At 52.0% G+C, this 139,447-nt stretch overlaps 4 protein-coding genes, 2 long non-coding RNA genes and 2 other non-coding genes across 13 annotated transcripts; 5 read left to right on the plus strand and 3 right to left on the minus strand.

The window, feature by feature from the left end:
• The first annotated feature begins 38,086 nt into the window (after window positions 1–38,086).
• LOC118623641 (NADH-cytochrome b5 reductase 3) lies at window positions 38,087–61,395 on the plus strand. Of its 2 annotated transcripts, none has more exons than XM_036251442.1 (9): window positions 38,087–38,145; window positions 46,900–47,031; window positions 50,131–50,203; window positions 50,556–50,662; window positions 53,000–53,129; window positions 53,590–53,673; window positions 53,888–53,973; window positions 56,399–56,498; window positions 60,269–61,395. In XM_036251442.1, the coding sequence occupies exons 1-9, from the start codon at window positions 38,125–38,127 to the stop codon at window positions 60,439–60,441; spliced, it is 906 nt and encodes a 301-aa protein (XP_036107335.1). In that variant the 5' UTR covers window positions 38,087–38,124; the 3' UTR covers window positions 60,442–61,395. The 2 variants fall into 2 exon arrangements, with proteins under 2 accessions (XP_036107335.1, XP_036107336.1); XM_036251443.1 differs by lacking the exon at window positions 38,087–38,145 and adding an exon at window positions 40,479–40,527 and having other exon boundaries at window positions 60,269–60,471.
• An 896-nt stretch (window positions 61,396–62,291) lies between these two features.
• Window positions 62,292–65,388, minus strand: LOC118623642. The gene is made up of 3 exons (XR_004958302.1): window positions 65,312–65,388; window positions 62,521–62,693; window positions 62,292–62,423 (listed from the first exon to the last, which is right to left on the minus strand). It is a non-coding gene; the product is annotated as an uncharacterized LOC118623642 (long non-coding RNA).
• LOC118624938 lies at window positions 63,825–63,931 on the plus strand. Its single transcript, XR_004958574.1, has one exon. It is a non-coding gene; the product is annotated as a U6 spliceosomal RNA (small nuclear RNA).
• On the minus strand, window positions 65,081–65,230 carry LOC118624927. The gene has a single exon (XR_004958567.1). It is a non-coding gene; the product is annotated as a U12 minor spliceosomal RNA (small nuclear RNA).
• Window positions 65,389–65,531: 143 nt separating the features above from the next.
• Window positions 65,532–92,919, plus strand: POLDIP3 (DNA polymerase delta interacting protein 3). Of its 2 annotated transcripts, XM_036251820.1 has the most exons (9): window positions 65,532–65,661; window positions 80,872–81,262; window positions 82,266–82,352; window positions 82,602–82,697; window positions 84,697–84,876; window positions 85,369–85,446; window positions 85,857–85,986; window positions 88,622–88,688; window positions 90,811–92,919. In XM_036251820.1, exons 1-9 carry the CDS (start codon window positions 65,603–65,605, stop codon window positions 90,986–90,988), a joined length of 1,266 nt encoding a protein of 421 aa, XP_036107713.1. In that variant the 5' UTR covers window positions 65,532–65,602; the 3' UTR covers window positions 90,989–92,919. The 2 variants fall into 2 exon arrangements, with proteins under 2 accessions (XP_036107713.1, XP_036107714.1); XM_036251821.1 differs by lacking the exon at window positions 84,697–84,876.
• An 11,853-nt stretch (window positions 92,920–104,772) lies between these two features.
• On the plus strand, window positions 104,773–111,145 carry RRP7A (ribosomal RNA processing 7 homolog A). Its single transcript, XM_036251997.1, has 7 exons — window positions 104,773–104,852; window positions 106,291–106,433; window positions 108,298–108,423; window positions 109,071–109,188; window positions 109,474–109,571; window positions 109,972–110,170; window positions 110,699–111,145. The coding sequence occupies exons 1-7, from the start codon at window positions 104,783–104,785 to the stop codon at window positions 110,782–110,784; spliced, it is 840 nt and encodes a 279-aa protein (XP_036107890.1). The 5' UTR covers window positions 104,773–104,782; the 3' UTR covers window positions 110,785–111,145.
• Window positions 111,146–111,161: 16 nt separating this feature from the next.
• SERHL2 (serine hydrolase like 2) lies at window positions 111,162–136,837 on the minus strand. 2 transcript variants are annotated; one of them, XM_036251996.1, is made up of 12 exons: window positions 136,766–136,837; window positions 135,705–135,854; window positions 135,500–135,613; window positions 135,165–135,206; window positions 134,718–134,737; window positions 134,284–134,358; window positions 132,491–132,549; window positions 131,877–131,956; window positions 121,443–121,477; window positions 114,390–114,472; window positions 112,349–112,445; window positions 111,162–111,511 (listed from the first exon to the last, which is right to left on the minus strand). In XM_036251996.1, the coding sequence occupies exons 1-12, from the start codon at window positions 136,767–136,769 to the stop codon at window positions 111,392–111,394; spliced, it is 879 nt and encodes a 292-aa protein (XP_036107889.1). In that variant the 5' UTR covers window positions 136,770–136,837; the 3' UTR covers window positions 111,162–111,391. The 2 variants fall into 2 exon arrangements, with proteins under 2 accessions (XP_036107889.1, XP_036107888.1); XM_036251995.1 differs by having other exon boundaries at window positions 111,164–111,511; window positions 132,491–132,603.
• LOC118624057 lies at window positions 117,227–121,749 on the plus strand. Of its 3 annotated transcripts, none has more exons than XR_004958324.1 (3): window positions 117,227–117,341; window positions 118,907–119,300; window positions 121,334–121,749. It is a non-coding gene; the product is annotated as an uncharacterized LOC118624057 (long non-coding RNA). The 3 variants fall into 3 exon arrangements; XR_004958323.1 differs by having other exon boundaries at window positions 118,910–119,300; XR_004958325.1 differs by having other exon boundaries at window positions 119,184–119,300.
• Window positions 136,838–139,447: the final 2,610 nt, after the last annotated feature.

The raw sequence follows: 139,447 nt of genomic DNA on the forward strand, positions 1-139,447 counted from the left end.
GAGATTCGGGTGTGGCGTGTTGATTGGCTGGGAAGGGTGGTGGGAGGTGACCGGAAGTATCGTCTCAGCCACATCCAGGTAAGGTGGAGCGTCCCGAGTTAGGTTTCGATTTCTCTGGCCGTCATTTCCCCGGCCATGAGACTCCCCGGAGCCCGCCAACCTTACAGACACCATCTACAGTTTACATGTGAGGACACTGAGGCTCAGATAAGTTAAGGGACTTACCTAAGGCCACACAGCCAGGACCTGGCCGAGCTGCAATTCCAGCCCAGGTGCGTTGAACAGCTCTTTCCCTCTGCAGGAGACCCTGGCAGAAGCCCTTGTGACTGACCCTTCTTCGTTCTAAGACCAGCAGAATTAGACCTACGAACTGTTCCATGACGCTGTAGCTGGCAGAGTGATTTTGGAGAAACACGAGTTTTTATATTTGTTTTACTAGATGAGGGCACAGTTTTATTGTTTTTGGCCTCTTGCTCATCCCAGGACTGCTTGATGCTGACACCATTTGTAGTGAGGATCTGAGTTGGGATTTATTTCAGTTGCAAATAGCAACTCAAATGAGTGGCTTAAACAAGACGGGAGTTCGTGTCTTGCTTGTGTAGCAGCCTAGAAGTGGGCAGCGGGGGCTGGTGTGGCAGCTCCAGTGTCAGGACCAGGGTGCCCACGAGCTTGTGGCTCCACCACCCTCGGCCCCTGGCTCCCACCTGATGGCCCAAGACAGCCAGCATCACATTTGCATTCCAGCCAGGGGAAGAAGAAAGAATTGAAGTGGGTGGCATGCTGCAGGTTAGAGGGAGCTCCCCAAAGTGGCACAGGGTAATTGCATCTCATAGTATTTGAAGAATTGAGTCATAGGACAGCTCAGCTGCAGGGAAGGAATTAACTGTGACGCAGGCCCTTTGCAGACCCAAGATGGCCGGGAGCCGGCCTGGTCCTGCAGAGTTACAGCAGTAATGGGGAAGAGTATTCTGCACGGTAGCCCTGGTCCACCTCTTCCCTGAGACGGGCAAATCACATCCCTCCAGGCCTCAGTTCTTTCATCTGCAAATTGGGGGCAGGGAACCAGGGATTCTTTAAGGAGTTTCTGGCCCTAAAGTTGACCTTCAGAAGCCTCGGGGACTAGAGCTGGAAGGAAGCCACAGGTCCTCGGTGAGGCCTGGTGGGACTGGGGCTGACCCTCTGCCTGGCGGGGCGGCATCAGCTCCTGGGAGGCGGTTTCCTGAAGCAGCCGCAGAGCCCGTGCAGGCCACCCGTGCCAGGACACCACGCACCCCACGGCCTGGAGGCAGCAGAGGCCTGACTGATGTCCCCAGACCAGTGGAGCAGGGCCAGAACGCCCCTGGGCTGTCTGACCCGAGCCCAGGCGCTGTGTGCTGTGCCTCCTTCAGAAAACCCGGGAAGGGCCACCTCACTGATGGGCTGCAGGGAGGCTCCCAGGACCCCCTCCCACCCTCAGGCACAGCCCACTGTCAGGGACATCCCGACAGGTAAACCACAGGGGGTTATAAGCCGAGAGCCTGGCTCTCGAAGGGGAGAATCCAGGCTGAGCGAAGCCCCTGTCCTTGGCAGCCGTCCCTGTGCCTGGCCCAGCCCCTGGCTCCTCAGAGAGGCCTCAGCCCTGACTGCAGGTGCCAGGGCATCTGGATCCCATAAGCCTGCCATGGGCTGGCTAGAGCTGGACAGCCTGACAGCCCCAGAGAAGCCCCAGCTGGGCTGATGCAACTTCCACAGCAGGGGTGGAGAGTCCCGATCCCCTGGGGGCACAGGGAGGAGGCAGGAAGGCCCTTCCGGTGTGGCCCTGATTTCCCTCTGCAGTGACACTTGCTACTCCCTCTGCTGTGTCTGTGAGTGCTCCCCCCTCCGACTGTGAGCTTCTCCCGGGGACAGAGCCCCCAGCATCAGCTGCCTGGACCCACACAGTGGGTGAATGAATGAAAGGAAGTAGTGTCTCCAGGTACCTCCAGGGTCCAGTCAGAAAAACAGAAACCTTACCAGTTACTTATTAATATTTTTTAAAGAACAACTTTATTTTTTTAGAGAGAGAGGAAGGGAGAAGAGAGAAACACGGATGTGAGCACACAGCACCAATCGGCCGCCCCCGGCATGCCCATGACTGGGGATCGGGCCCACAACCCGGGCATGCGCCCTGACCAGGAATCAAACCAGCAACCTCTCGGTGCCTGGGACGACGCCCAACCAACTGAGCCACACCAGCCAGGCCGTACCAGTTATTCTATCACAAAGAATTTTATATCAGGAGTTGGTGAAAGGAGCAGAAACGTCACCAGGGGCACCGAGAGGTACGCAGAGACAGCCACCCCTGCAGCAGCTACCACATCTAGCGCTGAGACCACAAGAAAAGCTGGGAGCTACTAGAGCCTAGGAGCTTGGAGAGGCGCCCGGGCCCTGGAAGTCCCCTCGGCGGAGATGCCGCGCAGCCGGAGTTGCTTTCTCAGGAGCTTGGGGATGGTCCCACCGAGCCAGCCAGGCCTCTGAGGAGGCGGGTGCAGCTCGTTCTCGGAGTAGGGAGAGAAATTTGAAACTGGGACTAAGTGCCACCGCTGCCGAAGAGCCCAGAAATAAACTCTTACGCTTACGGTCAGTTGACTCTTTGACAAGGATACCAAGATATTTCAATGGGGGGAAAAATCATTTTTTTCAAGATACAGTGATGGAAAACTGGATAGACACATGCCAAAGAATGAGGCTGGCCCCCCCTCCTCACACCATGTACCAAGTCACACCATGTACCAAAATGCATCAAAGAGCTTGATGTAAGTAAGAGCTAGAACTATAAAACTCTTGGAAGAAAATACAGGAATCAATCTTCATGATTTTAGGTTAGGTAACGGTTTCTTAAATAATGGCACCAAAAGCACAAATCAGAAAAGAAAAAGTCAAATTGGACATCATCAAAATGAACATGCTTTGTGTTTGAAAGGTTACCATCAAGGAAGTGAAAAGGAAACCAAAGAAGAGGAGAAAATGTCTGTAAATCATATCTGATCAGAGGACTTGCATCCAGAATAGATAAGGAACTCTCAGAACCTAAAAATAAAAAGGCAACCCAATTTAAAAATGAGCAACGGGTTTCAAAGGCATTTCTCCCAAGAAGATACACGAATGGCCGATAAGCACATAAAAAGCTGCTCATAGTCATAAGGGAAATGAGACCTAAAACCACAGTGAGACCACTTCACACCCACTAGGATGGCTGTCGTCACAAAGACAGGCAATGACAGCGTCAGTAGAGAAACTAAACCTCGCACCTGGCTGGAGGAAATGTAAAGTGATGCAGCCCTTTGGAAGACGGGCAGTTCCTCAGAAAGTTAAGCGTAGAATTACCATGTGATCCAGACATTCCCTTTCTAGGTCTATACCCAGGAGAACTGTAAACATATATCCATACAAAACAGTACGTAAATGCTCGTAACAGCGTTATTCATAACGCTGGGTGGCAACCGGTCAATGTGTCTCTCTCACATCGATGTTTCTCTCTCTCTCTCTTCCTCCCTCTCTCCCTCCTGCTCTATCTAAAGATAAATGCAAAAATGTCCTTGGGTGAGGAAGAAAAAAAAAAAAGAACTGGGAGTGACTGCTAATGGGTATGGAATTTTTTTTTGGAAAGAGAAAACATTCTAAATTTAATGGTGATGGTTGCACAATTCTGTGAATAGATGGAAAACCCACTGCAAATGCTATGGTATCTCAATAATGTTGTTGTTTTTTTTCTTTTCTTTTTTTTAATTGATTTTTAGACAGAGAGGAAGGGAGAGGGAAAGAGAGACAGAAACATCGAGGAGAGGGAACATCAATGGGCCCCCTCCTGCGTGCCCCCCTCTGGGGATCGGGCCCACAACCTGGGCATGTGCCCTGACCGGGAATTGAACCGGAGACCTCCTGGTGCATGCATCAATGCTCGACCACTGAGCCACACCGGCTGGGCTGTTATTATTTTTTTAAATGTGTAATATATATTTTTCTTTTTCGGTTCCGTGGACAAGGAGGACAAGGAGCCCAGCGTGGCCAGGAGGCTGTCTCAGTCTCAGCTTTCAGTTCAGGGAGCCATTGTTCTGTCCACTGGTGGAAACCCTCCCCACTTCAGAAATTGGAAACAAAAATTCCATGAGTGATTGTGTGGGGTGTCACCATGATTCCTGGTTGGGTGTTCTGTGATGAGACATGCTACCCTCTGATTCAGCCCAGACACTGTACCCTCCAAGGCAGAACTCCACCTTTCCAAAAAAGATTTTCACTGATTCTGAGAGAGAGAGAGAAACGTTGATGTGAGAAACATTGACAGGTTGCCTCAACCAGGGATCAAACCTGCAACCCGGGCATATGTGTTGACAGGGAATCAAACCTGCACATTTTTGGTGCACAGGAAGGTTGTGGGTTTTATTCCCAATTAGAGCACACACCCAACCAACTGAGCCACACTGGCCAGGGCAGGACCCCATCTTTTTACCTACTGCCTCACAACCAGATGCATAACTTGAGTCTTCAGTGGGTCACGCCCCATTCTCTGTTTCTGGGGCATCTTAGAGACAATAGCTTAATAAAGGCCCACTCTGCCCTTGGAGATTCCCACTAGATTGTGGGTGAAGTCCACACCACTGTGCTTTCCAGCCGCAGTATAGGGCTGGGGGCTGGGGATGGGGCAGGGAGTTGCAGGGGTGGGGGGGACATCGGGTCTGACCCCAGCTTGGTCTAAAGGCCCAAGATGTGACCACCCCCTCCAAGTTCAAATGCAGGTGGGGCAAAAGTAGCTTTATAATTCTGAGTATGTGAAACACAGAGTTTATTCTTATATTATTTATTTATTTATTCATTATTCTATTTCCATACAAACAACTGTAAACCTACTTTTGCCCATCCCTGTATACAAGAAGAGTTCATTCTACTGGAGTCTGGGAGGAAACCACAAGGGAAAAGATAAGGATGATGATGATGATGATGATAGCAGTAGTGACTTTTTTTTTGAGCCCTTATCCTCAGCCAGGCACTGTTGTAAGCACTTGCTATCTTGATATATATAATTAACACACTTAACCCTCACACTCACCCTTTGAGGGGCTATAATGACAGTACTTTGCAAGATTTCGAGACTTCCAGTCAAGGTGGCGGTATAGGTAAACGGTACCGCCTCCTCCCTCAGCCACATCAAAGTTACAGCTGAACAGCCCTGGCCAGTTTGTCTCAGTGGTGAGGGTGTCGACCTGCGGTCCTGGGAGACCCAGGTTTGGTTCCCGCTAAGGGCATGTGCCTCGGTTGCGGTTTGTCCCCGACCCTGGTTGGGTCATGCCACTCGATGTGTCCCTTTCACATCGATGTTTCTCTCCTTCTCCCCCTCCCACTCTATGTGAACAAAACCATGGAAAAATGCCCTCGGGTGAGGATAAAAACAAACAAACAAACAAAAAATAATAATAACAACTAAACTACAGAACAACCATCATTAGAACCGCCTGAAATCGAGCTGAATGGCAGTCCTACAACTACGGAATTAAAGCAGCAGCCGCATCGAGACTGGTAGGAGGGCGGAGGGGACGGGCTGTGGTGGATAAAAATTGGGAGGGACACCTCGGCTGGGAAGGTCCCCCCTGAGGAGTGAGGGGTCCCTGTCCTACACTAGGTGTCCAGCTCAGGGTTCCAGTGCCAGGAAGAGAATCCCCATAACTTCTGGCTGTAAAACCAGTGGGAACTGAGGCTGAGGGAGGCTGAGGCCGCGGGAGCCCCAGGCAGCTCCTCTTAAAGGACCCGCACACGCACTTACTTGGACTCGCTCCAGTGTTGCGGGGGGAAGCTTGAGAGGCACCAGAGACACAGGGAAGAACTGAATTGTTTGGCAGCAGGGCAAGAGCTGTAGAGGCAGCTTTCTTTCAGACAGACGTGCCGGCAGAGGTCATTGTTCCTTTAGTGAGCTCTTCCCCCATGGGGTGGCAGATGGCAGTCAGATTTGGGACTCCAGCAACCTGGCTCACACTGTTTGCCCCGCCCTGGTGATTCCCTGAGGCCCTGCCCCACCCAACTTTCAGGCCCATCCCAGCAGTTTCCAGTGGCTTTTCCATAGGATTGGCCTGTCTTGGCTCCTATTTCAGATTTTCCTAAATTCTCTCAAACAAGCAGCATCTGGCCTCAGTGAGCCCCATACCTCCCGTTAAGTGGTCCCAGGCCTGGCACTAGAAGCAGCCAGCCTTGGTTCACAGCTTGGTTTTTCCTGGGCACCTCCAAGCCCAGCACAAGAAGCAGCTGTCTGCAGATCACTTTGTAGCTTATGCCGGGTGGCCCTGGATAGAACACAGGCAGAGGCTGACCTTGCCCCAGAGCCAGCACACCCAGCGGAAAGCTTCAGACTATGACAAAGCACCACCACCTAACCACCTCCACAAGTGACACACTCAAGGAGTGGACTCAGTGGGTACCAGAGCCCTGCTGAGGTAAGTCCTGCTCTGTGTAGTGGGCCCTGCACAGCTGTTTTCCAAGAGAGTCAGAGGCCAGTGGTCAGTGGGCACAGCCAGCCCTTGCAGCTGATTAGCCTGAGTAAATACCTCCTACTGATATGCTAATAGCCATCAAGACTCAATTACAGCCCTGGCCGGTTTGGCTCAGCAGTTAGAGTGTCAGCCTGCGGTCCAGAGAGACCCAGGTTTGGTTCCCCCTAAGGGCATGTACCTTGGTTGCACTTTGTTCCCGGCCCTGGTTGGGTTGTGTGGGTGGCAACCACTCGATGTGTCTCTTTCACATCGATGTTTCTCTCTCTCTCTCTCTCTCTCTCTCTCTCCCCCTCCCACTCTGTCTGAACAAAAAATGGAAAAATGTCCTCGGGTGAGGATAAAAAAAAAAAAAAAGACTCAATTACAACAGAAGGGTGTACAGTCCACAGGAGGGGTACACCTTGAGGGCCCAGCTTGGGTGACCAGGGAGGCTGTGCCACTGGACCCTACAGGACACCTACTACAATAGGCCACCCTAGGAAGCCTAGGAGACATAGCAACTCTGCCTAATACTTACAAACAAACCCAGGGAGGCAGCCAAAATGAGGAGACTAAGAAACATGTCCCAGGATGTGAGGGTGATCTGGCTGCGACATCTGTCACCCCATTGATTGCCAGGGTTGATTCGGCTGATCTGGCTGGCTAGATTGGTGTCCCCCTCCTCCCTCAACCTATCCATGTGCTGACGCTTCAACCTCCTGAAGCTGCACACTCGGTCGAAGAGGATGACCTTCCCCCCAGAGAAGAGGACCGGTCTTCGGTCAAGTAGCTGCACTCTTAAGAAACATGTCCCAAATGAAAAAACAGAACAAAACTCCTGGAAAAAACTAAACGAAATGGAGATAGGCAATCTAACAGATGCAGAGTTGAAAACACCGGTTATAAGGATGCTCAATGAACTTAGTTAGAACTTCAAGGAACTTAGTGAGGAACTCAAGAGCATAAAAAAGGAACAGTCAGAAAGGAAGGAGGCACTAACTGAAATAAAGAATAATTTACACCGATTCAATAGTAGAGTAGGTAAAGCCAAGAAGCAAACCATCGGTTTGGAATATAAGGAAGCAGAAAACACCCAATCAGAACAGCAAAAAGAAAAAAGAATCCAAAAAAATGAGGACAGTGTAATGAGCCTCTGGGACAACTTCAAGCGTGCCAACATTCGCATCATGGAGATGCCAGAAGGAGAAGAGAAAGAGCAAGAAATTGAAAACCTATTTGAAAAAATAATGACAGAAAACTCCCCTAACCTGGTAAAGGAAACAGACATACAAGTCCAGGAAGCACAGAGAGTTCCAAACAAGATGAACCCCAAGAGGTCCAACCAAGAGACATCGTCGCCCTGGCCAGTTTGGCTCAGCGGTTAGAGCGTCAGCCTGCAGTCCAGAGAGACTCGGGTTCAGTTCCCGCTAAGGGCGCGTACCTCGGTTGCAATTTGTCCCCAGCCCTGGTTGGGTCGTGTGGGTGGCAGCCACTCGATGTGTCCCTTTCACGTCGATGTTTCTCTCTCTCTCTTCTTCTCTCTCCCTCCCACTCTGTCTGAACAAAAAATGGAAAAATGTCCTCGGGTGAGAATTAAAAAAAAGAGAGAGAGAGAGACATTGTCATCAAAATGCCAAAGGTTCAAGACAAAGAGAGAATCTTAAAAGCAGCAAGAGAAAAGCAATTAGTTACTTACAAGTGCACTCCTATAAGACCGTCAGCTGATTTCTCAAAAGAAACTTTGCAAACCAGAAGGGAGTGGCAAGAAATATTCAAAGTGATGAAAAGCAAGGAGCTACAACCAAGATTACTCTATCCTGCAAAGCTATCATTTAGAATCAATGGCCATATAGAGTTTCCAAGACAAGAGAAAGCTAAAGGAGTTTGTCACCAGCAAACCAGTATTAAATGAAATGTTAAAGAGTCTTCTTGAAGAAGATCAAAAATATAAACAATAAAATGGCAATAAATACATATCCATCAACAGTTGGATCTACAAATAAAATGTACAAGCAGAACAGAAACAGACTCAGATACAGAGAACTTTTTGATGCTTGCCAGATGGGAGGGGGTTGGGGGAAGGTTGAAAAAGGTGAAGGGATTAAGAAGTACAAATTGGCTGTTAGACTGATGAACCTCAAAGGGAAGGGGGGCAAGAAGAGATAAACCAAAAAATTTATATGCATATATGTATAACCAATGGACACTGACAATAATGTGGAGAAGGCAGAAGAAGGGAAGAAGTGGGGAGGGGGGGTCAGTGGGAGGGGAAAGGGGGGACATTTGTAATACTTTCAACAATAAAGGTAAGTTTTTTGTTTTTTTTAATTCTCACCCAAGGACATTTTTTGCATTTACCTTCAGATAGAACGGGAGGGAGAGAGGGAGGAAGAGAGAGAAACATTGATGTGAGACAGACACATCGACTGGCTGCCACCCACACACCCTCAACTGGGGCTGGGGACAAACTGCAACCAAGGTACGTGCCCTTAGCAGGAACCAAACCTGGGTCTCTCTGGTCCGCAGGTTGAGGCTCTAACCGCTGAACCAAACCAGCCAGGGCAAGTTTAAAAAAAATAAAGTAAAAGATTTCATTGTTTCACTCAGCATAATACTCTCCAGGTCCCTCCATGACATTTTTTTTTTTTATCATCACCCGAGGACATTTTTTCCATTTTTTGTTCCGATAGAGTGGGAGGGAGAGAGAGAGAGAGAAACGTCAATGTGAAAGGGACACATCGAGTGGCTGCCACCCACACAACCCCAACCAGGGCTGGGGACAAACTGCAACCGAGGTACATGCCCTTAGAGGGAACTGAACTCAGGTCTCTCTGGACCGCAGGCCGATGCTCTAACCACTGAGCAAAACCGGCCAGGGCCCTCCATGACATGTCAGAGGCCATACCTGGTTAAGCCTAGTTGACTGGCCTAAACAACCATAAGTGAAAGTACCCTTATTCATCTGTTGTTTGCTGCCTGAAATTGAAGATGAGTCTAAGAAATCATAGATCCCTACAGACCGGCTCCAGAGATCCAGACACATGGAAACAACTAATGTCACTGCCTCCATTAGACTGTGGCTAAAAATGAATGTGTGTTCCAAGGCCCTGATGAGCTCAACTAATTATGCAGAGTGAAACTCCACATTAGTCTTTTGTTCCATTACCAATCTCTAGCTGACTGTAAATGGGGAGGTCACCTTTAGCATTTCCAGGAACTGAGCAGGTAACAGATGAGCAACCAGCCACCACCACCCCTCCCCCTCCAGGCCTTAGCAGCCCAATAGCAGGTCTGGCCCTGTAGCAAGATATTCTGCCGTCACGACTATTCCCTTTTCTTTTATTATTTATTTATTAAGTAAGGCAATGCTTCTTTTTTCTTTTTAAAGTTTTTATTTATATATTTTTTAATTGATATTAGAGAGAGAGAGAGGAAGGGAGAGGGAGGGAGAGATAGAAACATCAATGAGAGAACATTGATTGGCCACCTCCTGCATACCCCCCACTGGGGGTCGGGCCCATAACCTGGGCACACGTGCCCTGACCGGGAATCGAACCGATGACCCCTTGGTGCATGAGCTGATGCTCAACCGCTGAGCCACACCAACCGGGCCCCCTTTTCGTTTAAAATAATAACATTAATGTTCTTTCTGCTTATGAAAGTAATATATGCTAACTGAAGAAATATTAGAACACTGAGAAAAACAGAAGATAATAAATTTACCATAATCCCAGAGATTGGAAAAAAAAAAAAAAAAGATTTCAAAGTACCTTCTAAGTGACAATGACAGACTCCTCTGGTGAGGCATACTAGGCGTGTGCCCTTGGATAGTGATGCCCGTCGCCCCGTCCAAGGGCCAGGCATCGAGGCCGTGCCCCTGGAACCAGCCACCTGGCTCTCCGTCCTCAGCCGAAGCTGCCCTGTCGCCCCCTTTCACTTCTGCCTCTGCCCAAGCCTCACCATGGCTGGGGCCCAGGCCCCATCCCCTGGCAACCTCCCCACATCTCGGTTCTGCTGTCTCCCCCAACCCCTGCGCCCCTATCCTGTCCCCTGTTCCAGGAAGGTCCCCACATGCCCAATGGGGGCCCCAGAGAAATCAAATAAATTTGAATATTTTTTCACCAGGAAACTACACCCTAGCTTTGCTGGAAAAACAAAGCTTTTTAAAATAATCAGAGTCATGAAAAAGAAAAAAGAAAAAACAAACAAACAAAAAAAGGACTCTCTGATGTTTTGGTAAAGGGGAAAACACACACACACACACACACACACACACACACACACACCCAGCATGTCACAAAATGGCTTCTTGGCCATTGCAAAATTTTCATAAACTGCCCTGACTTTCACAGAGACTGAAAGAAAAATTCATCTGCATTACATTCTTACTTTCCATTTGGGTTTTAAATGCAGTCCAACCCCGGTTCTATTACGGAAGGTCAGAACTGAGGTTGAGGGAAAGTAGTTCACATGAAGAAAGGGAGGAACAGATCAGCATTCAATCCAGAGCCTAGAAACTGCTGGAAGCCTTCAACCCAGCCCAACCCTTTCCCACCACAAAGCCATGAAATTTCAGGACTGGGAGGGACCATTGCCCCACTGGCCCAGCTGCTCCATCCCTGGACAGGCACTTACCCTTCCATTTGTTTTTGTTTGTTTGTTTGTTTTTTATCCTCACCCGAGGATATTTTCTGATATTTTGTTCAGATAGAGTGGGAGGTAGAGAGAGAGAGAGAAAGAAACATCGACATAAAAGGGACACATCGAATGGCTGCCACCCGCAGGACCCAACCAGGGCCGGGGACAAACTGCAACCGAAGTACGTGCCCTTAGCGGGAACCAAACCCAGGTCTCTCCAGACCGCAGGCCGACGCTCTAACCGCTGAGCCAAACCGACCAGGGCTTACCCTTCCATTTAAAGAGAGTCTGTAAATTATGACATAATTTCAGACACAGAAACAAACACTAGCTTAAAGAAGGTAGAATTTTATTTCTCCCCTTGGGTAAAAGGCCAGAGATGAACAGTCAGGGCTCAAGGATTTAGCTGCTCCCCAAAATCATCTAAACACCCCAGGCTCCTGCTACCCTGCTCTGTTCCTTGACACTCGGTTTTCATCTCATGGTCCAAAGCAGCTGCTTCAGCTCCTGCCATTGCACCTGTACTCAAGCAGCAGACCTGACCCAGAGATTGTTCTCATCACTTTTGCTATTATCCCATTGGCTAGACCTTGCTCCCCTTAATTGGAAGGGGAGTGGGGAAAAACAATTGTTAGGTGGAGAGCCAGGTGCCCAGCTATAAAGTCTATTGCTTTATAAGACAAAGAAGTGGATGTTGGGGAGAAACCAGCCATGTCTCCACAGATGGCGCCTGTGGGAAAATGCAGGCCATTCTAGGGCAAAATTTTCCAGAACGCACTGTGCTGAGTGATGAAGAATGTTGTATTTTGTTTTATTGGGAACTCACAAGTATCTTGGGCACTGTTTCACCTTGTTAGTCCAAAACCACGTGCTCAGACAAAAATATACTGGTTTTTGGCCTCTGTTGTTGGTTCTGAGCATAGACTCTGTAGCCAGACTGCTCAGGTCTGACTCGGGGCTTCCTTCCAACATGCCAAGTTACCTACTTTGGGCAAGTAACCTACTGGCTCGTGCCTCTGTTTCCTCGTCTGTAAAATGGGGATAATAACTGTTCCTGCCTCATATGACGGTTGTGAGGTTGCATGTGGGGGCACCCCACACAGTACTGGGCACGTAGGAAAAGCTCAATAAACTTAATTCTATTACTGGTCTGTCCCTGAGCCTGTGGTCCCATCTCTGAGTCTCAGTTTCCCCATATGTAAAATTAGGGCTTAGGGCTACAAACAATCCCTCTGCTCTCTGTACACGTGCCCCTCGCCCCCCTTTCAAGGTGTGGGACTTAGCTCTAACACCGTGAGTGTGGGCTGGACCGAGGGCAAAGTGACAGGGTGCCACTCTGGGCCTGACCCCTAAGAGAACAGGCAGCTTCCACGTCCTCCCTCCCCGAACCCAACGCCGCGGTTGTGAGGGAGCCCACACAGCTGCCTGGACAGGCCGGGGGGAGGGGGGAGCAGGGCTCCCAGCCAGTGGAGAGCCCTCTGGGAAGTCCACTGTCCCAGCCGACGCCACGTGGAGCGGAGAGACCATGCTGCCGAGCCCACGAAGTGCCAGCCGTGAGCCAACGGACGGTCGTTGTTTTAAGCTCCTATACTTGAGGTGGTCTGTCCTGCAGAGACAATGGCCACAAGACACTCAGGTGGAGAAGTAGGGTGCCGTAGAACCCAAAACACCAAACTTATGGCATTGGTCGGGTCCTTGAGGAAACTTAGTGAAAGCTTACAGCGCAGCGAGGGACTTACTAGGGATGCAGAAGGGACTATAACCTGTCCCTGGCCGGGGTTGTCTAACGGTTAGAGCATTGGCTCCTGTAGGGCTGAGGGTTCGGTTCCCGGTCAAGGGCATGTACTTGGGTTGTAGGTTTGATCCCCGGCCCCATTGGGGTCGTGCAGGAGGCAGCCAATCGATGTGTCTCATAGCGATGTCTCTCTCTCCCCCCCCTCCCTTCCATTCTCTCTAAAAAATCAATAGGGCCCTGGCCAGTTCGGCTCAGCAGTTAGAGTGTCGGCCTGCGGTCCAGAGAGACCCAGGTTCTGTTCCCGCTAAGGGCATGTACCTCGGTTGCAGTTTGTTCCCGGCCCTGGTTGGGTTGTGTGGGTGGCAGCCACTTCATGTGTCCCTTTCACGTTGATGTTTCTCTCTCTCTTTCTCTTCGTCTCTCACCTTCCCACTCTATCTGAACAAAAAATGGGAAAATGTCCTCAGGTGAGGATAAAACAATAAAATAAAATAAAATAAAATAAAATAAAATAAAATAAAATAAAATAAAATAAAATAAAATAAAATAAAATAAAAAAATCAATATAAAAATATCCTTGGGTGAAGATACACAAACAAACGGAAAGAATGTCACCCAGGTTAGAATAAAGCAGACACTTGTTTTACTCTCTCCCTCTGCACCTCACTGGTAAGAGAGGGACCCCCACCTTAGGGTTGTGGGAATAGCAGAAACATGCCACAGGACACCCGACAGATGACGTGGAGAGCAGTTTATGAGTCACATACACCCACAGCTCTGGGAAAGAGGACCCCGCTGGCCACACAGCGCCGCACTTGGGAGCGGCGGGCGGGACAAGGAGGGGGTTGGGGGGCCGCTGTGTAGTGTGCAGAGGGCGTGGTGCCCCCGGTTCCCTTGGGAGGATGCGCTGGGCTTTCCAGGGGCTGGCAGGGAACAAAGCCCCTGCGCAGAAACAGGAATCGTGCCTGTTCCTGTGATAAGGAGGGTGTTTAGCTCCGGGACCTCCACCACTGGAGTCGAATTGGAGTCAGGAGGAGGCACCTTTAGCCACTCGAGGCCCCCAGATTCCGCCGGAAATCAAGGCAGTACAGAGCAGGGGACCTTCATTTTAACCTTTACGCCACGACAGTTAGCAAAACCGTTGCCGCGGCGAGGCAGAAGCGAGAAGTTGTTCAACGACCGTGGTTGAAGCAATTTCCAGTGTCAGAAATGCTGGCTGCGTGATTTCCGCTGCCTGCCACCCGGCGCAGAGGAACCGGCCCGAAAAAGGAACTGTTCGGATTTTCAGTACAATTAAGAGGAACTATAAGGGAACCAGGACTTGCTGGCTTCAAACCTAAGCTACTATGTAATTTCATGTTTTAAACAATGGAGTTGATTTCTTTTATAGTATAATTAATGGAATAAAAGCTTTTTTAAAAATCTCGACTATTTTTGTGCCTGGTGTGGGGCTTGTCTACACTGATATTTGAACAGATGCCATTCAATACCTCTGTCCTGCCACGGTCCTGGGTCAGTTAGGCCAGTTTTTTACCTGCAGATTAAGCTCTGTTTCCACAAAGAACTTAATTGAGCAGAGCAAGTGACCCCAGCAACTGGGGCATCTGGGAAGCTGAGATGACCAAAAACTACCAAGAAGGTCTTTTCTTTTTTCCCCCCCTTTGGTATAGTTACAATCTTGTTCCCCAGAGAAAATGATCAGTGATGTTAAATAGGGGACACTGAGGACTCGGGGGGGCGGGGTTCATGATCTTCCTCCGGATGTCAATGGGCACATGGGAGAGGGACAGATCAGTTCAGGCTGTCACCGTCCAGGTGCACTTTTTAAACAAATTTTTTTTTTCCTTTATTGATTTAAGAGAGAGAGAGAGAGATAGAAACATTGATGAGAGAGAACATCGACTGACCACCTCCTGCATACCCCCACTGGGAATCGGGCCCACAACCCTGGCATGTGCCCTGACCAGGAATCAAACTGGCGACCTTCTGGTGCCTGGGTCAACACGCAACCAACTGAGCCACACTGGCCGGGCCCCTGAGGATATTTTCCCGAGGATATTTTTTACATTAGTCTTCAGATAGAGCTGGAGGGAGAGAGGGAGGAAGAGAGAGGGAGAGAGGGAGAAACATCAATATGAGAGAGACACGTCAATTGGTTGCCACCCACACAACCCCAACTGGGGCCGGAATCGAACCCAGGACTCTTTGGTCTGCTGGCGACGGTCTTACTGCTGAGCCATACCAATCAGGGCTGTCCAGGTGCACTTTGACAGTTCCCTCACCTATGTTTTCTTGTTTAATTCACAAAACCACCTTAGTAAGTTGTCATAAATATTCTCATTTTAGAGATGCGGCTACTGAGAGCTAGTGACACAGTCAAGATTATCCTGTCTCTCTGAGGATAAAATTCATGCTCTTTCAACCACACCAGGGAGTCCCACCCTGTCTCTCTGCAACTACCCAGAGGTCCCCCAAATGTCCCCGATCTCAGATGGAGATGAGACTACATGGCAAATGTGATCCTTTGTCTATTACAGTGCACAACCTGCAAAACTCATCTGCACCAATGAGCAGGGTGGGGTGTGGATGCCTCTAGTCTGACCTGGGTGCTCTCTGTCCGCAGGGCACTTTGGCTGTGTCTTTCATTGATCTGATACCGTTGTAATTAGCTAGGAATTAATAATAGAAAAGGAGCAAAGGGAAGGCCAAACATTATAGGCATGTCATTTGGGCAGCTTCACCAGGAAGCTGCAATTTCGTATTCCCCAGGGAACCATATAGGAAAAGATAGATGCATGCCCAGTAAAGTTGGGTTGACATAGAGAAGGTACTTGCCTGTCAATCACACCAGAGATGGTTGGTCAGAACAGGCGTGGCCAGGGCAAGCATTACAACATTTGGGAATATAGCCCTGGCCGATTTGGCTCAGTCGTTGGAGCGTCGACCTGTGGACCAGAGAGTCCTGGGTTCAGTGTCTGCTAAGGGCATGTACTTTGGTTGTGGTTTGTCCCTGGCCCTGATTAGGGTTGTGTGGGTGGCAGCCGGTCGATGTGTCTCTCTCACATCAATGTTTCTCTCTCTCTTCCCCCCTCTCTCCTTCCTGCTCTATCTGAAGATAAATGCAGAAAATACCCTCTGGTGAGGATTAAAAAAAAAACCCAAAAACATTTGGGAATATATAAATATAATCCCCTGAACAAAGAAGCTTGCTATCTTGGGCTCTTATTTTGCTTGGCTCTTGGCCTGGGGGGCTGTCTTGTTTTGCTGCTGCCCGTGTTTCTTCTATAGCCACATGGCCCTGCGGATCCCACACACAATGGACTGCTGGACTGCAGCGGAAACACTAGCTAAGCTGGCCTGATGCTGGACAGGACCCAGCTCCAAGATGGAAAGGAACTCGGGACACTGGCTCTGATTCTAGCTCTGCTGAAACCCCAGCTACACTTCTTCCATGACTGGACTAAGGGAAATGGGACTTTGGAAACCCAGGGGTGTAATTCCACAGAAATAAAGCTTTCTACTTTATCATATCTTCCCATGCAAGTCTCCGAAAATTCCTTTCTGTGGATGTCCCAAGAACTCTACCCCCAGCAGCAACCAGGGGAGATGAATCCCTCTCCCACCCTGTGAGAGAACCACTGTTTATCAGGGCTGCCATGCATCCATCCCCGGTGCAGTGGACTGTGTCCAAAGAGGCGCCTGTGGGGCCAGACTGAATGGATCTGACTCCCACTCAACCGTATGATGCTGAATTAGTGAATCACGGGCCTCGGTTTCCTCATCCGTGGAGTGGTGGTGATACAGACATCTACCTCCCAAGTGGCCAGGAGGAATGAATGAGTTAAGGTATGTACATAGTGTCAGGCGTGTAGCAAGCACTCTGTGTTCCTTATTATTATTTAATGAGTGGATGGATGAATTTAATTGCAAAACTGTAAGGCAGACAGGAAAGGCTATACTTAACCCCATTTTATCCTCACCCGAGGACTTTTTTCTATCTGTGTTCAGATAGAATTGGAGGGAGGGAAAGAGAGAGAGAGGAAAAGAAACATCGAAACATCGATGTGAAAGGGACACATCGAGTGGCCACCTCCCGCACAACCCCAACCAGAGCCAGGGACGGATCACAACCGAGGTATGTGCCCTTGACTGAATCTGGGCTCATTGGTCCAGAGGCCGGTGCTCTCACCGCTGAGTCAAACCGGCCAGGGCACTTAACCCAATTTTGTAGGTTCAGAGGCATTAAAAAGGCTGCCAGAGCCCTGGCTGGTTTGGTTCAGCAGTTAAAGCATTGGCCCTTGGACCAAAGAGTCGTGGGTTCAATTCCCAGTCACTGGCATGTACCTTGGTTGTGGGTTCAATCCCCAGCCCAGTCAGGGTCATGCAGGAGGCAACCAATCACTGTGTCTCTCTCACATCGATGTTTCTCTCTCTCCCTCTATTCCTCCTCCCTCCCATTCTATCTAATAAATAAAATACATGGGAAAATATCCTCCGGTGAGGATTTTTAAAAAAAGGTTGCCAGAGACAGAACAGGTATAACTGTTATTCTATAGACAGGAAACCAAGGCTCAGGGAGTTAAGTAACAACCTCACGACCAGAGGCAGTGTCAAAGCTAGGCCCTCTTTGGAAGTTTGCACTAACGGGAAAGGATTGCACAGATGTCACAGGTGGCCCTCATCACCACTGCCCAGGAGGACCAGCAGCCTGAGATGGTGTAGCTTGTATCCTCATCGGAGTCTGCCCAGGCTCTGCAGAAGTCCCCTGGGAAATGTTGGTTCCGGAGAGCCCTTCCTCCGCTGGGCTCAGCACCTGGATGGCTGAGAGGAGGTGGGGGACTGGACCTAGAGAACCCCAGTCTCCTGGGGCTATCCACCCACCTCCTCCGGTTTCCTCGGAGTGTCATAGCCCTGGGCACAGCACTGCCCTGGGAGGTCCGGGGCCTCTCCCACATCCAGGGGTCTGCAGGGCCTCCCGGAGCGCGGCGCAGGACGTGGGTGAACAGGTGCCAAATGAACTGGAACCTCTCCTGGAGCAGCGGGGATGGGGGCGGGTGGATAAGCACCCATGGACACACACACACCCTCCCAGGGTTGGGTACTAAGGATGGAAGACAACAGCAGGACTGTGCGGCTGCAGGGAGCCTTTTCCTGGCTCGAGGGCGCCCCCTGGAGGCCCGAGTCACCAGCAGGCGCGCACCAGACCTGAGCGCTCCCGCATCTGATCTCAGAGCCAGGGCGCCTCCTGAGACCCCTAGACCGGGTCTCCCCTGCTACCTCCTCCCCCGACCATTCCCCAACTTCACAGTTTGGGATGACCTGCTGTTTTTCAAGGGCCTTCAGCTCAAAGTAATCAACAGGCCAAAGCAACATATTTGGTGAGGCGTGTTCTGAACCCCTTCACCTGGAAGGGAGTTCCTCAACACTTAGGTCTCTGGCCCCAGAGAAGGAGAGAGGCTCACCGGACTGGTGAGCTGGGATGAGGAACTAGATGTTCAACCAGATAGCCCCTCCCTTTCCTACCTTGGAGGGCTGCTTGTGACTGCATGGGGCAAGTTTATCCACCTCTGGGTTCCTTTTCTTTTCTTTTTTTCTATCAGTAGACTTTATTTTTTCGATCAGTCTTAGATTAGCATTGTGGAATTGGGGGGTTGGAAGATGGACGATTTGTAACCTTGTGTTAATACAGTCTCCCTATCTGGCCAGCCCAGGTGCATTAAATGCTTCATTTGCATGTGAATAAGATAAGGTTTGCATGCGTGGACTAATGGGTCCTAGGACTCAAGAATGTCTGTGTTTGTTATTTTTTAGTTTCAAAGTCTCTTTCCACTTAAAAAGCAAGAGACAAGGCTAGGCTGTATGGTTTGCAGAGACGCCATCTCAAGGAAATAATTTACATAAATCCACTTGTAACCTGGGGGGACCAATCTGCAAATAAATGGGACTGCGTCCAAAGATCTGAAGCTTTTGCTCCCTTGCAAAGCTCCCTCTCACTCCAACCAGCGTGTGCTTGTAGTTTCATTGCATTGCACCGATCCCGGCAGGCCGAGAGACGGCAAGTATCTCAGTATCTCAGAGTAGGTACTGTAGAGTTTCCATATACCCGCTCTCTTCCTTGCTCAGAGCTTTTTCTATTGTCAGCATCTTACATTAGGGTGATACATTTGTTAAAATTGATAGACTATTATTAACTAATGTCTATAATTTACATTAGAGTCCATTCTTTGCGTTGCACATTCTATGGGTTTTGAGCAATGCTTAATGTATCTGTGATTACAGTATCACACAAGATAGCTTCCCTGCCCTAACCACCCTCCCCTTCTCCCTGCTTCCTGGAACTCCAGGCAACCACTGATACTCTGACTGTCTCTCTAGTTTTGCCTTTTCCGGAATGTTATACAATTGGAGTCATACAGTATATAGCCTTTCAGTCTGGCCTCTTAGACTAAGCAATTTGCATTTAAAGTCACTCCAGGTCTTTTCATGATTTGATAGCTCAGTTCTTTTCAGCACTGAAAAATACTCCATTGTCTGGATGTACATTCCATCATCCACGTACGTACTGAAGGGCCTCTTGGTTGCTTTTCGTTTTGACTATTATAGAAAATTTTCTTTTAATCCTCACCCGAGGACATTTTTGCATTTATCTTCAGATAGAGTGGGAAGGAGAGAGGGAGGAAGAGAGAGAGAGAAACATCGACGTGAGAGAGACATCGAGTGGTTGCCACCAACATGATCCCAACCAGGGCCGGGGACAAACTGCAACGGAGGTACGTGCCCTTAGCGGGAACTGAACCCAGGACTCTCTGGTCCGAGCTCTAACTGCTGAGCCAAACTGGCCAGGGCAGTTTTGACTATTATAAATAAAGCTACTATAAACAGGAATGTGCAGGGTTTTGCGTGGTAAATATTGAGTAAATACCTAGGAGCATGATTGCTGGATCCTATGAAGAGGTTATATTTAGCTTCGTGAGAAACTGCCGGCCCATCCTCCAGAGAGGCTGCACCGTCTGCATTTCCACCAGCCTGAGGGTGTCCGTTGTTCCACATCCTCAGCAGCAGTGGGGATCTTCTTCATTTCCATTTTTTTGGATTCTAGCCATTTGGATTTTCATAGGTAAGTAGTGGCATCTCACTGTTGTCTTACCGTGCAATTCCCTGGTACATGTGATGTTGGCCATCTTCTCAGGTGCTCATTGGCCACCTGTGTATCATCTTTGGTGAGGTGTCTATTTAGATCTGCTGCTCATTTTATTTTATTTTTCCCCGCTCATTTTTACACGGGAGACTTTGTTTTCTTATGGTTCGGTTAAAAGAATTCTTTGTCTATTTTGGATACATGTTCTTTATCAGCTATGTTGTCTAAATACTGTATTCCTGTCTATAGCTTGTCTTTTCATTCTCTTGATGAAATTCTGCTTTTAGAACCTCCCCTCGCCCTCTAATTCAGTGTTGCTCTCCATCTCTCCAATTCCCTGTCCTCCTCTCAGCGGGTCTGAACCACCAGGGGAAAAGGGTACGTGAGTCAAGCCTCCAAAACCCTCACACCTACTACCTCAAGTGTTGTAGTGAAGATCAATGGGCTAGTCTTTTTTTTTTAAATTTTTTCCCCCTTTATTGATTTTAGAGAGAAAGGAAGGGAGAGGGAGAGAGAGAGAGAGAGAGAAACATCAATGAGAGAGAACATCACATCGATTGGCTGCCTCCTGCATGCCCCCCACTGGGGTTCTGGCCCACAACCTGGGCATGTGCCCTGACCGGGAATCGAACCGGCAACCCCTTGATGCATGGGTCTATGCTCAACCACTGAGCCACACCGGCTAGGAAATGGGTTAGTCTTTATAAAGCCCTTGGAACAGAGCCTGGAACATATGTAGTGCTCAATTACCTTAGATGATTATAATAACAAGCATTACATCTTTCAATAACTTAATGGACTCAGTCCTTTCTCATTATTCTTCCTTCTCAGAATTTCCCCAGCTATTTTCACACCTTCGCTCTTCTAAATGAGTCACTTGATTAATTTTTTCAATATCCTGTTTGGATTTTATTAAATGCATAAGGAATTTAGAAAACCAGACATTTCAGTGGTGTCGGGTTTCTCATCCAAGAATAGAGCCTGTCCTTTAATTTAGGTCCTTCCGTTGTGCCCTCCTCTTCACACAGAGCTTACACAGTCCTTGCTAAATGTATTTCCTGACATCTTATTTCCGTTTTCTTTTTTCTAATTTTATTTTATTTCCATCACCATTTATCCCCCCATACCCTCTTCCACCTCCGCCCCCCCAACAATCACCACACTGCTGTCCATGTCCATGAGTTCTCTCTCTCTCTCTTTTTTTTTTTTTTTGCATTTGTTGCTAAATCCCTCCATGCCCCCTCCATCCCCCACCAACTTCTCTTTCTTAAATGCTATTATGAATGAGGTCTTTTCATCAGAGACATTTTTTTTTTAATCTTCACCCAAGGACACTTTTGCATTCATCTTCAGATAGAGCGGGAGGGAGAGAGAGAGAGAAACATGGATATGAAAGGGACACATCGACTGGCTGCCACCCGCACGACCCAACGAGGGCCGGGGACAAACTGCAACCAAGGCACGCGCCCCTGGCAGGAACCGAACCCGGGTCTCTCCAGACCACAGGCCAACACTTCAACTGCTGAGCCAAACTGGCCAGGGCCAAGGCAGAGACATATTTTAATCAATTACTATATAGCTATAGAATATATATAAGAAAAAATATTTTTTCTTTATTGATTTTAGAGAGAGAGGAAGGGAGAGGGAGAGAGATAAAAACATCAATGAGAGAGAACATCGACTGGTTACCTCCTGCATGCCCCCCACTGGGGGTTTGGCCCACAACCTGGGCATGTGCCCTGACTGGGAATTGAACCAGCGATCTCTTGGTGCATAGGTCAACACTCAACCAGTGAGCCACACCAGCTCGGTCAGCAATTGTTTTTTTAATATAGGTTCACAGAGAAATTGAGAGAAAGGTATAGAGAGATCCCATATACCCCCTGCCCCCCCACCCCCCCACACACAGCCTCCCCAGTATCAACAATCCCCACCACAGTGGTTGATTGGCTACAATTGATGAACCTACAATGACCCATTATTGTCACCCAAAGTCCATGAGAGTTCAGTATCTGTGTTGTACATCCTACAGGTTTGGACAAATGTGTAATGACATGTATCCACTATTATAATACCATACAGACCAGTTTCACTTGATTTTTAAATATTAATGGTATAAAATTTTCTTTAAGTTTGTAATAGTTTTTCTAATTGATTCTCTTAGCTTTTCTAGGTAGTAATCTAAAAATGGTTGAATTTTGCCTCTGCATTTCCAACACTTATCCTTATTTATGGGTCCTGTCTAATTGTGTGGGTCAGTTCCCCCAAAACAGCATTAAGTTGTAGTGGTGACAGGAAATACTTGCCCTGTTCCAGAAGTTAATGGGAATGCATCTAGTATTTCTCCAGTGGATATAATGCTGGCTTTGGTGTCATAGTTACATATTTATATATTTACATATTTTTACCATGTGGAAGCATAAAATCTACTCCTCTTTTAACAAAGTCTTTCTAAAATTAGGAATGGATGTTGGATTTTATCAAATGCCTCTTTCGCACCTATTGAGACACTCGTTTGGTGTTTCTCCTACAATCAATACATTTGGTGAAAGATAGGATTCTCTACAACGCAGCATATGCGGCTCAAAGAGGTCAAGTCACTTGCCCAGGGTTGCAGAGTGGGCAGGTGACAGAGTTAGGGTCTCTTTCTTTGTCCCTACCCCCAATGATGTCTGCGCTGAACACTTGTGACCTTGCAGCTCCTGGAACATCTCTCAACCCTGGGCCCCTGTGAGGCCTCACCCAGTCCTTGCCCACAGTCCACATAGCCTCCGTGGCTCCCATGCCCCAATTCTCACATAGGAAAAGCTGGCTCAGCTCAGCAGCCGCCCACATCCCACCATGAACACAGCTTAGAGCCACAGGAGACCTAGGAGAGCAGAAGAAAAGACATTTTTCTTCCCTTCTACCAGGCTTGATGAAAGAGGGAGGAGCATGTGGATGCCTCCAGGCAGAGGCATGGTTTCTCAGGCTGGATTTGAGGTGGGCACAGAGAGGGTCAGTGGGCATCTTGGCTCAGATGAAGAGCCTCAGGCTTTGATTCAAGGTGATCCTGGCCATGCCAGGTCCCTGCCCGTGTTTTGCTGTGTGAACTCACAGGGCCCCATGCCTCTGTGTGCTGACAGAGACCCATGTAGAAGGCCCTCGGGGGTCCGGGCTGGCACACGAGGAAGGAGTTGGCCCACTCTGCTTCCAAGTCTGAGACAGACTCCAGGCCCTGCCTCCCTGGTCCCCACCTGGAACAGCTGAACCTGGAGGTGTCTCAGCCCCAGCAGGACCAACACTTATCACTGAGACTCTGCCCTAGGCCACACGTTTTTGCATGCATTGTCTCATTACATGCAAATTAACTTACTGTAATTAAAACCTCAAAGGAATCCTACCTTGAAGAAGACAGGGTCTACTCAATGTTGAGTGTTTTATATGCCATCTCTTTACCCCATTTTACAGATGGGGAGCTTGAGGCTGAGGGAGGGAAAATAACTTACTTGGGGTTGTTGTGGGGGGTGGCAGGGATGTCAGTCAGAGCGAGCCAGGGTCCCCTGCCTTTGATGTTACTATTGTTATAACCTGTCAGCGAGATAACCAGAGACCTACAGCCAAATTATAAAGGAGCACTTTATTATACCGGCGGGCTGAAAGGGGGCTCTCCCTAAATCAACAGCCCTAGCTTCCTTTGTTCTTTGCTTATATAGGAGCCAAAAAAAACCCAAAAAAACTACATTAAAAAAAAAAAAACAGAATAAGCTACATTCAAAGAAAAAAAACCCTACATTCCTCCTGGCTCTGCTTAATTGGTGCCAGGGCTGATACAGACTGCTCCAGAGGAGAAGGGGGAGGGGGGTGGTTGCAGGGGTTAGGGCAATCATTAATCTCCTTCTTTTTATGGTCCCTCTAAGTTTCCCAAGGCCATCATTTACCCCTTATCTTTATGGTTCCTCTGGGTGTCAGTCCCAGGTCTTTTTAGAAAACTGCTCAGGTATTTACGTGCAGGAATAACTAATCAGAACGGAGTTTGATTTTTGAAATAGCCCAGTTCAGTATTTCAGCCTTCTATAGATGTTCTGAGACCTGAAAGGTCACCGTGTGGCTTTGGCATCTTGTCACCAGTTGGCCAGGCCAGTGAAAACAAACTGTGGGGTATGGGGGAGACCTCCAATTAGCTGAGGGCCTCCTGGGACTGGGCCCCATTTTACACGTAACAAAACTGAAATTTTGAGTTTACCTGCTTGAGGTCCCAGAGCAGGTGAGTGGGGGAGGCCAAATTCAGGTGGGATGGCCCCATGCTGCTCCGCATGGCAACTTCATGCCTATCTGGAAAGTAAAGGCAACATCAGATTCCTTTCTTTTCTCAGTGTTTTCGCCCATTCTCAAATTATCCACCTGGGGGCGCTGGATAACAATGTTTAGACTCGAGCTTTGCACAGAGATCTCCGACGTGGCTGGCCTAGGGTGTCTCTCCTCGGGGCCTCGGGTTCCTTCTCCATGCTGCTCACCTGCACCTCACCCAGAGTCCCGGCACACCCCAGCTGCCACTTTTGTCCCCCTCTTAGGCCTGAGTGTGGGATGCCATGCCTGAGTTGCTCAAGGCTACACATCTGGCCTAGATCAGGACCTGGGTGGTCCGGCAGCCTCTCACCTGGCCAGCCAGCCCACAGCCATGCCCCCTCACCCCTTCCATCTCCAGAACTCCTCCTTGTCCTTCTCCCCCTTCGCTTTAAAGCCAGAGAGTGGCCGTGACGTCATGGGGCTGCTCACAGGCTCATAGCGGACCTTCAGCTTTCCCTCCTCCTCCGTGCTTCCCCATCTTTCTCTCTGTAACCACCTGTTTCTGGGCCTGGGCCCCCAGACCTTCAGCTCCTGGAAGGCAGGCCCCCCCACAGAGGCCTCCATGCAGTGTGCCGAGTGACGAGTGACAAACAGCACCAGGCCTCTGTGGGTAGAGGATGTGTCTCGATGAGACAGGGCCTCACTGAGGGTGTTGTGGCTGGGTCCTTGGCCCCTGGCATTCCCAGCAGGAGTGCGCTGTGGGACTTGGCTTTCTGCTAACTGGACTTCAAGAAACTGACCAAGATCCCAGGTGGCCAGGTCCCAATTCACACAGGTGGACGTACCAGTGGGGTGACCTGCCCAGGTGAGCTGCTGAGCCCAACGCCACTGTGTGCAAGGCACTTCCGGGGTCACCAAGCAAGCGTCCCACTGGGGCTGGGGTCTTTGGGGCTGGAGAAAGTTCCTGTTTCTTCGCGTCTCTTTCCAGACTCTGATTAGGTCGAGGAGAGAGCCTCAGTTCAGCGCTAGGACACCTGGCCGCCTCCGAAACCCCCAGCCCGGCTGAGCACGCATTTGGCCCAGAGGGCAGCAGGCCCGCTCAGGCCTCCGGCCGGGGACACACCAATTAGAATTGAATCGCATTATTTTCATTGTGTTTACCTTTGTGGTTATTTTCTCTTTCTGGCAAGTGATACTTGTTCTCTGCCTGCGCAATGACATAAAGTTTGTTTTTTAAGGGAAAAAGTGAATGGATTTAAGGACGGAACAGAATGGGGCTCAGACGGAGAAAACCTGTCGCGTGCCCTGGGATGACGGAAGTTGGGGAAACGGAGAAAGTGCTCCTCTGACCCTCGCAACGACCCGCAGCTGCCCGAGCTGGGGTATTGTCCCCCTTGCACAGATGAGGAAACTGAGGCCCTGAGAGAGGAAGTGACCGTGACAGAGAAGGACCCTTGACCTGGGGGGGGGTCTGTCACCCCCACCCATGCTATACCTGAGCCCCTTCACCCAGGGCCGGGAGCCCCTCGGCTGGCAGCTGGGCCCTGGGGGCTGGGATGGCAGAGCCCTCCGGTGTCAGGGCCTGAGCAGCAGTTTGGTCTCCAGGCACCGCCTCTCGCCCTGCAAAGCAGCCCTTCTGGGGAGGGGGGGGGCAGACCCACGCAGGTACTTCAGGCCCACACTACAGACCGAAACAGACTCCAGCTGAGATCACACAGCCAGTGGCTAGAGGGGCTGGGCCTTGAACCCGGGTCCATCTGATGGGGAAACCTGTGTTCTTTCCTTTGCCCAACTCCCAGCTGTATCGAGGACCTGAATCCTGGGGCCACCTCCTCGGGGACCCACGCAGGGCTCTCTGGATGCCTTTCTTGTTCCCAGGAGGCTCCTCACTGGGGCTGCAGACGGGCGCATGGAAAGAGCCCCCACGGCAAGCCCGACAACCAGCCAGGGGCAACTCCCCCCCTCTGAGCTGCCGGCAGGGCCTCCGGGGAATGGGCTGTGTGTGTGGCCCCAGGGAGGTGGTAGATGAGATGGAAACCCGCGTCCCCGCACTTCCCTGTCCTCCCTGATGCTCGGTCTCTCTTCTCATCTCCCACGCGGCAGCTGGGGCACCAGAAGCCTTACCGAGCTCTTCTGTCCTCCACACGTGGGACCGCGGACGGTCAGGTATTGAAGTTCATTGACTTAGAGGGCCGTGATCTACGACTGCACGTGTGGTGTGCCTCCAGCAGCGTGCTCAACTTGTGACGTCCCCTCAGAGTCTGCAGATGAGGACCCCAGACCTTTCTGGAGCCTGGGCTGCTGCCTGGATGCGGGGCGGTGCCTCCCGCCGAGCCCACCCACCTCTCACCCGCACATCTGTGACTCTGGGCTCGGCTCCCAGAGCGGAGCTGGACCTTCCGAGGCTGGAGAAGCTATCCGAGCTCTTCTAGACGCTTCCTCACCATGTGCCGCAGTCACCTCGCTCACCTGATCTGCAGATGTTTTCAGAGCGACTTGCCTGTGTCAGGCTTCCCCGGGGAACCGAGTTTATTTCCACAGAAACCCCTGTGGCTTTTCTGTTTGCCCTCCAGCTGCAGCCGTTCGCACGACAGTGACATTAGGGGTTGTGACAGCAAGGATTCCACAGGCACAACCTGGTTCGGGGACCAACACCCTGGAGGCCACTCGCTTGGACGTGGCACTGCTGATACCACGTGGCACGGAGGTGGGGGTGCCGGGGGAGGAGGTGCTGCCTCTGTGCACCATGCAATGCCAGTGTCACGGGTGGCAACGTGCCCTCCCCTCCTCCCACCTGAACACCCACCCACCCAGAGTTAGGGCCCCTCATCCTTGTCATCCCACACCTAGTCACCAAAACCTCTTGGAACTGAGGAGATGCCCCCACAAGGGCTCGTGGCATCCCATTCTCTTCTTTCAGATTAAGGTTGGCAGTGGGTGAAGTGAGAGGCCATCTCAGGCCCCAGATTGAAGGGGGCACCAAAAAATACTAATCAAGACAAACAACCCAGTTACCAGTAGGCATGGGGTCTGAAGAGACATTTCTCCAAAGAACGTACATAGACAGCCCACAAGCTCAGGAAAAGGGTCAACATCACTGATCATCAGGGAAATGCACATCAACCACAGCGAGAGCGCCTCACAGCCCCGGGGTGGATCGGAGACGGACTGACAGGTGCCGGCGAGGATGGGCAGAACCCTCGTGCTCTGGCGCGGGGTGGAAGATGGTGCAGCCGCTGTGGAAATGGTTTGGCGATTCTTCAGTAAGGTAAACATTGAATTACTGTATGACCCAGCGATTCCACTTCTAGGTACACCTCCCAGAGCAATGCAAACACATGCACGCAAAGATCTGTACACAGATGTTCATGGCAGCATGATTCATAATAGCCAAAAAGTGGAGACAGCCCCAATATCCATGAACGGGGGATGAATGGATAAATAAAGTATCTGTGGACTCCTTAGAGAAATGGTGATTCTAGGACTGGGGCAGGAAACATGCAAAATGAGCCTGGAGCACCGTGTAGTGCCGGAAACCAGCAACTAGGGAGGTGCCGAGACCCATGTCCTTGTAAAGGGCCACGGGTCAAGGGAAAGAGCTGCCAATGGCCAAAGATGGAGCAAAGAGAGAGAGGAAGAGAGAATTGGTTAGAGCCCTGGCCGGGTACTCAGATGGTTAGAGCATCATCCTGCTACACCAAGGTTGCAGGTTCAATCCTCGGTCAGGGCACGTACAAGATTCAACCAATGAGTGTATAAATAAGTGGAACAACAAATCTCTCTCTCTCTCTCTCTCTCTCTCTCTCTCTCTCTCTCTCTCTCTTATCCCAGCATGGGGCAGCTCCCAGACGGGGTGAGGCAGAATAGTAAGAAGAGGAAAATCTCTCGGCAGGTAGAATGGGGAAACTGAGATAGCTGAACACACTGGTAGAGCAACTTACAGTCAGATGCAGAAGGTCAACTGCCTAGAGATAACATCTTGGCCTCAAGTGTATTTCAGGTCCCAGGCCCAGAAAAGCAGCAAAACCAGGTGGGTTATGCCAGGACCAGTTGCAATGAGCAAAGATCCCTGCCCTGGTGTCAGCCTATCAGCAGAGACCAAGACCCTGAAAAAACACACCTGGAAACTAATGAATATTCTATTGAGCCTTCTCCTGAGACCTCCCCTAAGAGTCTCCATTCCTCCAAACCTCCCCACCCCCAGCAAGAGAGAGAAAAACCCTCAAGACAAAGGACCCAACTGGCACTCTCCCCCTGGCTGGCACACCCACGCCTTTCCCAGCCCTCTCTTCCCCCACAGGCAGGTATCTCTCAAACTCTGAGGGTCCCCACTAGATTTGCAACCAGGGGAGCAATGGGCAGTGGCAGCGCATCCCAGGCTAACTCCCTGGACCTGTCCCCAAGGCCCCTGTTCTCTGACTTCTCAGTGAGCCAAAGCAGCCCCCCGGGCTCTCCTGTGGCTTCGTCTATGCTAAGCCCTTCCTGTTTCACTGTGCCCAGCTTTAATGCATATACTCTCAAAATCACCTTGTATTGTGAAATCTTTCCTGCACGATGTCAAGAACCCACACACCAGTGACTGGCCCTAGGCAGACCTGCTCGGAGCCAGGTCCTCTGTCTGGTAACTGGCACCTTTCGTCACTGCTGGGGGCGGGCCCCTTGATTCCAGAATCTACAAACCTCCCTTAGCCTCTCTCCACTTGTCCAGCCCTGGGTCCACCTCCCTGCTCAGGGCTGGGGGCCCTTCTCCTGTGTGTGTCCTCGGGGAGCTCTGTCCATGCTGGGCAGCCTCTCCCCACTCCGGACAGGCTGGGGTTTTCTGCTCCGCCTAGGTCATTCCTGGGGTCAGGAGCACAAGGAAAGGAAGGGGAAATACAGGGGGACTGTCCCAGGTGGACATCTCCGATCCTCTCTCTCCACACGGGCAAGCACCTGGCACAGTGCTGTAGTCTAGAGTGGCTCTCTTCCAACTTCATTTGCAAAAAATGGCACAGCGTTTTGAGGTTCTCAGAGCACCTTTCCACGCTCTCCTTGCCCAAGGTCACACAGCAGGTCAGGAATGGAGCCTTTTCCAGCTCTAGGACCTGTGGTGACCCCCACCGGTAGCAGCCAGCTCGCTTAACTCCCCCGAAGTCACCAGGGTGCTGTCCCCCTCCTGGGGCCCTTCAGCACTCACTGGCTATGTCCCGTGGGCTTGTCACTGAATAGCTCAGTGCCTCCGGCTCCCCAGCTATAACCCACGTTGGCTTACTGTGGGCACTGAACTATAACAGCACCTGGCACACAGGGCGCCCTCGATCACACCAGCTCATCAACCGGGAGCATTCTGGATCCTACACCTCCTGGGACCCTTGGCGCCCACTGACTTTCCTTAGTGATGACCGGCAGCCCTGCCCGCACTGGCCTGCTCAGGCTCTGTGTTCTGTTTTGTTTGTTTTTTCCCATTGATTTTTAGAGAGAGAGGGAAGGAAGGAGAAAGAAAGAGAGAGAGAAACATCGAGGTGATATGAGAGAGACATATGGATTGGTTGCCTCCTGCACATGCCCTGACCAGGGCCGGGGATTGAGCCTGCAACCCAGGTACGTGCCCTTGACTGGGATCGAACCCATGACTCTTTGGTGCCCAGGCTGACACTCCAACCACTGAGCCACACCTGCTGGGGCCAGGCTGCGTTTTCACACGGGTCACTGCAGATGGCAGAGCTCATAAGCCCGGCCTTCCATGGCAAGCAGCCCAGGCCCGGGGTGGCTCAGAGACCAATGCCAGTGACGAACACTGTGCGATAGACTCAGGACGCCTCTTCCCTCGGTGGCTAACGTTGTTTTGGGGTCCGGCTCACCACACATGGCACCTGGAACAGTGTTGGAAAGTACTCGAAAAGTGCAAAATTGTCATACCCAGGTGCCCAGGTCCTGCCCCCGAGGCCAGCTCCCCTCCCAGGGGGCTGCTCAGTCCCTCACACCAACAGCTGCCAGCCAGGCTGGCTGCCCAGACCGGCCCAGCTCTGCCTGAGCCCCAGGGGTGCCCACAGCTTGGGCTCAAGCTGGCAACATCCTGTCTACCAACAATAACAGTGCCCTCCACCTGGAACCTCAGGCTGCGTGACCTGATTGGGAAATAGGTCTTTGCAGAAATAATTATTTAAAATTTCAAGATTAGCTCAGTCAGTGTGGCTCAGTGGTTGAGCATCGACCCCTGCACCAAGAGGTCGCCAGTTCGATTCCCAGTCAGGGCACACGCCCAGGTTGTGGGCCCGATCCCCAGTGGGGGGCATGCAGGAGGCGGCCAATCGGTGTTCTCTCTTATTGATGTTTCTCTCTCTCTCTCTCCCTCTTCCTTTCTCTCTCTCTCTAATGTCAATAAATAAAAAAATAAATAAAAATTTCAAGATTCAATCATCCAGGTTTGAGGGTGGGCCCTACATCCAATGGCTGGTGTCCTAACGGAAGAGGAGCGGACACAGACAGAGAGAAGGTGGGGCAGGGATGGTCAGTGTGCAGCCACCAGCCGAGAAACGCCGAGGATGGCTGGCAGCCCCCGGGAGCGAGGAGACAGGCCTCAGAAGCGGTCTCCGTCGGGGCCTCCGGAGAACCGACCTTGACTTCAGACTTCTGGCCTCTGGACTTGTGAGAGAATAAATGTCTGCTCGTTGCAGCCAGTCAGTTTGTCGTAGTTTGTTAGGACAGCCTTAGAAAACGTCTGCTCACACAGTGTGCCCATTGGCAGCTTGGCTGCCTTACCAGGAATCTTTAACTTTGTTCCCTCTGCCCTGGCCGGTTTGGCTCAGCGGTTAAAGCGTCGGCCTGCGGTCCAGAGAGACCTGGGTTCGGTTCCCGCTAAGGGCATGTACCTTGGTTGCAGTTTGTCCCCGGCCCTGGTTGGGTCGTGTGAGTGGCAACCACTCAATGTGTCCCCTTCATGTCGATGTTTCTCTCTCTCTCTTCCTCTTTGCCCAAGAAATTTCAGGTTTAAGCATTTATCTTTTGGAAATAACAAGAACAATGCAAAGATGTTCCTGCAAGGGTAACACCCCCACACAGTTTTGTCCAAAATGGTGAAAAATTAGGAAAAAACTAATGATCTCTCACTAGAACTTGGTCAAATAAATGACAGTGCTCCATGTGCTGGAAGATCGGGACCACTGTGTGCTGAATGTCAGAGGAGATTATGTAGTTGTATGTAAAAAAAAGTCTCAGAACAGCCCTGGCCGGTTTGGCTCAGCGGTTAGATCAAGGTTTGGTCGACCCTTGTACCGATGAGTCCCAGGTTCGGGTCTGGTCAAGGGCACGTACCTCGGTTGCAGTTCGTCCCGCCCTGGTCCGGGTCATGCGGGAGTTGGCCAGTCGATGTGTCCCTTTCACACTGATGTTTGTCTCTCTCTCTCTCCCTGCCTCCCTCCCACTCTATGTGAAGATAAATACAAAAATATCCCCCGGTGAGGATTCCAAAATAAAAAATTCAAAACAGTTTGTCTGTACAAAACATATTAATCATGACTAAAAGACTGATAAATTATACTTCATTAAAAGCAAGAACTTCTATTCATCAAAATACAACATTAAGAGGTTGATTTCCAATGCCAGTTCCCCACTAACAGGCTGTGAGACCTTGAATGAACCCTTGCAACCCCTGTGCCTCAGTGTCTCATCTATAAAATGGGGAGACTTTCTTCATGAGATTTTTCCCAGCTAACTGTTATTATGTAACCAACCACTCAAAAACTTAGCAGTATAAAATGAGAACAATTTTTAATTTGCTCATGAGAGTGATTTTTGAGCAGGGCTTGTGTGGGGTGGCGCATCTCTGGTCCACAGGGTGTCGCTCAGCTGGGGCTGGAGATGATGTACTCACATGGTTGGCACAGTTGGTGCTGGCTGTTGGCTAGGAGCTCAGCTGAGCTGAGGGTGGGGGCCTAGGTTCCTTTTAATTTTTTTTTTTTTATTGATTTTTTTTTGAAAGAGAGAGAGGATAGCAGAGGGAGAGAGAGATAGAAACATTGATGAGAAAGAAAATCGATTGGCCGCTTCCTGCATGCCCCTCACTGAGGATGGGGCCCACAACCTGGGCATGTGTCCTGACCGGGAATTGAACCGGTGACCTCATGGTGCATGGGTCGATGCTCAACCACTGAGCCGCACCGGCCGGGCTGACCTAGGTTCCTCTGCACATGGCCCCCCTGTGGGCTGCTCCAGCTTCCTCACAGCATCGTGGTGGGGTCTGAAGAGCAAGCATCAAACGAGACAGGAAGTGGAAGCCACCACTTTCTTTTGGCCTAGGCTAAAAATGGCAGAGTGTCACTTCTGCCACATTCTATTGGTCAAGAAGTCACAGAGGCCAGATTCAAGGGGTGGGGCCACATCCCCATTTCTCAATGGGTAGAATGTCAAAGGATTTACAGACATGTTTTAAAACTGCCACAGGGTTGCTGTGAGGATTACACCAGCTCATGTAATTAGAGTTCAAAGGACCATCCCATGGATAACATGAAACGCAGAGAGGGCAAGGATGTTTACAGGGAGAAGCCAGGCAGGCAGCTGAGCCAGGTGATCAAAGCTAGCCTCACGGTAATGAAACAAACCAGCATCATGGCTGCTCCTTAAAGAAACACACTTGCCTCAGGGCCTTTGCACTTGCTGTTCTGACTGCTGGCATGCTCTTCTGTGGTTATCCACAGGGCTTGTTCATGGACTTCCTTCAGGTCTCTGCGGCAGTGTTGTCACCTCAGGAAGGCCTCCCTGGCCCCTATATAAAATAGCCACTCCTATTACTGCCTGCACCCCCTGGCCCTGTTCTGCCTTTCCTTCTCTGCCTGACTTTCCGTGTCTATTTTTTTCTCTTTATTGATTTTAGAGAAAGAGAAGGGGAGAGGGAGAGAGAGACAGAAACATCAATGAGAGAGAACATCGACTGGCCGCCTCCTGCATGCCCCCCACTGGGGATCCGGCCTACAACCTGGGCATGTGCCCTGACCGGGAATCAAACCGGTGACCTCCTTCCCGGTGCATGGGTCAATGCTCAACCACTGAGCCACAGCAGCTGGGCTAGAAGACATTTTTGTCTCTCTTGCTCACTGCTATAACCCAGCACCCAGAATGGCGCCTGGAACATAGTAGGTGCTCAGTAAAGATAGAAGAGTGAATGAGTTGTTCAAATGTCACCTCCTTTGTGAGGTTTCCCTTGATTTCCCTGGGGCATGAAGAGCCTGGACCTGGGGTTCCTCCACTGTTTTCAGCTGGTGCTTGTGTGTGTCTCTGGGCGCCGAGAACATTCACCTCTGATTCCTCACCGTAGACACTCTGGCGCTTCGAGGTCTAATTTCCACCTGTCCACAGACCTGGCTTTATAAGCAGGGTTATAGCTGGTACTCCAGTTAATCCTCAACGCAGCTTTCTGAAATGGGTGTAACCACCCATTTACAGATTTGGTCTGCAAATGAATGGTGGCCGGCCAAGATCAGGCAGCTGGGTGGGGCAGAGCCAAGCCTAGAACCCCAGTCACCCGCCCCCAGGGAACAGAGCACATGAGAATTAGATCCGGTGCAGGGAATGGGCGCCTTGGAAGGATCTCAAAGAATCAGCTCCACCAGAGGTTGCACATCCAGTACCTGCAGGGCCCCCAGCTGGGAGCTGGTACGAGTCTCAGAAGTCCTAACTTGGCAATGGACTGAAATGAATCCAAAACCCAGGACCGATTCTTCCATGGGCTGGAGGCCTCCTTTGGCCAGCAGTGTGCAATCTGTACTCTATCTAGATTCAACCGGGACCTACCAGGAATCTCGAATATTTACTTGCTAAATCTGCTCATTTAGGTCCTGCACAGATACCTGGGACCAGGGGGACTGCTGGGGGTCAGACAACACCAACCTGGACCCAGAAACGTCCTCTATTCGGCCCGAAAGTCTCCTTTCCAGTCCATGGAAGGGGCCAGAGCCCAGAGACTCCTGAGGAGCTGCTCCATACTGCCCGCATCTGTCCCCTCCAGGCCTCAGTCTCCCCCACTGTATAATGAAACTGGGGTTTCTCTGCCCACCGCCCAGCCTCCCTGAGGATGAAACACAGGACACGCCCAGCAGGCAACCAGGCCTGGGGGCAGCTCTGTTCTCTGGCTCACTGAAGGACCTTGAGAAACTAGGACAAAGGTGTTTTGTTTCCCCAAAGCATCCTGTAAACCTGTTAAACCACCTCAGTGAAAGCCGATTCAGGCAAAGATCATCAATAAGTGCTAAAACCATCGGACGACAGTTTCACACGGTATCAAAGGAGAAGTTCCCTTTCTAGTGGGGAAACCAGGCAAGCACCCCCAGCCGGGAGACTCATCACCTGGCCTCCGATCCAAGTGTCCAGATTAAAGGCGTCTAAAGGGACCTGCCAAATAAATGCCACGCTTGCCTGGGACTGGAGCCTGACTAGAAGATAGTACCGTCGCGTTGCGTTTCCAGAACCTTGTCCTGCGCCATGATGCGTAGGAGAACAGCCTTGGTCTCAGGAGCTGCATGGTGAAGCGTTTAGAGGCGAAGGGTCACTCACAGCAACCAACTGTCCGTGGTTCAGCAAAAGCAAACAGATCAATAGAGAGGAAGGGGGGGGGCACATGTCAACAACTGGCCAATCTGAGAGCTCACTGGACTATTCTCGCAACTTCTCTATACACTGGACATTTTTCCAAGTAAAAAGTCTGAGGGGCCCTGGCCGGTTTCTCAGTGGTTAGCGCGTCAGCCTGGGGACCAGAGTCCCAGGTTCGGTTCCCGCTAAGGGCACAAACCTCGGTTGCAGTTTGTCCCCGGCTCCGGTTGGGGTCATGTGGGTGGCAACCAGCCGATGTGTCTCTCTCACCTCGATGTGTCTCTCTCTCTCTTCCTCCCTCTCTTCCTCCCGCTCTATCTGAAGATAAATGCAAAAATGTCCTTGGGTGAGGATAAAGAAAAGGAAGTCTGAGGGAACACACACCCAGAGTAAAATACCATCTCAAGGACCCTGCAGACGCCCTTTCTCGGAGGAGGGGGCCGAGGACAGAAGGCCTTGGCCTGTGGTCACGCAGTGAATGGCAACTGAACCTACCCCACTTGGTTTGAGTCCCAAGAGCAGGAGGAAGCCACTTCATCATTGTCATCCCAGGTCTTCTCCTGCCCCCCATGCCATAGCCCCTGAGGCCACCCTACATTCCTGCAGGGGTGAGCAGCCCCCATGGGGTCCGGGATCCCTCTCCAAAGAAACCGTGCCACCACTCCGTCACCTGCACTGCCCACCACCCCCAAAGAGACACCCTGTCTCCCAAGGTGAGGGCAGGATCAGACAGGCAGGGAGAAGAGGGAGGCCCAGAGAAAAGGGGACAGGAATTGTAACAGTATCCCCTAAAGTAACAAGTCCTGGGGTCTCACTTGGTTATTGCAAGCAGGTCCAAACCCCCAAAAGAAACTCGGGGGTTGAGGCCCAGAGCAGTTACTGGCCAAAATAAATGCCCCTGGGCGTGTCCCTCACCAGGGCTGGGGCAGCTGGGAGATGGGGTTGCTGGGCCTGGGACCAAGTCATCAGGGTGTGGCTGCAAGGATTCTCCAGTGACACTGGAGTCGTGACTGTCCAGAGCACATAAGCAACTGTCCTGACCATGTGGCGCCCCAAGCAGACAGAATCCGCCCTCAGTTCTGGCTTCCTTTTCAGCCTTTGTCCACTGCTGCACCAGATGTGGCCTCCCCGAGTTCACGTGTGGCCATGGACTGGGCCACACAATCAAGCAATGCAAGGCCAGCCCTGGTAGGCAGGTCACTTTCAAGGGAAGCTTCCAGATATAAATGAGTGAGTTTCCTTTTGTGTCTTACTCAGTGAAGTGTGCAGTGGGTTGAGGTGTAAACGCAGGCAGGATTTACTGTAGTGAGAACAAAATGCCTCAATATTCTATGTTGTGAATGATGTTAAATTTTATGTAGAGAAACAATTATGAAGTAATTCACACAACCCTGGCCGGAATGGCTCAGTGGTAGAGCGTCGGCCTGCAGACCAATGAGTCTCAGGTTCGATTCTGGCCAAGGGCATGTACCTCAGTTGCAGTTTGTCCCTGGCCCTGGTCGGGGTTGTGCAGGAGGCAACCAGTCGATGTGTCCCTCTCACATTGATGTTTCTCTCTGTTTCCCTTTCTCTCCCTCTCTCTCCCTCCCAGTCTATCTGAAGATAAATAGAAAAATATTCTCAGGTAAGAATTAAAAAAAAAAATCACACAGCTAAAGAAGGAAAGGAATGGACAGTTAATATGATCTGAAAGAGGCAGTAATAACATGCATAACTTTAGGAGGAAAAGTATTTTGTTTTTGAGTCCACAAATACATATAATAAGTTAAATGGCAATACGAGGCAAGAAAATAGATTCCATTCTAATTCTGATTTTATAGGATTGTTTGCTGGACTAGCTTTTTAGCCTTAATCTAGACAGGGTTTAGGTTTTGTTTATTTCATGCTATTTAGACGATGAGTCTTTCCATGTGTGGGAATTCTTCATGGCCGCGGAGGGTGATTAAAAGGGGAAAGTCAGCTTGGCTACCTCTGCATGTCACGAGGAGAACACACTCCTGTGATCATCATCAACCCAGGTGTAATAAGGAATGTGAGGAAAATCAGAAGCGATTGGGGGAAAGGAGCAGTTTGGGGTGATCTGCTCCCCAGGCCTCTGATAGGGCACCGGTAGAGTGGCCGGCCTGGAAAGCATCTGGTCATGTGCGCGGAGGTCAAGCTTTCCGATTGGGTTACTTCCTTTGAAATATTAAAATTGTGATCATAAACACTGAAATAATACCTAAGCAATCTGCTGCCTCGTTCACCCTTGTATTCTGGTAGTAGGTCCCTCTCTCCGTCCCTCCCTCCATGCTGTCCCCAGTTCCCTCTCAAAGCCGGCAGTCCCTCCCCCGCTGCCTAAATCTTCCAGGGCTTCCCACATTCCCCCCCATCCCGGTTCCTTCCACCCAGGTCCCACATTGCCTCACCCTGACCTCACATCACACCACTGTGCTCCCAGCTCGGGCCTTGCTGACCCTGTGTCTGTCCACCCTGTCCCCACCTCCAGGCTCTGCCCAGTTCCTTCTGTCTGGCCAGCATCACGCTGCAGGAGCACACCCACAACAGGCTGGCTGGCCAGAGGAACCCATATCTGGGTCCCAGACCATCTTTCCAGGAGGGTAAGGCCAGAGAGTGCTTCTGGGGCCAGCGTGGGCCTACACAGAGGAGGTGTCCACTGTCTGTCAAATTCACTCATCCAACAAGTATTCCGTGAGCACCTACTATATGCACCAGGCTTCAAAGCAGAGTCCTGCCCTCGGGGAGCCCACAGTCCACAGGGATGGGGTGAGGCTGGGGCCGGACCCTCCCCGGGAACACAGGATGACTTCAGCTCATCACTAAGAGCAAGAAGACCACGGGGCTGCCTGAAGACGGGGCGGGGCAGGAGGGGACAGGTGATGTGCCACAATAAGCAGGGGTGGCCTGGGGCGCTGGGGACACTGGGCCCAGGGAAGGAATGCATGTTCGACGGCCTGGCTGGGGCCCAGCGCGCGGGGCGTCAGGAAAGCCCCGGGCCCGCGACGTGCTCCGCGGCGCCCCCTGCGGCCGGGCGAGGCGGGCGGCCCGGGCCCGGGAGGCGGCGGCGGAGTCTCCGTCCGCCGAGGCCGCCATCTTCCTCCCCTGCGGGGCAGACGCAGCCGGAGAGGCCGGCGCCCCGCCCGCGGCCCCGCTCCGCTCGCCCCGGCGGCTCGCCCCCGCCCCGCGCTCGGCCTCGCGCCGCCCGGCCGGGTCCCGCCCCCTGCGCGGGTGACGCGGCCGCGGGGCGGGCCCTGGGCGCGGCGGCCCGACTGTCTCGGCGGCGGCGGAGCGAGCGCGGCGCCACGATGGGGGCCCAGCTGAGCACGGTAGGCGGCGGGCGCGGGCGCGGGGCTCGGGGCTCGGGCCCTGGGCACCGGCCGGCACCCCGCAGTCGGCTCGGCGGCGCCCCCTGCCTCCGGCCGCGGGGGCGGGGCGCGGATCCCACCCGCCGCACCCTCCCGCCCCACCCCGGCCCGGGTGTGCCCGGGGCACGTGACTCCCGCCCGGGGCTCTGCCGGCGCCCGGCGCTCCTGCCGCCCGTCCCGTCCCGCCCCGGAGAGGGAGCGGTGCGCGCGTGTGTGCGGGACGTCTGTGACCGGGAACTGTGCGCCCGAGTGTGACAGTGTGACTGTGGCTGGGGAGCGATAGGGCGGCTGAGCGGTGTGCATGCGAACGTGTGCGCGCGTGATGTGCGTGCTCGTGAGTGCAAATGTGTGTGCCTGAGTGTGTGAGGGTGAGGGTGAGAGTCAGTGTGTGTGCCTGAGTGTGTGAGAGCGAGGGTGAGAGTCAGTGCGTGTGCCTGAGTGTGTGTGAGCGAGGGTGAGAGTCAGTGTGTGTGCCTGAGTGTGTGAGAGCGAGGGTGAGAGTCAGTGCGTGTGCCTGAGTGTGTGAGAGCGAGGGTGAGAGTCAGTGCGTGTGCCTGAGTGTGTGTGAGCGAGGGTGAGAGTGAGTGCGTGTGCCTGAGTGTGTGTGCGCGCGAGGGTGAGAGTCAGTGCGTGTGCCTGAGTGTGTGAGAGCGAGGGTGAGAGTCAGTGCGTGTGCCTGAGTGTGTGAGGGTGAGGGTGAGAGTCAGTGCGTGTGCCTGAGTGTGTGAGAGTGAGGGTGAGAGTCAGTGCGTGTGCCTGAGGGTGTGAGTGAGGGTGAGAGTGAGTGCGTGTGCCTGAGTGTGTGTGCGCGCGAGGGTGAGAGTCAGTGCGTGTGCCTGAGTGTGTGAGAGCGAGGCTTGAGATCAGTGCGTGTGCCTGAGTGTGTGTGAGCGAGGGTGAGAGTCAGTGCGTGTGCCTGAGTGTGTGAGAGTGAGGGTGAGAGTCAGTGCGTGTGCCTGAGTGTGTGTGCCTGAATGGCAGCGTGGGAGAGTGTGTGTGAGTGTGTGTGTGTGATGTCACTGGATCCAAGGGCTTTCTGTATCTCTCAGAACCACCACCACTGGGCCTGCCTCCCGGTAACCAGCAGACCTGGCCCCTGGCAGACAGAGGCTTGTGCTGTCAGCCGTTCTACTGATGAAGAAATGGAACTAGACTTGGCAGTGACTTGTGGCGGAGCCTGAATTTGTGGGGCTCCAAAGTCCATTGTCATGCTGCCACTTTTGGGTTGGCCCAAAGTGGCTGTCCCTCCCACCAGGCCCACCTCCTCTGGGATTTCTCAAAAGCCATAGTGACCTGTTGGGGGCTTGTGCTTTACAGGGAGACTGTAGCCAGAGGGCAACCCCTACCCAAGGTGCTGGCTGGGGAGGGGGGTGGGTCGGTTAGGCCCAGCACCTCCACCCCAAGCACCGTGGACTTGGAAGGCACTTGCTCCTCCCTCTGACTGTGAGACTCCTCCCATAGGAAGTGAGGAGGCCCAAAGGGTTTGCTCATAAACAGTATGGCCCAGCCCAGGACTGGGGGGGATATTCAGACCAAGAGGCAGCCTTGCCCAGGGCAAACCTGTGGGCATCACCCCAGTCTCAGTGTAACAGTCCTGTGGTTCTATGTTCCCAGAAATTGCCTTCCCCTGACCCCCACCCCCATGGTGCTTCTCACCTTCTTGCCAGCATTGCTTGGATTTGTCGCTGTGTCCCCAGCATGTGCCTGTTCCACACATGGTTACTGAACAGCTGCGGCCCCCTGGCAGTCCCCTTGAGAGGGGCAGAGCCCTGTCTTGGAGTTAGGAGACCTCATCTGTCCAAGGGGCGGTTGGCAGGAATTGCCCCTTCCTCGTGGGCCCTGCTGAGATCGCCACTTGGCCCCACTTAGCCAGGCCGCCTGGTGCAGGGCTCGGTGTAGTCTGTGGGAGGCCGCCCAGGCTGGTGCCCCGGGCATCTTATCGAGGATGTACAGGCTTTGAGGGAGGCCACTGCCCACACCCTATGGGGGCCCAGCTGAGGGGTTGGCACTTGAGTCTACCAGCCACCTAGACTGAGGGGACGTTGGGGACTGTGGCTCCCCGGCCCCCAGCACAGCGGTGAGTGCTCAGTGGGCCCACCACCACACTTACCCTGGCAATTTCATGCCTCATCTGTGGCCCGTGGGAAGCAGGGCAGTGTCTCCCCTGCAGAGCTCTGCTCACCTGCCCCTCCTCCTGGGTTCCCTTCTCCTGCCCTTGCAAGCCAGGAGCCCCCGCCCTTTTGCAGAACTTCCTCCACTCCCTCCCACTTCCTGAGAAGGGAACCAGGAGGGAGGTGACCTCTCAGATCCCAGTGAGACAGCTGACAGTCAGGCAGCAGGCAGGTAAGCCTCAGCACAGAGAGCTGGCACCTGGGGAGGGCTGGGCCTGCCAGGTGGGGGTCCTGGCACATCCCTCGGCCCACCCAGACCTGACCTGGCAGAGTGGATGCCAGGGTCCCAGTGCAGAATTCCAGGGGATAAACAGCTGTGCATGGCACCCTGTGGTGGGTAGCAAGGGTCCCCAGCCCTTCAGCTGTGGTGGATGAGCTGGGGGCTCCCTGGAGACATCCTGGGTCTCTGGCACCCCATTTCCCTCCCCCCTCCTGTGTAATCAGGCGAGGAGAGGCAGGTGGGGTGTTCCCTATGGGGCCCAGCACAGCCTGCGGAGCATCAGGTCAAGGCCTGGGAGACAGCTGTTTCCTAGGCCCCCTGGGGGGCTGGGGTGAGGTGGTGTGTGTGTGTAGTTTCAGTGTACGAGCAGCACAGCTGAGGAGGAGCTGGGGTGAAGCCTTGGCCGCAGCCATCTGCCTCCTGTTTACTCTGCCCACTGCTCACAGGGGGGTTGACAGAAACAGAGAGGGGGCTCAGAGCCTGTTTCTTCCCACAGTATCCCCGCTCCTTGTGAGTCTAGGAAAGCCTCCACTCTCTGGAGACAAAGCCTTCGCCCCTCCACTGCACCTTTTCTCTGCCCGTGTCGGTCTCCCCCACTGGCTTGAGCTCCTCAGGGGTGGTTCCCCTGGCCTGTGTCCCCCAAATCCAGCATAGGCCCTGGCAGGGGTGCCCACTGGGGTTTGTGGCCTGAAGAACTGACTGAGTGAGGGTCTGCCTCCCCAGATAGGAAGTCCTCTGTATGAAGTCCTCTGCTCTCTCGGTGGCCAAGTGGCATCTGGGCACAGAGAGGCCGTGGGGTATGGCTCGGTGCACAGACTCAGCCAGACACCTGCATTCAAATCCTGACCATGGGGCTTGTCACCCAAGCCTCAGTCCTCACCTGAAATAGGGGTTATCACAGCTCCGCCCCAGCCCCGCAGAGTCCCCTGTTGGTGGGAAGGGACTGGAAACATTCTTCCACCAGCGGCTCTGGTCCCACCACACCCCTGGGAGGTAGGTGTGCCTAACAGGTGAGGATATAGCCAGGAAGCCAGGATCCCAGCCCCGTCGCCTGTGCTCTGTGGAGGGCTGTGGGTTTGTTTTTGTTGCTGTTTTAAATTTTTTTTTCCTTTATTGATTTTAGAGAGAGAGGAAGGGAGAGATAGAAACATCGATGACAGAGAACGTCCATTGGCTGCCTCCTGCATGCCCCCCACTGGGGATCGGGCCCACAACCTGGGCATGTGCCCTGACTGGGAATCGAACTGGCGACCTCTTGGTGCGTGGGTAGATGCTCAACCACTGAGCCACACCTGCTGGGCAGGGCTGTGGGTTTTTAAGATAGGAGGGGCCATGAGTGCCTCACCCTCACCAGGGAGGGATCTGGCCTCTTGCCCTTGTTCCTGAAACTTCCAGGCAACATAAAAAGAATCAGAAAGAGATAGGGTGGAAGAGGTCTTATTGTTGTCCCTTGACAAGTTTATCCACAAATATTGATGGAGTGTCTCTGCTCTGAGTGCTGGGGATGCCTTGGTGATGAGACACATCATCCTGCCCCCCTGCGGCTTCTGCTGCGGGGTCTTCTGTTTCCTGTTGACTGGGGAGCTGGCCCTGCTGTTTGTACCCAGGACTGGCACCCAGGGTGCACAAAGCAGGCTCCCGGGGTCTAGAAGGGCTGTGCAGGGGTTGAGGACTTTCCTTCAGAGCTGTTGGCATGCGTCTTTCTTATGGCCGGGCCAGCACTTGTAGGCTTGGGGCAGGACATAGATTAGGGGCGAGCGACAGAAAATTGGGAACCGAAGTCGACTCCATCTCTCTGAACCTCAGTTTTTCCATTTGTCAAATGAACACAGTTGGCCTGTCTCCCACGACTGGGTGGGCGAGGAAATGCAAGGAAAGGAGCTTTGCAGGCTGAGCACGCTGCAGGCCGAGGGGTCTTTCGCTGTTGCACTTGGCTGTGCATGTAAACAGCTGTGCTGGGAGGACATTAAACTCCTGGAAGCACCAAACACAACTCCAGTCGGCTCTCAGTGCCATTTAAGTTCATTTCCAGGGCTCCCAACAATGGTGATTTCCTGTGAATGGAACTTCACTCAACTTTTTCCTAAACAATATTCCCCATGGATGTAGCTTCTCTGACTGACCTGGGAGGGGCTTACCGCAGAGGAATCTTCAGAATCGTCCTCACCCTGGGGAGTTCACAGAGGGGAGCAGGGGCTGTGGAAGTCTGCTGAGGGCTCCATTAGCTAGGGAGTGCCAATCAGGGAAGATTTGACATTTGAGCTGGGTTCTGAAGGATGAATAGGAGTTTGCTGGTTGGCTGAGGGAAAAGGAAGGGCATTCTGGGCAGAAGGGAGAATTTGCAAAGGTTCCAGGCAAGAAGGGCTTGTGGCTGGTGTGGCCCTCAGTAGGGGCCTTGAGCGTAGATAGTGGGAGTCATGGTGGGTGTTTGAGGAGGGGATGGAGCGGCCTGTTGGTTTGGGCAGCTGTGGCTGAAGGCAGGATATTGGATTGTGGTGGGGCAGGGGGATCTGGGCTGTGGGCTCTGTGACTGGGGCACAGAGAGGGCACCTGCCCTGGGAAGGCTTGGGAAGAGCCATTCTTTGGGCCTGACAGGCCTGGGGTTGAATCCCAGCTCCACCCTGACTTGTATGACCACGGGTTAGTCATTTAATCTCTCTGAGAAACAGGGACGACAGTATCACTTGTCATGAGTGTGGTCCTCTGGGGATTGGAGTGACTTGGGGCACGTTACTGATCCTCTCTGGGCCTCAGTTTCCTGCCAGCACCTATGGCCTAGGGTGGAAGTGAGGATTATCCCAGGGAACTCGTCCCATACCGGGAGCAATGTCAGCTTGGGGACCTTGGTCACATTTGCTCTGCGCATGGCCTTTTCCTGCCCCGTTTCCTCCCCAGCCCTAGTGGGACCGTCCTCATGAGCTTGAGGAAGGTGGAGTCTGGAGAGGCCAAGATTCTCTCCTGAAGTCCTGAGCTGAAACTCGAACCCTGGTCCCCGGACCCCAAGTCCAGGGCTACCAGCCAGGGCCTTAAATGAGACCGGGAGTGGTGAAATGGCACACGGTGCCCGGAACACGGTAGGGGCTGGTTACGTGTACAGGTGTCCTGGCAGGGGCTGTTCTGGCCCTTTCCGGCCTTCCCTTTAGACCATCAGGCACAGACCAGGGGCCCCGTGGGGCGAGGCCTCGGCTGCCCGGCCCGGAGGCCCTACGTAGGCGACACATTGTTCCGAGCCCAACAAGCCTGTAACCTCGGTGACAGCCAGGCAGCTGGAAGCTGCTGGGCCGGTCTGGGGGCGGGGCCCGGCCTGGTGTGGGATCTTGGTGCCTCTGCCCCTCCTTGAGTTGAATATTCCAACTGCCGTGGGGTTTAGTGGCCCCATGAGGGTGGCAGGAAAATTTCTGTGGGTGTACCCATAGTTCTCAGGTGATAGACCACTCCGTGACCTGGGCCACCCTCATGTCATCTCATATCTCAGCTCCCCGAGGAGGTGGGCAGGGCAGTGGCTCTCACCTCTACAGAAGAGAAGGCCGAGGCCCAGAGAGGCCCCCGCAGGCTGGTGGAAGTGAGGAGGTTTACAGGATAGGGAGCAGTAGGGCATCTCGCCTAGCCCTCAGCAGAGCAGGGGCCACGCGCAGGTCTATGCCCTGAAGAATTTGCTACCTCAAGAGCCCACAAAGGAAGCAGAGAGGCCCCTATGGAAGCAAGGCACTTGGCTCTAAGCGTCCTGGCAGCCAAGGCAAAAAGGGGAACTTGCAGTATTACGAAAAGAAGAATGCACACAGTCATTTGCTGAGGGAACAAGTCAGGGAGGTTTCCTAGGGAGAGTGAGTGAACAAGCTGTGAAACCACTTTTTTTTTATTGATTGATTGATTTTAGAGAGAGAGAGACATAGGTCGATTTGTTGTTCCACTTGTTTATGCATTCATTGGTTGCTTCTTGTATGTGCCCTGACCAGGGATCAAACCCACAGCCTTGGCGTATGGGGATGATGCTTTAACCAGCTGAGCTACCTGGCTTTCTTGAGAACCAGTGTTTTGTGTGAACTTTGGGTCTCTGCCTCCTGGTGTGAGCCACCAGCGTGGACTTCCCCTACACCATGCCCTGCTTTTTATTTTGAAATAATTTCAAGCTTATAGTAGTTGCAAGAGTGTACAAAGGGCTCTTGTATACTCTTCATGCAGTTCTACGAAATATTAGCATTTACGGTGTCTGCTTTATCGTGGGTGTGTGTGTGTGGGGTTGTGGCTTTTAACTATTTGAGAGTGTTATAGGTATGGTGCGCCTTTGCCCCGAAATACTTCCGTGCCCTTCTCCTAAGAACAAGGACATTCTTCTGCCTTGCGCAGGGCAATGAACAAATCAGAGAAGTAGCATTGATATAGCGCCGCTGTCTGATTCGTGGGCCCGGATTCATCTTTCACCGTCGGCTCCGCATTGCCCTTCATAACTGTTTTTCTCCTGGGCCAGGCTCTAATCCAGAACCACACCCAGCATTCAGTTGGTCTGTCCCCTTGGCCTCAGTATTAGTGTCCTAGGGCTGCCTGAAAATGAGCACGGACCAGGTGGCATAAAGCAGCCGAAAGCTATCGTCTCGCAGTTCTGGGGGCCAGACGTCTGCGGTCCAAGTGTGGGCAGGCTCTCGCTCTCCTGAGGCCAAGGGGAGCCCTCCCCGCCTCTTCCGGCTTCTCCAGGAGATCGGCCAGCCTCGGCCTCCTTGGCTTGTGGCCACATCACCCCGGCCTGCCTCCTCCTCCGCGTGGCCGTCTCCCAGTCTCCTTCTCTCATAAGGACAGTGTCGTGGGACTTAGGGCCTCCTGGGATAATCCAAGATGATTTCATCTCAAGACCCTTAGAATTACGTTTGCAAAGACCCTTTTTCCGGACGTCACATTCCCAGGATCTGGGTGGACATGTCTTCTGGGGGCCACCATTCCGCCTACCAGAGCCTCCTGTAACCTGGACCCGTTTCTCTGGCTCTCTTTGCCGTTTGTGGCTTTGACGTTTGGAAGATGTTATTTTGGAGAACAGCCCTCTGTTTCCTCATGGGTGGAGGCAGGTTGTGTGTTTCTGCAGGAAGCCCGCGGGGCTGTGATGGGCCCTTCTTATGTTGTGTCAGGAGGTGCAAGACATGCTGTCCCTTCCTGTGGTCCAGAGAGTGGGGGCTTCTTAGGACCCAACTTCCGGGTGGCCAAGGGGTAGGTGCTGCACAGCAGATGCCCTGTGGGGTCAAGGGCCTGCCGGGGCCTGGCCCGGGTTAGGCAATTTCCATGCCCCAGTACCATCTTCACAACCCACAGAGTTGGGCTGTGATCCCCGTTCACAGATGGACACACTGAGCTCAGAGAGGCTAAGTGATCTGCCCAGGGACAACCGCTAGGAAGGGTGGGAGGCCTGTGTCTCTCTTGCCAAGGTGTCCTCTCCAGGTAAACCTGAGCAACGAGCTATCCCGCCATGGGTTTGAGGCTTTCTCTCTGTTTACCACCCCCCCCCCCACTTCGGGTCTTTGTGAGGCTGAGATATGGGGTCAGGGGGCTGGCAAGGAGGAGCCCCTTAGGGCCACGCAAGAGGGTGAGCGTGGGCCTGACATTTAAGTGGTGACTGGGGAGACAGGTGGACTCGGGTCCCTCGAGGGAGTTCCTTCACCTCTCCGAACTTTTCCCTCGTTTATGAAGTGGTGGTGGGGACAGTACCGACCTCACAGGGCCGTCACGAGGTTACCGCTGCGCCGGCTCAGCATGGTGGTCTCAGGGCTTCCGAGAACCCTGCAGCTCTCCTGGTCCAGTTCAGAGAGGGGAAGGGACTTACCCAGGATCACACAGCCAGCAGGGAGCAGAGCTTCCTAGTGCCCGGCCCGGTCTTGGGGGCTCACCCCTGAAGGCGAAGCCCAGGGCTCAGGTTTGTGCGACTGCAGCTTATAGGACCAGGGGAGGTGACTGAGGGAGGAGAGGGGAGAGGGAGCAGAGACACACGGTGCTCAGGACTAAGCACGGGTCCTGGGGAACTCGACTCTGAGCTTCTGGTAGCCAGAGCGAAAATGCTCAGTCACGTAGCGTTCTTTGTCCCTGTTCCTCGGGGCAAATGGAGCTTCGCCAGTGACTCAGTAATGCACTGATGGGTTTCATGAGTCTGGTTTTTGTAACCTCTCCCAGCGGCCAGAGTGCATGCTGGGCTCCCCCGTGAGGATGGTGAGGAGAGGGCATTCCCGGGGGAGGGGACAGCTTGAGCAGAGGCATGGAGGTGTGGACCAGCTTTGTGTCTGAGGGGAGGGCAAGTGGCAGGCCCCTGCCCGCGCTGACCTTGTGGGTCTGTCCCTGTCATTTCAGTTGGGCCACGTGGTCCTCTCCCCAGTCTGGTTCCTCTACAACCTGCTCATGAAGCTGTTCCAGCGCTCCACCCCGGCCATCACCCTCCAGAGCCCGGACATCAAGTACCCGCTGCGGCTCATTGACAAGGAGGTGAGTGCGGCCCCGCGGGGTCCCAGGGTGTGGCCCCAGAGGCAGCTCTCTTTTTCAGCATCACAGCATTTCCCAGGCACTACTATGTGCTCGGGACATGGCCCCCTCTGAAGAAGGTCCTATTATCTGCCCATTTAACAGGTGGGGAAAGCAAGGTGATGTCTATTCCTATGGCTACTAGTAGTGGCAGAGGGATTTGAACCCAGGTCTCTGACCACAGAGCACATTCTCTGAACCACACTTACTATCCCACAGAAGGTCCAGGTGGGAGGGACCCCTCAGGGGTCCAGGTGCCCATATAACAGATGGGAAAACAGGGCGAGCGAGGAGGAGGGGGCATTTGGGTCACACTGTAAGTTTGGACTCAGGCTCAGGCCTCCCGGTGGTCCCAGGTGCCTCGAATCCCTGGGCCCCTTCCTTTAAGACAAGGACTCCTCCCTCCTCCTTTTCCACCCCCAGGGGCATCTACTCAGGGCAGGGCCTGGTGCTTGTTGGTCTGGTCTGTGCAGACCTACTGTGTGAGAAAGACACATCTCTTCGTGTGGCTCCGTCTGCCCCTCCGAGAGGCTCACTGCTGCCCTTGTTCGATATTCCCCAGTTCACTTCGGATCCTGATTTAAAACCATCCCCTCCCCCCTTTGCCCTGTGCCCCTTACTCTCCCCCTCAAAGCCCCTTCCTGGTGCTATTTCTGGTCGTCTGCAGCTGCCCCAGGAAGAGTGTCACAGGGGAAACTGAGTCACGGAGCACAGAAAGTCACCTGCCCTGGGCTCCACACAAGTCTCACGTGTCCTTGACACAGCGTGGGGCTTCCTGCGACGGAGGGGTTGTGTGTCTGTCATTGTACCAGGAGTTCATAGAAGAATTAGAAGCCAGAGTTAGAAACCAGAGTCACCCCCTCCCAGATGAGACCACACTTACTCCTTCACTATGTTTCTTACATATTTTTCTTACTAAAAGGAAATCGTAAGGTTTTGAAATATTTTCCTTTCTTCTTTTTTTTTTAATATATATTTTTATCCTCACCCAAGGACGTTTTTTGCATTTATCTTCAGATAGAATGGGAGGGAGAGAGGGAGGAAGAGAAAGAGAGAAACATCGAGGTGAGAGAGACACACCGAGTGGTCGCCACCCACACAACCCCAGCCGGGGTCGGGGACAAACTGCAACCGAGGTACGTATCCTTAGCAGGAACCGAACCCGGGACTCTGTGGTCCACGGGCTGATGCTCTAACTGCTGAGCCAAACCGGCCAGGGCGCGGGTCTGCTTTTGGATCCTTCGCTGTGCTTTGCCGTCGGCCCAGGGAAAGGCCCCTGCTGCCTCCTGTCTCTCTGGACGGGACTGGACCAGGTGATCGAAGGTCCCGAAGCGCTGAGTCTGCTGCTCGGGTGGTCACCGCCAGCAGCCTCCTGGCACCATGCTGAGCTGTGCCCAGGTTTAGCCTCCTGACTGCTGTGCCCTGTGAGTGGGGGTCCAGCACAGTGATTATTAGTGACTTCCCCACACTTCTCTTCTTCCTCCAAAAATTATGTGGCTTGTGGGTTTCTGACCTTGAGCCCCAGGACCAGTCGATAATTCTGGAGTCTGCTCCCTGGAAGCCTCGGGCTCTGTTGCCTAGGGTGCAAAGGCTTCTGGGGAGGCAGCTTCAGGCTGCGATGGAGAGGCCCGCCGGCCAGCGACCAGCCCGGGTCCTGCCTGGTGGCCGGACACATCTTCCCTGAGATCCCGGCCACCGGCCTCTGCTCACACACTTCAGTGGCGCTCTGTTCCTTTGGAGAAGTCTGTGGCCCCCTCGCCCCGAGGGAGAACACTCTCTGTGTTGGTGGACCTTGTCCTGTCACCTAGCCTCATGTGAACATGTACTGGACACTTTCCTGTCTGCCGAGCTGCCGCTCCACACCCATCCCCCTGGCTGCACTGCGTGCAGGGGAGACCCCGCAGTGGCCTGCTGGAGCCCAGGTCAGGAGTCAGGGCCCTCGGTTCAGTTCCCAGCTCTGAACACAGCTGTCTGGCCTCGGTTTAAGACCACTTAGCGGCTGCCCTGGCCGGTTTGGCTCAGCGGTTAGAGCGTCGGCCTGCGGTCCTGAGAGACCCGGGTTCGGTTCCCGCTAAGGGCACGTACTCGGTTGCAGTTTGTCCCCGGCCCTGGTCGGTTGTGTGGGTGGCAGCCACTCGATGTGTCCCTTTCACATCGATGTTTCTCTCTCTCTCTTTGTTCCTCTCCCTCCCTCCCACTCTACCTGAACAAAAAATGGAAAAATGTCCTCGGGTGAGGATCAAAAAAACCATAAAACTGCCACGTGCCATTGAAATGTGAGGTATTGTTATTAGGAAAAGTAGGCATCACCAGTGGAAGAATTCTGGGATGTATTCAAACAGTGGTGAACAAGTAGAATGCAACCTGGAGAAGAGGCAGCAAGTGCAGCAATAAATGTAAAAAAAAAAAAAAAAGACCACTTAGCGGGGTTTCTGGAGCTTTAATCCCTGCTCCTTCCTCTTGACCAGCCTCTGCCCCACTTTGGGATGTGACTGCTGTTCTCCCGCCTATGGCCCTGGGCAGGGAGACTGCCACGCCCCTGCCCTGGCCACGCCCCTGCCCTGGCCACGCCTCCTGCCCTGAGCGGCAGGCTGCAGCCATGGCTGCTCCAGTTCACGGTTGGCTTTGAGTGTGGTGGTGTCTAGAGCCCCTCTCTTGAGCCTGGGCCTGGGCACGTGGGGCCTTGTCTCAGCTCTGGCCCTAGTTTACCAGCCCGGTCCCTAAGTTCTTCCTGCGGCCCCAGGACACTGCTCAGGCTGATGGCAGGGGTGGGTCCCTCCCTCCTGCTCCTGGAATGTTCTGGGCCATCTGGCAGCCTCCCTTTGGGATCCTGAGTACTTTCCGCTCTGCGGTCTTTCTGTGTGGCCCTGGGCAGGTGGCGAGGACAACGCGCAGGTGTGCCTGACCTCTGTGCCCTCACACGTTCCTGCAGGTTGTGTCCACGTGTGAGGACAGAGGTGTCACTTCTCCCAATGACTTGGGGGCACTGGGGAGGGGTCGGGGCTCTGAGTCTGGTGGCCCCTCTGCCCTGGGTGCCGTCCGACAGCTCGAGCCTCTTTGCAGATCATCAACCACGACACCCGGCGGTTCCGCTTTGCCCTGCCGACACCCCAGCATATCCTGGGCCTCCCTGTAGGTGAGTGCAGCCCCAGCCCAGCCCCGACAGAGGCAGGTGGTAGGTCAGGGAGGGGGGACTTCGCACTTCAGGGAGAGAGCAGGGAAGGCTTCAGGGAGGAGGTGACCGTCACCGTGGGCCTTCCAGAGTACGTGTCAGCAGGAGAGAGGAACTGCCCCGGCGTCCCTGGCAGTGACTTCAGCACAAGCAGAGGCGTGGTGGCAGGAAGCTGGGACGTGATGGGAGTCCCTGAGGTGGCAGTGGGAGCCACGCCGGCTCGGCTTTGAGTGCTGGGTGGGCACAGGGCGGTAGCTGACGAGCCCAGTGGGTCTGCAGGGCTGGTTCCTGACCCGGTCACTCTCCCGTCTCACAGGCCAGCACATCTACCTCTCGGCAAGAATCGATGGAAACCTGGTCATTCGGCCCTACACGCCCGTCTCCAGTGATGATGACAAGGGCTTCGTGGACCTGGTCATCAAGGTGAGGTCTTGGGGCCACAACCACATGGGACGGGTGTGGAGGTAACCACGTCATAGCGAGGCCTTTAGCGGCCCCATGTCCCCTGCAGACTCATCTCTGAAGGCCTGTTGCTTCCTGCGCCTGGTTTCAGAGTGAAGAGCAAACTGCTTGACCAGTAAAAGCCACGTGTGGGGGTCTCGGCGGAGGGCAGGCCCGGGGCTCGGGCTGAGCGTCCTCACACAAGGACAGCCCATCTGCAGCAGAGGGCCGGCAAGGCCGACAGCTCACCCTCCCACTCCCGGAGCCGGCCATCTGCATGGTGGCCGGGTGCCCACCCCAGCACATTCGGTCACAGGAGCTCTGTGGCCGCGGGGCCTTTCCCGGGCGTGCTTCCCTGAGAAACGTCGCCCAAACTCGCAGGGTGCGGTGTGAGGAGCCCGCGGGCACCGGGTGGGAGCTGCAGAGAGGGGCCGGGGTGGGAGCCTGCGGGGAAGACGCAGTCATTACAGGCGACGGACCAGCGAGACACAACAACCGGCCAGGACTGTGGAAATGTGCCGAGTGGAGAGAGACGTGACCACAGCGCAGGGCATTTTATGAAAATTCAACACAGACTTCACAGTGGTGATCCACGTTCTCTGATTCCACCTCCAACAGATGTGGACTGGCCCAGGCTGGTGGCGTGGGGTTTAGAGACCGTCCTCGGTCATGGCCCAAAGCCCCACGGCCCCTGGCTCAAGGCCCCCGGGGCCCCTCCACTGGCCATTTGTGGGTAGAGGGAAAGAGGCAGAGTCCCCACTGAGTCCTGGGGCCAGCACTGGGTCTGTGAGGGCAGGAAGGGAGCCTGGCTTGTTGGTCCTGGCTCTGACCTGGGGCTCTTCATGGCTCAGTGTCATTTAGACCCCTTGCTGGGTGCCCAGCTGATCTTTGGCCCCTATCCTTAGCTGGAGAGCCACCAGTGAACATGTGGCCACCACAAGTCAGTGCTTACTCCAGGTGACATGGGACTAAGCCCCTGGAACCGGCACCAGACCTAGGGCAGGGGTAGGGTGACGAGTGAGGTGAGAGCTGATGGCTGAGGAGGAAAAGGACCTTCAGGTGCAAAGGCCCTGAGGTCAGAAGGAAGCACAAGGACTAAAGCAGCCAAAGGGCAGTGGATCAAGTCAGGTTGGGTCAATTGGGCCAGGCAGGGCCTTGGAGGCCCTAGTAAGGTTTGGGGCTTCATTCAGAAGCAAAGGGAAGGTGGTGAGGGTTCAAGCATCTGTTCTCACTGAAGCCACTCTGGCTGGATGTGGAGGTGTTGGGGGGATTCACGTAGAGGATAAAAAAAACTCATGGTGCTCTGGCCGGGTTGGCTCAGCGGTTAGAGTGTTGGCCTGAGGTTCAGAGAGACCTGGGTTCAGTTCCCGCTAAGGGCATGTACCTCGGTTGCAGTTTGTCCCCGGCCCTGGTTGGGTTGTGTGGGAGGCAGCCACTCGATGTGTCCCTTTCACGTCGCTGTTTCTCTCTTCCTCTCTCCCTCTCACTCTATCTGAACAAAAAATGGAAAAATGTCCTCGGGTGAGGATAAAAAAAAGAAAAAACTCATGGTGACCAGGCCCCTCCTGGCTTGGAGACCTCGCTGGCTGCATTGGTCCTGGGTAAAGGTCAGAGCTGGCCTGCTGCACAGTGTACTCTGACCAGCCCCTCTCCCCGCACTCCCTGCCCCACCCCCATACAACGACGCATCCCCAGGCTGCAGCCACATGGAGCTCCTCCTTCCCGAGTCCCCAGTCCTGGGCCGCTGCAGCTGCACACTGTCCCTCCCCTCACTGCTGCTGGCCCCCAGGCCCAGCGAAATACCCCGTGCAGCCGGCCCAGCCCTGGGCAGAGTAAGCTGCTCCTCTCTCTCCGCATCTTTTTATCTGAGGCTTGTAGCACTTCCTTTTTCCCCAAAGCTGGAGTCCCAGAGGGCACAGGGCAGGAAGTTATTCTAGGAGTGATGTTTTTATGACAGCACAAAATGGAAAGAACTGAGCACCCACTGGAAGGGTGTGGCTGAGCCCACTTCCGGAGCCTTTCGCCCTCACTGTGCTGACGGCGTCTGAATCCTTCATCGGGGGTCCACAGAGAGGGCTCTTGGTAGAACGTTAATGCATCGGATCGAGCCATGGGGTTGGTTGCTTTGTGTTCCAGGAAATGTTGGGGGGGTCAGATTCCTGGGGGTACTAGGCACAGACGGGTACGTTTTGATTGGGGGGGCACTCTGTGAGGCCACACGCGGGCTGCAGAGAGCCCCTGAGAATCACTTCCCATTATGCCCAGAGCTCACTCTGCAGCCATGGGAACGGGGACTGAGGACTGTCGTGTGTCTTGCAGGTTTACTTCAAAGACACCCATCCCAAGTTCCCCGCTGGAGGGAAGATGTCGCAGTACCTGGAAAGCATGAAGACTGGAGACACCATTGACTTCCGGGGCCCGAACGGGCTGCTGGTCTACCAGGGCAAAGGTGAATGGGGTTGAGTCCTGAGGACCCAGCAGGCTGCGGATGCTGGTGCAGCTCTGGCCTCTGCCGCTGTCTGGATGGGTGACTCTCGCTGGGCAAGCTCTTTCCTCTCCAGCGCCTCCGCTCCCTAGCTTTAGGGAAAATTGGCCAGCGCAGGGGTTGCAGACTGGCTGCCCTTGGGGCCGCAGCCGCCCACAGACCAACCTTGTTTGAAAACAAGCGAAAGGGTTGTGCTGGAGCCTCCCGTGCACCGGCCTGTGCACGGCTCCCACCGGCTGCTGGAGGAACCCACCCTGTGCTCCTCCAGGTTTGAGCTGGTCCTGATAGCCCACCATCCACCCCTCACCCTAAGTGGCTGGGGGGATGCCTCGGACCCCGAAAGAAGGGGCAGGGTCTTCAGCCCATCCAGGCCCCAAACACGGCATGTGTGAGAGCCGGGCCTCATCCCTTCTCCTCTCCCCAGGAAAGTTTGCCATCCGCCCAGACAAGAAATCCGACCCAGTCATCAAGACGGTGAAGTCTGTCGGCATGATCGCGGGAGGAACAGGTGTGTGGACCCGGGGCCCCTCTGGAGCCCCCAGCGGGTGGATGTTGTGGGTGGGGGTCAGGGCGTAGTACGGGGCACAGATATGAGCAACAGGGAGCAGACCAAGGTCAGGGGCCCCAGCCCAGTTGTCCTGGCACCTCCCCCTGGGCACCTGCCTGGCACCGGGTCTTGTGAGCAGGGCTCACTCAGCCTTGGAAGGGCTGCCGTTTTGCAGGCATCACCCCGATGCTGCAGGTGATTCGAGCTATCATGAAGGACCCGGATGACCACACCGTATGCCACCTGCTCTTTGCCAACCAGGTCAGTGGGCGTTCCTGAGGTGTGCACACCAGGCCCGGCTGAGAGGGACGTGGGGCCTGTGAGACGTGCTGAAGATGCTTGGGACGGCTGCAGTGGGTGGGGGCTGGGCTTTTTAGTCGTGTCTGGCCTGACACTTGTGGGGTGGAGAGGGCCAGGCACCTGGAGCACCCCCCACCTGAGATGTGCTCCCCTGGATGCTCCCCCTGAGCCTCAGCACGCCCTCCGTGAGCGGAGTGCAGAGCCCACCGGTGGAGTGGGCAGATGCTGGCCTGGGCTGGGGCCGGCCCGGAGACAGAGGGGCCGTTCTCACAGGGGAGGTGCCAAGAGCCCTCTGCACTAGGTCCCTGAGCTGGGGTGTTGTGGCAGGGTTTGGTCCTGGTCTCTCACTCCTGAGTGCGTGTCCTCCTCCCCACACCTGCTGCCAGCCTGCCCTGGCCTGCTTTGTGGCCTTGGACAAGTCACTTCCCCTCTCTGGGCTTCGATCCCTCAGCTGGAATGAGCAAGGTCATCATAGGTCTTTCCTGGTTCAGTATTTCATGACTGATTATGTGGATTTGGTAAAGTGATGTCCCTGTAGGGGGAGGCCAGGATGAGACCTTCCTTCCCTGCAGTGTGGGGGCTGTGTCCAGGTACGGTCCCCTGGCCTAGGCTCTGTACCACCATCTGTGAGGAAACAGCCCTGAGGAACAGGACTTGCCTAAGGTCCTTGGTCTCGCACCGCTGCAGAAAACTGCCTGTCCAACCAAGGTGGCCCCACGAGGCCCTGGGGTGGGTAGAAAGAGCCAGAAATTCCAAGCTGCTGGTGGGGCAGGAGGGCAGGTCGCAGTTGGACTTGTCCACGCTGGGTTAGTCTTTGTGGAGGCTCTCAGTCCTCTGTCACGCAGACGGGCATCTCTGCGCCTCTTAGCCCGTCGCCTGACAGCCCACTGGCCAGCGCAGTGCAGCTGCCCCTGTGTAAGCTCTGGACGCGGAGGCCCAGAGAGGGCTTGACAGGCCGCTTGACCAGCTCTCGCTAAAATCAGTAAAGGAAAAAGTAGTAGTGGAGCATTTTTACACAAGTGTTGGGTGAATGACTAAGGATGGTCGGTCTAAGCCAGACAGAGAGGAAAAGACTGACGGACTGAGTCCTCTGCTGAAAAGTTAAAAATACGCGCTTATTTGTGCGGGAGGACATACAAATAAGGTAGGAAAATAAATAAGGAAACAAAATAATGCATCACCAATAAAAATTAGTATCTTTAATATTAAAACAGTTTTACAAACTAATAAAAGGTATGACTAGACCAGTGATAAACTTATTTTTTTATTTTTATTTTTTTGTTAACCCTCATCCAAGGATATTTTTCCATTGATTTTTAGATAGAGTGGAAGGGAGAGAGAGGAGAGAAACATCGATGTGAGAGAGACATCGATTGGTTGCCTCCCAAACGTGCCCCAACTAGGGCCGGGGATTGAACCTGCAACCCAGGCACATGGTCTTGACCAGAAATTAAACTCATGACCTTTTAGTCTATGGGCCGATGCTCTAACCTCTGAGCCAAACCAGCCAGGGCAAACTTATTTATTAATAATAAAAAATAATTGCCCAGCTGGTGTGGCTCAGTGGTTGAGCATCGACCCAGGCACCAGGAGGTTGCTAGTCGGTTCCCAGTCGGGGTGTATGCCCGGGTTGTGGGCCCAGTCCTCAGTGGGGGGCGGGCAGGAGACAGCCAGTCAATGTTCTCTCTCCTCGATGTTTCTATCTCTCTCAAATCAATAAAGAAGGAAAATAAATAAAAAAATAAAAATAATAACATAATAACAATAAAAAGTAAAACATGAGATTTACGTTCCATCAGTCTGATTGGCAAAGATCGGACAGTGTGGGCACAGGAGTAGGAAGATAAACACTGTCAGTCATGCCTCCTGGAGGAGAGGACAATGGACTGAACTCTGTAGGGCTACGTGGGCTGCCAGGTGTCTCATTTCTTAATTTATGGTTGTACAGCCCGAGACCCCAGAACATAAAAAGGCTTGTCCGAGGGATGAGGGTGGAAAACCTTCATTCTTTTAACTGAACCACTCATTATTCTAAGTATCATCACCACCAGCTAGGGATCATCACAGTTAGGGTTCTCTTTCCTTCCAGTCTGTCTGTCCTCTGCTCAGTAGTGAGTGCTCCCATCCTTAGTTGTTTCCCACTCTCTCCACTCCCCACTGCCGCGCACATTTCCCCACCGAGGTTTGCAAACGGTGTTTGTGATGAACGTCCTCTGCCGCCTGATCCGCTGAGCGAGATGACGGGATGAGTGTTGTTAGGAGGCTGGTGAGCGGGGCGGACCGCTCTCCTGGAAGCTTCAGGTGTGTGGCCCGTGGGTGGGACCGATGACAAGCCCAGGGGCAGTCCCTGTCGCCCCTCCTGACCCCTGGACGCGTGCCCGCACAGACCGAGAAGGACATCCTGCTGCGGCCGGAGCTGGAGGAGCTGAGGAACGAACATTCCGCGCGCTTCAAGCTGTGGTTCACGGTGGACAAAGCCCCTGAAGGTGAGCGATGGGAGCGGGTGTCCTTGGGTGCCTGCTCTCACTGTGGCCTGGGAGGGAGGTGGCGTGACCCCCATCTCACAGACCGGGAAGGAGGGATCAGAGAGGGGAGGGAAGTGCCCCACGGCACACAGCTGGAAAACACCAGCTGGGCCTGGAACTCACAGGCTCACAGGCTCCTCCAGAGCCGGGCCTTCCCTTGGCTGCACTGCCCCCTGCTGGACAGAGGAGGCCAGCCTTCTCCCGTGGGCGGGGGCTCCCAGTGGGGCAGGTCTCCAGGGCCAGTGCTGGGGCTGGGAGTGGTGGCTCCCACTGCCGGTGGTGCCCTGTTAGGTACTTTCCACCCACTCCTGCCATCAGCCGTGGGGGGTGGGCTGGGCTGATGTGGGGTCACCTGTCCAGGTGTTTAGCTGTTTGCCAGGGTCACGCAGTTGATTGTGGAGGAACCAAAACCCCGTAGGAGGCAGTGAATGAGGGCTGCCCCCAAACTGGAAACGAGGTTGCCCTCTGGGAGCCGAACTCCTTTATTCTCTTGCCTTTGGTAGATAGGGGTGCAAAAAATAATGTTTTCTTTGCTGTGGGAAGAGTAGCAGATCGGGCTTCTTTGTAGACAATACCAGTGATGTTTGCTTCACCGTTGGGAGACAATGGGCAGTGGTGGGGAGTGCGGCAGACTGGAGAGCACCTGCCCTGTCCAAAGCGGGTACCCCTCCCAGCTGCAGGCCAGTCGGCTCTGTGGGACTCAGCCCTGTAGCCCAGGCCTTCCCACGTTTTAAGGGAAGCTGGATCTGTATTTTCATGGGAAATTTTTGAATGTTAGGAACATTTTCTAAGTACCCAGGGAGGCGCCAGCTTGTAATCTCATTCACATTCTTCCACCCCGCCCTTGCTTGGCCTCCAGCTTCTCACGCAGCCCCACGGTTCCCTGGGACTCAACTGTGGTGCGGGAAGTGAGCAGATGGCTCTGGGGGCTGGCGCCCATCTGATGAGCTCAGGCATCTGGGCCCATCCCTGAGAGGACAGCCTCCCCCCTGGTGACTACGTCTGCGAGCCTGACCTGGGCCTGGATGGACGGTGGACCTGACATCCGGTCCCGAGGCCTCTGGCTGGACCGGCTGTCCTGGGCCAGCCATCTGAGCTACAGGTGCCCTCCTGTTGGGGGCCTCTGCTGTGTGGCCCCATGGGCTGATGTTCGGGTGGGATCAACAAAAACAGGCTTATTAGTAAATTACAGAGTACGGTAACAGGTGGTCAGGGAGACCCCCAGTTGGGAGGCAGAGCTGCTCTTTCTCTAGTAAAGAAGGGAACATTTAAGTTGTACCCAGGTCTCATTCGAAAGGGGGGGAATGATAGTTTAGCTCTGTTCAGGTTGCAGGTTCTAGTAGTGCGGTAGGGTAGGCTCCTGAGCCACAATGGGAACGCCCCTGTCCACGGGAGGTGGGGACCAACACTGCCCCCTGCTGGTGGCAAATGGTAACACTCAGACCAAAGTGCCACCTCCTAGGGACCGTTTTAACAGTACCAGTTACCAACCAAGGGAGGTACCATGGGTTTTCTCTTCTCATTTTATATTTAGGTTTATTGTTACCCTGACCCACACTTAAGAGCAGTTAAGGTATTGCTATAACGCTGGGTATAAACTGAGCTTCTAGATGTTGAGAAAGGAAAGGGTACTGGCCAGGCAGCTATCATGGTGCCATAAAGGAACAGGAGAGGGGCCAGCCGGTCGTGAATGCAGCCGACTCGTGCTTCCCCCACAAAACCACCACCCACGCACGTAAAGAAAACACTGTCTGGAAAGACAGAGATGGTCTCGCGTACCCGCTCATTTCATGTTAGCAAATAGTTGCTCTGTGCCATTCTTTACAGTCCTTTCCGATCTGTTTCTCAGCTCAACAATGTTATGTGTCTGTGCCCTGCCTCATTCCAGAAGGGATTTTAGGCAGCTCAAAAAGACCCAGAGTGAGTCAGAGTGGTACAAATAGAAAGTGGGAGCGAGAGAAAAACAAGGGCAGGGCCATAAAGTGGAGTCGGGAAGGAGGCTGGCACGAAAACATGGCCTGGGACGCACACTTGCTGCAGATGGCATGTGTGTCACCCTGAGCTCCCCGGCAGCCAAGGTGCAAAGGGAGATGTGCTCAGTTACTTAGATCAGCATCCATGAGATACAGTGCTCCATTGCTCGGCACCCCGTTGCCGAGGCTAGCTGGGACTGTCCCAGCCCCTCCCAGGGGACCCCCACAGAGTGGGCAGTGTGGTGCAATGAGTGTCCATCTAGGCAAGGTCCCTCAGTCACGGCCTCCTGACCTTGGGCTTCCAGAGCTGGGTTTCTGTTGGGGTCAAGGGCTTTAGTGAGGCTTTTCCAGGCTGTAAAAAACAGACAAGCCAGGTAACCGGGTGTCAGGCTGGAGGGACTAGGTACAAGCCATCCCCAGCCTCAGCCAGTCCTGGCAGAGCACCGGGCCCCGACAGGCAGTGGCCCTGTCTCTCCTGGCCCTCCCATCTGCTACCCACACCTCCGCCCGCCGCCGCCCTGATCACCCCCTCTGCCTCCGCAGCCCCCTGCGGGATGTGCTGGGGATCACCCCGTCCTTTGGCCAGAGCTCAGGCTGCCCCAGGGTCGGGCACTCACAGTGGGTTCAGGAGGTGGCCAGCGGCGGCTCCTCAGGGAGGTTAGCGTGCGGCCGGTGGGGGGCATCCACAGTTTTCTCCGTGTGTCTGTCCCTCGGGCTGAGCTGCTCAGCATGAGTCATTTGAGGCCTGTGGCTACATGGCCAGTGTGTACCCTCAGTCCCCAAGTGTATTTGTCCCACTGAACAGTGAAGAGCCGTGAAGGAAGGGGAGCTTGTACCGGTCCCCTCCTCGCTCGTCCGAAGGGAGGGGCAGCGTGGTAGGCAGCACATTCGGGAGAGGGTGGGAGCCCTCCTCTCACCCAGGCCTCATACCCTGTGAGGCAGGCAGGATGGCCTCTGAGGACACACGGGCACCGAGGCTCAGAGGGCTATTTGCCCTGCAGGTTGGAAGCCAGAGCTGAAGAGGCAGCCATCTGTCTCCTCTTCCTCTCTTCTGCCCCAACACGGCCCCGTCAGAGCCCCGTCCTCCCGACAGGGCCCTGCCAGCCCTCAGTCCCCACTGTACCAGGCTGGGTGGCCCCTCTGTGAGCAGCCCCTGCAGCGGGTCAGTCCCTGAGGGTCCGTGTTGGACTAGAGCCCTTTGGGACACATTCCATCTTTCATTATTAATTGAGCAAATACTATGCGCCGGGCACCACACAGGGTTCCTCATGGCCAGCACCCTGATGGGGGCAAGACTTCGACAGTGGGCCCGATAGAGAATGTCACCTGGCCCGGCCCGGGGCTGGACACTGGCCTGGGGCTGGACTTCTGGGACCTGGACTGCACATCCTAGCCGAGTGCATGACTCCTCATGTGAACTAGGGCAACTCAGGTCCGGGTCCTCGGGGCCTGATCTCACATCTGCAAAATGAGGGCCACTCAGGGTGGTTCTGAGGCCCGCCCGAGGGGCCAAACGGAAGTGAACGGCTTTGCAAACTGGGAAACCATGAGAAGCTTGCGTCTGTGCTCTGGGCAAGCCGGGCTGAGGCCCGCGTCAGGGCGAGGTGTGCTGCAGTCGCTCTCCACTCTCCAGGGTTTGCTGAAAGAAGGGAGGCATTCAGGGCACGGAGCCTCGCCAGCGCGGGAGGGGTGCTGGGCAGGCGGGCAGGCGCTGGGCAGCCGCGGCCGGGCTCCGCTCACCCAGCCTTCCCTCCGCAGCTTGGGACTACAGCGAGGGCTTTGTGAACGAGGAGATGATCCGGGACCACCTCCCGCCCCCAGAGGAGGAGCCGCTGGTCCTGATGTGCGGACCCCCGCCCATGGTCCAGTTCGCCTGCCTGCCCAACCTGGACCGCGTGGGCCACCCCAAGGAGCGCTGCTTCACCTTCTGAGGGCGGGCGCTGGCCGCGCACATGCCTGCCCGTGCCCTGTCTGCACCCCCCGGCCCTGCCATCTTCACCCTCCCTGCCCCCATCTCACACTGGCCCTGGGTTCAGCCTGGCCTGCCCGTGCCTGGGTGGTCACCCTGCTGGGCTGGCCCCAAGGGGCCCCATTGGGAACAGGGTTCAGTTACAGTGGGCCACCACGGCCACCTTCAGGACAGGTTCCTGTCTGACCCTCACCCGTTCTTCCCAGTGATGCCTGGCCCCGGGTTCTGCCCCTCCCTCTTCCCCACACCCCACACCCCACACCCCACACACTACTGGGCCAAGACTGCCAGCACCGAGTTCCACCCACCCCGCCCAGATCACAGTCCGGAAGTAAACGGAAATATACGGCAGTCCAGGGCTGCGGGTGCCAGGGAACCCCTGCCCCCACCTTGGGGCCCGCGCCCTGCACCACCTGCCTCAGGGCCAGGCGGGCCTCAGCACCTGACACTACAGGACAGGCACTGCCCAAAGTCCCCTTGGCGGGGGCTGCTGGGGGCGAGCGGCTGCCCCCACCGCAGGGCCCGAGGAGGAGGGGCTGGCCGGGGCCCTTGGGCTGGCACTTGGCCCTCCCAAAGCCTCCACTCTCCCCAGTGCACCCAGTGCTCGGCAGCTTTGGGAGTTCCAAGCTGTCAGCCTGGAGGTTAGATCCGCAGCTTGAGGTCCTGGGCCACCAGCCCCGTGGCAGAGGTAAGACAGAGCTGATGTGTATTTCCTCCTCTGTCCCAAAGCCACCCTCCCGCTGCCTGCCCCCCAGCGTGGGGAGATTCTGAGCAGTCTTCTGTCCTAGCCATGGTCTCAGTGGCCTCGATGTTGCCTTTAGACAGAGTGGGTTACCTCTTGCATAGCGGCTTTTTCAGAGTCATTTATGAGCAGAAAAAACGTTGCAATAAAACTTTGCTAATATCAACCCTTGTGCGGATCCTCGAGGCTGTGTCCCTGAGGGGTGGCAGGAATCGGGAACAGGAGGGGCTGCGCAGGGCCTGGCGTCCCGAGAGGACAGAAGAGTATGCACAGGAAGAAAGAACACCAGAGGTCCAGTGGCAGACCCCAGCGGCCATGCTCTCCCCGAATGTCAGACGAGCGCCCCCTGTCGTCACGCTCTGTCTAGCAGATGGGTCGCGTTTAGTGTGCAGCGAGTCCCCTACCGTTGGGCAGTCAGGCTGTCTCAGTGTGTGGATGTTGTAGGGAGTGGTGGCATCTTCGCCCTTCTTCCAGGTGGTTTCCTCTGGACAGGTTCCTGGAGCCAGAGGCCGGGCCAGGGCTGTGCACCCGGGAGGCCCGCCTCAGACTCCCCGTATGCCCAGCCCCAGCCGTCTATCTTGTCCCAGCAAGGTGTGATCGCACAGGGCGTCTCCAGGCCTCTCTGGACCACTCCGACGTGTCTTCCGTTTTGCTTTCTCCTCCTGGCAACCCTGAGAAAAGTAGGGAGAAACCATTAACCCCGTTTTCAGCTGGACAGACAGGCTCAGCAATGAATGGCTTTTGGGTTGGAGGTGGCGCCGGGTGAGGGCTGGGCCACTGCCCCGTGGAGGGCCCCGAGGGGGAAGGGCGCTCACTAGTCTCCACATCCATTCCTGAACTGCCCCAGGTGCTGGGGACTCTGGCCACCCCGACACACACTTCCCTGCTCCTGGGGTGCTAGTGAGACAGCAGACCACAGAGGATGGTAAAAGCCCCGGCAAAAATTAAAGATGGTGATGAGACAGTGGGGAGGGAAGCCCTTCCAGGAGACGACACTGCTGGGACGTGACCGGAAGGATCCGGCTCTGCTGGAGCAGGTGTCTGAGGCGACGGGAACCGCAAGCGCAGAAGTGACGCGGTCAGGACAAGTTCGTGGAATCCACTTCCAGGCAGACCAGAGGAGGCAGGTGGCTACAGGGGTGGTGCAGCTGAGGCTGGAATGGGGTAACCAGCAAGCGCAGAGGCCCTGGGGCGGGGACCTGCTGGAAGATGGGGGGGGGGGATAGTGAAAGCCAGTGTGGCTGGAGTGAAGGGGAAGAGGAGGGGATGGGAGAGTTCACAGGAAAAAACGCCTCTCACCTTCTGTTCTGTCCCCTGTGGGCAGAAAAAGGACCGGGCCCTCTCCACACTAACTCTGTGCCGGTTGCTTAGCACTGGACACAGTAGGTCTCATTCCTGTCTTCATCTGGAGGGTAAGAAAACAGTCTTGAGGGCCGGGGTCTGAACATACATCCGCCACTAGAAGCCGTCTCCTGGAGCAGGGAAGAAGGGCATGAGTTGGACTTGGTCTCCCCTCTCCCTCCTGGTCTCAGTTTCCCCACCCGTCAAGTGGGTATGTGAACTAGGTCAGTGATTCTCCACCCTCTCAGACCGGACACCCTTTTAAAATAACATTTGTAACAGCCCCTTTACCCTCCTGAAGTGAGTTCACAGGTAATATCCGCAATCTACACACAATGTAAACACACACAGCTCTAACTATATTTAAAGGGCAAGAAAGAAAAGGAATTTATATAGTGATGCTCGTTCCAGCATGTGGATGCTTCCCAAGTTCCCTCGGAAGGGGGGTAGGACAGGGGTTTGCCCAGATGCCAGGTTCCTGAACTGTCACAGCCCCAAAGGCAGCCCGGCTCCCAGGCTCCAGGGCCTCTGCTGACCCGGCCAAGTGTTTCCAGGTGGAGCACAATTCTTGGTCAATTTCCAAACAAAGCAGGGCCGTTCCATGGGGGCCACACATCTGCATTGCTGGCAATTCCATGTTTTTTCACACCAAACAAAAAGTCCTGCGTGTTCATACAAGAAATGGAGTGAGGCCTGGCTCAGGGAATCCCAAGGGCCCCGCAGGTCCTGGAGTGTTGCTGGGGATGTAAGACAGTCCCCACCTCTGGATCTCTGTGGTCCAACCGAACACAACCCCACCAAGCATGGAAATCTCCCTGAGGGAAGGCCACCTCACCGAGAACCCCAGAATAAGTTGATCTCAGTTAATGACTCTATTGTGCTGGCTTCTAAAAAAAATAATTGAACTGCCCTGGCCGGTTTGGCTCAGCAGTTGGAGCAGCGGCCTGCGGATCAGAGTCCTGGGTTCGGTTCCTGCTAGGGGCAGGTACCAAAAAGAAATAATAATAATAATAATTGAACTGCTGGGACCCGTGTGACTCAATGGTTGAGCGTGGACCTTGACCCACTCACCAGGAGGTGGCTGGTTCCACCTTGACCCAGGAACTAGGAGGTCGCACATGCTGGGTTGTGGGCTTGGTCCTGGTGGGGGGCATGCAGGAGGTGGCCAATCAATGTGTTCTCTCATCAATATTTCTCTCTCTCTCTCCCTTCCTCTCTCAAATCAATAAAGAAAACAAATTTTTAAAAAAATCATTGAAATGGTGCTCACTTCAGTAGCATATATACTAAAATTGGAACGATACAGAGAAGATTAGCATGGCCCCTGCGCAAGGATGACACGCAAATTCGTGAAGCGTTCCATATTTTGGGGGAGTAGGGAATCAGCGGGGGAAAGGAGAAACATCTGTAACAAAAATAAATTAATTTTTAAAAATAATTGAAGTGACTTTTTTAACGTTTCACTCGAGGCGCTACACACAGGGCTTTAACTCCTGCGGCCTCTGGCCCATTCCCGGTTCTGCACCTGCCCCCACGGCCCAGCTAGCCCGGCCTCCCTTCCTGCCGCACCCCTGGGAGCGGGGGTGGGGGGTGGGGGGGGTGGTCGCTGCTCAGAGTGGGGCCAGCCAGCACCCAATCACGGCCGCCTGTGTGGCGCCTGGATCCCCCTGTCTGGTGCCCAACCCCAGACGCCCTGGCTTGCTTTTTCCAGGTCTTGCTCAGTTTTTCCACGCAGCTTCTGATGCCAGATGATTTCAACTGTAGTGTGATGTTCTGTCAAGTGTACATAACTCATTAGCCAACGTCGCTTCAATTTTATTTTTTAAAGTACCCAACTCGGCCGTAAGAAAGAAAGATCTCTTATCCTTTGAGAGGACATGGAGGGACCTGGAAAGTATTATCCTAAGTGAAAGAAGCCAAGCAGAAAAAGACAAACACCACATGATCTCACTTATATACGGAACATAATGAACATAACAGTCTGAGGAATACAGTAGACCCAGACACATGGAAGTAGGGCACAGACTGACATCCCTCAGAAGAGGGGATGGGGGGTGGGGGGGAGGGGAAGAGATAAACCACAGAACTTCTATACATGTGTGCATGACCAATGGACATGGACAACTAAGCCGGGGACAGGGTGGATGGGGGGGGTGCCAATGGGGTAAAAAGGTAAAATATCTGTAACAAAAAAATAAATAAAAATTCATAATAGAAAAAAATAAAAATAAAAAGGTTACAAACTGTAAAAAAATAAAAAATAAAATAAAAATAAAATAAAGTACCCAACTCGCAGTGTCGGACTAAAGAAATAACATCCTGCAACTCCTAGAGCACTGAGTCCATGCTTGGCGTTTTTCTGAAGACGTGTGTGCGTGTGTTTTAATGATTCGACAAACATGTTTAAGCCCCGTGTTTGGAGGCAAAAACTGCATTTTCCGGACTAGGGCTCCCGGGAAATGTCACCGACCGCATCGCCTTCCGCCCAGCCGGCCTATCTTTCGAGCGTGAGGGGGGTCGGGCAGATCGCAACTCCCAGGCATCCCGCAAAGTAGGCGGGTCACCTTAGGGGCAACCTTTACCCGCACAAAAATTCGTCTCACATTAGCAGTGAGGATTCGGGCGTCACCCCGAATCGTTATTTTCCTTACTCATAAGTTTAAGGCATAAAGGAGCACTACTCTTACTCCGTACATAATGAATCTTAATCTCATTAGTGATACGGTGAGTATCAAAGTTGACCACTGACCTGAGAACCCCCCTTCCTTTGAAGTTGACCTTCATACTAGTTAATATTTTCTGTCGCTTTTCATTTTGTTTGTCCGAGGGAGACTAGAGAACGAGAATGGCCCCATATTTCGTATGCAGATAAGCAGCCAGAGCCGCGAAGGCTTACGGGGAACGCCCCGCCTCTTCCGGTTCTTGCCTCATTTGAGCTGACGCGAGAAGTCGTCGACAGAACACCGGAAACAGCCCCGCCATAGCGGCTGAAGGGGCGGGCGCCAGGGCTGAGGGAATCTAAGCTGCTCCGTGGTGCAAGATGGCGGACATCTCCTTGGACGAGCTCATCCGGAAGCGGGGAGCTGCTGCAAAGGGGCGGTGAGCGGCTTTTTCTCCCTTCGGGGTTTAGGGCCCGCGGCCTAGCGCGGCTCGGGGCGGAGGGAGCGGCTCGGGCGCGACGCGGAGGGCTGCCTGCGCCCGCCCCCTGCGTAGCCGCGCAGCTCATTGGCCCCGCCGCCGCCGCCGCCGCCGCAGGCCCGGCAGTCCAGCTGCCGACTGGCTGTGGGCGCCGAGGCTCGGGCGGGCCAGGGGAGGCTGGCGGGCCGCTCCCGGCGGTGGGGCCGGGGCTCCTGGCTCGTGGGAGCGGCCGACGGGGGTGCCTTCCGGAGGGGTGGGTCTGCCCTCCGGGTCCCGGGGGTCTCCCTGGCGCAGCCCCCTCCCCCGAGGAGCCCGGCCCTTCGGCCCGGTGTCTGCACGCTCTCAGCGCGGCCTTAGTTAGGGCGACGGAACCTGAGCCGGGCAGTGACTTGCTCGGACTCTGCCCGGACCTTTAATTCCCACACGGTGCGCCGGTTCTCCCTTCCCGGCCGCTCCTGTGAGCTCCCGCCTCCGCGCGTGCGGCGTGCGGGGCACTCGAGGCGTCTCCGTGTACCGGCCGCCTCGTTTGCTGTCTCGCAGCCCTGCCGGCCGGCCCGCAGCGTGGTCCCCACTCTGCAGATGCGGAGCTCGAGGCGGGGAGAGTCGAGTGACATGCCCGAGGCCCCAGGGAGCGAGAGGCGGGGCCGAGTGCGCTGAAATTGCTGGCTCGGGCCTGCGGAGAAACGGGGGGCGGGCCGGGGCTTGGCCTGCAGCTCCCCGGTTCTCCGAGAAGGCTGGGTCAGAGTGAGGAGCTGCGGAGATGATTTGCAATATGCGCCCCAAAGCCTCGGGACCCTTAAGTGTTGTGGGTCACCTCCCGCCTCTAGGAGCTCCAGCTGTGTGAAGGAGCGGCCCTGGGCCGTGGTTTTCCTGCGCACGTTCGTCTGCATGTTTGTAAACAGCCAGGCTGGAAAGACGCTTTACGTTTTTCCCAGCGAGTCATTCCCCGGCGGATGTTGATCGACACCTCCCTGTGCCCGTAGCACATAGATTCTCTCCCTTGCTGCCTGAACTGAATCCTCCCGGCCTCGCCACAGGTCTGGGCCCCACGGCACCTGGCTTCTGATTCACGACTCTGTTCATTTCCTCAAGCGTTGCCCGGGAGTAATTCTCGCCTGGGGCTTTCCTCCAGTGACTGGTGTGGCATTGGTGCTGCGTGCTCTGGCCTCTTCCAAACCCATCCCGGTTTCCTAGGTTTGCTCACCAGCTGCGGGATGAGCCAGCGTCCCAGGACCCGCGCTCTGCACTACCTCTCCTCAGTGCCTGACTGCAGGTGCTCTCTGCTGGGTCTGTACTGTTTCGGCGTGGGTGTGCAGGCTTCTGTTGGGTCGTGGGTGGGGCTGCAGGGACAGGGACTGTGCATGCAGCCAGGCAGACCTGGTCCCTGGCAAGCCCCATTGTGGGGTTGTGCCCCCCTGGCCAGGTGACTTCTGAGCTGGGCAGTTTCCTCATTTGTAGTAATGGTTGCTGGTAGATCGCTGAGAGGATGGACTATACCAGTTTGTAGCCGGTAGTCCAGGTGGTACGTGTTCAGCAAGTGATGGCTATTCTCATGGGCCTTTCCTTAAAAGAGTAGACCCAGACCCTCTGTCATGGGGACAAGCTAGGTAAGTATTGGGGCCCAAGAGTCAGACTGCCAGAGTTCAATTCCCTGCTTCTCCCACTTGCCATACGTTCTTATGGGAGTTACTTAACCATTTTGTTATCTATAAAACGTGGGCAGTGCTGCCTGGCCAGTGTGGCTCAGTGGATTGAGCGTCGTCCCATGGACTGAGAGGTCCCAGTTTGATTCCTGGTCAGGGCACTTGACTGGGTTTCAGACTCAATCCCCAACAGGGGTCAGGCAGGAGGCAGCTGATCGATGTTTCCCTCTCTCCCTTCCTCTCTCTCAAAAAAGTCAATACAAATATTTTAAAACTTTTTATTTATTTATTTATTTATTTATTTATTTATTTATTAATCCTCAGTCGAGGACATTTTTCCATTTTTTTATTCAGGTAGAGTGGGAGGGAGAGAGAGGAACAGAGAGAGAGAGAGAAACATCGATGTGAAAGGAACACATCGATTGGCTGCCACCCGCATGACCGACCAGGGCCGGGGACAAACTGTAACCAAGGTACGCGCCCTTAGCGGGAACCGAACCCGGGTCTTTCAGGACCGCAGGCTGACGCTCTAACCGCTGAGCCAAACCGGCCAGGGCTTAAAACTTTTTAAAATAAAATGTGAGCTGTACTTACTTCATTAGGCTATTGTCAGGAGTAAGTAAATTAATATATCTTCAAAAGCAATGAGTACCAGGTGCTTAACTAAGTACTAAGACGTTAGCAGTTTTCAGTATGAGAATATTGCTTTGCTGTTATGTGCAGATTGGATTGGGGGAAATGCAGGCAAAGAGACTGGCGTGGAAGAAACTGGACTGCGTGCTGTGTTTGCGTTAAACCTGCTGGAAACTCCTATTTTTATTTTACTTGCACAGCCAACAAAGAGTAAAACTAGATCTGGGGGTCCCTGTCAAGAAATGTAAAAGGTGAACAAATGCATTTTCTACAGTAAATATAATCAATTCTACATGCTTACTAGAAGATTCCTTAATGGGAACTTGGGTTTAATGTTGCGTGGCTGTCCCAGGAACTTTAATCTTAATACTTTAGGAAGAACCTGTGATTATCTCAGAAAGTATTCTTCCTCTTAATGGAAATAGCAAAAGACAGCCGGTGGAGGTGTAAATAGCCTCTTTCCCCACAGGGCATAGGATGTGCTTGTACTTTAGAGCAGCCATTCTGTTTCTTGTTCATTGTGCCTTGTAAGACAAGAAAGGGGTCGTTAATCATTATTATTACCTGGCCCCAATGAATTACTAGAGGTTTCCTTGATTAACATGACATAGAAAGGGAGGGGATGGTTTTGAGTACTAGTTCATCCAGGCCACAATGAGGCACTGTTTTTCCCCACGCATAGCACATCTCTAGTTGCTGAAGACTTATGGATGAGTCTCCTCAGGACAGCACTGGGCACCAACTGCCCTTCAGGCCTGCCCTTCTGGTCAGTTTCTTCCTTTAGATATGAGAGCATCGCTGATTAAGTTAGTCAAGACAACCTCTCATTTCATTAATTCTCAGGATAGCTCTCTGTCTGCCGCATCCATGTAGTTAGATGAAGGTGGCAGGCAGCCTTAGTGGGAAAGTTGGGCCTTGAGTGTGTTGATGAACAGCCCTGGGCCACATGGCTTATCTGAGGAGTCCTTGGAGCCATGGGGTTAGGGAGTTAGAGAACTTTAGTTCAGGTCAGGGCTCTGGTCTGGGTCCTCAGTGCTTGTTCCTCTGTTGAAATAAGATAAAGGAAATGTATACCTAAAACAAAGAGGAATATTCGTTATTACATAACTCAGAGGGGAAGAATTAAGATTTAAAATGAAATAGCTACATAAGACTCTTGGAGGGTAAGAGGTTAGTGTGTTATTTTTATTTATGTCTCTTTGGTATCTAATTCAGGATTGACCCAGGGTAATAGAACCAAACTGTGTTTTCTCCCTATAAAGATGCCCTCGATACACATGTGCTTTAACCCAGAGACCCCCATGAATTAATATCCACTTAATCCATGCCCCCGTCATTGGCCTGAATCCTTTGGACTGGACATATGTCCAAAGCCAGCTGCCACTCTGTCCTCCTCAGATAAACCCAAGAGAGTGAGGCATTCCTAGCCCCATACAGGCCCTTTTTGGTCATTATATGTGTCTCGGCTCCAGTCGGGGTCTAGGGGAGAGAGCTCAGGCTCCAGTGGGCATTTGCCCTCTCACCCACAGCACTCTTCCCAAGATGAGACCCGTGGAATACCTGGCGAGTGTCTGGAAGCTGGATGTGACGGGTGGGGCAGTTAACATTTACTGAGGCCAAAAGTGCACAGTGTGTTTCAGGAACATCAAACAGCCTGTGTTTGGAGGTGAGGCTGCAGGCAGAAGTTGGGGCCAGACCAAGGGGCTCCACTATGAGGTTAGACTTTGTTAGGGAACCCTCAACAGTTCCTAGAGCAGGAGGTAACATAATTGACTCTATGTTTTGGAGACCTACTTCTTGCAGGAATGTTTATTTGAAAAATTCCTGATGACTAATGCCTGCTCTATAACCAGTACTGCTACCTTGTGGGATGAATAGCTGTCTTTTCATGCAGGAAGAGGAGCAGTGATTATAAAAAGCCTGAACACTGAGACCTCCTAAAGCTGTTCATGAGAGGAGTTGAAAAGAACTGGTGTGACCAGGGAACTGAGTGCATGGACTTGATGGAAAATAGCTTACTCACTACAGCTACATCTCCCTCCCCTAAATATATTGTTTGTGCTGTTACAGTAGATAACATACTATAGCACAAGGCTGGCAGTTTTTTGGTGGTCTTTCTTGCCTGGCAAGCAGTATGATGTATGGGTCCCACAGGTGTGCCCATCCTCGGTGTGTGCACTCACCCTGTGGTCACTAGAGAGTGTGCTTTCCACCTGGACATAACTGAAGTCCTAAGATTTTCCTTAGCCCGGGGACAGTAGTCACCCTTTCTTAACCCTTTAAGTTTTGGTCTTTACTTTATTGGCTTAATTTATTGGTACTTCAACGAGGTATAGTGAAGTTCAAATCCAACCTTCACCATTATAGCTCTGTGATTTAGGATTCTCTCCTTGAATCTCAGTTTTCTCCTCTATAAGATGTAGATAATAACCTGATTCTCAGAGTTTATGGACCTTTAGCAAGTACTCACAACTTTAGTTAAGGTCAACTTTTTTTAAAATTTGTTTTCCTGTATTAATTTTTTTTAGAGAGAAATGGAGAGGAAGAGAGAGAGAAAAACATCAATGAGAGAGAACATCAATTGGCTGCCTCCTGCATGCCCCCCACTAGGGATTTAGCCCACAGCCTGGGCATGTGCCATGACCAGGAATCGAACTGGCGACCTCTTGGTGCATGGGTCAACGCTCAACCACTGAGCCACACCGGCTGGGAGAGGTCAACTTCAATGTGTGTTTGTGTGTGTATGTATGTATATGTATATATATATGTATATATATATACACATATATATGTATATATATTGATTTTAGAGATGGAGGAAGTGGGGGAGAGAGAGAGAGAAACATCGATATGAGAGAGAAACATAAATTGAACCAGTGACCTCTTGCTGCATGGGTCAACATTTAACCATTGAGCCACACCAGCCGGGCAAGATCAACTTTTTACTAAAATCTTTCATATACCCTGATAGTTAATTGCCCCTTTGTGGCAGACATTGCTTATCAACCATAGGCTCCTGTGAATTCTCCATAGAGCACTTAACAGCATTACTGATTATCAGAGAGTAGATTGTTGAATATGAATACAGGTTACAGGGGCCTACTCCTTTGTCCCTCCTAAGTAGGTTTACTAATTTGCCCATTTTTTCATTCTCTGTTCAGGGATATGAAATTTGTTTTTAAGAATTTTATTCTCGCCCTGGCCAGTTTGGCTCAGTGGTTGAGTGTTGGCCTACAGACCAGAGAGTCCCAGGTTCAGTTCCCGCTAAGGGCGCGTACTTCGGTTGCAGTTTGTCCCCGGCCCTGGTCAGTTGTGCGGGTGGCAGCCACTCGATGTGTTCCTTTCACATCGATGTTTCTCTCTCTCTCTCTCTGTTCCTCTCTCTCCCTCCCACTCTACCTGAACAAAAAATGGAAAAATATCCTCAGGTGAGGATAAAAAAAAAAAAAAGAATTTTTTATTCTCTGTGTAGTCATTGATTTGATTACGATCACTATAGATGCTTGTCTTTTCTAAAACTTCATAGAAATGGAGTCTTTCAGTATGAACTCTTGTCTGTTTTTACTCAGCATAGTGATTTTGAGCTTCATCTATGTTATTTGGTGCATCAATAGTTTATTACTTTTTATTGCTGGGTAATATTTTATTGTATGGATATACCACAGTGTATGTCCATTTATCTGACGATTGGCATTTGGTGCGTGTGGGTTTTTTTTAATCCTCACCTGAGGATATTTTTCCGTTTATCTGCAGACAGAGTGGGAGGGAGATAGAGAGAGAAAGGGAGAGAGAGAGAAACATTGACGTGAGAGGGACGCATCGACTGGTTGCCTCCCACATGACCCCAACCAGGGCTGGGGACGAACTGCAACCAAAGTACGTGCCCTTGACCAGAATCAAACCCGCAATTCATTGGTCCACGGGCTGATGCTCTACCGCTGGGCCAAACCAGCCAGGGCTGTTTTCAGATTTTGATGATTATGAATAAAAGCTACTCTAGCCCTGGCCAGTTTGGCTCAGCGGTTAGAGCGTCGGCCTGCAGTCCGGAGAGGCCCGGGTTCGGTTCCCGCTAAGGGCACGTACTTCAGTTGCAGTTTGTCCCCAGCCCTGGTTGGTTGTGCGGGTGGCAGCCACTCGATGTGTCCCTTCACGTCGATGTTTCTCACTCTCTCTCCCTTCCTCTCTCTCCCTCCCACTCTATCTGTACAAAAAATGGAAAAATATCCTCGGGTGAGGATTAAAAAAAAAAGAAAAAAGAAAAGCTACTCTAAAAAATAAGGAGCTCATTGTTCCTTTACTTATTAAAAATAATCACTTTCAGTTGGTTATCCCTCCCCCCTTTATAGGCAGTGTTTTCTTTCTTGAATGATTGGTGAAGTTGGGTATCTTAGTTTTTTAAAGCGCAATTGATGCCATGGAGGTTAGATTTGCCTCATTTCATGGTATTGTAAAATAACACAGTGTCACATGATAATAGGGTCTTACCTCCTTTAGTTAAAATATCAGGTACCTTTGGCAATGAGGAGACCCTGGTGATGGGAGGATGTGGGATTTGGAGAAGGCAGACGACGATAGGAAATCTTCAGGATAGGCTCAGGTTTGAATTAGGATGTGTCTGACCCTCTCTGGTGGATGTACTCATCAGTTAAATCTTCCACTGTTGATGTTTATGCAGTTTGGTTCCATTTGTAATGCCCTACTTTCCTGAAGCCCCTGATGGAGGGTCTGGATCTCACCCTACTTGGGGCAGGCAAGATCCTTGTGGGTCCCATTTTTAGGGTCAGGCCCAGGGTTACTCTCTATGCCCTGGCTGCATGGGCAGGAGCTTGGAGGAGCGATTGGTGGCCAAGATCCTAGCAAGGTGTTGCACTAGTCTGTAGGGGCTGGACAGAGGGCTGTTTTTACAGAGGCAGCTTTCAAGAACAGCCATCATTTCTCCCCCTCACCTCCCCTGGGGCTTGGAGTAGGAAGAAGGGAAGCTTGGAGCCTGTTATAATGGAAGGATGGTGGGCTCTAGCATCAGGTAGACCTGGGGCTCAGTCCCAGCCATGCCACTAGCTCTGTGATTTGTGTCTTACAGAGGAGATGGCAACTGACACATTGTGGGCCTGGAAGGATAATGATAGGAGCCCTGTAAGGTCCTTGACACTTAGCAGGATCTCAGGATCGGAAAGCTCTTTGAGCTTTTGTCATTCCCTTGGTGCCCAGTTGACACTGGTGAGGAACTGCAGGGTGTGCCCCTAAGAAGCTCTTAGTCTTGCAGGAAATGCAGACTTATAAACAAATCATTGTGATGCAGCATGGTAAGTGCCTTAATGGAAGCTTTGTCCAGCACTTGAATGCTCCTAGGAGGGAGCCTCCTGCTGTGGAAGTGATACAGAAGAATGGGAGGGGAGCAGGGAGCTCAGTGTCTCCTGCTGCCAGAGCTATAAGAGCAAAGGAGCCCCAAGCTAGTCTGTAGTGGGCATTTTCCATAGTCTGTCCAGAATGCCCTTTGACACACTACTCCTTCCAGACACCCTGGGCTTCTAAGCCTGCCTACCGCCCTACAGGTGTCCAGTTGCTTGTGGTGTCCCCATAGGCTTTGGACTTTCCTAGAACAGGAGTCGGATGATTATTTGGGTATCTATATGCCCTCCACCCCAAAATTGGAGCCTCAGGAAGCCCGTTCTTACTATGCCCTTTTTGGTGACTTGATTGCCTGGCCCAAGGCCTCTGCCATCAGAAGGGTTCAGTACCTAGTGAGTGAAGGATTTCATCTGGAGTACTTTCCACTAACTTTGGTTTTATCTGTCCGGGCCTTAAGTGTTGATCAGAATCTTTCCCCCATTTTATGAGTAGGTCTTCAGTAGCAGCTCCTGGTGTGAACTGAGGACCTGTTGCTTTCCTTTGATGGGCATCATTGACAGATGTAGGGAGTTGAAAGCATTAAAAAATAAAACCAGTGGAAGCTAAAAAATTTTTTTCCTTCCCACCATCTAAGTTCTAACAGAGACAGATTAACAGAAGAAAATTAAATTTTAATACATGCACATGGGGAATTCATATAAGCATGAAAATTTCAAAGGCAAAATTGGGTATATAGTATAGGTCATTTTGGACAATGGAGTTAGGGATCTGAAATTTCAAAAGTGAGAATAGGCCAGTTGCAAGTAATTGAAAAAGAGCAGAACATACATGGCAGGTAAATTTTTGCTAGGCAACCAAGAAACAATTGGGGGGGGGGGTTGGGGGGTCTAGTAATCAAGCTCCTGCTTATTCTTATCTAATTGCTACGGTGATTGTGTAAAGGTTCTCTTCCTGAAGCAGGTGTTTCCATCTGAATCTCTTAGGAAAGGGGGGAGAGTCAGAATTTCTTTCTGAATCTTTTGTCTCTTAATAAACAGCTTAAAATCTTATTCCAGTTCAGCTTCAGGGTGGCAAATCCTGCCAGTTGATTGAGGGTGTAGGGCTTTGTCAGAAAGTTTGTGTTATCTTCATGAATACCAAAGGCCCCTCAGTGTAGCTGCAGGTTTCTGTGGTCCCCCACAAAGCAGAGCCTCACTATTGTTCTTAGCTTTGAAGGCCACAAAGCCCAGAGTAGCCCAGTCCAGGGAAGGATGGATACTGTCTGCCACACACAACTGTTTCCCTCTCCCTAGTTGTGCTTATACTTTTCTAGCACCCCCATCTCCCATTTACTGGAGAAACTAGGGCAGGGATGAACACATACACCCCCAAAACCTAATCTTATGGCTTCCATAAATGACCCTTTCCGCTCTCCTCTGCCCAGTTCTTGGATAAACCCACTGGAAAATATTTTAAATCCTAAAGTAATTTGCCATTTTCACAGAAAGATGGTACTGTGCATCATTCTGGCCTACTGGAGGCTGCAAGTGTTTATATTGTAAGGATAGTGAAATGATGGTCCAGATTTTCTTTTCCTTGGTACCAGGCTGACTCACCTTTTTTTGTTTGTTTGTTTTTTATTATTTTTATCCTCACCCGAGGACATTTTTGCACCTGTCTTCAGACAGAGCAAGAGGGAGAGAGGGAGGAAGAGAAAGAGAGAAACATTGATGTGAGAGAGACTCATCAACTGGCTGCCACCCACACAACCCCAACTGGGGCTGGGGACAAACTGCAACCGAGGTACGTGCCCTTAGAGGGAACCGAACCCGGGACTCTGGTCTGTGGGCCAATGCTCCAACCGCTCAGCAAAACCGTCCAGGGCCTGACTCACCTTTAGATGTGCTCTTGTTGTTAGTACAGGAGCTGGTGGAGAGGCAGTCACTCCGGCCAGTTGAAGAAGAGGCACTAGGAGGATCTGGTGACTTGCCCATTATGAGGGATGCCTACTGGGAGGACAGGGCAATGATGTGGGGAATGGCATAGGAACTTGTTTGCTCAGCAGAGTTTCGCCTTCTAACACCAGATCAGAGATTCTCAACACTACTGTTCCCCAGGCACACCTGTGAGTAAAATATGCAGATGCCAGGCTTTCACCCAGATTTTAGATTCAGTAGCCCTGGGGTAGGATTGGACAGCTGTATTTTTAGGGAGCTTCAAAGGAGTTTCTGAGGCTCAGCCAGGGCTCAACACCACCTACAAAGCTCTGGGCCATAAGGAAAATTATAAGACATTGAAGGAGATACAAATAAATGGAAGCATATACCGCGCTCATGGATAGGAAGAATTAACATTGTTAAAATGACCATACTGCCCTGGCCGGTTTGGCTCAGCGGTTAGAGCGTCAGCCTGCGGTCCTGAGAGACCCGGGTTCGGTTCCCGCTAAGGGCGCGTACCTCGGTTGCAGTTTGTCCCCGGCCCTGGTCGGTTGTGCGGGTGGCAGCCACTCGATGTGTCCCTTTCACGTCGATGTTTCTCTCTCTCTCTCTCTCTCTCTCTCTGTTCCTCTCTCTCCCTCCCACTCTACCTGAACAAAAAATGGAAAAATGTCCTCGGGTGAGGATTAAAAAAAAAAAAAAAATGACCATACTATCCAAAGCAATCTATAGATTCAGTGCAATCCCTATCAAAATACCAATAGCATTCTTCACAGAACTAGAACAAATAATCCTAAATTTTATATGGAATCACAAAAGACCCCAAATAGCCAAAGCAATCTTGAGAAAGAAGACCAAAGTTGCACAAATCATGTTACCTGATATCAAACTATACTACAAGGCTATAGTAATCAAAACAGTATAGTACTGGCATAAAAACAGACACATAGATCAATGTAACAGAATAGAAAACCCAGAAATAAACCCATAGCTCTCTGGTCAGTTAATCTATGACAAAGGCAAGAATATACAATTGGGTAAAGACAGTCTCTTCAATAAATGGTATTGGGAAAACTGGACAGATACATGCAAACAAATGAAACTAGACCATTTATTTTCAAGACTCAAAACCATAAAACTTGTAGAAGAAGACATAGGCAGTAAACTCTGTGACACTGCTCTTAGTAATGTTTTTTTTAATATATCCCCTTAGGTAACGGAAACAAACAAAATAAATGGGACTACATCACACTAAAAAGATTTTGCACAGTGAAGGATACTAGCTACAAAATAAAAGGACAGCTTATTAATAGTAGAAGATATTTGCCAATGATACATCCAGTTAGGGGTTACTACCCAAACTATAGAAGGAACTCATATAGCTTAACACCAAAAAGACAATCCGATTTTTAAAAATGGGCAGAGGACCTGAATAGACATTTCTCCAAAGAAAACAGAGAGGGCCAGTAGACATATGAAAAGATGCTCAACATCACTATCATCAGAGAAATACACATTAAAACCACAATGAGATATCACCTCACACCTGTCAGAATGGCTGTCAATAAGTAAACGGGGAGGGGGCACTGAGGGGCTGGGTGAAAGAAGGTGAACAGATTAAGCAAAAAAACACACCCCAAAACATATTTATGAACACATAAACACAGACAGCAGTGTGGTGATAGCCAGAGGGAAAGGGGGTTGGGGGAAGGTAGAGGTGGGCAGAATGGGGATAAATGGTGACAGAAAGAAACTTTGCTTTGGGTAATTGGGCGCATGATGCAGTGTGCAGATGATGATTCGTTGAGTTGTATACTTGAAACCTGTATGGTTTTGTGAACCAGTGTCACCCCAATAATCTCAGTTTAAAATTTTGGTAAATAATGTGTTTATTATTGATTTTAGAGAAGAACGGGGAGAGAGAAACATTCATATGAGAGAATAACATCAATAGGCTGCCTCCAGCTCACCCTCTACTGGGATCAAGCCCACAACCTCGGCATGTGTCCTGACCCGGAATTGAGCTGGTAACCTCTTGATGTATCTAACAGCGCTCAACCAACTGAGCCACATTGGCCACAGCTCAATTAAAAATTTTTCCAGAGTCTCAAAGAAAGTAGTCCTGCCCAGTGTGGCTCAGTTGAAACATCTTTCTGTACACCAAAAGATAGTCAGGGTACATTTGGGAAGCAGCTGAATGATGTTTCTCTCTCTCTCTCAAATCAACAAAATAAAAGAATCCATTTTTTAAAGAAAGAATAACAACGAAAAGATAATATATGTCACAGCCCTGACCAGTTTGGCTCAGCGATTAGAGCTTCAGCCCACGGACCAGAGAGTCCCAGGTTCGGTTCCCACTAAGGGCACGTACCTCGGTTGCAGTTTGTCCCCGGCCCTAGTTGGGGCCGTGTGGGTGGCAACCAGTCAGTGTGTCTCTCTCACATCGATGTTTCTCTTACACACACACCCCACCCCCCGCTCTATCTTAAGATAAATGCAAAAATCTCCTCAGGTGAGGATAAAAAAGTACAAATAAAAAAAGATAATAGATGCCACATGAGAAAGGTGCTAACTTCATTCCCTGTCGGACCATGTAATTGGTCAAATAAGTATAGAATAGGCATAGGAAAAACAGGTGTTCTACTCTTTGATATTAAAATGCCCATTTTTTGTTGTGCTGTATATAAAATCAACAAACAAGGGTTGGTGAGGATGTGGAGAAAGGGGAACCTTCGTGCACTGATTGCAAATTGGCGCAGCAGCTATGGAAAACAGTATGCAGGTTCCTCAAAAAATTAAAAATAGAATTACCATTTGACTCAACAATCCTACTTCTGAGTATTTATCTGAAGAAACCCAAAACACTCATTTGAAAAGATACATGCATCCCTATGTTCATTGCAGCATTATTTACAATAGCCAAGATCTGGAAGGAACCTAAGAGTCCATCAGTAGGCAGTTGGATAAAGAAAAGGTGGTACGTATATACAATGGACTATGTTTGGCCACACACACAAAAAGAAATCTTGACGACAGCATGGATGGACCTATGCTAAGTGAGATGAGTCAGACAGAGAAAGTCAAATGCCGTATGACTTCACTTACGTGTGGAATCTAAAACACTATGCCATGAAGCACTAGGCCATGGAACAGGAAGGAGCCCCATTCTCCCTCCTCTCCCAGTACAGGATGGGGAGAGAAAATGGGCATATGTACTAGAAACCCTGGAAGAAGGGAGGGTTTCCCAAGAGGAGGCCTGGCTCTGGGAGTTGGAGGTCCCAGGCGGCTGCCATAGAAGCAGTGTTTGTGGTGGCTGGAGTGGAGAGGCCTCGTCGTGGGGCGGCAGTCGGGGGAGGCAGATGCCTACAGACCTCAGGAAGGGCTTCCTGGTCCTGGAGGGGTCTTCTGTTCACTCTTGAAGCCACTGAAGGGCCAGCAGTAGCCACAGGAGAGAATGAGGTTTATTTAATGGAGTTTTATTCGTTTCCAATTTCATTTCTGAATTTAACAGTTTTGTTATTGTAGAGCATGCACGGGGAACTTTTTTCTGCCAGGGGCCATTTGGATATTAAAAACATCATTCATGGGCCGTACAAAGTTATCAACTTAAAGTTAGCCTGCTAGCCCTCCTGATTTGGCCCAGTGGTTAGAGTGTCGGCCGGCAGACCAGATAATCCCGGGTTTGGTTCCCGCTAAGTGCATGTACCTCAGTTGCAGTTTGGCCCTGGCCCCGGTTGGGGTCCTGTGGGTGGCAGCCACACGATGTGTCTCTCTCTCATTGATGTTTCTCTCTCTCTCTCTCTCTCTCTCTCTCTCTTCCTCCCTCTTTCCCTGCCGCTCTATCTAAAGATAAATGCAAAGATGTCCTCAGGTGAGGATAAAAAAAAAAAAAATTAGCCCTGGCAAGTTTGGCTCAGCGGTTGGAGCATTGACCTGTGGTCCCGAGAGACCTGGGTTCAGTTCCCACTAAGGGCACGTACCTCAGTTGCGGTTTGTCCCCAGCCCTGGTTGGTCGTGCGGATGGCAGCCACTCGATGTGTCCCTTTCACGTCGATGTTTCTCTTTCTCTCTCTCTGTTCCTCTCTCTCCCTCCCATTCTACCTGAACAAAAAATGGAAAAATGTCCTCCGATGAGGATTAAAAAAAAAAAATTAGCCTGCTATATTTGGTCAGGCATGTGTTAGTTGGTATTGATTTCAAGGGCCTTATACAGCCCAAATGCCGCACATTCTCCACCCCTGTTGTAGAATACTATGTGTGTGTGTGTGTGTGTGTGTGTGTGTGTATACATATATTTGGTGTTTGTCACTGGCACATCATTTCTAAAACCTTTGGGATTACGTGAGTGATACGGATGATAGGAGAGTCTGGTTCTAATGAGGTGGCTCTTGTTGGGCTCCTAGATAACTAGGATGGGGGCAGGCTGGTCATCAGAAAAACCTAGGCATAGTTAGCCGATTGGAACTTACAGCACTGTCCTCTCCCTGGACCTCCAGGCAAGAGAGGGCCTAGAGATAAAGTTAATCATCAGTGGTCAGTGGTGAGTCAATCATCCTTACGTAATGAAACCTCTATAAAAACCCTACACAATGGAGTTCAGAGGTTTCTGGGTTGGTGAACACATTAACATGTTGGGAAGGTGGTGAGCCCTGCAGGGCTCAGAAACGACACCCTTTCCCTTACACCTTGCGGTATGCATTTCTTCAGTTTGGCTGTTCCTGAGTTGTAACCTTTATAATAAACCAGTATTAGTAAATTGTTTTCCTGTTCTACCAAATTATCTAACTTGAGGAGGAGGGAGTTGTGAGTCATCTTGATTTATAGCCCGTCAATCAGCAGAATGGAAAGTCCAGGACTTGGGATTGACATCTGAAGTGAAGGTCATCTTGTAGGAATGAGCCCTTAACCTGTGGGGTCTGCGCTAGTAGTTAGTGTCAGAATTGAAATGTAAGATACCTAGTTGGAAAATTGATTGATGTGAGGGAAAAGCCGTGCATTTGGTGTCAGTGTTGTGAATAGGAACATTTGAGACAGAGTGGCTACTTTTCTACCAAGTCCTTATATCTTCAGTCTGTTACTCCTCTTGCTCCAAGCCAGGCCCACATGTTGGCTTTCCTAGTCCCAGCCCAGTAAGGGGTGTCTGCTGGCACTGGAGGTGTGAGGCGGCCAGAGGCCAGCTGGGCACCCTTTGTTGATCAGTTAACCTTTCAAAACCTGTTTCCCACTGTACAATGGGCTTTGTGATGTCCACCTCACAGGATGCTGAGAGGGTTGACAGCATGGATGTGGAAGAACTATGGAAATTGAAAGTGCTCCTCAGATGTGTGGGGTTATGATATTTTGGGGATATGCTTATTTTATTTGGCATCATTTAGAGATTATTGTCCCTAATGGTGTCTCAAAACACCTAGTCTAGAGAGCAAAACACTTTTACCTAGTGACAGAAAGCGCTAGGCCCTCCTTCCTAATTTTGTTTCCAGTGCATAGTTAAAAGCCATAAAACTAGGAAGGAAGCCTCTATTAATTGTTTCCTCAGACAGGGAGCAACTTTCTGCTTTCTCCAGCCTCTGTTCTCTGTATTACTGCTGTTGATATCCAGCTCTTCTTAATGTGGCAATTTTTATTTGCAGGCTCAATGTCAGACCAGGTGTTGGAGGTGTCCGATCTCATGTTGGGATCCAGCAGAGCTTCCTTAGCCAGCCAGCACGAACAGCCACCTTCCAGCAGAGGTTTGATGCCCGGCAGAAGATTGGCCTCTCAGATGCCCGGCTCAAGCTGGGAGTCAAGGATGCCCGGGAAAAGCTTTTGCAGAAAGATGCTCGTTTCCGGATCAAAGGGAAAGTGCAGGATGCCAGAGAGATGCTGAACTCCCGCAAGCAGCAGAGCACAGCGCCCCAGAAGCCCCACCAGGTAGCTGATGCCAGGGAGAAGCTCAGTTTGAAGCGGAGTTCCCCTGCTTCCTTCATGAGCCCACCCATTGGGACGGTGACCCCAGCTCTGAAGCTCACTAAAACCATCCAGGTAGGTGGGGCTTTTGTCATGAATTCTAGGAAGCCAGTAACAACTGTAGATACTGGCAGGAAGCAGGGGTCAGGAATGTTTGTGCAAAATGACAATTCCCCCACGTGTTTGTATAGCAACCATATGAGGAAGGCAAAGTATTACCTGATTTTATATTAAAAGTGGGAGGGTCCAGAGAAATGAAGTTTCCTAAGTAAGATCGTGGTGGAGGGAAAAGAGAAGAAAGGACAAAACATCTGTTGAGCATGTGCTATGTGGCAGACACTTACCATCTGTAACCTTATGGCCCTGGCCAGTTTGGCTCAGCGGTTAGAGCGTCGGCCTGCGGTCCTGAGAGACCCAGGTTCGGTTCCCGCTAAGGGCGCGTACCTAGGTTGCAGTTTGTCCCCGGCCCTGGTCGGTCGTGCGGGTGGCAGCCACTCGATGTGTCCCTTTCATGTCGATGTTTCTCTTTCTCTCTCTCTGTTCCTCCCCCCCCCCCCCCCCCGACTCTACCTGAACATAAAATGGAAAAATGTCCTCGGGTGAGGATAAAAAAAAAAAAAACCATCTGTAACCTTATGTATTCCTCACTGCAACCCTGGAGTTATTACCCCAGTCTATCAAAGAAGCTCAGTCTCAGAGATGTGAGTCATCATGCCCAGAGTTACACAGCCAGTCCCTGGGAGGACCTGGCTCCACGGACAGTGCCCTGGCCACCTGCACAGCCACCACCCCACAGGGAATGGAGTCAATCTCACTTAATGTTCACGTAACTTTGGTAACAGGAACAGCAGCAACAGGGAACGTTTATTGAGCCAGGTTCATTGAGCCCTACACGTGTGTTGTCACATGGTCTCTGGGAGGACCGGTCTTCCTGTCACTCTCCTGCTTTGGGTATGAGGCACTCTGAAGGACCTTTTACTAAAGACTAAAACTGAATGCACCTCATATTTCAAGTTCAGTGTTCATAGAGAGTGCACGTGGACCCGTGAGATGAATTATGACCAGTGGGTGTTTCTAGGTTCCACAGCAGAAGGCCATGACCCCATCTCATGCCCATCCTGCTGGAATGAGGATTAACGTCGTCAACAACCACCAGGCCAAACAGGTATAGTGTGAGTGTGGATGTGTACACAAGCATGTGTTTTGATTGGACCTGATTAACTGGTGATGCCTAGCCCAAGGTTCACAATTTGCAGAATTGGGGAGGGATTACATTTGACTGCATTTAATGAGCCTGCTGTCAGGACTTGAGCCCCAGCCTCCTCAGGCACTCCACAGTCCTCCCTGCTGTTCTCGCTCCAAGTGTCTTTTGAAAGTCTGAATGCTACATGAGCTTATATTTCTTTATTTTCAGAATTTATATGACCTGGATGAAGAGGATGACATTGCAGCTCCCATTCCTAGTAAACAGATGAAATTTGCAGCCTCAGGCAACTTTCTCCACCATGTGGTAGGGTATTTTATGTTTTTCCTCTACTTTCTGTGTGTCTCCGATCAGGTGGATGTTAGAGATGGAGAATTGGCCTTTCAACTCAGAAATATTTCTTCATTTGGGTCTTAAGATTTTCAGAATTGGAACTAGTGTAACCCCTCATTTTCTAATACTGAAACCAGGGTGTTTAGTGACTTGTTCAAGTTTCCACAGCTAGTGAAGTGCAGAGCTACAGCTCCCAACTGATAGATTGGAGATTCTTTGGGAGAAATGCGGGTGGCCCCACAGGAGGAATCCCATTTTCTTTCATTTGTGGCAGGACATTCTGCATGTTTTCCTTTCCTTCATGGTTAGCTCTGGATTCCCTTGGTTAGTGTGTTAGCAAAATGACCTTTCCTGTGGGTTCCACCGGGTGCAGCCTGCTTGCAAGAAAAGCTTGATAGACTAGGTTGCTGGTCAGATACCATGCGGAAAAGGAAAGAAAGCAACATCCGGAACATCAGGCAGGTCTGTGCTGCTCAGCTCAGTCTATGACAGATAGGGAGGCCAGTGGGTACCTGAGCCAGGTGCCTTTGTTTTGCCTTCAGGGGCCCAAACGCTTGGTTTTGGTTGCTGCGCTGAATGTGTGGACCTATCTTCTGGTTACCAGTGATGCGTGAGGTTGACGATGCCAGTTTGTTACAGAGGGGCTGCTCTCCAGAAATTAGACTGCTGGGTCTGCTGCAGAGGGGGCTGTCTGCTGGCTTCTGACTAACCCTAATTGAGAACCCTAAAATGCTGTGTTTCTGTTAATTCATTTAAGACTCCTCCTCCTCCTTCCCACCCTGTGAACGGGTGCTGTTGTTACCCCTTGTTACTGATGAGGAATTAGGCACAGAGAGGTTAAATAAACCTGTCCGTTGTTGCCCAGCTTGTAAGTGGTAGACCTAGGATTCAAGCTTCAGCAGTTTTGGTCTAGGGCCGTGTGCTGTATTGGCTCTTGAAACTGAGAAAGCGGTTTGAGGAATGTGGAATCCAGCTTGGGGAGGATGTTTCATCTAAAGCAAGAGAAGCTGGTGAATTGACTGTGTCCCATACTCTGTGTTTCTTCTGGCTGCTGCATTCCTCTGCCCTCCTGAGTCAGTGCCTGGTGCACGCTGCCCTCAGTCAGCAAGACCACCTGCCACTTCAGCCTCGTGCATCTTTGTCCTTAGTACCAGGGACTTCATTGCTTTATATTTCCAACCACATCCCCAGTTAGAACTGTTTCTGCTGCTCTCCATGTGCCTGCTCCGCCAGTGTGTTCCTTGACAGTCTGGGAGCTGCTAGGGCCAGGACGGTGCATGGTGCCCCTGTATGGCCAGAACAGAAACCAGAAAGCTGGGAGTCTGGGCCTTCTTAAGAGGGGGTTCTTATGCTCAACCAGCCTGGAGCTGATGATCAGTCCATTATGATAGAAGCATATGTGGGAATGTATTTGATCCCAAGCTTTTGGCCTTCTGACCAGCCTCAAATCGTTGGATTTTTATAAAAGTCTAAATGGGCCCTGGCTGCTTTGGCCCAGCGGTGAATGTCAGCCTGCGGTCCAGAGAGTCCCGGGTTCGGTTCCCGATAAGGGCATGTACCTCGGTTGCAGTTTGTCCCCGGCCCTGGTTGGGTCATGCGGGTGGCAACCACTCGATGTGTCCCTTTCCCGTCGATGTTTCTCTCTGTCTCTTCCTCTCTCTCTCCCTCCCACTTAAAAAAAAAAAAATCTGAATGGTATGAGTGAACCTGTGGGTCCTGGTCAGAGCTGCATGGAAGCTTCCTGCCGAGGGCTTCTAACACTGGAAAGTGACTTCTGTGAGCACGCGTACAGGCTGTTTGATTTTTTTCCTTCCCTCTTGCCCCTTCCCTGCTGAAGGCCACTGGCAGCCTTTTTCGGCTTTAGGCCGCTAATGGAATTGGGAAACTGGGAGGCCTCGGGTGGGGGTTGTCAGCCCCTATCTGGACATCCAGGGTGATAGCCTCTCAGATTCCTGTTTGCCTCTTTGTTTAGGCCGGGCTGAGCAGTTCCAAGCTCTCCATGTCCAAGGCCCCCCCCCTCACCAAAGTGGTTCAGAATGATGCATACACAGCTCCTGCTCTCCCCTCCTTGGTTCGAACAAAAGCCTTGACCAACATGTCCCGGACACTAGTGAACAAGGAGGATTCCCCCAAAGAGCTGCCGCCTGCTGAGGTGAGGTGAAGGTGAAGGTGAAGGAGAGGAAGTGACCACACCAGTTGAGAGTCAGCCTGTGCTGGGTGGGCAGTGTGCTGTATGTACCCTGTTGCGTCCTCACAGCGCCTCTCTGAGGTAGGCGTTGCCACCCCCATTTTACAAATGAGCAAACCAAGGCCCAGTGGCTGCGTGTAAAGAGGACAGAGCTGTGTCTGGTGATACAACAGTTGTGCCCAGAGAGCTGCTGGGCAAATTCGGGAAGGCTTTAAGGAGAGAATGCCATCTGAGCTGGGTGGGTCTTGAAATAGGAGTGGCATTCCAGGCAGAGGCCTGAAAGGGCCTAGCGTATTGAGGAACAACAGGCTCCATCTCTTAGCATAGGGTGGTGGGGCATGCTAGGTGCTGAGGTCTGTAATGGGAGGTGGGTCTCCAGGTCACTTGCTCAGAGAGCTCTGCTGTTTGCGCACGTAACTGTCCTGTGCCTTCTGGTAACACTCTTGTCTGTGGCAGCCTATCCTCAGCCCTTTGGAAGGCACCAAGATGACTGTGAACAATCTGCACCCTAGGGTCACCGAGGAGGACATTGTTGTGAGTATTGTGCCTTGCCAGAATTTTCCATCTCAAACCACTTCTGTGTCCAGAATTCCCGAGACCACCCCCAGGTTCCATAACTATTGTCCCTGAAAATAGAGGAAGGAAGTGGGCACTGAGGCAGGAGGACTTTAGGGGTGACTTGTTGAAGGTCACAGGGACTCCACAGCTTGTGAGCTCAGGCCCATTTCTCACTGCCAGCACAGCTTGTCCCCTCTTCTGGTCCATGCTGAGGCCTGTGGATGTCCTAAGAACACCACCTAAACGGGAGCCTCCCTGAAATATGGGCATATTCAGCCATAGTGTAGCCAACAGCCAACCCAGAGCCTTCAGAATGCTTGAATGGCAGGCAGGCAGGGTGATGGCCCCAAATTCTCCCCCAACCCTAACCCCTTTGCTCTTTGCAGGAGCTTTTCTGTGTATGTGGAGCCCTAAAGCGGGCTCGGCTGGTCCATCCTGGGGTAGCAGAGGTGGTCTTTGTGAAGAAGGATGATGCCATCACTGCATACAAGAAATACAACAACCGATGTCTGGATGGTAAGTCAGGGAGAAAGCAGCTACGTCACCTTCTGCTCCTCAGTGCTTACTGTCAGGCACCAGCATTGGGAACAAGCCTTCCTCTGAGGTGGGTGAGAGGGCATCCTGGTGCTGTCACCAGTGAGGCCTGTGCACCAAGAACAGGCAGGGAGGTGCGGTCTCTGGTTGGTGCTGAGCTGCCAGCTGCCTGTCCCACAGGGCCCTGGGTTACACCCAGCCCTAGCACCTAAGCTGGCAAGCAGGGAAACACCACTTCTCCCTTGATGGTTCTCCTAAGGCATCGTAGCAGGTACTCCAAGAGCCATAGCCTCCCCCTTCCAGATGTTGTTCTGTTCAGTGCTAGGACACAGGTTCCTTATTGGACTGGAGCCTGTGTAAATGTTGGCACTGGGTGAGCTCTGCTTCTAGTGAGTAAACCACTGATTTCACTGAATTCAGATTCCTATTACTCACCTAAGGGTAGCCCGTAGAGAGGAACTCTGTCTGCCATGCTCCTATCCACTCCTTTGTTTTGTTTTTTTTTTGTTTTTTTTTTATCCTCACCCGAGGATATTTTTCCATTTTTTGTACAGATAGAGTGGGAGGGAGAGAGAGAGAGAAACATCGACGTGAAGGGACACATCGAGTGGCCGCCACCCGCACGACCAACCAGGGCCGGGGACAAACCGCAACCGAAGCACGTGCCCTTAGCGGGAACCGAACCCAGGTCTCTCCGGACCGCAGGCCGACGCTCTAACCGCTGAGCCAAACTGGCCAGGGCTCCACTCCTTTGTTTTTATCAGTGTTTGTTGAGCACTTACTGTGGAGCAAGGCCCTGTGCTAGCAGTGAATGGGCAGAACTAATAAAACAGTCCGTGGGAGTTTGGCTTGCATATCCCTAATGACTAATGAGGTTGAGCATCTTTCCATGTGCGTTTTGGCCATTTGTGTATCTTCTTTAGAGAGATGTCTATTCAGAATCTGCTCACTTTTTGAGTCCTTTTATTATTGATTTGTAAGAGTTCTTTATATATTCTGAATAGAGTCTCTTGGACAAATGGTTTATCAGTATTTTCTTCCATTATAACATCGATGAAAGAGAATATCTACTGGCTGCCTCCTGCATGCCCCCCACTGGGATCAGGCCCACAGCCTGGGCATGTGCCCTGACTGGGAATCGAACCGGCGACCTCTTGGTGCATGGGTCGATGCTCAACCACTGAGCCATACTGGCCGGGCTATAGTTTGTCTTTTCACTCCTCTTAATATATATCCATTTTAGAGCAATATATTTGCGTCTAAGCACTGCATTAGCCACATCCCATAAGTTTTGATAGGTTTTGTCTTTATTTTCATTCATCTGAAAATATTTTCTAATTTCTCTTGTGATTTTTTTTTCTTTTCTTTGACCCATTGGTTATTTAGTATTGTTTTGTTTAATTTCCATATGTTTATGAATTTCCCAAATTTTTTTCTGAGTATTTGGGACAGTATGTATTCTGTTGCTGTTGGGTAAATGTCTTTTGGGTCTGGTTGGTTTATAATGTTGTTCAAATCTTCTGTTTCTTGTTGATTTTCTGCCTGGTTCTATCCATTACTGAACATGAAGTATTGAAGCCTTTAACTATTTGTTTACTTCTCCTTTTACTTCTGTTAGCTTTTGTTTTGTGTATTTGAGGCTATTAGTTGCATGTATGTTTATAATTGTTGTAATTATTTTTTTCCTAGTGGGTTGACCCTTTTATCAGTTATAAAACGTCTGTGTTTATCTCTAGTAACGTTTTTCGTTTTAAAGCCTGTTTTAGCTTATATTGCTATAGCCACCAGGTTTCTTCGGGTTGCTGTTTGGGTGATATATATATCTCCTTTCATTTTCAACCTTTTTATGTCTTTGGATCTGAAGTGTATCTCCTGTAGATAGAATATATCAGAATCTATTTCAGATTAATACTAACTTAATTCCAGGGAGAGGTAGAAACATTAATTCTGTATGGCTCTATTCCCTCTTTTTGTTCTGTTCTTTGTTTTCTATGTTAAAAATTTTTTTCTTTATCCAATTCTTTGTTGTTATTCTCCTTGTCGGTACATTTAATTTTTCATGGATAAAGTGAAAGTCTGTACATACACTTTTTTTTGTTAATCCTCACCACAGGATATTTTTTTTTCATTTATTGATTTTTCAAAAGAATGTAAGGGAGGGAGAGAAGGGGAAAAAGAGAAACATTGATATGAGAGAGACACATCGATTGGTTGCCTCCCTCATGTTCCCCACCTGGGGCTGGGGATTGGACCTGCAACCCAGGTATGTGCCCCTGACCAGGAATCAAACCCACAACCCTTTGGTCCACAGGCTGACGCTCTAAATGCTGAGCTAAACTGCCAAGGCTGTACTTACCCTTTTCACTTAAGTTCATGGTGTACACGTTTGCCCTGTTTGCTACCCTTCTCGGTGCTATCTTTGCCAAGGTTATGTGGACCTCATACCGTGGGATTTTCTTAGTCCCTGGATTTTGCTAGAACCTGGCAGCCTCATCCCCAGTGTAGCCAGAGCTGCCAGGGGTGGGTGTTTGACTCCGGTGATGAAGGTGGCAGCCTTGTCCTTTAGTGTGAAGAGCTGTGGTCTCATGGCAGAGTCTTTTCTTTTTTGTTTTTTTAGGGCAACCAATGAAGTGCAACCTTCACATGAATGGAAACGTCATCACTTCCGACCAGCCCATCTTGCTGTAAGTCCCAATGGCCGCGGTCTGGGCGATAGTGGAGCTTTCTCCCCAATTACTCTGCTTGATCACCTCTCTGTCCTGGAGGGTAAATTCCCTGCATCACAGCTCCATCCCATTTCCTGTGTTCTGATGGCAGGCCAGCAGTTCGGGTGCTTAGATTTGTACAGAGTGGCTTGTCTTATCATTTCTGCAGGGGATTGTCTTCACAGGAGCTAGCATGAATAATCTAGAAACACCTGAGAAGAAAGGGGAGAGCAGGCCAGATATGTCCTTGCAGAACTGGGCACATTGTCCAAGGGGACGGAGAACACCTCCTGTGATTGACTCTGATGGAGATGGTTCTGGTTGCTGCCCCTCGTGCTCTTTTCCACGCCTGGCTGTACACGCCTGGCCCAGGGCTGAGACGCATAAAAAAATCTAGACTGGCAGGACATCCTTTTATAGACAAGGAGACAGACCCAGGTTGGGTATTAGACTTGCCAAGGGTTGTGCAGGGCAGGCCTGAAATAGACTTTGAAATTTAGAAAGAGACCTGAAGATGAACCCTGGATATTGAATTGTGTGATTTGGACAAGTTTTTTTTTTTTTTCGTATGCCCCTAGCGGAACCAAATCCGAGACTCTCTGGTCCGCAGGCCAACGCTCCAACCGCTGAGCCAAACCGGCCAGGGCTTGGACAAGATTCTTAAAATGTATTCCAGCCCTGGCCGGTTTGGTTCAGCCATTAGAGCGTCGGCCTGCGGTCCAGAGAGACCCGGGTTCGGTTCCTGCTAAGGGCATGTACCTCGGTTGCAGTTTGTCCCCGGCCCTGGTTGGGTCGTGAGGGTGACAGCCACTCGATGTGTCCCTTTCACATCAATGTTTCTCTATCTCTCTTCCTCTCTCCCACTCTATCTGAACAAAAAATGGAAAAAATGTCCTTGGGTAAGGATAAAAAAAAAATGTATTCCAGAGCTAGTTTGTTTTCTGAAAAGTGTGTGTTCTGTGACCTGGTATGTTTGGGAACTACTGGGCTAAACAGAGTTAAATTGATTTCTTTAACCCTGGCCGGTTTGGCTCAGCGGTTAAAGCGTTGGTCCGCGGTCCAGAGAGACCCGGGTTCGGTTCCCGCTAAGGGCACGTACCTCGGTTGCAGTTTGTCCCAGCCCTGGTAGGGTCGTGTGGGTGGCAGCCACTTGATGTGTCCCTTTCATGTCGATGTTTCTCTCTCTCTCTCTTCCTCTCCCTCCTGCTCTGACTGAATAAAGAATGGAAAAATCGCCCTGGCTGGTTTGGCTCAGTGGTTAGAGCGTCGGCCTGCGGTCCAGAGAGACCCGGGTTTGGTTCCCACTAAGGGCGCGTACCTCGGTTGCAGTTTGTCCCTGGCCCTGGTCGGTCATGCGGGTGGCAGCCATTCGATGTGTTTCTTTCACGTCGATGTTTCTCTCTCTCTCTCTGTTCCTCTCTCTCTCTCCCACTCTACCTGAACAAAAAATGGAAAAATGTCCTCGGGTGAGGATTAAAAAAAAAACAAGAATGGAAAAATGTCCTCGAGTGAGGATTAAAAAAATAAATAAATAAATAAATTGATTTCTCTACTTAAAGACTCTCAGATGTATAATATGCTAATGTGTGTGTGGCCATCCCTGAGGGACACACATTGTTTTCTTTTTTTTTTTATCCTTACCCAAGAACATTTTTCCATTTTTTGTTCAGATAGAGTGGGGAGGGAGGGAGAGAGAGAGAGAGAGAAAGAGAGAGAAACATCAACGTGAAAGGGACACATCGAGTGCACCCGCACGACCCAAGCAGGGCTGAGGACAAACTGCAACCGAGATACGTGCCCTTAGCGGGAACTGAACCCAGGTCTCTCTGGACCGCAGGCCTACACTCTAACCTCTGAGCCAAACTGGCCAGGGAGACACGCATTGTTTTCTAAACATCAAACCCCAGCTCACAGCAGGCTCATCTCAGTTTTCTCATCGGCAAATGAGAAAGATGGTAGGTTTGCTGTGGATGGAGGGAGATACAAGGTACAAAACACAACGTTCAGTGCCTGGCTTATAACAGATGCCCAGTAAATGGTGGGTCCCTCCCTGTCTAAGGCAAAACTGACAGGGATTTTGACTCTTCTCTGCTCTCCACAGACGGCTGAGTGACAGCCCCTCAGTGAAAAAGGAGAGTGAGCTGCCTCGCAGGGTGAACTCTGCCGCCCCGTCCAACCCGCCTGCCAAAGTGGACCCTGACACCATCCTGAAGGCGCTCTTCAAGTCCTCGGGGACCTCTGTGACCACACAGCCCACAGAATTCAAAATCAAACTTTGAGCGGGGAGTGAGGCAGCCAGAAGCAGGGGCAGAGGAGGGTGGCTCTGTTTCCCAAAGCTGGTGACTAACGGGCCGTCGGACTGGGGCCCCAGGCAGGGGTAGAGAGCCTCCTCACGGGCGGACCGCCTTCTGTGATGTTCTACCCTGTGCTCTTCTGTACGTTAACACTTCCTGTAGTGTGTTTCTTCTCCCTCCACCTTCTTGCCAAGGTAGGTTTGTGTTGCTCAGAGTGTCTCTCTCCCTAACCTCAGCCCCAAAGAGTTCTCTGGAAATGGGGTCCAGAATTCTCGCGTGCTTTCTTACGTCTCCACGGAATACATGGTCAGGCTGTTTGACGGACACTGCTTTCTCCAGTGGGGAGGGCCGTGCCTCCCCTTTTTGATTTTTAAACTTTTCCAACAAAGTGGAGAGTGGAAGTTCCTGCCATCCTAATGGGAGCCAGGTCAGCTCCAGAGCTGTGCCTCTCACCTGCCTGGGCAGTGGAGACGGCCTGGGTGGGCATCGGGTCACAGGCCTCCTGTCCTCTCACCACAGTTGGCTCCAGACCAGTCTGGTCTGGAGAGGGCCCTGTTGGCAAGGGCAGGGTGAGGCTGCTGCTCTGCCAGGAAGAGTGAGTCCCTAGGTCCCATTTCCCTTTTCCCTTGGGTTATGCCGAGTGCTCCACCCAGCTCTCGGCCTCTGGTTATCACTGCTGGGAAGGCTTGTGTTGTGGGCCCTCTAAGTGTCTCTAGCCCAGCACACATCAGTGCCGTTCTCACTAGATCTGACACTGCATGTGGGTCTTAGTGAAAGGGCAGGTGTTGGCTTGCTCCCAGCTCCCTGGTTCTGGCCTCAGATCTGTCTGCAAGACCATAGTCAGGGATTCTGGGAGCACATATACAGCTGCCACCAGGGGGCACTGTCTTCATTATAAGTGGCCTGTCTGGCCCTAACCAGAAGGATATTTTCCTGCCTTGGCAATGGGTGGGGGGGTGGTAAGGAGGGAGTTGAGAGAGCAAAGCAGTCCTTCTAGGCAAGCAGTAGGTTACTGCCTCGGCATGGCTCCAGGGCATTGGGGCAAAACGAGAACCCAGGGGCAGCCCTGAATACCAGGACAGCATTGCTCCAGAGTCAGTGCCAGTCTCTGCCAATTTGTTGGGGCTGTAAAGGGAGTCTAGGCTGGCAGAGCTGGAGAGAGTTGGGGAGGATTCTGGGATCGCTACAGAATCAGTAGCAAGTACTGTGAAAGGCACCAGCCTAGAAAGTAAAGGGGACTGAGACACAGCTGCTTGGGGCCAGCCCACTGAAGACAAACCTGGAAACTCGTCTTTCCACGAAGTTCAGTCTGTCGAGTGGGAAGGACCCAGGGTTTGAACCCAGCCCATCCTCCAGCTCTGAGGTTGCCTAGGCCTTGGCAAGACCAAGGAATGTGCCTAGTGGTGCTCCCTTCCCAGGTCTTTAAAGAATGCAGTTCTTGTTCCCTTCTTCCCCTTTGAACGAGTACAAATCGAGTTCTCTCAGCAGCTGGAAGACATTCCTCCTACACTTTCCTGAAACTTCTTGGCCCAAAAGAGCACCCAAGGCAGTAGGACCTCATTTCTCAGGTCCTGAGCAGTCTGGCCACGCTCGGACTCTGTTTCGAGTAGAGATGGTAAACGTTCTGCCTACGTGGTGTTACCCTTCCCAACCTCCAGTCCCGCCAGAGTGTCACTGAGCTAGGTGCAGCTGCCTGCCACCTGCACTCCATCCTCTGCACACCCATGTGGTGCATTGTGGGGTGAAGCCTGTTCGCCTCCCCTGGTCTGTAGGATGGCAACGTGGAAAATGGAAGAGAAGGTGGTGGGCCAATGTTTGTGTTCCTCTTAAACTTCCCGCTCCCCTACATTCCCAATCTGTGTCTCTTGTTCAGAAAAGGGGGAAGAGGCATTAAAGGATGGGGGAGACTCTGTTACTTACACATTTCTGAATAAATGTTTGTTATTCCTACCTCTGAACTGTCATTTCTTAAAAGTTTTACTAAGTGGCCTTAGTAACCAGGAACAGGCATTTCCTTTCCTTTTCCTCTCACCAGCTCTGACTTTGGAGCAGAGTTCCTCACAGAACTCACTGACCCAATTCTCCACAGCTGGGAAATGTGAGCAGTGATGTCTGTGGGAGCACTGGGCACAGGAACTGGGTGCCTCCTGGGCCTGACGTGCCCAGCCAGGCAGGAAGCATGGTCGGCCTGACTGATGGAGTGCACCTATATTTTACTGACTTAACCATTGTTTTTTTTCTGTTTTTTTTTTTAGTGATTTTAGACAGAGGGGAGGAGAGAGATGGAAACATTGATTGGCCGCCCCCTGCATGCCCTCCACTGGGGATTTGGCCCCCAACCTGGGCATGTACCCTGACCAGGAATTGAACCAGCGACCTCTTAGTCCATGGGTTGACGCCCAACCACTGAGCCACACCGGCCGAGCTGACTTAACCATTGTTAATCAGTTCATTGGCATTAAATGCATGCACATTGGTTCCTTAACCACCATCCATCCCTTATTTTCGTCTTGTAGAGCTGAAACTCCATACCCATTAAACAGTAATTCCCCATTTTTTCTCCCCTGGCCCCTGGCAACCACCATTCTACTTTCTTTGTGATTTTGACTACTCACTTAAGTGGAATAATACAGTATTTATTTTTTGTGATTGGCTTATTTCAGTTAGCATAATGTCCTCAAGGTTTGTCTATGTTGTAGAATCTGTCAATTTCATTCCTTTTTGTTTGTTTTTGATTTTTAGAGTTAGAGGAAGGGAGAGGGAGAAAGAGAGGAACATTGATGTGAAAGAGAATCATCAATTGGCCCCTTCCTACACACCCTGAGCCTACAGCCTGGGCGTGTGCCCCAACTGGCAACTGAACCAGCGACCTCTTAGTGCATGGGTTGATGCCCAACCACTGAACCACACTAGCCGGGCTCAGTGTCCTTCCTTTTTTTTAATCCTCACCCAAGGATATTTTTACATTTATCTCCAGGTAGAGCAGGAGGAAGAGAGAGAGACATCAGTTGGCTGCCACCTGCATGACCCCAACTGGGGCCGGGGAAAAACTGCAACCGAGGTACATGCCCTTGGCCAGAATCAAACCCAGGACTCTCTGGTCCGTGGGCTGATGCTCTTTAACTGCTGAGCCAAACTGGCCAGGGCTCAATTTCCTTCCTTTTTAAGGCTGAATAATCCATTGTGTATACACACCACATTTTGCTTATCCATTCATCCACTGATGGACACTGAGTTGCTTCCATGTTTTAGCTGTTGTGAGTAGTGCTGCTGTGAACATGGGTGTACACAGAACTCTTTCAGACCCTACTTCTTGTTCTTGGGGCATATGCCCCGAAGTGCAATTGTTGGATCATATGGTAATCGTATTTTTTTTTTAAGTTTTTGAGCAATCATTCCAGTTTCCATAGCAGTGGCACCATTTGACATTCCCATATAGTTTTATTATGGTATCAAAAGTGAAATACTTCCACCCTGGCTGGTTTGGGTCAGTGGTTAGGGCGTTGGGCTGTGAACCAAAGAGTTGCGGGTTTGATTTCGGTCAAGGGCAGGTACCTCAGTTGCGGTTCAGTCCCCGGCCCTGGCTGTGGTCGTGGTTAGTCGGGAGGCAGCCATTCGGTGTGTCTCAGTAATGTTTCTATCCCTCTAAAAAAATCAAAAATTTTTTGAGTGAAACACTTTCACTTCTGGGACGAGGAAATGGAAGTACTTAGCCTATTTTTTTTTCCACCAAATTACAGCCCTGGACATTTTATGTAAAACAGACACAAGACTGAAAGGTGGAGAGAAGGCAAGAATGGCTGGGGAACTTGGGACCCAAGGAACGACACACTGAGTTCCCTGGGTCTTCACATGTCTCCAGTTGGGTGCTGGAGAAGCAGACGAAACAAAGCCCCAGTGCCTGGCCGGTGTGGCTCAGTGGTTGAGCGTCGACCCAGGCACCAAGAGGTCGATTCCCAGTCAGGGCACGTGCCCAGGTTGTGGGCCTGATCCCCAGTGGGGGCATGCAGGAGGCGGCCAGTCAGTGTTCTCTCTCATCGATGTCCATCTTCCTCTCTCTCTAAAACTGGTTCTCAACCTTCCTAATACCGTGACCCTTTAATAAAGTTCCTCATGTTGTGGTGACCCCTAACCATAAAATTATTTCTGTTGCTACTTCATAACTGTAATTTTGCTACTGTTACGAATCACCATTGGAAATATGTGTTTTCCAATGGTCTTAGGCGACCCCTGTGAAAGGGTTGTTCGACCCCCAAAGGGGTTGCGACCCACAGGTTGAGCACCACTGCTCTAAAACAAACAAGAGGGAAGGTTTCTACACTTCACTCAAACTGGTAAAATGTGGACAAAGTTTATTGTGGTAACTTATGTATATATAAGGTAATTCTTGGAGCAACCACTAAAATAAGAAATGCACCCAAAAACACTATGGAGAAATCAATGGAATTCTGAAAATAATGTTCAAGTAACTTACTGGAAGGCAGAAAAAAGAAACAGCCAAATAAGGGGGTGGGGGTCGGGGCTTAAGCCCTAATATACCACTAGGTACATTAAATGTAAAGGGTCTAAATACATGTCAATTGAAAGAAATTGGCAAAGTGGATGAAAAAAAAAACACCTAACTATATGCTGTCTCCAAGAAACTTGCTTCAAATATAACAGTATAGGTAGGTTGAAAGAAAAAGGATGGAAAAATGGTAAATATGAAAACATCGATTTTTAAAAAGTAGCAAAAAGGTATCTGTAATTGATATCAGATATATTAGACTTCAGAGCAAAGGAATTTACCAGGAACAGAGAAGGACATTACATAATGAAAAGAGGCTCAATTCACCAAGAAGACATAATCCTAAATAGTATTTACCAAACAACATAGCTACCAACTATGATGCAAAACCTACTAGAATGGAAAGAGCAGAAAATCCACACTTGGAGACTCCAACCCTCTTAACAGCTGGTAGAATAACTAAATAGAAAATCAACAAGGATGTAGACTTTAACACCATCAACCAACAGGATCCAAACAGAATACACATTCTTTTCAAATGACTGTGGAACATATGTCAAGATAGATCATATCCTGGGCCATAAAACAAATCTCAACAAATGTACAAGAACTGAAATCATAGTGTGTTCTTTGGTCACAGTGGAATCATTGGGGTAAAGATGGAAAGCTGCTCCCTCTGGAGATCAGAGACAGATGTTTTCACCACCTCTGTTTAACAGTGCACTACTGGAGGTTCTAGCCAGGACCATTAAGATAAAAGAAAAAGCATCCAGATTGGAAAGAAGTAAAAGTATCTCGATTTATAGATGACATGGTCTTGTATACAGAAAATGCTAAGAAATCCTCTAAGAGATTACTAGAACCAATAACTGCAAGGTTGCAGGATACAAAATCAATGGATATAATTGCAATGAACAATCTAAAAATCAAATTAAAACAATTCCACTTGGCATAGTGTCAAAAAGAAAATACTTGTAAGTGATTTTAGCAAAATAAGTGTAAAATTTACCTTCTGAAAACTGCAGAACATTGTTAAAAGAAACTAAAGGGACCCTGAGTAACCAAAAGTCTTGAAGAGAGTTGAAGAACTCGCAATTTCTGATTTGAAACCTTAACCACAAAGCTGCAGTAATCAAGACAGTGTAGTATTAGAATAAGGACAGAAATGTAGATCAGCTCTGGCCACATGGCTCAGTTGGTTAGAGCGTCATCCTGATGAACCAAAGTTTTGGGTCTGATCCCCGATCAGGGCACATACAGGAATCAACCAATGAATGCATGGTTAGGTGGAACAACATTGATGTTTCTCTCCCTTCCACTCTCTAAAAAATCAATTTAAAAATTAAAATTATATATATCTCCATGGGATAGAATGGAGAGTCCAGAAATAAAGCCTCATCTATCTGGTCATTTAATTTTCAACAAGAGTGCCAAGACAATTCAGTGCAGGGAAGAATCGTCTTTTCACTAAGTGTTCAAGGACAACTGGATATCCACAAAGAATAATTCTTCATCAAAATTAAAAGCTGCTTTAAAGGACACCTTTAACAAAGTGAAAAGATAACCTACAGAACAGAAGAAAATATTTGCAAATCATATACTGATATAAGAGAATTGTATCCAGAAGAGAGAAAACTCTTACAAATTCAAAAATAAAAAGAACCTAACTTTTAAATGGTCAAAGGATTTGAAGAGACATTTCTCCAGCCCTGGCCGGTTTGGCTCAGCAGTTAGAGCGACGGCCTGCGGTCCAAAGAGACCCAGGTTCAGTTCCCGCTAAGGGCATGTACCTCGGGCACGTACCTTGGTTGCAGTTTGTCCCCAGCCCTGGTTGGGTCGTGTGGGTGGCAGCCACTCGATGTGTCCCTTTCACATCGATCTTTCTCTCTCTCCCTCCCACTCTATCTAAACAAAAAATGTCCTCGCGTAAGGATAAAAAAAAAAGACATTTCTCCAAAAAAAGGAAAGAGACAGAGACACACAAGCTCGAAGGGAGAATGCCATGTGATGGTGAGACAGATGTCGTTTTGCATCTATCAGCCAAGGAACGCCAAGGATTGCTGACCAACACCAGAGGCTGGGAGAGGCACATAACAGATTCCCTCTCGGGGCTCCTGGAAGGAACCAACAACACGTTGTTTCAGAGATCTGGACTCCAGAGTTGATTGAACCCAAAAACTTGGCACATTGAGAGGATGCTCTGATCAACTCAGCTACTCAACCAGGGCAGGCAGTTCCATTTTTAATTTCTGAAGTAACTCCATACTGTTTTCCACAGTGACTGCACCTATCTGCGTTCCCACCAACAGTGCACAAAGGTTCCCTTTTCTCCACATCCTCACCAGCAGTTGTTTGTTGATTTATTGATGATAGCCATTCTGACAGATGTGAGGTAATACCTCATTATAGTTTTAATTTGTATTTCTCTGATGATTAGTGACATTGAACATCTTTTCATATGTCTGTTGGCCATCTTTATGTCTATTCAGGACCTTTGCCCATTTTTTAATTGGGTTGTTTGTCTTCCTGGTGTTGAGTTGTATAAGATCTTTATATAGTTTGGGAATTAACCCTTTAGCAGCTGTATCACTGGCAAATATGGTCTCCCATACAGTGGGTTTCCTTTTCATTTTGTTGATTTCTTTCCCTGTGCAAACACTTTTAGTTTGATGTTGTCCCATTTGTTTATTTTTTCTTTTGTTTTCCTTGCCTGACCATATATATCGGCAAAAACACTGCTATGAGAGATTTCTAAGATTTACTGCCCGTGTTTTCTTGTATAATTTTTATGGTTTTGTGACTTACATTTAAGTCTTTTATCCATTTTGAGTTTATTCTTGTGTATGGTGTAAGTTGGTGGTCTAGTTTCATTTATTTGCATGTACCTGTCCAATTATTCCAACACCATTTATTGAAGACACTGTATTTACTGCATTGTATACTCTTGCCTCCTTTGTCAAATATTAATTGACCATAGAGATATGGGTTGATTTCTGGGCGCGCTCTTCTGTTCCATTGATGTATACAGATATGCCTGATGTATACAGATATGCCTGTTCTCATGCTGGTGCCAGGTGGTTTTTTTGTTTTTGTGTTTGTATTTTTTCCTTTATTGATTTAGAGAGAGGGAGAGGGAGAGAGAAAGAAACATTGATAAGAGAACATCGATTGGCTGCCTCCTGCATGCCTCCTACTCAGGATCAGGCCCACAACCTGGGCATGTGCCCTGGCTGGGAATCGAACCGGCGACCTCTTGGTACATGGGTCGATGCTCAACCACTGACCCACACCAACCAGACTAGATTGTTTTTTTATCCTCACCCGAGGACATTTTTTGATATTTTGTTCAGATAGAGTGGGAGGGAGGGAGAAACATCGACATGAAAGGGACACATCGAGTGGCTGCCACCCGCACGACCCAACCAGGGCGGGGACAAACTGCAATCGAGGTACATGCCCTTAGCGGAACTGAACCCGGGTCTCTCTGGACCGCAGGTCCACACTCTAACTGCTGAGCCAAACCGGCCAGGGCCAGACTAGATTGTTTTGATTATAGTGGTCTCGTAGTACAGTTTGATATCCAGTACTGTGATACCGCCAACTTCATTCTTTCTCAAGATTGCTGAAGCGAATAGGGGTCTTTTTAGTTCCATGTCAATTTTTGGAACATTTGTTCTAGTTCTGTAAAACATGCCATTGTCATTTTAATAGGAATTGCATTAAATCTAGAGATTGGTTTTAGTAAAAAAAAAAAAAAAGAAAAAATGAAAAGAGACACAAATGGCCAATGAGAATATGCAAAGATGTTCAATATCATTAGTCATCAGGGAAATGCAAGAGAGACCACTTCACACCCACTAGGATGGCTATAATTAAAAAGACGGTTGTCCGGCCGGTGTGGCTCTCAGTGGTTGAGTGTTGACCCATGCACCAAGAGGTCCCCGGTTTGATTTGCGGTCAGGGCACATGCCCAGGTTGTGGGCCCGATCCCCAGTGGGGGCATGCAGGAGGCAGCCAATCGATGTTCTTTCTCATTGATGTTTCTCTCCTCTCTCCCTCTCCTTTCCTCTCTCTAAAGCCAATAAAGGAAAAAAGAAGAGAAAAGACAGTTGCCCAAAAGTAACACATATTGGTGAGGATGTGGAGAAATTTGAACCCTCATGCATTGCTGGTGGGATTTTAAAATTGTGCAGCCACTTTGGAAAACAGTTTGGCAGTTTCTCAAAAAATTAAACATAGGATGTATCATGTGACCCAGAAATTTCACTCCTAGATCTATACCCAAGAGAAATTAAAACATGCCTTTACAAAACTTGTACACAAACGATCATAGCAACATTATTCATCGTAGCCAAAAGGACAGACAACCCCGGTGTCCACTGACAGATGAATGGACAAATACAACGTGGTCTGTACATGTGTGGATGTTAAGAATGTCCAAATCTATAGAAAATGTTATGAGTTTATTAGCGGTTATTTGAGCCAAACTGCGGATATGCCCAGAAGCAAGCTCTCAACAGACTGAGAAAATTCTCCAGACAATGACAGTGTGGCGGTTCCCTTCATGCATTTGGAGTCAAAGGAGGAGACCCAGGAGAGATTACATGAAGTCCACTCACGTTGATTAGGGAGGGGAAGAGAGCAAAGCAGGAAAGCCCTAGGACTGAATGAAAAGGAAAAGGAAAAAACGTTTACAATATATAGGGATGAACTGGTAATAAGATCATGTGCTCCCTTGAGGGGCCTGGAAAAGAGGATTACTCTCATTTCAAAGGCCTGTCAACCTAGATGCACAAGAACGACAGACAGGGCTAGCTTAAGGCAAATATAAACCTTTTACTAAGGAAGCTAGGCCTGGGGCATACCTGCCATGACCTGCCCACTTAGGAATTTATGATCAGATCACCCTCTGGAGTTACTTTCGGTCACTGAGCTTGTCAGATTTACTTCATAGCCCCTTTTTCATTCACACATGCAACGGAATATTATTCAGCCTTGAAGAAAATTATGATACATGCTACAGCGTGGATGAACCTTGAAAACATACTAAATAAGTCAGACACAAAAGGACAAGGACGGTATGATTCCATTTAGACTAGGTCCCTAATATAGCCAAATTCACACAAAGTAGAATGGTGGTTACAAGAGGCTGGGGGAGGGCAAAACAGTTTCAGTTTGGGACAATGAAAAAATTCTGGAGATGGACGATGAGGACATTGTCACAAAAATGTGAATGTACTTAATGCCACTGAACTGTACACTTAAAAATAGTTAAAATGGCCCTGGCTGGTGTGGCTCAGGTGGTTGAGCATCATACCATGCACTGAGAGGTCGCAGGTTCAATTCCTGGTCAGGGCACATGCCAGAATTGTAGGCTTGGTCCCCAGTAGAGGGTGTGCAGGAGGCAGCCAATCAATGTTTCTATCTCTCTTCCTCTCCCTTCCTCTCTAAAATCAATAAAAACAACCTTGCCAGTGTAGCTCAGTGGATTGAGCATCGTCCCATAGACTGAGAGGTCCTGGTTCGATTGTCAGTCAGGCAGGGCACACACCAGAGTTGTGGGCTTGATGCCCGGTAGGGGGCGTGCAGGAGGCGGCCGATCGATGTTTCTCTCTCTGAAAAGTCAATGAAATATATTTTTTAAAAAATAGTTAAAATGGTAAATTTATGTACATTTTTTACCATAGTTAAACAAACAAACAAACAAAATGAGTACTGATACAAGCTACAACATGAATGAACACACACTGTGTGATTCCATATATAGGAAACGTTCAGAACAGGTGAGTCCACAGACAGAAAGCTAGACAAGTGGCTACGAGGGCTGGAAGAATAGGGATGGAGAGGGATTGCTAGTAAGTATGGGGTTTCTTTTTAGGACACCTGGAAATGCCCCAGAATTAGTGGTAATGGTGACACAACCTTGTAAATCTACTCAACTTTAAAACAGTTCATTTGATATGTGATTTACATCTCAATAAAGCTGTCATAAAGTGACAAGACAACAAAAATAATTTATTTTCTCACTTTCCTGCCATTTGGGCAGGGCTCAGCAGAGACAGCTGATCTCTAGTCCACACGGTGTGAGGCGCGCAGCCCCTCATTTCATCAGTTCACCTGGTGGTGTGGTGCGACAGACCACTAGAGAATTAAAGTCCAAATAAGAGCCATTTATTAACCGGCTGGTGTCTGATTCCAAACACCCCTGTGACAGAGTCTTCGGAATCAGCCCCGGTATGCTCTATTACATGCCTTTTATACCTTACAGCAAATAGGGACTTCTTGCTATAATGCCCAGGGCTACAACAGTGCTGTACAGAATTAGTTTGCCTTGAGGATAACAGGAACACCCAAGTATTTCAAGGTCCATTGGGTCACACCTAGCCCCGAGCTGTACAAACACAACGCAAGCCTAATTCTTGAGATTGTGAGGGAGGTTGAGTCTCTGACTCAAGACCTCCAGGCTCCATGGACTCTGTTAGACAGGTAGCCGGCTCCCAACAATTTCTTGGTTCAGGGAATATTCCAATTTACTGAGGTTATTTTGACTAAACAGGTTCAGCTAGAGGGCATACAGTGACTTTCCCAATCATCAATTATGGAGCAGCACAGTAATTAACCAATCATCAATTATGGGGTTATAAACATGCCAGCACAAGTATATGACTTCTGTCACATTCTGTTGTCAAAGCAAGTCCCAAGATTGGCCATATTCAGGAGGGCACGTAGACTGCACCTCTGTGGAAGGAGTGCGTGCATGTCCACAGATGGCAGGGATCGTTGGTGGCCATCTGTGCAAAAAACCTCCCACGGAGACCATTCCGAGCTGATGTTATAGCACCTTCGCTTCCAGCAATGAGAAGAACTAAGTAGTGTGGGAAACCCTCCCCTTATAAAACACCTAGAAACTCTTCGCCTAACAAGCAACCTTCCTTTCACAGCTGTGCTCCCATGAAAATAAGAATGTCTCCAAGTACAAAAATGAGGACTCTTAACACTGGAATGTTAGGTTAGCAGTGAAGCTAGAGCTGCCCTAAAGGTGTTTGTTCTAATGAGTTTATTTGAGCCAAACTGATGGCTTGCCAGGAAACACAATCTCAAATGTTCCCTAAAGGCATTTGTTACTGGATTTCAAAGACTGAAGAGGGAGTGGTGTCCAGGCTATCAGCCTACACAGGTGGAGTACTGGAACTCTTAGCCATGCATCAAATTCCCTCAGTGGTGTCTCCTTGGATCCCCTACCCAGTGAACGACTTGTGCCTGAAACCTTGTCCCAACATCTGCTTGCTGGTGGGAGAACCACTTTAAAACAGTTGGTACCAAAGGGAGCCTAGGAGATCCTCAGAATTCCATTCTGGATTAGGAAGACTTGCCAGCCAGATGGCAACAAAGACCAGTGGCTGATGGTGACTGGGGAGGTGTGGTGGGTCAGGATGCCTGCAATTATTTGACATTCTCCCTTTAAGAGGTGGGTTTGTGCCCTGGCTGGTTTGGCTCAGCGGTTAGAGCGTTGGCCTGCGGTCCAGAGAGACCAGGGTTCGGCCCCCGCTAAGGGCATGTACCTCGGTTGCAGTTTGTCCCCGGCCCTGGTTGGGTCGTGTGGGTGGCAGCCACTCAATATGTCCCTTTCACGAAGATGTTTCTCCCTCTTCCTCTCTCTCCCTCCCACTCTATCTGAATAAAAAATGAAAAAAAATGTCCTCAGGTGAGTTTGGGCCCTGTTACTGCTTCAGCCAGACATGACTCAGCCAGCTTCTGAGCCCAGACATCGAAAGACTGGCAGGTTCCCCACTTCCTGTCTCTGTGGGGGCCTTGAGCCACCACATAAGAGGACTGACTACTGAGATCACCTACTGGGAAAGCATGGGTAGGTGCTCTAGTTCACGGTCCCACATGAGCCCAGCCTGCCAGCCATCCTGCTAAGGTACCAGCCATGTGAGTGAAGCTGACCAGCCCATATACTAGTTGAATACGGAGTGACCTCGGCAATACTTCGTGGAGTAAAGGAATCATCTAGCTGAGCCCTGCCCAAATTCCTAACTCACAAAATTGCGGGATATAATAAAATGGCTATCATTCTAAGCAGTTCGGTTCTGGAGCAACAGTTGGCTGGAAGGTGTGATGGTAACACTTGTGCTGAGTCATTACATTGCTAAGACTCGTCTCTCTGCACTTGGATGGGCACAGGTGGAACACTAAATGACAACACCATCCTTCTAGTTGCAAGGACACCGAAACTAGCAGTCGTCCTGGATTTCCCTTTTTCTCTCACATTGCATATCCAGTCTGTCAGCAAATCCTATCGGAATTCTTCAAAACATACCCAGAATCTGACCGCCTCTCATCACCTCCACTGCCACTTCGCTAGTGACCAAGCCACCATCTTTCCTCTGGGTTATTGCAATGGTGACCTACATGATCCTGCTGCTGCCCTTGCCCTCCAAGTCTAATTGCAATGGAACAGCCAAACAACTATTTACACCTCACTCCTTTCTGCTCAAAATCCCACAGTGGCCCCATTACACACAGACAGAGTAACAAAGTGCTCCTGGTGGTCTACCGGACCCTACAGGGTGCACCAGGCTCTGGCCCCTCAGGTTCTTCCTCAGGCTCCCGTGCTGCAGCCACAGTCTCCTTGCTGTTTCTCTACCACACCAGGCAGGCTCCAGCCTCTCAGCCTTTGCTCCCCCTGCTCCCCCGAATACTCTTCTCCCCAGACATTGAATGTCTTGCTCCCTCACCTCCTTCAAATATTTGTTCAAATGTCTCTTCAATGAAGCCTTCACCTTCTTCAAAACGGCAACACCTCCCCTCACCACACTCCCCCTCCTCCTTCATTTTTCTCTTCAGCACTTTGCATTGATGCATATGTTTTGTATTTTGCATATGTGTATTTATTGTTTCTTTCCCTCATTACACTATAAACTCCAGGAAGGCTGGATTTTATTTCACGTCTGTGTCTCTACGCGTAGGATAGTGCCTAGAACATTCACTGGCTTTGTGCAATGGATGAAGGCAGGAGCGAGTGAAGGAATGAACGGGAGGTTGAGTTCGCGCCGGTGAACGGCCCCCTCTACGCCTTCATTTACCCCCACATTATGCGCTGACTTTATTGTGAGTAAACGAGGGTTGGGCACTGGAGTGATCCGGGCCTGCAAACAGGCCTGGAATGGAGAGGGCGGGAATCCCACGTGGTGCTGTTGCCATGGAAACGCGCGGCTCCCAGCTTCTACTACAACTCCCAGCGGCCCGCGCGGCTTCCGGTCGGCAAGATGGTGGCGCGCCGGAGGAAGCGTGCGGCAAGGAACGCCGAGGAGGTTCCGAGCCCGCCGGGCTACTCAGGTGAGGGGCTGCGGGGCAGGTGAGGGGCCGCGGGGCAGGGGAAGCGCGGCGGGGCAGGTGGGGGACTCGGGGCCGGGTACGGCCAGGCTTCGCCCGGCGGCGGCTCGGGGGTCGGCGGGGGCATCGGCAGGTCGTGAGGCCCCGGGTCCCCCCCGGACCCACGCGGCGCCTTGCTGTCGTCCAGCGAGACTCCCGGGACGAGCCCACTTTGGCCAGCACTTCCCTTGGGTGAACCGCCTCGGCCCCGGTGCCCCTCGGGCGTGTCCTCCTACAGCTGCCCCCGCGCGCAGCCCCTCGTCCGCCGCCACCAGCGCGCCGCTGGGCAGCGCTGCGCCCTTCTACCTGCTGCTCCTGGTCTGCGCTGCCCCAGCCGCCGGCTTGTTCTTCCGAGTCAGGTTTAAACAGGTGCTGCCTCGCAGCCCGCCTCCGCCGCCCATGCCCTCCGAACGCCCCAGGGCCTAAGGTTCGCGCCCACAGCACCACCGACCTGGTTTCCGCTGACCGCGGGGCCCCACGTGTTCCGGCCGCTGCTGGCCTTACGCCCCGGCCGGCTGCGCCCCTCACCCCGCGGCGCTTGCACTTACTGTGGCCTCGTCTCAGTTCGCCCCACGGCTGTGCCGGACCTTCCTCAAAGAGCCCAGGATGGTGTCCAGAGGCCCCTGCCGCTCACCCCCCGCACTGCCTCGCCCCGTTCCTTTCGTGCTTCAACAGTCTCGTTTCATGCTTATGTGTTGGCTGTCTTCCCCTCTACCGTGCGAGCGTCCTGAGTGCAGGGCTGCAGCTGTATCCCCACTGTACCCCGAAGAAGGTGGGGAGAGCAGCAAAACAGCCTCTCATTTTATGAGGATTAAAAAGTGTGGGGATGTGAGCGAGTAGACAGATAATCATACAAATACAGACTGAAGACCCTAAGAGAAGTGATGAAGGCACAGAACAGGGGTCTCTCACCTGGCATGTAAGGCTCCCCTGGGGAAGCGAAGTGGAACCTTGAAGAACGAACGGGGGGAGAGAAGAGGGTTGGTCTCCCAGGTAAAGGGAACGGCGTGTGGAGGCCCTGGCTTGTTGGAGGACCAGAGAGAAGACAGAGTGGTGTGCCAGGATAGGGGGAGGATGGTGCACAGAGGTGGTCAGGGTCAGCCGGGCCTCCAGTCACAGTAAGGATTTGGGTGTTTGCCCCATGAGCAGCAGCAGCAAACGTTCCTCTTGTTTAACGCCCCACCTATAATAATTGCCTGGTTACCTTCCGTTTCCTCCACCAGCTGAGGGACCCCCCCCTGGGCAGATTCTTGGCTCATTTACTCTCTAGACTGCATAGCACCTGCACAGGCCTTTCCCAAAGGAGGGGCTCAGTGAAGGGTGGGTGGGTGGGTGGTAGACAGATGGGACTAGAAAGGGGCAGCCTGAACCTGACTTGCGTGCCATCCCATTTTTCTTCCAGCCATTCCAATCAAGTTCTCTGAAAAGCAGCAGGCTTCCCATTACCTGTATGTGCGAGAGCACAGAGTTCGAGAAGGCACCAAGTCTTCCTGGCCTCAGAAGAGGACCCTTTTTGTCCTCAATGTGCCCCCATACTGCACAGAGGTGAGCTGGTACCTGGGAGGGAACCGTAGGTTCAGGTGGGGCTCTAAGAGCTGGGCTTTCATTGGCCCCACTAGGTCCTTGGTGGTGAGGTGGAGACAGCTCACTGAAGCCCCAAGGGAAGATATGTAGAGGGCAGCCTCTCTCATGGTAGGAAATTTGCTTTTTAGAGATATGTTTTTTAAAGTGTAACTCTAAGGAGCCCAAAGCTTTTTATTACCTGGACTTGGTTCAATTGCATGTTGTTTTCCCCTGGTTATAAAAGTGGTGCATGTCCATAGTAAAAGATAGCAAAACTGTAAGAAAATAAAATTACTTCTAAATGTAGCCAGACATGTCAACTGTTTTTCCACAAAGCTATTAAACTTAGTATAATGTAATTTTACAGAAGGGAAATAAATTTTATTTTTTGTTTTTTGTTTTAAATCTTTACCTGAGGATATTTTTCTATTTATCTTCAGGTAGAAAGGAAGGGAGAGAGAGAGAAACATCGATATGAGAGAGACACAATGACTGGTTGCCCCTGCACAACCTGACCAGGGCCGGGACGAACTGCAACTGAGGTATATGCCCTTGACTGGAATCAAACCCATGACTCATTGGTCCACAAGCTGACACTCTTAATTGCTGAGCCAAACCGGCCAGGGCTCTCTCTCTCATCAATGTTTTTATCTCTCTCACTCTTTCTAAAAGTCAATAAAGAGGAAAAAAAAAAAAAAGGCTGATTCGGGTAGTAAAAATTAATTTGGTTGTTGAATAAAAAATCAGAATCTTGAGAATAACACCAAAAATGTCCCCACAGCCCTGGCCGGTTTGGCTCAGCAGTTTGAGTGTCAGCCTGTAGACCAAGGAGTCGTGGGTTTGATTCCAGTCAAGGGCACGTACCTCAGTTGCAATTTGTCCCTGGCCCTGGTTGGGGTCATGCAGGAGGCAGCCATTCTATGTGTCCCTTTCACATTGATGTTTCTCTCCCTCTCCCTCTCCCCCTCCCCCCGGGTGAGGACTAAAAAAAAATGCCCCTACCTATTCTTGTAATATATATATATTATTTTTTAAGATTTTTGTTAATCCTCACTCGAGGATATTTTTCCATTGATTTTTAGATAGAGTGGAAGGGGGAGAGAGACACATCGATTGGTTGCCTCTTGCATGCGCCTTGACCAGGGCTGGGGATCAAACCTGCAGTCCTTTGGTCCATGGGCTGATGCTCTAACTGCTGAGTCAAACCAGCCAGGGCTTTAAGAGTCTTTTTAATTGATTTTTTAGAGAGAGAGAAAGAGAGAAACATTGATATGAGAGTGAAACATCAAAAGGCTGCCTCCTGCACGCCCCCTACAGGGGGTTGAGCTTACAACCTGGGCTTGTGCCCTGACCGGGAATTGAACTGGCAACCTTTTGGTTCACGGGATGACGCCCATCCTAATCCCATTTTTGGTATCATTTACCCAGAGAAATTGATAGGAAAGACTGATCTTTCAGCAAGATGCCCTTTCAAGGTGAGAAATCCTTTTCACTTTGATAAGAAAACCAAACACATCCTGAGCATAGGCTTCCCACAGGGTCCTGTCACAAAGCCAAAAAGCTTATCCCTGAATTCCATCTCACACTCCATCTCCTCCCAAGTGCCGGTGGAGGTGTGGGTTTTCTACCTTAGTTTTTCTTTGTTTTTAACATGAAATTAACAGAGTGGTTGTCTCAGGCCCTGGGAGGGTAGGATTTTGACTTCCATGATGAGGAAGACGGGGTTTGCCCAGGCCCTCCCCATGTGCCCGTGGCTTGGGCCCACAGGAGGGATCCCAGACCCAGGGGTGGAGGGAGGCTTCTAGAGGGCCCTGCAGCCACTCACACAGTTTCCTGGGCCTGGCAGGAATGCCTGTCCCGCCTCCTCTCCCCCTGTGGCCCCGTCCAGTCAGTGGAATTACAGGGGAAGCCTGAGCTCACTGAGAGCTCAAAGGAGCCCAAGTCGAAGTTTTTTCATCCCAAGCCTGTTCCGGTAAGTCTCCAAGTGCTGGGGTCTGCTGCAATGGGGGCGCGGGTGGGCCAGGGCAGTGTCCCCAGCCTGGGGAAGGTGGTGTTGGGTGGCAGTGGGACTTCAGAGCATTCCCTGTGCCCTAGGCCAGCCCTCTGTGTGTGGTCCAGGAGCGCTGGCTGCCGAACAGCCTCCACTCCTTCCCCCAGACTTGCCTCATCCTTTAGCTTCCTGCTGGCTCTTCCCATTGTCCTGGGTGAAAGCTAGAGACCATGTCTGCTCCCTGCCCTGGGGGCCTCCCTGAGCTCCTGGCTGCAGTCAGTTTTTCTTCAGGCTGTGGCCCCATTGTCACTGCCCTGTGTCCCTGGAGCCCCCACCTCCTCCCAGCATAGTGGAATTGAACTGGTGTGTACTCTGCGTGTCCATCCATTCCTGGCCTAGGGTGAGCATGCTTTTCCGTGAGTTCCTCCTGTAACTGGAAAAAAGGCCCCTGGTTGGGTAACTAGGAGCACATCTTTGGATTACAGACAACCTCCTGGTTCTCATCACGGTCGGGGACAGCCCAGCACGTCTCCCTGGCCTAGTGACAAGTGAGGCCGAGGCAGGTGGAACCCTGTGCCAGCTGGAAGGGTTGGAAGGCTCCCAGCACTGTGACATCTCTCTCCCTTCAGGGGTTCCAGGTAGCCTACGTGGTGTTCCAGAAGCCGAATGGGGTGTCAGCCGCCTTAGCCCTGAAGGGCCCTTTGCTGGTCTCAACAGAGAGTCATCCCGTGAAGAGTGGCATTCACAGTCAGCACTGCGGGAGGGTTGGGTGCCTCCTTCCTGGGCCCTGGGTTGGTGGGGGAATCTGGGGGCAGCGCCTGCCATGTTCACTTACCCTGAGAGCAGCATGTAGGAGACCTGAGCCTGGCGCTCGGGGTGGGCAAAGGTGAGGGCCCAGCTTGCCATTGCTAGGACCTTCCTTATAGCCTAAACCTTGGGCCAGTCTCCATGCCTGTGGCCCAGCAGATCCTGGGGTGGGGCCCTGAGTGTCGGCCTGAGGAAGCCCGTTTCCCTCACTCCCTTCTCGCTCAGAGTGGATCAGTGACTATGCGGACTCCGTGCAGGACCCAGAGGCCCTGAGGGTTGAAGTGGACACGTTCATGGAGGCGTATGACAAGAAGATAGCCGAGGTAGGGTTTCCATAGAGTCGCTGTGGTGAAGGTGGTACCACAGGTGTCGCGTGGCTCCCGAGGGGCGGGAACTGACAGCCTGACCTGGGCACCATGCAGAGTGCAGACTCCCTTTTTCCCTGGAGTCCTGGGTCACCTGATCGGCGACGTCTAGTCTCTGAGTCTGTAGAGGACAACTGTCCGAGGTCGCAGGAGGAGGCAGCAACTGCATGTCTGTTCACACCCTCCAGTTGAGGCACCAACACTGCTGGGGGTGGAGGGAGCAGCAGGTGCCATTGGGTGCCCAGTTTCTGGGTGTGTGGGGCAGGGGAAGCATCAAGTGGAGGGAGGGTGAGTGAGAGATGCTCTTGAGGCTACAGGGTGGGTCCCTAGCACCATCACAGGGTCATGTTCCTTGTAGGAGGAAGCTAAGGCCAAGGAGGAGGAAGGGGTCCCAGATGATGAGGGCTGGGTGAAGGTGACCCGTCGTGGCCGGCGGCCTGTGCTCCCACGGACGGAGGCAGCCAGCCTGCGGGTGCTGGAGAGGGAGAAGAGGAAGCGTGCCCGCAAGGAGCTGCTCAACTTCTACGCCTGGCAGCACCGCGAGACCAAGATGGAGCGTAAGAGCGTGCCCCCAGCCCGCCCGCCGGCCCCTAGCCCTGTGGACAGCACAGAGCCCCAGAAGCAGGCACTGGACCTGGGATCTGGGCCAGGGTGTCCTTAGGCCCAGACTTCCCAACAGGCGTTGGGGTTGGGGGTCCTAGCCCTGCAGCACCTGTGTGTTGTTCCCCAGAGATTGCTGTGGGGGGTCCTGGGTTATTTAGGGCAGTACAGGTGCCTGGGATGTAGGGCCCACAGCCAGACCCCTGAGCAGTTAGTGCCGGAGCCAGACTGCAGAGGTGGGTGCGTGCGTGCTTATGTGCACGTGTGCTGTTTTGCCTGTCAGCCTCCGCCCTCTGACTGGGCCCGAGTCCGGTTGTTTCTTTGCAGCATCTAGACAAGAGGCGGGAGGCAGTGTGGAGCTCCCCAGCTGCGAGTGGGAATGGTGGGGAAGGGCCTAGTGGACTGTCTAGTGGGGGCCAGTGGGGCACAGCCCCCACAGGGCACATTGTCTGACCCTGCTGCCCCCCCCCCCCCTCGTGGCCCAGATCTAGCACAGCTGCGCAAGAAATTCGAGGAGGACAAGCAGAGGATTGAACTGATGCGGGCCCAGCGCAAATTCCGTCCCTACTGAGCCGGCACAGACTCTGGGTGGTGGAGGCTGGCCAGTGAGGACATGGAGGCATGGATGCTCACCAGACTGCCCAGGCCAAGGGCCTGCCACATAAAACAGCACCAGAAACCTGAGCCCACGCACAGTGGGGTGAAGGACAGGTCACCCCTCGATGCTCGTGCTCCAGCAGTCCCCATCCCAGCGCTGGTGAGGCCTGCCCATGAGGACTTGGCCCTCACGAAGCCACCAGCCCAGGAAGTGGTGGTTCCTTCCTGCTCCTGGTCTCTTCCCAGCCTGTCACTGGATCCCCCTTGGAAAGTCAAGTGTCTGCTGCATTGTCCCCTTTCCTCATTGGAAAAGCCCAGAAGCAGTGCGAGGATACAGAACAGTTTATTCTTCGTCCACTCGGGCAGCAGGAGATCGCTGCGGTCAGGGCTAGGCCTGTCCCAGCCCTTTCATCAGACATGGTCTCCTCTGTGAAGTCACATATGTTGGAGACAAAAATCTCACCGCCACCCTTCCACTCTGCCACCTCATGCTGTCCCCTGCTCCTGGCCTGGCGGGGCTCTGGGAGCTGGCATCGGAGGTGAGCAGAGAGCACAAGCTCTCAGTAGCCCCAGGCCCAGGGCTACGGTGAGGCTGGGATCTTGTCCCTGCTCTGTAAGAAGGAGCTGATGACACTGGCCACGTGGTTGGGTTGGTTCAAGTGGACGTAGTGATTGCCTGGGACCTCCACAAACTGGAACCGCTGGAGGAGGAGGGGACAGGTGGTGAGGTGTGGCCCAGAGAGGTGGCTCCAAGGGCTCCTCTGGAGGGGCTTTCCCGTGGTCACTGCCTCCCTATGGTTCAGAAGGATCCTCCACAGTGAGCTCCCAGGGCCCCAGTCTATTCATAGCACCTGGGTGATTCAGCGCTGGCTCTAGGTAATGAGAAAGGCCTCACTGGGAGGGAAGTGTCCAACCCTGGGGTGCGGGGCCAGTCTGGGTTGTGAACTTGTGGAACTAGGCTGGGGAGGTGCAAGTGGTCTCAAGTGCTGCTGGTTTGGATAATTACATAGGCCCGCTTGAGAGACGAACAGGTAGCTTTTCACTCCCGCTCCTGCCTGGGAGGAAGGCCAGCAAGGTGGGAAGGCACCACCTGTTGGCTGGCCAGCCACACAGGCTTCCCTCTCGTGAGGGCACCAGGGTGTCTGCAGAGGCCCTAGGTCGGGGTTCATGGTGGCTGATGATCCTGACATGCCAGGTGCTCCCCATGGACAAGTCCCAGCTCTCCACCTTGGAGGCCCACCCCCACCTGCAGCCAGCACCCAGTGGAGGGACTAGCCACCTGTTCCCATTTGGGAAAATTGTGGGATGACCTTTGGCTGAGTAGGGCTTGGCCCGGTGGGTATGAGGACAATAAAATTGGTCGAGTCTTTCAATGAACAATCTATTCCTGTGCTGATTTACATGTGACCACAGCTGGGAGTGAGGTCTGGTAGTTCCTGGGGCTCACTGGTTAGACTTGGGGCTGAGCCAGACCAGGGGTCTCTGTAAGAAAAGAAATGCCACCTCTAGACCCCAGCTACTGTGAACCCCACACCTACCTCATTTAGGACAGATTTCAACTGGTCAATAATGAAAAGCATGGGCCCCTTGTCAGCATCATTCTCTCTCCTCACATCATGATATCCTTCGATTGCTCTGGAAAACAAGAGACCATGGTTCATTTCAGGTTCGCTTCGGGCAGCGCCCTCCACCCTGGCCTGGCCTGGCCTGGCTTCCGACTGGCCCACAGCTGGGTCCCGTAGCTCAGGTTTAATTCGAGATTCAGCCACGGGGTACCCACATGCACTTGGAATCCTGGTACCCCCGCAGTCACTGCTACTGAGTGGCAGAGCCAGTAATTGCTGGAATCCATGCCTTTTCTTTCTTTTTAAAAAAATAGCTTTACTGAGCCCGGCTGGTGTGGCTCTGGTTGAGCGTCGACCCATGCAGCAGCCAAGAGGTCGCCAGTTTGATTCCTGATCAGGGCACATGCCCAGATTGTGGGCCCGATCCCAGGTGGGGGGGCATGCAGAAGGCGGCCAGTTGATGTTCTCTCTCATGGATGTTTCTAGTTCTCCCTCTCCCTCTAAAAACAATGAAGAAAAAATATTTTTAAAAAAATAGCTTTACTGAGATAATCGCACCCATTTTAAATGTATAGTTCCATGATTTTTTTTTCCTTTATTGATTTTGGAGAAAGAGGAAGGGAGAGAGAAACATCGATGATGAGGGAACATCGTTTGGCCACCTCCTACATGCCCCCCCACTTGGTAACAGGCCCACAACCTGGGCATGTACCTTGACCGGGAATTGAACCGGTGACCTGTTGATGCATGGGTTGACGCTCAACCACTGAGCCACACGGGCCGGGCTAACTATGATTTTTAATATATGCAGTTGTGCAACCATTACTAGTCAATTTTAGTGCCTTTTCATCAAAACTCGAGAGAATTCTTAAACCTGTGTTCTCTCTTCGAACACTCAGCTGCTAGTCTTAACGTGGCCGCTAGTGACGTTCTGCCCGTCGATTTCCCTGCTTCGACTTGTGTGGGAATGGAATCCCATGGCGTGGGGACTCCGAGGCTGGCTTCTCACTGACATGTTTTCAAGGCTTGTCCATGTAGCTGGTGTCAGTGCTTCCTTCCTTCTTATGGCTGAAAGTAGTCCACGGTGTGGATGGACCACTTTTTGCTTGTTTGTGCGTAGACGGGCATTTGGGTTAGTAGTGCTGCTCTGAACCGTCGTGTACCGTGGGGAACCTTTTTCTGTCAAGGGCCATTTGGATATTTATAACATTCGCAGGCCAAACAAAATTGTCAGCTTAAAAATTAGCCTGCTATATTTGGTCAGGCTAATTTGGTGAGGCGTGTGATGTTAGCTGGTATTGATTGCCCGCGGGCCAGACCTTCCACACCTGATACAAGTTGTGTGGACCTGACTACTGGGTCTATACCCAGCAGTAGAACTGCTGAGCCAGGGGGGTCATAATGGTGCCTTAATGGCCCGAGACACTGCCAGACTGTTTGCCAAAGTGGCTGTACCACTTTACAGTCCTGTGTGAGGGCTCCGGCTTCTCCCCACCCTGCCCACTGACACTGCCGTCCTGGTGGGTGTGCAGTGGTGTGGATTTGCATGTCATGAGTTCTAAACCCTTTGCTCAGCACCAGGCACACACATGTGTCCCCGGAAGTCACAGATCCTGCCTTGGGCATGGATGGTCCAGGACAGCTGCAGTGGAGGGGGCGTGGCATCTCAGTCACATTAAAGGATGGTCACTGCTGTGGGACCCTGAGGCAATGGAACTACTAATGGCTGGGTGCTGGCATGGGGGAGAAAGGCAGATGGAGGAACCACATGACCCTGGGAAAGGGAGGGGTCTGTGGTGGCTGGAGGGTGGGGGTGCCCTCCATAGTCACCTGTTGAAAGGTGTGTAGTCCTTGCCCCAACCTCTGCTCCCAAGCCCTCCAGTTGCTTTGCCTGCCTTCCATGTGCCAGCAGCTGGAGGCTTCCCAAGAAAGATGGTGTGGTCTCGCAGTGGGAGAGCTGGGAACCTCACACCAGGAAGCTCACGGCTCAGCCCTGGTGTGGGTTCAGACTTACTTGATTAGCAGGATGGAGGCCTGCAGCTTCTTGATGGAGCATACACACAGCTCTCTGCTGATGAATTCGAAGCTGTGCTCTGGCTGCAGAGACAAAAACCATAGTGAATTCTTTTTTAAATTTAAAAAAGTGTTCTTATCACCCAGCCAGTGTGGCTCAGTGGTTGAGCATCAGCCCATGTACCAAGAGGTCACCGGTTCGACTCCAGGTCAGGGCACATGCCCAGGTTGTGGGCCCGACCCCAGTGGGGTGCATGCAGGAGGCGGCCAATTGATGTTCTCTCTCATTGATGTTTCTATCTCTTACTCTCCCTTCTTCTCTCTCTAAAAATCAATAAAGAAAAAAAACTTTTTAAAGTGTTTTTATTGAATTTTTGGAGAGGGAAGTGGGAGAGGGAGAGATAGGAACATCGACCCACTGCTTCCCATACACCCCCTACTGGAGATCGAGTCCAAAACCTGGGCTGTGCCCTCCAGGAATAGAACCAATGACCTCTGGGTGCCTGGGATGATGCTCAGTCCACAGAGCCACACCGGCAGGGCAATCTTTTTTTTTTAATCTTCACCTGAGAATATGTTATTTTTTTGTTTTGTTTTTTATCCTCACCCGAGGACATTTTTCCATTTTTTGTACAGATAGAGTGGGAGGGAGAGAGAGGAAGAGACAGAGAGAGAGAAACATCGACGTGAAGGGACACATCGAGTGGCCGCCACCGCACGACCAACCAGGGCCGGGGACAAACTGCAACCGAAGTACGTGCCCTTAGCGGGAACCAAACCCGGGTCTCTCCGGACCGCAGGCCGATGATCTAACTGCTGAGCCAAACCGGCCAGGGCGAGGATATGTTTTTTTATTATATTTATTTTTTTTATCCTCACCTGAGGACATTTTTCCATTTTTTGTTCAGATAGAGTGGGAGGGAGAGACAGGAAGAGAGAGAGAGAAACATCGATGTGAAAGGGACACATCGAGTGGCTGCCACCCGCACGACCAACCAGGGCCGGGGACAAACTGCAACCGAGGTACATGCCCTCAGCGGGAACCGAACCCGGGTCTCTCGGGACCGCAGGCTGACGCTCTAACCGCTGAGCCAAACTGACCAGGGCAAGGATATGTTTCTTTAAAAAAATATTTTATTTACTTATTTATTTGAGAGAGAGTGAGGGAGAGGGAGAGGGAAACATCAATGTGAGAGAGAAACATTGATGGGTTGCCTCCCATACGCGCCCTGACGGGATTGAACTCAGAACCCTTCAGTGCACAGAATGATGCTCCAACCAACCGAGCCACACTGGCCAAAGCCATAGTGAATGCTCCCCACTGGGCACCGCTGTAGGTGTGAAGCCCGTCTCGTCTCTCGAGGGCTTGGGGAGCCTGGTGGGGCGGAGCCCAGTGCCTAACCACATCACCTCCTCGACAGAGGCCTCCAGGTGCCACAGGCCAGAGGCTGTTCCTCCTAAATCTGTTCTCCCTCTTTGTGGACGCCTGGCTGCCCATCCAGACACAATTTCCCAGACTCCCTTACAGCCAGGTGTGGCCATGCAGCAATGCAGAGAAGTAGCCTAGGTTACTTCTGGACCTAGATTTTAGGTCTTGGGGTGGCCCTTCCACACCCCTTTCCTGGTCCACAGGCTGTCCTGCAGTGCTGCCCAGCCAGCCTGGCCCTGGTCTCTGCCAAGCACAGCCCACCTACCTGCTCAGACAGTTGCCATGAGAAATTTGCTTAAGACACAGTGCAGAGTGAGCACACGTTGCTGTCCCCATGCCCCCTGCTGGCCTCCAACAGCCCTGACCACTCTGTCTTATGACCATTTATGACATCTAGGTGTGTGCTGCCCCGTGGTAACCATCGGCCACATGGTGACCACTGGAGTTTGGAGAGGAGCTGGTGCAAATTGGGACACACTTGTGTAAATCACACACTGGATTTTGAAGACTTAGTACGAAACAATGTCAGCTGTCTTAATAAGGTTTTATATTGATTATAGGCTGAAATGACAGCATCTTGGATACAGTGAGTTTAAAATATTGAACTTCATTGCACCTGTTTCTTCTTAGTATGGCTACTGGAGAGGTAGAATTACACGAGGCTCCCATGACTTCTGTCGGGCTGTGCTGCTCAGACTGAGAACCCTCTGAGGGCCCGAGGGTTTTTTCTGTCTGGAGCTCAGCTCACAGCCTGACAGAGGATAAATGTGTGTTCAGTGGATTAATTCAAGCTCCCATAAGGACTGACTGTTAAGTCAAGCCCAATACTCCTATGCCACGGTGGTGAACACAGATAAACATGCCCTGGCCGGTTTGGCTCAGCGGTGAGAGCGTTGGCCTGCGGGCCAGAGTTGCAGGCTTGATTCCAGTCAAGGGAACGTAACTCGGCTGCGGTTCGTCCCCAGCCCTGGTTTCTCTGTCTGTCTCCCTCGCACTCTATCTGATGATAAATGTAAAAATATCCTTGGGTGAGGATTAAAAAACAAAAAGAAAAAATCGCCCAGCCAGTGTGGCTCAGTGGTTGAGCGTTGACCCATGCACAGAGAGGTCACCAGTTCGATTCCTGGTCAGGGCACATGCCCAGTTTGTGGGCCCGATCCCCAGTAGGGGGCAAGCAGGAGGCGGCCAATCGATGTTCTCTCTCGTCGATGTTTCTATATCCCCCCCCCTTTCTCTCTCTCTCAAATTAATAAAGAAAAAAAATTAAAAAACAAAATCCGATGAACATGCACACAGACCTAGCTGGTCACAGCCAGGAAAACACTGCCCTTGCTCTGCCTGGACCCCCTCCCAGCCATGTCCCACTCTTCAGGCTAAAATGACCTTTGGTGCTTTTCCACAAACAGGTTCCCATATCCACAAGGTCAGAAGGACCAAGATTTACCGAGGACCTGGACATGCCACCAGTTACCCATGTGACCTCCTCCCAAGGCAGAGAGCCCAACTTGAGGAGACCAGACCGAGGTGGGTGCTGCAGGTGGGAGGGGCTCACCTGCACACATTTAAATGGAAGGGCTTCAGCAGGTGTGGCTCAGTGGATTGAGTGTCGTCCCATGGACTAAGGTCCCAGTTCAATTCCTGGTCAGGGCACATGCCCAGGTTATGGGCTCAAACCCCAGTAGGGGGCGTGCAGGAGGCAGCCGATCCATGTTTCTCTCTCACATGGACGTTTCTATCTCTCTATCCCTTCCACTCTCTCTAAAAAAATCAATAAAAAATATATTTAAAAAATAAATAGCCCTGGCTAGTTTAGCTCAGCAGTTGAGTGTCAGCCTGTGGAGCAGAGTTGCGGGCTCGATTCTGGCCAAGGGCACAGACCTGGGTTGCGGTTCGTTCCCAGCCCTGGTCAGGGTCGTGCGGGAGGCAATCAGTTGATGTGTCTCTCTCACATTGATGTTTCTCTCTCTCTTTCTCTCTCTTTTCTCCCGCGCTCTCAACTCTATCTGAAGATATTTGAGAAAATAACCTCGGGTGAGGATTAAAAAATAAATTAAAAATCAAAACATATATAAAAAAATGGAAGGGCTTGAGGGAAGATTGGAAAGGCTGAGTGACTCCCGGTCAACAGCTAACAGGAGATGGCGCCAGGACTCAGCTCAGGTGGGCTCCCAGCCTGGCTGTCTGCCCCTCCCCCTCCCCGGCTTCTCAGCCTCCTTTCATACCACCTCCTGCCAGGACTGGGGCTCTCCAGCTTACCCTCAATTATATATGTGGGCGCTGTGGTTGACCATAATCCCCAGGAGATGTAAGGGGCATCTCCAAATGCCCCCCCAAAACCCAACCAACCTGTGTTCTGGGGCAGCCCAGAGTGCTCCCCACCCCCACCCTGACTACTGCTGCCTGGACAGTGACATGGCTCAGGCCAGGTGACCAGCCAGGAGCACTCTCTTTGGAGTAAAGCTTTTCCAACTGGGACCCCCAGGACACCATCGAATGTGGTCTAGCAACAGGTCCCAGCCCAAGGATCAGCACGCAGTAGACAAACCACAGCGAGTGCGCCTCGGTGGTTAGGAGGACCATTTGTAACGGGTGGTGGCCCAACTGGTTGTTCATCTGGGAAAAACGAAATGGATACCTACCTCACACCATTTAAAAAAAAAAAAAGCCCTGGCCAGTTTGGCACAGCAGTTGGAGCCTTGGCCCACGGACTGGAGAGTCCCAGGTTCAGTTCCCGCTAAGGGCACGTACCTCGGTTGCAGTTTGTCCCCGGCCCTGGTTGGGATCGTGTGGGTGGCAGCCAGTTAATGTGTCTCTCTCACGTCAATATTATTCTCTCTCTCTTCCCCCATTCTCCCTCCCGCTCTATCTGAAGATACATGCAAAAGTGTCCTCGGGTGAGGATAAAAAAAAAAAGGAAGAGTTTATTTGAGCAAAACTGATGACATATGATCCCACCTCACACCATTCTTTTTTTTTTAGCAGGACCCGAACCCGGGACTCTCTGGTCTGCGGGCTGATGCTCTAATCACCGAGCCAAACCGGCCAGGGCCCGCCCCATACCATTCTTTTTTTTTTGTACGTGCCCCTAGCAGGAACTGAACCCGGGACTCTGTGGTCCACAGGCCAATGCTCCAACCACTGAGCCAAACGGGCCAGGGCGTCATACCATTCTTGAGGACAAATCCCTGTTGGATCAAAAACAAAACTGGCATTCTTGTGCCCTTGCTGATACCCTGGTCCAGGCCTCAGGCCCAAGCCTGGGCCTGGGCAGCAGCTTCTGGTGGTCTGTCTGAGGCCAGAGCTTCCCCCTCTGGCGACAGTGTCTCCCAGTGCAGAGCATTTCGCCCTCTTGACCACCTTCGGCAGGAGCACCGTCTGTGACGCCAGAAGAGACGGCACTGTGCCAAGCCACGCAGCGACCTGGGCCAGTCTTCACAGCAACCCAGAGGCTGCGCACTAACTGTCAGCATGAATGAATGATGGGTACGTGAAGGGGTGCACGTTCTTTCTGCACGAAAGTCAGCTGAGGCTGAGGGAGGGTAGGTGCCTTGCCCAAGGTCACACCACTTCCATGACAGAGACAGAGCCCAGTTTCTACAAGTGCCCTTGTCACACACTTCCAGACTGGTGGCTGGGTTTTTTTTTTTAATTTTTAATTTATTTTTATTTTTTAATCCTCACCTGAGGACATTTTTCCATATTTTGTTCAGATAGAGTGGGAGGGAGAGAGAGAAACATCGACCTGAAAGGGACACATCGAGCGGTTGCCACCCGCACGACCCAACCAGGGCCGGGGACAAACTGCAACCGAGGCACGCGCCCTTAGCGGGAACCGAACCCGGGTCTCTCTGGACCGCAGGCTGACGCTCTAACCGCTGAGCCAAACTGGCCAGAACTGGTGGCTGGTTTTTAAGGCCTTTTGTTATCCTGCCCCCTCCCCTTTTGGTCTTCACTGAAGGACCCTCCGCCCCCACAGACAAACTCCAAGACTTGACCTGCAGCAGCAAGTACTTGGAATGTCTTTCCTTTCTCGACTCACCTTGATCCCAGCACCCTGGGCCCAGCACAAGTCCCAGCACCTGAGGAACTCCTGACCGCGCCCCCAGCTGCCAGGCGCTTCCGGCCGCCACTGCACGCGCAGCTAATCCAGTTAAGCGTTTGTGGCCATGTAGTAGAGACTTAAACATGACAAAGAAGACAGCCCTAAAACCAGTCCCGGTCTCTACACACATGTGCACAACGGCACACAGGACTGCAAGTCTGCCTGCGCCTGGCAATGGTGGGCTGACTTTTACGGTTTGCTCTGTGGGCACCTGTGTGCCATGGTGGTTTGTTTTTAGATTGTTCCCTGGGTGTGCAGCCCTCACTGGCTGTGCTGCCTCATCTTAGTTTCCTTGTCTGTAAAACGGGGGTAAGGACAGTCTCTGTCTCCAGGGCCGCAGGGGATTGTGAGCACACACACAGAGGCGCCCGGAGAAATGGGGAGCGGTCCCTGTGCCCCTCCCCTGCCAGCCCCATTTGGGACACAGCTTGACTTCGGGAAACTGCTGGTTGGTGGATCCTCTCCCTCGCCCCCAGCCCTGGACATAAGGAGACCAATGATTCAGAAGAGACCAGACATCACTGCACACCCAATAGGACGGCTAAAACGAAAACAGACAATAACAAGTGCTACCACGGACGTGGAGAAACTGGAACCCTTGCACGCTGCTGGCAAAAGGGTGCAGCCGCTGTGGAAAAGTCTGGTGGTTTCTCAAAAGGTTAAACATAGGATTCTCATGGGATCCAGCAATTCCACTCCTAGGTCTGCATACCAAAGAATTGAAAGAGGGACTCGAACCAGTTTTTGCGTACCCATGTTCCCAGCAGCAGTAAGTATTCACAATAGCCAAAGGGTGAAACAGCGTCCATCAACGGATGAGTGGAATAGTTACGCAACGGGTATTATTCAGCCACAACAGGAATGAATTCTGGCTCTGGCCCTGGCAGGTTTGGCTCAGCGGTTAGAGTGTCGGCCTGCAGTCCAGGGAGACCCAGGTTCGGTTCCTGCTAAGGGCACGTACCTCGGTTGCAGTTTGTCCCCGGCCCCCGTGGGGGTTGTATGGGAGGCAGCCACTCAATGTATCCCTTTCACGTGGAGGTTTCTCTCTCCCTCTCTCTGTCTCCCTCCCACTCTATCTGAACAAAAATGGAAAAATGTCCTCGGGTGAGGATAAAAAAAAGGAGTGAATTCGGACACATGATACAACAGGGATAAACCTTGAAAATGTGATCTAAGTGAAACGAGCCAGACACAAAGGCCACACATTGCATGAGTCCACTTACATAAGGTCCCTAGAGTTGTCAAATTCAGGGACAGAAAACAGGATGGGGGTTGCCGGAGGCTAGAGGAGGGGGAGGGGAGTTAGTGTTTACTGGGTAAGGAGTGTATATTGGGGATGATGTAAAATGTTGGGGTGGTGATGGTTGCACAACATCGTGAATGTGTTTAGTGCCACTGAATTGTACCCTCACAGGTGGTTGGAAAATGGTAAAGAGCACGCTATGTATACTTTAGCACAATAAAAGGAGAAGAAAGAGGCTGGCAGGCTGCCGGGAAGGAAGCAGGAAGACAGCCGCACTCACCCGGGCGATCCTCCGGTCTCTGTTCAGCACCAGCCCTGGAAGGGAACCACACATGATCAGGGCGAGGGGCCTCATCTCAGCTTCCCCGGGACCCTGGGCCCTTCTCGCCAGGGCTCATTCTTCAGCCTGCACTGGCAGGGACCATCCCTGACATCCTCCTGGGGGTTCAGCTGGGGCAGAGCTTGTCCACAGCCACCCGGCCATGGACAGATGCGGGCCACAGGGCCCAGAGGACAGCGCAGAAGGATGGAGGCAGGAACAGCTACCCGACCTGACCTTGGAGTTCTCTGAGCCTTCCAGTGATTATGCAGGTATTTATCTACTTAGTTGACTTTATTTTATTTTTTAAGTTTTTTTTTTTTATTGGTATGTGCCCCTAGTGGGAACTGAACTCGGGACTCTCTGGTCCACAGGCCAACGCTCCAACCACTGAGCCAAACCAGCCAGGGCTTCATTTAGTTGATTTTAGAGAAAGAGGAAGGGAGAGGGAAAGAGAGATAAAAATATCGATGAGAGAGAACATCGATTGGCTGCCTCCTGCATGCCCCACTGGGGATCGGACCCACAACCTGGGCATGTGCTTTGAACAGGAATCAAACCGGCGACCTCTTGGTGCATGGGTCGACACTCTACCACTGAGCCACACCGGACCGGCAAGATTTTTTTTAAAGAATAGTTTATTGCCCTGGCTGGTTTTGTTCAGCAGTTAGAGTGTCAGCCCATGGACCAGAGAGTCCCAGGTTTGGTTCCTGCTAAGGGCATGTACCTTGGTTGCAGTTTGTCCCGGCCCTGGTCGGGGTCGTGTGGGTGGCAACCAATTGATGTGTCTCTCTCACATCAATGTTTCTCTCTCTCTTCCTCCCTCTCTCCATCCCACTCTATCTGAAGATAAATACAAAAAATATCCTCAGGTGAGGATAAAGAAAAAAAAAGAAGAGTTTATTGATTTTTAGATAGAGAAGAAGGGAGAGGGAGAAACATTGATGTGAGAGTAAACGTCGATTGGCCACTCCTGCATGCCCCACACTGGGGATCCAGCCCAAAACCCGGGCATGTGCCCTTGACTGGGAATCGAACTAGTTACCTCCCGGTGCACGGGGATGATGCCTAACCAAGTGAGTCACACAGGCCAGGGCCAGGCCTCTCATTTAACATCGCAGCCATCTCCCCGTGGCCTCTCCATCCCCTCTGGTTTATTTTCCTCCGTAACACTCACCACTTTCTAACCCACTCTGCTGCCTTCCTCTGCTAGAACAGAGCTTCCAGAAGGACAAAGGGTTTGCTCTTTTATTCACAGCTGGGCCCCCAGAACCTACCACATAGCAGGCGCTCAAAAGCTCTTGAGTGAATAAACAGATGTTCACCTCTGGGTGTGGGTGGGGGACAGGATTCAAAGGGATGGGTGCTGTTCTATTGTTCAGCTGGGTGAGGGGCACGTGAGTACTGTTATTACTATTACTATTACCATTCTTAGTTAAACATGGTATACCAACAAGATGTTTTTGGAGAAGTAAACTACCCAGTTCTCGAGTTCATATGGAAAAATAAACAAGCAAGAATAGCAGGAAAACTCTGACAAAAGAGCCATGAACAGGAGACTGTCCTGCAGAGAGTAAACCACACTTGGAGCCTCAATAATTTAAACTGTGCAGGGCCTGTAGGTGACAGACAGCCAGGCCCACAGAAGGACACAGGTCCAGAGGCAGACCCAGCAGAGATGGGCAGGTGGGGTATGATGTGGCCAGCAGCCCCTCACAGTGACGAGGGCAGAGACAGACTCTGAAAACCTGGTGTAAGGCACCAAAGGGACATCTGCAAAAGACAAAGGAGGATCCAAACCTCACCCTGTGCGTTGGATAAATACCCAATGTAGCAAATATTTAAATGCAAACCCTCAACCTCAAACAGTATTAGAGCCAAAAGTAAGCTTTAAACTATGATTCAAAATGCAGGTGCTATGAAAAAGACATATATTCAATTACATTGAAAAATTCTGCATTGCAAGAAAATGAACACTCAAAGCAAAGTCAAAAGATAAACGACAGCCCTGGCCAGTTTGGCTCAGCAGTTAGAGCGTCGGCCCACAGACCAGAGTCCTGGGTTCGGTTTCCGCTAAGGGCACGTACCTCGGTTGCACTTTGTCCCTGGCCCCAGTTGGGGTCATGTGGGTGGCAACCACTTGATGTGTCTCACTCACATCGATGTTTCTCTCTCTCCTGCTCTATCTGAAGATAAATGTAAAAACGTCCTTGGGTGAGGATAAAAATAAGTAAATAAATAAAGATTTTTAAAAAAAGAAAGATAGCCCTGGCCACTTTGGCTTAGCGGTGAGAGCATCGGCCTGCGGTCCAGAGAGACCCCGGTTCGGTTCCCGCTAAGGGCACGTACTTGGGTTGCAGTAAAGTATTTGTAATTTGATCTCCCCCACACGGGGAGATTTTCTAAAAACTGAGAAAAGACCAATAACCCAATAGAAAATGGGTAAGAGGTCAGAAGCATACAGTTGTCAGAAAAAAAAACACACAAGAGATATTCATCCTAACTATGCAAACAAAACCACGCTGCAGTATAACTTCACCTACTAGATGGGCAAAATTCCAACCATGTGACATCTGGGGACACAGGTCTCTCGTCCATCACAGGCCAGGCTGCTAAGGGACAGCCCTGGAGGGCGCCTGGCAGAGCCTTTACCCTTGGCAGGGGTAAAATGCGGCCTCAGTGTGGTTTTAATTTGCGTGTGTGCCCCAATCTATGATCTATAGATCGTTAAACCTTCTGTAAACAGCCAGTGTCTCTCTAGGGAACTGGTTGAATTAGCTTCTGCATTCATGCGGGGACTCGGGGAACATTCAGGGTCTCTAAGAGATATCCCCACCGGGATCTGTGGTCGGTCAAGCAAGGAGCCCGCAGAACCAGCTCTGCAGAGGCAACCTGCTGTGTACAGAGGGAAATAGGGTATATATTTGCATTTATCTAAGAAGATGCCAGAAGGATGTGAACCAAGCTAAAAAAGGGGTTATCCTGGGGGTGAGCTGAGGAACAAGATGGATGGGAATGGAGAGAGACCCGGTGAGACAGGTACATCTCAAATTATTGTGATTTTTAAACCATGTGATCTAGCACCTATTCAAATAGTAGTATTAAATTAAAAAATGAAAACAAAATGACTATTAGACTGGCCTCTGCCTAGCCCTTGGGATGTACTATCCACCCCAGGGGGGCATTTCTGAGAGGAGGTCTGGGGGGGGAGGTTAGGGCTCCCTCCTGGGAAACTGATGTTTGAAAACAAAGTGACTTTCTGAGAAAGAAACAATTATGGAAACATCAAGGAGAGCTATTTTCCATAATTATTAGGTTTTCCCCTCTAATGAGAGATCATGGAACTTCTAGATGATAAATTTGGATGGGTAGTTGTTGATGGAGGTTCTTAGTCAAGCATTTGTGATTCAAAATACTTGGAAGGACCACATAATTGGAAGACTTTCTGGTCACTGCTCCACTGAATCATGTCAGCCTAATGAAACCAAGGCCACGGGCTCTGGGCCACCCTGTCTGGCCACAACCTCCCTGCACAGATGATCGGCCGATGTCTATGCAGGATGGGGGTGACCCGGCCGCCCTCCCCTGGGCTCACTGCCCTCCTCTTACCTCTGGGCCTGGGCTCTAGCTCCTCGAGGTTGTGAAGAAAACTTAAAAGAGGATTATATTGGGGGCGGGGTGAAGCCCAAAGTTTCTAAGGAACCCACCTCACACTGTTTTCTCTGCCCTGAGGCCCTGGCTCCCCTGCCCCTTCCCCGAGTCCCGCTCTTCCAACACTCCCTCCACAGGACACATCCTGGACGGCCTTGGGCACACCCACAGCCTGGCTGCCACAGGGAGGCGGGAGCTGGTTTCTCAGACCGGCCGCCAGCCGGATGTCCTCCAGGAGCCCGACCACCCATCAGATCTAGAGCAAGCGGCCCCAGCATTGGGGGGCTGAGAGGCTGGCGCCCGGCAGTTTGAGATTCCAGGGACACGGCAGCAGCCTCTCCTGCTAGCTCATCTTGTTAATCCCTCAACAAGCATGGGCAGGTGCCACACTGTTCTTCCGGGAAGAGGGAGGGAGGCTGGGCCCCGCCTGGAGGGGGCTCTGCCTCACACCTCTGAGAGACAGGGTTTCAAAATCCCCCCAAAGTTGCATGAAACATACATTTTATAAAATAGTTTTGAGCCCTGGCTGGTGTGGTTCAGTTGGTTGGGGGTCTTCCCATGCACCTTTTGAAAGGTTGCTGGTTCGATTCCTGGTCAGGGCACATGCCCAGGTGTCTGGCTCAATCCCCAGTAGGGGGTATGCTGGAGGCAGCTGATCAATGTTTCTCTCTCTCTCCCGTCCTCTCTTTCTAAAAATCAATTAAAAAGAAAATAGTTTTGAATGCAGGAGATATCAGAACCCTAGACTCACCCCTCTCCTGCCACAGTCAACATTTAGACTGTGATATTGTGATATAATAAATATATATGGTAGTCATTGTCCCTGGCTCCTGGCCAGAGCTTCCAAAAACTATCTTAACTCTCTGGCCCTGGCCAGGTAGCTCAGTTGGTTGGAGCGTTGTACAGATTCTCCAAGGTTTTGGGTTCGATCCCCAGTTAGGGCATGTTCAAGAATAGACCAATGAATGCATATATAAGTGGAACAACAAATCGATTTTTTTCTCTAAAAAAAAAAAAACCTAAAAAAAAAATCGCCCTGGCCGATTCGGCTCAGTGGTTAGAGCGTTGGCCTGTGGTCCAGAGAGACCCGGGTTCAGTTCCTGCTAAGGGCACATATCTCTGATGCAGTTTGTCTCCGGCCCTGGTTGGGTCGTGCGGGTGGCAGCCACTCGATGTGTCCCTTTCACATCGATGTTTCTCTCTCTCTCTTCCTCTCTCTCCTTCCTACTCTATCTGAACAAAAAATGGAAAAATGTCTTTGGGTGAGGATGAAAAAAAAAAAATCAGTCAATGCATCATTCCATCAATACCCACCAAGTTGTAGAACTTCCTTTGGCCATTTGGAAAAAAAGACAGAAACAAGCCCGGCCGGTGTGGCTCAGTGGTTGAGCGTCAACACATGCACCAAGAGGTTGCCGGTTCGATTCCTGGTCAGGGCACATGCCCAGGTTGTGGGCCCGATCCCCAGTGTGGGGCGTGCAGGAGGCGGCCAGTTGATGTTCTCTCTCATTGGTATTTCTGTCTCTCTCTCCCTCTCCCTTCCTCTCTCTCTAAAATCAATACAGAAAAAAACATTAGAGAAAAAGACAAAAACAAAACTGTTAACTCCCTAAATGGGAGTTAACACCCTGCCCTGTGCATCCCTGCCATCTGGCTGGTCCTGAGTTATAATAATAAACCAGTGATAAGTAAACTGTTTTCCTGAGTTCAGTGAGGCAGTCCAGGAATGATTGAACCTGAGGGTGTGGGAATCCCAATTTATAGGCAGATGGTCAACCCGGGCTTTTGATTCATCTGGAGTGGAGACATTCTAGTCGGGCCCATGCTGAGCCAGTGTAGTCTGGAAATGCATACAGTGAACTCTCGATTTTGTGGACCTTGATTTAATGGACTTAGGATTTAATGGACAAAATATCCGGTCCATATGTCATATGTGAAAATGAACACCCTGTTAACATATTTTTTAAATTCTTACCCAAGGATATGTTTTTATTGCTTTTTAGAGAGAGAGGAAGGAAGAGGGAGAGAGACAGAGAAACATCGATCCGTCGCCTCCTGAATGCACCCTGACCAGGGATCGAACCTGAAACCTAGGCATGTGCCCTGACTGGGAATTGAATCCATAACCTTTTGGTGTACAGGACAACGCTCCAACCAACTAAGCCAACTGGCCAGGGCAACACCCTGTAATTTTATTATTTTTTAAATTCTTTTTTTAATATTAATTTTTTTTGTTAATCCTCACCTGAGGATATTTTTTCCATTGGATTTTTTTTTTTTTTTTTTAGAGAAAGTGAAAGGGGGGGAGGGTGAGAGGGAGAGAGAGAAAGAGAGAGAAACATTGATGTCAGAGAGACACTTTGATTGGTTGCCTCCCACATCTCCTGACCTGGACCAGGGATTAAATCTGCAACCCAGGTACATGCCCTTGACTGGGAATCAAACCTGAGACCCTTCAGCTTGAGGGCTGACACTCTAACTGCTGAGCCAAACCAGCCAGGGCATTTCACTGTTATTTATTTATTTTTGTATCCTCACCTGAGGACATTTTTCCATTTTTTGTTCAGACAGAGCGGGAGGGAGAGAGAGGAAGAGAGAGAGAGGAACATTGACGTGAAAGGGACACATTGAGTGGCTGCCACCTGCACGACCCAACCAGGGCTGGGGACAAACTGCAACCGAGGCACATGCCCTTAGCGGAAACTGAACTTGGGTCTCTCTGGACCGCAGGCCGACGCTCTAACCGCTGAGCCAAACCAGCCAGGGTCTCACTGTTATTTTTAACAAATCTTAGCAAATAGGCCATATGTTGGAAAAAACACTAGTAATTTCACCAACATAACTAAATATTACATATCTACAACTATAGTCTACGTATTTAAATCCGAGAGTCACCACTAGTAACTATGTTCCGCAAATGATTAGCACATGATCACGCCACACTGAGTGTGGCAGTTGGTTCCGATGTCACCTGGCGTGACCTTCTGCGCAGTTTTAATGTGTGCCAGCCAGATATTCTGACTTGCACTAAGCGACGCTCAGCGTGTGCATTTGTTCACTCTTGGTGGCTGGTGAACGTGTGTGTTAACTAGAGCTCTTCGGTATAAACTTAAAATTACTATAATACATATAGAAAACTTCCCTGTGAAATTCAACTTGTCATACATACTTAATTTTAATCACACAAACGTGTCTACATAAGGAGAAACAGGTAAACTAATTTGTCAATTTTTTTTTCTTTATCGATTTTAGAGAGAGGAAAGGAGAGAGGAAGAAATATCGATGAGAGAGAACATCGATTGGCGCCTCCTGCATGCCTCCCAATGGGTATCGGGCCCACAACCCGGTTATGTGCCCTGACCAGGAGTCGAACTGGTGATCCCTTGGTGCATGGGTTGATGCTCAACCACTGCGCCACACTGGCCGGGCTAATTTGTCAATTTTTTAACATATGCATTCGGAAAACCTGCTTTATTATATAACGAGCCTTCAGCTTTAACTGACCCCCCTGGCCCGAATTAGCCATTATATGGAGGTTTACTGTATTTGATCAGGTCCCCCGCACCACCCTCCCTTCCAGTGAAAACCCTCCAAGACCTTCCCTTTGCTTTTGGAATAAACACCCAAATCAACCATCCAGCAACAGTAGCTCCAGGCCAGCCTCTAACCCCCTCCCTCCATGGCGGTAGGGGGACCCCCGCTCAACGCTCCTGGCTTTCCTTTTTCCGTCAGCTGCACGCACCCCCTCCTGCCAGGGGCAGGACTTCTAAAAGCACTGTTCCCTGGGTCTGGAATGTCACCCACGCCATCACCTCTCCCTCACCCTGCTGGGCATGCCTTCACTATCCTTGGGCTCCTGGGCGGGGCTCCCACAGATTGGGCACCCACCCCCCAGCTGGGTCCCTGGCCCAGGTTAGGTAACCATCAATGTGGTGACTTGGTTAACATCTGTCCCCGGACCCCCAGGCCTACTGCCCACCCACTTATCCCCAGCATGAACACACAGCCTGCCGGGGCCAGGGTCATCGGCCCCAGGATGGGCATTGAAATGGGAAGGAAGGCCCTGGGCCCTCCTCCCTCGGGCAGTTTCCTCATCTGCAAGCAGAGGGCCCTGACCCTGAGGGTCCTTGCTGCAGCCCCTGAGCTGGGGACAAGAGGGACACATGGTTGGCTGGGAGTAGACAGGTCTGGGCTGCTGCCCCCTGGTGGTCTGAAGAGTGTTCACAAATCCAGCCGGTGGCCTCAGCACAGAGACTGACCACAGAGGAGGCCAGAGGTTCAAAGGGAAGAGAACAGAGCTCAGAAAAGCCTTCCAGCCCACCCCGCCCAGCTGGGCCTGCCGCGGTCACAGGCTGCAGTGCCAGCAGTGCCCGCACATGGCAGGGCATCTGCCAGCTGCTCCTGCTTGTGGGAAACGAAGAATGTGTTGCATTTCCCATTTTTCAAGAGAACCTGGAGATCTCCACTTTTACACAAAATCTTTCTATTTTAAATATGAACAACCTATTCAAATTCCCTCCATGCCGAGTATTTGTGTGTAAACTAGACAAGCCAAGCCAATCCCGCTTGCACACCAGGGTCACCCAGCTCCTGAGCACCCCCCACGGTGGGCAGGCTGCAGGGCCTGGACACCAGCACAGGAATGTCCTTTGTCAGTCACTGGGGAACCCCAACCAGAGCTGGGTTCTCCCTCCTTCAGGCCAACACCTCGGCTGGTTTCCAGAAGGCTGAGGCCAGTGTTGAGACAGGACGCAGATGAGGAAGTAGGCAGGGCCCTGCCTCTCTGACCCGGGCTCACTGCCTCCTGCTCTCCCAGAGGCCAAGGGCAGGCCTCTGAGCCTTTGCTGGCAGCTCCCTCCCCCCGATCACCTCCGCCCCCGGATTTCTGCGGGACACCACTTGGCTTTGCTCAAAAGTCACCTCCGTGAGGCCAACCCAGCCCATTCATTCTTCTGAAGATCACACTGCAAGGTCTGTCCCACATGCTGAGCCCCTCCCTGTTTCTGACACCCCACTGGCTGTCACTCACCCCTGTGCTGATGGGGAGACCTGCCTGAGGCCACCAGAAGCTAGGAAAGAGGCATCGGTAGTCAGTCACAGCCCTGCCAACACTGACCCGGGGTTCTGGCCCCCAGAACTGTGAGGGAATCCATACATTGTTTAAGCTGCCCAGTCTGTGGGACTTGGTAGCGGCAGAGGTCAGAGGGATCTGGTCGGTGATGGAGGTGTTGCAGTCCCCTGCCTGCTCCCTAATGGGTGGAGGCTATCAGGGACTCGGGTCTCAGGAAAAGAACTTGGGGGGAGCCTGGAACACCTGCCCCCCAAAGTCACTACCCCCACACCTCATGGTGTTTGAGAGCCTGCTGGGTAGTCTTTTAGGTTAACCCGGTCGCAAAGGGCCACGCCGGCTGCAGTGTGGCTAGTCCCGACACACTGATCCGGCCAACAGCCCCCCCTCCTCCGCACCACCTGCCTGGCCTCCCTCCCTCCTCTCCCACACCCCTAGACAACGGTCCGGTGTCTGTGCTCACCATTTCATGTGACCCTGGCCTGGCCTAATCGGCTTCCGTGCCTGGCAGGAGGCTGTCATATTCCATCCAGATTATCCCACATCTGCTCCTGGGGCCCCCGGTCCACCCATCTGCATGGGTACCTCGGGAAGCCCGGGTCTACAGCCCTCTGCCCTCAACCCCCTCTTTCCATGATGGATTTTCAGGGAGGGGCAGACAGAGGCTCAGAGGTGATGACTAAGGCCATCCCACCCCCACAGCAGGTCACAAACTGCGGCCGAGGCTGAACAGTCACAGGCACTGCCCAGTCCATTGGAGCTCACCGTGTTGCCAGTTTCTGAAAAGTAGGCCAGAGAGCAGACCTCTGCTTCTCGTGACCAGCTGAGTACCCATCACGATGGCGACTGGCAGGGCCAGTTCCATGGTCCCCACAACTCCTGGGCACTCGCCCAGCTCCCACGGGCTTGGGTTTTGACCCCTGCCTCCTTGGTACTTTAGAGACTGAAGTCACAGTCAGCCTCACTCGGAGCCAGGCACAGAGCACACTCTGGGTAAAGGTTTCCTGAACAAATATGTTGGGAAGCGAAACACAGAAAACATGGGCCTGATGCTGTCCTGAAGCCAGAGTAGGATCAACTGCACGTCTCCATTTTGGAAAACCCCATATATATGTGGGGGAGAGAGAGAGAGGAAGGAAGAGGGACAGAGAGAAACATTGATGTGAGACCAGAACATCGATCAGCAGCCTCCTGTACACCCCCTACAGGGGGATAGAACCAGCAACCCGGGCATTTGCCTTGACCAGGAATCAAATCAGTAACCTTTTGGGGTGTGGGACGCAACCCACCAACTGAGCCACACTAGCCAGGGCTTGAAAAACCTCTTTAAAGTCACTCAGCCCTTTAGGACACCCGCAAAGCTTAGCCTCAGACACTGGGCACCCACCACCCAGGACCAGCACAGCATGGCTGTGACATTCCCTAACATTCACTCCCAAGACGCCTGCCCAAGCTGCCCACAGGACGTGGGTTCCGGGATGTGCGGTACTGTCTGACCTGGCACAAGTCACTTGGCCTTCCTGAGCTGTCCCTCCTGCTCCAGATGAGCTGAGTAGAGGGCAGCGGGAGGACACAGGAGACAGTTTGCAGAGCACTTAGCACCATGCCCGGCCGAGGCGAGCTTAGTCGTTGCCACCCCTCGCCAAGAACAGAGCCGACAAGCGCTGAGCCCTCACCTGTGGCCACCTGCGTGGCTCCTCTCTGCAGGAGGAGCTCCCCACACTCCTCACCCACGTGGCTGTTGTTCTTCAGGAACCTGGGGGAGACAGAAGGATGCTCACTGCCTTGGGTCCAGAGGGGCCAGACGGGAAGGAAAGGAGGCAGGGGAAGGGAGGCCACCCACAGACACAGGCGTGTTGCAGGGGGATGCTCACAGTCGTGGGGGGCAGGGGTCGTTTTCACTCCTTTAGACACCAAACATTTATAAAGCCCTGACTACTAGGACTGACAGGTGCCGGAGGTACAGCTGTGACCAACCAACCGTGGTCACCACCCACTGACCTGGAGTCACCTACTGGGAAGTGGCATCAAGGCAGGTTCCCAAGGAACAGGGGCAAAGTGAGCAGGGTGCCGCATGCGCACAAGGGGAGAGGAAGGGGGCTGGAGCGTGTGTGGACACGGGTGAAGGGCATCACTCCACAGTGGGGAGCATGAGGTAGATAAAGTTGCAATAATGCCAGGAAGCCTGATGCCCAGAGAGAAACAGGCTTTGCCGCCGAAGCTTCCTTCCTCCATGCCCCAGAGATTTGCTCCGTGGTGCCCTCACCCCCGGTCCTCCGATGGCACCCACCTCTGTAGCATCTCCTCCCGGCTGAGCCCGCGCGAGGGCTGCTTGGAGTCTTGCTCCACCTGCAGCGTGTGCTCGATCAGTTTCCGCCTGTAGGTCAGCAGGTTCTCCCTCTCCTAAACAGTCACAGTACTGCTGGGTGGGCCGGGCCCCTCCCTCGCAGCCCCTGGTGCTTCCTTCTGACCCAGTGAGGGGTGGCACAGGATCAACCCTGCTAGTTAGTTAGCCCTGGGACCCAGACCAAGTTGTCTGTCAGTCACAGCTGGCCCAGCCCTACTGTGGTGGGGAACAGCTGGAGGGGTCAGGGATGGTGGAGGGGAAACATCCCCGTCACCTGCTGAGTGCTTGCCAAGGCCGGTAAGTCAGGAACCACCCGGGGCTGGCAATTCATCCGGCTGAACTAATGCTATCGCTCCGAATGGTGGAGCAGAGACTGGCAGAGGGGGTGCAGTCGGGGGTTTCCAGCTGGCCCCGAGTGTGTCCCCTTCCAGCCCAGCTCACTCTGGGACGGTCTGGCCCTGTCCAAGTTCCACTGCCTGGAGCAGCACTGGCAGGTGACTCCCTGTCCCCGCTGAGAATACAGTGAACTGGGAGGACCAAACACTCACCAGACACCCGCAGGAGGACGGCCAGCCCCGGGGCACGGTGTTTGTCAGTGCAGCGGGTGACACAGATGAGAGGCACCCTCACAATAACCCTCGGATTATCTGTCCACACACCAAACATTCCCTGAGCACTTACTATGTGCCAAGATGGGCACGTGGTGATACAAAAGACAGCCCTGGTTCTTGCCCTTATGGAGTTTGTGGCATTTCACAGACACGAAAACTGAAACTGATTGAGGAGCTGTGTTGAGCCCTCGGACACAGGCTGACAGGATGACAGACAGAAGGTGGGAGCTGGCAGGGCACCTCCCGGGTCATGAGTCCAGCTTCCTCATATCCACCCCGTGCCCGTGTCCTGACCATGAATCAAACCCTGCCACCTTTCGGTGTACAGGCTGATACGCCAACTAACCGAGTCACACTGGCCAGGGCCCAACCTCCTCATTTTTTAAAAAATTCCTCACCAGAGCATATTTTTTTTATTTATCATTAGAGTGGGAGGGAGAGGGACAGAGAGAAACATTGACGTGATAGAGACACATCACCTGGTCGACTCATGCCCCACCCAACCAGGGCCGGGATGAACCTCTGTGTCCCTGACGGAATCGAGCCCAGGGCTCCTGGGTCCGCAGGCCGCCGCACTAACTGCTGAGCCAAACTGGCCAGGGCTGTCCTCATTTTTTATAGGTGAGAAAACTGAGGCCCAGCGAGGTGACGTGACTTGCGCAGGGCCACACGGCTGAGCCAGGACTCTGACGCGGGACAGCCCTGCTCACTGCACTGCTGGCGGTGGGGCAGAGTCGGCGCTTTTGCCATCAGTCCGCGCCCCCGGCTGCGTGGGCAGCTGTGCAGTGTGTACACAGCACACAGTCATCTGGCTGAGTGAGCGCAAGTGGGCTGGCCAACCTGTGTGTCCCCAGCGCGTCCTCGACCTACTGCTCCTACCCTGTCCCACTCCTTGTCGCTTCGTGACTCACCTGGCATTGTGAAGATCCCAGGCCACACACAGGGTTTCCAAGGATAACAAAGGCCCCTGTACCCCTTTCCCTGCCCACTGCAAGGGGTGTTCTGTGTGGGTGTGAGGGGCTGATTCCCCTCGTCTACCCTCTGCCACCCCCTCCCACCTCCGCGGTATTCACCGAGGGAGACAGTGCCGAGGGCCCTCCCTCCGGTGACAGCCCCGGTTCTTACATTAGAGTCCAGGACAAAAGGGACTGAGTCCAGCAAGACAAGTTTATCCACCATCTCCGGGAAGATACAGGCAAACTATGACACGACACAAAAAGAGAAGAAGGAAGGAGAAGGACTTGAAGAAAAAAGGACTCAAACTTTTCTCTGGTGTTTCCTGAAACATCTGTCAGGCTGGGGCAGGGGTGGACCAAGAGGCCAGAACAAGAATGCTCCATCCCTTCGGGGCGCCCCGCTCCCCCGCAGTCTGGTGGTGGCTGGATTCGGGGTTTCCGTTTGCCAGAGTGATGACTGCTGTCACGGACAAAGCGAGCTGGCACTAGCAAAGGACACGGAGTTCCTGTCCCAGGGACCTTCTCTTCCTCCTGTTCTCCCCACCCCACTCGGAGGAACACCCGTGGTGGCCAGAGGTGGTCACTGCAAAGCCATCTACTCACCATTCCACCCACAATGCCACCTAGGAGACAAAAGAGCAGTGGGCCGGTGCTCCAGCCCTCCGGTCCTCCCAGGGCTGACCTCACCCGGGCCAGGGGCTCCTCCCTCCCGCCAGCGATGGGGCTCTGTATTTGCTGTCAAACTTGGGGCTCCCTCCTTGAGGGCAGATGGCCCCTTCATCAGACCTGACCAATCAGGAGGCCACATTTACCTCATCAGATTGGGAGGCAACTGCCTACTGGGCCATATGTGCCTTAGGGGAGTTGCCTGAGCCCAAGGGCCACAGTGTCCAAAGGTCAACGTGGACCGAATACCTGCATCTCCCCTGAAGTTCCCAGAAGTGCAGGGGAAAGAGACCTGTGTGCCAACTCCTCACCCTCCCTCCCTCCCAGTCCCCCCTCCTCTACCCCCCCAGGAGCCCAGTCAGGTCCTGGCCAAAGTGTACTCACCAAAACTGTGGCCCAAGATGGCAAAACGGTCCCATTTCAAGGCTGAAAGCACACAGAGTCAGGTCTGCGTGGGCTGGCCCTCCCCACCCTATGGGGATCCCCACTCAGGAGACCGGATTAAAGGGCCCCAGCTCCACCTCAGGGGTGGAACCCACAGGGGAGTGAGCTCGTCTTGCCAGCCCCCTCTGGCTTTCCCAAAGTCACCCATGGATTCTGGCAGAACTGGGACCAGGTGCAGGTCACTCTCAGGCCAGCGCAGTTCCCTCACTACCACACCCCTCCGCCGCGAGGGGCTGCCTCCCTCCAGCCCCCCACACACTTGGCCTCTTATTCACCTGCTGCGACTCTGCGGATCTCACCCACAAAGTTTTGGTGGTAATACGGCAGACCCGGGCTGTAATGGGATGAGAGCCCATGACCCCCGAAATCCATGGCAACGTAATAAAAGTCTGAAACAGAGATAAGAGGGTAAGGGAAGGTGCCTAAGTCAGCTGTCTGTCCCTCCTCACCCCCTGCAGGCCTGCCCCCCGCTTTCCCCACGTTTCGGGAGAAGAGGGATGAGTCTGTCGAAGGAGTTGGCATTGTCCAGCCAGCCGTGCAGGCAGAGAACTGGGGAGCCCCGCTGGGAACCCCAGGCTTTGGCAGCGATGTGGCCCCAGGGCACAGCCATCTTCAGCTCGGAGAACAGACCTGAAAGAACAATTGGTTCACTCGTGAAGCGTGAAGCTGGCACTCTGAGCCCTTCACCTGTGCGGCAGGTGTTGGGGCATCAGCCTACTCGGCCGCTCCTGTGCTGCCTCCAGGAGAGCAGGCCTGGATGTGGGGGTCCCCACACGAGAGAAAGATAAACCGGGTCCACTGGGTGAGGAAGATCTTGGGAGGGCTTCACCACAGAACTTTCTGGGGAAGGGGGGTGGCTAGGTTTCGGCTCTGCACTTGCTGGCTGTGCGACCTTGGGCAGTTACTAAAACCCAGCCTGGGTTTCCTTTTCTGTAAAACTGGAGTAAACAGTAAGAATAACAGCCAACGTTTTCTGAGTCTGTACTGAGGGTAAGATGGGATGGGCCCATCTCCCACATCTTTGCAGGAAGTTGGATCACTCTTGCCCTCCGCTGCAGGGCGGGAAACTGAGGCCTAGGTGCAGTCCATGCCCAAGGTCACACGGGGAGGGCGAGCGTGAGCCGGGATTTAGCGCAAGCGGCTCGACTCCAGGGCCCCAGCCTTGCCCACCCGGCCCCGCTGTCCCCACTCCGGTCAGGGCTGCCTTCTCCGCCGCCCAGAGCTGACCTTGCTACCCTGCGGGCCGTCTCCACGGGGCTGGAGCCCTGCAGACCTCTTCACACCCGGGGCTCTTACTTTCTAACGCGGGCTCCCAGAACCCTGAGAGGATTCGAGCGGCCGTGTCCACCCACCCACCCACCAACCCCGCGGGACGGGCGCCGCCGAGGGAGACGCGACCCCCAGGGGGCGGCGTGGTGGGCGAACCCTCCCGCGACCTCTCCTGCCCTCCGAGGTCCCAAGTAAGTGGGGGGGCGGGTAGAAGCGCTCGCGTGCCCCCCACCCCATTCCGGTCTAAGGGTCTCTGGACGGGGTGTCTTCACCCATAGTTCGCGTCCCTTGGTCGGAGATGGCTGTCGCTTTACGCCTTAATGTCGCGCCCAAGTAAAAGGACTCCGGAGTCCCTCCCGGCCCCGCCCACCTCCCTGCCCAGGCCCCGCCCCCGCCCCCGCCCCCACAGAAGCGCGGGTCCTCGGTCCACCGTCCCGGCCCCGCCCACCTCCCTGCCCAGGCCCCGCCCCCGCCCCCACAGAAGCGCGGGTCCTCGGTCCGCCGTCCCGGCCCCGCCCACCTCCCTGCCCAGGCCCCGCCCCCGCCCCCACAGAAGCGCGGGTCCTCGGTCCGCCGTCCCGGCCCCGCCCACCTCTCTGCCCAGGCCCCGCCCCCTGCCGGCCCACAGACCCGGCAGAGGCCGGGGCACCGGCCGGCCCAGCTGCTCCCGGGGAGGGGCGCGGCGTTTCCGGAGACCCCGCCAAATCAGGAACTCCCCGCGCTCGTCCTGCGGAGCCTGTGAGCCCAGCGGCTAGGGGTCTGGGGTCGGTGGCCAAACGACCTCCAAACTTTCGGGCTCCATCCAGGCGGTGTCGCAGGAGTGGAGAAGGTTCTGCTTGACACGTGGGCTGTGGGACCCCGACCCCTGGGCTGTGCCCATTGCCGTCCCCTTATCCCCGCGCGGGACCAGGAGCTGCGGCGGGGGGAGCAGCCGCAGCGATCTGGGCACCTCGTGGGTCCTCATGGGCCTGCACCTTAAGGCTAAAGATGGGCTGACTTTCGTTTAATGGTTTAATGTCCACCCGGGCTGCGTCCACCAGCCCGCCCTCTCGGGTCCTGGGTCCTCAGCAGTGCCTGGCAAGAACCAACCTTAATATGTGTTGCATGGCTGAACGAATGAACGTGTACACTGGAGACATGGAGGATTCCAGCCCCCAGATGAGGAAGGATTACAGACAATGACGTTGAGCCTGAAAAAGATTAAGAACCTCAAGTCATGAATGGAATGTTTGGGGTACTAAATCCTGTAAGAAAAACACTGAAGTGCATCCTTTGAGTCTCGGAAAGTGGCAAGTCTAGGACAAATAAGGAAAAATGCTTCCTGTTCATTCACCACCAGTTTGCTAGTTGGGAGGCTTGGGGGTGAATCCCTGTGGTCCCTCTGGGGTCACAGTCCAGCAGAGCCCCTAACTGGTGAACCAGAGTCCAGCAGGCTGAGGGCTGTAGAGAGAGATATGTACAGTGAATTCTCCCTGGGGTGTGGGTGTGTGTGTAACAGGAGAGCCAGATTCTGGGGCCGGGGCTGGGGGATGTGCCAGGGAGAGCCGGATGCAGGGAAAGTTGTTGGTGGCTGGAAATGTGGGGGAGGGGCTGAGTGTGAGGCTAATGAGTTTGGACGTTACTCTCAGTGGATGTTCTGGGGAAGCTTGGAACTGGGGGTGACGAGACCATTTCTATGAGAGGCTTCATGCACAGTGGTGTCCAGCAGTTCCAGAAATATTTTGTATTCCTTGAGGAGTCATGAAGGGTGTCACAGATCCTGGGGTGAGAGACGCAAAGGGGATTTAACTCCTGTGAAAGGCTCTTTCTTCAGCTTCCTTGGTGACCCACTGCCACATCTTCAGGGATCATGCCACATTTATACCTAGCCACAGGCTCCAGCCTGACCTCTGGGTGGGGATCTCCAGCACTTATTTTTTGCAAAGCACAGTGAATGTATTAAAGTGATAGTATGCACTTAAGAAGTGAGAGCGGCCCTGGCTGGTGTGGCTCAGAGGTAGAGGTGTGGCGTGACAGAGTCAAAGAAAGACCACTAGAGAATTAAAGTCCAAATAAGAGCCATTTATTAGCCGGCTGGCGTCTGATTCCGAACACCCCTGTGACAGAGTCTTCGGAGATCAGCCCTGATATGCTCTATTACATGCCTTTTACACCTTACAGCAAAAGTTTAATGATATAAGAAAATAGGATCTTCTTGATATAATGTCCAGGGCTACAACAATGCTGTATAGAATTAGTTTGCCTTGTGGATAACAGGAACACCCAGGCACACCCAGGTATTTCAAGGTACAACAATGCTGTATAGAATTAGTTCGCCTTGAGGATAACAGGAACACCCAGGCACACCCAGGTATTTCAAGGTACATTGGGTCACACTTAACTCCCAGCTGCACAAACACAACGCAAGCCGAATTCTTTGAGATTGTGGGGGAGGGGAGGTCGAGTCTCTGCCTTAAGACCTCCAGGCTCCGTGGACTGTCAGACAGCACACAGTGACTTTCCCAATCACCAACTATGGAGATATAAAGTCAGCACAATAATTTACCAATCATCAATTATGGGGTTATGAACATGTCAGCACAACTCCACTGTGTCCCTCAGGCTCACCTCTTTCACCTCACGGCCACCTCCTTCCTCAACCTCATGTTCACACCCTGCCCGTGGTCCCACGGCTGCCGTTCCCTGCCTGCCTCTGCCCCTTCCAGGCCTGTGCCCTCCCCCTGGGGCTGGGTGCTCACGCCGGTCTCCAGGAAAATAAGTAAGAGAAGTCACTTCTCGCCAGGCCCCCACTCCACCCCACGTATCTCCAGCTTAAAAAATTCTTTGTTAAATGAATTAATAAGTGACAGAATAAGTAATAATACATAAACCTGGGGAAGCCAGTGTACCTCAAACATTACATTTTTCTTTTGAACAAGGATGTCCATGAGAGAGCTTGAGGATGTTTGGGGGCC

The sequence above is a fragment of the Molossus molossus genome, unplaced genomic scaffold (genome assembly GCF_014108415.1).
Source record: "Molossus molossus isolate mMolMol1 unplaced genomic scaffold, mMolMol1.p scaffold_m16_p_10, whole genome shotgun sequence".
Classification (NCBI taxonomy): Eukaryota; Metazoa; Chordata; class Mammalia; order Chiroptera; family Molossidae; genus Molossus; species Molossus molossus.

Coding starts and splice junctions, on each gene's coding strand:
- SERHL2 (XM_036251995.1), bottom strand. Junction 135,207..135,499: donor GATCCGCAGAGTCGCAGCAG/GTGAATAAGAGG, acceptor GTGTGCTTTCAG/CCTTGAAATGGGACCGTTTT. Junction 121,478..131,876: donor AGCCACGCAGGTGGCCACAG/GTGAGGGCTCAG, acceptor GTTCCCTTCCAG/GGCTGGTGCTGAACAGAGAC.
- RRP7A (XM_036251997.1), top strand. CDS start 104,783: ATGGTGGCGCGCCGGAGGAAGCGTGCGGCAAGGAACGCCGAGGAGGTT. Junction 108,424..109,070: donor TTCATCCCAAGCCTGTTCCG/GTAAGTCTCCAA, acceptor CTCTCCCTTCAG/GGGTTCCAGGTAGCCTACGT. Junction 110,171..110,698: donor CCGCGAGACCAAGATGGAGC/GTAAGAGCGTGC, acceptor CTCGTGGCCCAG/ATCTAGCACAGCTGCGCAAG.
- LOC118623641 (XM_036251442.1), top strand. CDS start 38,125: ATGGGGGCCCAGCTGAGCACG. Junction 47,032..50,130: donor TGCGGCTCATTGACAAGGAG/GTGAGTGCGGCC, acceptor GCCTCTTTGCAG/ATCATCAACCACGACACCCG. Junction 53,974..56,398: donor ACCTGCTCTTTGCCAACCAG/GTCAGTGGGCGT, acceptor GTGCCCGCACAG/ACCGAGAAGGACATCCTGCT.
- POLDIP3 (XM_036251820.1), top strand. CDS start 65,603: ATGGCGGACATCTCCTTGGACGAGCTCATCCGGAAGCGGGGAGCTGCT. Junction 82,698..84,696: donor GCAACTTTCTCCACCATGTG/GTAGGGTATTTT, acceptor CTCTTTGTTTAG/GCCGGGCTGAGCAGTTCCAA. Junction 84,877..85,368: donor AAGAGCTGCCGCCTGCTGAG/GTGAGGTGAAGG, acceptor TGTCTGTGGCAG/CCTATCCTCAGCCCTTTGGA.